The sequence below is a fragment of the Amblyomma maculatum genome, chromosome 6, assembly GCF_055883805.1.
Source record: "Amblyomma maculatum isolate TAMU_Amacu chromosome 6, ASM5588380v1, whole genome shotgun sequence".
Classification (NCBI taxonomy): Eukaryota; Metazoa; Arthropoda; class Arachnida; order Ixodida; family Ixodidae; genus Amblyomma; species Amblyomma maculatum.
In genome coordinates this window covers 183,797,040-183,941,218 of record NC_139349.1, presented here as the reverse complement: position 1 = coordinate 183,941,218, position 144,179 = coordinate 183,797,040, and positions in this window count along the sequence as shown.

Below are 144,179 nucleotides of genomic sequence, written 5' to 3'. Positions count from 1 at the left end.
CCCTAAGTAGACAGATTCGCCTACTACTTCCAGTACTTCGCTACCTAATGTAAACTGCTGTTACTTCCCGAGGCTGTTGAACATTACCTTAGTCTTCTGCATAATGATTTTCAAGCCTACCTTTCTAATCTTCCTGTCTAGGTCATCAATCATTATTTGCAGTTCATCCTCTGAGTTACTTAGCAAAGCAATGTCATCAGCAAATCGCAGATTACTGAGGTATTCTCCATCTACCATGATCCCTAACTGCTCTCATTCCAAGTCTCTGAATACTTCCTCTAAGCAAGCTTTGAATAGGCTGGGGAGATCGTGTCTTCTTGCCGAACACCTTTCTTTTGGGAAATTTGTTACTTTCTTTGTGAAGAACTATGGTTGCTGTGCAGCCACTATATATATATATATATATATATATATCTTCCAGCACTTTCACGTACGGCCCGTCTACCCCCTGATACCGCAATGCCTGCATCACCGCCGAGGTTTCAACTGAGTGAAATGCTTTTTCGTAATCAATGAATGCTATGTATAAGGGCTGATTGTATTCTGAGCATTCTTCTATCACCTGGTTGATGGTATCGATATGATCGATAGTAGAGTACCGTTTCCGAAAAACTGCTCAATCCTTTGCCTGATTGCTGTGTAAGATTGTAGTGTTCTATTAGCGATTACCTTAGTGAATACCTTATACGTAACAGACAGTAAGCTGATTGGTCTGTAATTTTTAAGGTCCTTAGAGTCCCCTTTCATATGAATAAGGATAATGTTTGCATTCTTCCATAGTTCCGGTATCGTCGATGACACCAGGCACTGCGTATACAGGGTGGCCAGTTTTTCTAGCATGATATCCCCCCCCCCCCCCCGTCCTTTAGCAAATCTGCAGTTATCTGATCCTCTCCAGCTGATTTTCCCCTTTTCATAGTTTCTAATGTTTTCTTGACCTCGTCCTTCGTCACTGGTGGAACGTCTGACTGTTATTTTCTACCGCCAATCTCATTACGGTTCTGACTACTGTGGCTGCTGTAGAGATCTGTATAGAACTTCTCGGCTACTTTGACTATCTTGTCCATATTCGTGATGACATTGCCCGCCTCATCCCTTATCGCATACATCTGGTTTTTGCCTATTCCCCATTTCTTCTTTACCGCTTTCAGGCTTCCCCCGTTGTTTACAGCGTGCTCAATTTTCTTCATGCTATACTTCCTTATATCGGCAACCTTGCGCTTATTGATTAGCTTTGATATCTCGGCCAATTCTATCTAGTCAGTTGGATTGGAAGCATTCATACTCTGGCGTTTCTTAATCAAACTTTCGTCTCTTTAGACAGCTTACCGGAATCCTCTCTAACTATCCTACAGCCTACTTCTACAGCGCACTCAGTAATAATATCTCTGAAATTATTGTTAATTGCTTCTAGGGTAATGTCGCCATCCTCGGTTAGAGCTGAATATCTATTCTGTAGCGAGATCCTGAACTTTTCTGCCCTCCCCCTCACTGCTAATCCGTTGGTGGGTTTCTATCTTACTGATCTGTTGCGTTCCTTCCTCAGATTTATGCTAATTCGGGACCTCACCATCCTGTGGTCACTGCATCGCACTTTCCCGATTACCTCTACATCTTGCATAATGGCGGAGGTTGAACACAGGATGAAGTAAATTTCATTTAGTCTCCCCGTTAGCGCCTTTTCATACCTTCTTGCGGTTATTATGTTTACTGAAGAAGGTATTCAGGATTCTTAAATTATTCCGCTCTGCAAGCTCAACTAGTAACTCACCCCTGGCATTCCTAGACCCAATGCAATAGTCACCCACCGCCTGGTCTCCAGCTAGCTTTTTCCTTACCTTTGCCATAGAGAAAGAGATTGGTAAAGAGCGGTCACTCGGCGAAAACTGGCCCCAGGAAATGACACGCGACTTTTTGCGCTGCCACCGATTGATGGATGGCGGCACCAACGTGCGCATGCGCGGACGCGCGCGCGACGGCACTCGCTGCAGCGGTAGCCCGCCGGAGCAGACGACAATAAGTTGTCGAAGGGAGCGGTAGTGTGCTCGTGCCTCGCCGCGCTTGTGCGGCACAGACCCCTCGAGGGCTGCTGCGCGGAACGACAGCACGGTGAGCAATGTTTTTTGCTTAACTACGCTGCATTTCAAGCAGTTTACGCTGACCATGCCGGCCGGTGCCAAGAAGTTTCGCAGCTCGTGAACAGGCGCGCCGGCTGTTCAGGCGCAGTTCGTTACGCCGTAACTCTGGCCTTTCCCAACCACGGCGAGCTGTAATATGTTGTGTTCCCGGGAAACAACTTCATTTCGAAGAGTTTAGCTCGTCACGCTTGACAAAGTGGCATGTGAAGGCACCAAGGCACGCCGTTGTGCCAAAATGGCGCGTTCGCCGGCCGGTGCGGCCATACTGACGCAGTTTGCCGAACGGCTAGTTTTGCTAAGTGTCGCGTTTAGCGAAGCAACGGTAAAGTGAGAAACGTTTCATTCTTGACTTTCTTGTCAAACTGTGCAGTATTTCAGGCAGTTTAGCTCAGTACGGCGGCGACTGCGCTTCACAATGTCGCGCGTGAGGGGCAAGATCACAGGCATGACAAGGCGTGCTGACCGCCGCGGTGACGTGACATGGCGATTCTGCGAACGGCTAGTTTTGCGTGGTGTCGCGTTTAACAGGGCAACCGCAAGGTGTGAAATGTTTCATTCTTGTCAAACTGCGGGGCATTTCGGGCAGTTTAGCCCAGGACGGTGGTCTGCGCTTCACAAAGCGGCGTATGAAGGACAAGCCAACATGGCGTGCCCGCCGGCCGCGGTTTTGCGAGCGGCTAGTTTTGCGTGGTGTCGCGTTGCATTTAACGGGACAACGTTAAAGTGAGAAATGCTTTATTATGCAGCAAGCTTCATTGCTTCAGCTGTTCAGTGTTCTTGAGGAATATTGTTAGTTTAGTGGCTGTTATTTCACTCAATGTAGAAATGCATTTTCAGATAGGTTCGGTTAGCCTGCATTTCCTGACCTCTACGTTGCAAGAGTAGCTTTTGTATCAATTTTACGAATCGCAGCTTTTCTGTTCTGGACCATAACTGCTGCTCACCAAGTCTTCAGTACGCACCCACATGCACAGAGGTGTGCGCGGTGCAGTGGCCTTACATTTCATTGCAACCTTCTGCATTATGTTCATTTCTTTTCCAACAGCACCGAATGGACCCACGGTCTGCAGCCGAAGCACGGCAAATGCGACGAGTGAACAGTGTGGCCTTCCCCCAAGCGTCAGTACTTCTTTCTGCCCTGAACAATACAAGTTAACCTTGCTAAGGTAGCCGCGACTGGGACTGTGTAGTTTATGTATAATGCCTGTATTGTTACATATCATTTGCCATCATTCGGAAATCAACATTATGCTATTTTTGTCTCTACTTATGTGCTGTTTCTCGCATTGTGTATATTTTTTTTTCTGTATTTTGCACATCGCCTAATGTGTGCCAAGTTTTGTCAATGCATCCGTCTAAATCTGTTGCTTCTCTTGTGTGTTTTATATGCAGCAAAGTAAATGTTCATTTCACAAAGCACTTGGCGTCTTTTCTGCAATACTGTTTTGCAAAGGCTGTGGCGCAGCTGCGTTGATGGCCAATTTAGAGAACTGGGAATTATTTTTCATGTTGTTATTCATGCTGAACATAAATAGAAACACTAGCAGACCGTGTAAAACCAAAATAATACGCCAAAAGGGCAGGGAAGGGCGCAGTGCATGCTAGGATTCACATCACGCGCCTTTCAGCAAGACTGGATGTAGTTGCCGCCGGCCGCTTGGCGAACTACAGTCAAATGGGCCGCTGGGCCCTATGGGAGGGTCCGCTCTTTACCAATCTCTTTCTCTATGCCTTTGCATTAAAGTTACCCATTATAACACTATAGTGCGTCTTTACTTTCCGCTATCCGATTCTGCATCTTAGAAGCGTTCAAGTGCCTGTTCATTATGACTACATGTAGGTGTGTAGGCCTGTACAACCTTCAGTTTATATCGCTTATTAAGCCTAATAACGATGCCTGCCACCCTCACATTAATTTATAAAATTTATTTATATAACCTGCTATATACTTACTAATAAGAAAACCTGCTCTTAGTCCTCGTCTCTCCCGTGAACCTTGAAAACACTGTACATGCCCATCCTTCAGTACAGTATATGCCTCATGCGGCCTCCTAGCCTCACTAAGCCCTCTGACATCTCATTCCATACCCTCTAGTTCCTCTAAAGCACTGCTAAACTAGCTTCACTAGCTAGGGCTTTAGCGTTAAACGTTGCCATGGTCAGTTTCCAATGGTGGCGTGTCCAGCGCAGCCAGGAATTCTTAGCACCCCCTGCTGCGTCACAGGTCTAACCACCGCTGTGGTCAGTAGCTCAGCAGCCGCTTGCGACTGAGTGCCGGGGTTTTATAGGACTGATCATGTGAGGTTGCAGCCAATTACTGCACCAGGGTGGCGAACGCCTGTTCTGGTGAGTGAGTGCGTTGCCGGAGGTGTTCACCGGCATCAGGTTACACCCCAAACCTGTTTATGCAATTCCATAGACGCGCCAATGTTTTATCTCATCCGGCGGAGAATTGCGCGGCACCGGGATTAGATCTCCGGTCCTCTTGCATGCGAGGCGGATGTTCTACCACTACGCTACCATGGCAACAGCCAGCTAGAGACGATGTTAAACACACTGTGACCATCTAGCTATTACGCGGCAATTACGCGCATAATGCGCATGGTTGACGCCAAATTGGCTACACTTCCCCTCCAACCATCCCCCACTTCTCTCTTCCGAAGCCATCCCACTATCCTTCCATCAATACCCTCCTTCGTAACACCCCTAGAGCAGTATGATGGCAGCTCATCCTCCCATTTATGGAAGCAACAACAACCCTCTAATAATCCTGCATTGGAAATGCCGGAGCATTAGGCAAAAGCGATATCCTCTAGTACAAATCATAACTAGCAACTCATCATCCCCAGACCTTACACTAATACAAGAAACTGGTATAGCCTTCAGCATACCAGGATATACAGCATATCGTGTACCTAGCGTAGACAAGCCCATGGTTACAACCTACATCAGGCGCCCAATACACACAATACATGACTACACAGGCGAGGTAGCACACGTTACCGTAAAAATCATCCCGAATGGTGTTACTAAAGAATCATTAATAGTCTCTAGTATATACAGCCACCCTTGTAGCCCCGCATCGCTTTGAGCGAATCTAATTAGGACAATAGCAAAGTAAGCCAAGAAAACACCTTAATAATAGCGGGGAACCTAAACTGCGCACACGCTGATTGGGGACCCAGCCGTACAAACACCAGAGAAGAGGTTCTGTCCAATCAGATTCAGCAGTCCCAGGTATCCGTACATACCGATTTCGAGATGCCTACCAGACAGGGTACAGTTGGAATGATGCATACCAGCGCAGATCTCACGCTCGGCAGACACTTCCCGCACCTGAAATAGGAGCGAATTGAATCGACATTAGGCAGCGATCATGATATCGTCGTCGTAACTCTTTGAAGGGCCACACTGCACACCAAAGCCATATAAGCATGGTTTGATGAACTGGGAAAAGTTACGACAACGTCAAAACACCCCTGTTGAAGACCAAATGGAATTAGGGTTATGGGTGCGACAACTCCTTTAGAGCCAGAATAATATTACGCAGATCTTAGATACAAACGAAGAGGTGCCAATATTAGATGCCAGAATGGCACATTTACTTGAAGCCAACCGTAATTTAACTAAACAATATGCCACACAGAAACACAAAACCGCAAACTTAAGAGAAGAAAAATGATCTGTCAGCCCAAATTGAAGCCATGGGGCGCAACTGTTCCAGCAGAATTGGACATAAATATGGGAAGGGCTAAAAGAAATTTTCGCCACAAAGCGTGCATAGCACCTACTTCGGCAGCTTCTGAACCCACCCAGAGAAAGACATACACACGGAGCATAATAGCTAGACTAACCCATCAACACAGACTTTACACAGATTCTACTCTAAAGCATATGCACACCACCTGGGACAACGGCAGGAGGACCAAATGATGTATTGGATGCTGCATTAACGACATCAGAAATGCGGGCAGCACTTCACAAGCTCAAGAACACAACACCAGGCGAAGACCAGGTTTCAAATGCAGCGCTAAGAAATCTAGATGATAAATCATTGGAGCAACTAACGGACCTCTAAAACAAGGGACACTCTCAGCAGAATGGACAAGCGGGAACGTAATTCTTAATACCAAAACCCAACAAGCCAATTTCACCGGCGAATATGCGCACAATATCGCTCACCTCCAAAACTCCGAACAGGTTATACCAGCTCGAGTAACTGCATACATGGATGACACGGACCCGAATTCCATGGTCGATTTTAGGCCCCTTCTACCTACGCAGGACGCTATGCTGCAGCTAACGTCAGCAGTGCTTGACCCACGTATACCATCGCATATACTAAGGCGACCCTAGCTATAGATCTAAAAAAAGCTTTTGATAATGTACAAAACATACCAATCACGATTATTCAGACAGGTCCAAGGGTCTACAAGTAGATAAGAGCCTTCCCCCAACACAGGGCAGCCAAGCTTCACATCGACAATCTCCACAACTCACAGTACACGCTTGCCAACGTGGGCACACCGTAAAGCTCCGTTTTTTCTCCCTTTTTGTTCAACATCACCCTTATCCCTTTAACCAGAGAACTACAGAAAATCCCTCACCTTGGTCGCACCGTATACGCCGATGACATCACAATCTGGACAACATATGGATCAGACGGTCAAATCGAAGACACGCTACAAACGGCAGCAGATACGATCCCTAAGCTCACCGCAACAATCGGAGTAGAGTGCTCGCCAGAAAAATCGAAAATACTAGTCATACCCCTAAAAGACGGATCTACCAAAGCCCCATAGAAATCCGAGTTCAAGGAAGACAGGTACCACAGGTCCATATCACCCGCACTCTAAGATTATACCTGCAACCGGATGGAAACGTGGATACAATTAGGCGCCTCAAACAGGCCGTTGAAAACACCACGCAACTCACAAAGGGTGACAAGGCGCGCACATAGGCTCCGAGAGGCGGACACGCTTCGCGTAGGGCACGCCTATACCTCGAACCTAATTCTTAATGCTACAGCATACCTCAAACTATCATGCAGTGAGGTCCAGAAAATAGACTCCTTAATTTGGCAAGCAACAAAGCCATCTATTAAATTACCGAAAAGCACTTTCAACAAGAGACTATTCGAACTCGGAGTACATAACATAATACATGAACTTCCAGAGGCCCACTTACAAGCACAATACCTCAGATCGGCCGCTACAACTACCGGACAACACATACTCAGTAAGCTGGGCATCACTATTCCATTATAAAATGAATCCCTAAGAACACTTCCTACCCACATTTGCATTTCAATATATGCCAAACTATTGCCACAGAACATGCACCCGCACCATGGCAGGAAGGCGCTCCACAAAAGGTATGGGAATGAGCCCGGTGCAGTTTGTGTGGATGCGATAAGAACGGAACCACTGCGGTTGTCCGCAACCCCACATTTCAGCTTCCTTCAGGCACTGCCCCTAAGGAAGCCCAGGAGACCGGTGTAGCTATTGCTGTGGCAGATGCCAGTTATGTAATTAGTGATTCTAAAACTGCATTTTAAATCATGCCAGGGGCCGGGTTCTACCCCCGGCGCACCTTCTTTCGGCACATGTCCCCCCCCACACTTGACCCTACGGGTTGAGCTCTTCTGGGTGCACTCGGAAAATCCCGGCAACGAGGCCGCCGACGGTCAAGAAACCGGGCGGACCTCGGATTTCTCGCAGGAGCTGCTGTGTTCACTGCATTCCCGTTTCAATTAGGATGGCGAAAAATGGAAGACGTTAAGAAAGTGCCTTTGGTTGTCAGTTTAGAAAGTCTCTTCACGGTCTTCCTGTTTCGTAGAGAAGATCAAGGACGAAGCTGTCACTGACCGCGCTCCATTTGACATGTCGTTCAGTACGGTAGAGCACGCTAGCTATCCTCGCTGCGCATGTGAATTTTTACAGGTCCAATAAAAGTAGGAAAATGTTATTCGAAGGGTATGTGGCTTTCTCGTATACCATGCTTCCAAATGATGGCTTAAAATACTGGCCCGGGAGAAGAGAGAATGAATGTAACAAATCATAAAAAAGTGATGGCCGCTTTCCAGCTAAACACTACTATATCCGCACTGCGTACGTGTAGGAATAATCAAGGGTACGAAAGCACAAGTGAGACAATACTTAGCTGATTTTCAAGCCAATCGAAGTCACCCGAGTATATGCCCTGCTGCATGTGTCACAATTCAGGATAACTTTATGTCGCTTTAGTGAAAAATTAGCCGACTTTTCTGAGTATATTGACTTCTTAGTAATCTAGACGTCTAGTATTGCAAAAACCAAAGGAATCAAGTGCTGATATTGTAAGTACAAGATTGAGAATGACGACATGAAAACGATAAAGTGGAAGTACCCATTTTCTTCCACCTTCGGCAATGCATGTGTTTGTTTTTTTAAAGTATGATAATAGTAATGAATTATCACTTGGCACAGGTACAAGAACACGTGATTGCGCCGATATGCGCCAGTTTCTGCCGAGATGGTGATCTGTCGGCTGTCTACGTCGCCTTGTCCTGTGGTACAGGCGCCGTCCACTGTGTCTGCCTCGTACCTACTAGCTACATCTCTAGAGCGACATGTGGGCCAGGTGTACGATGGCCTTTAGTGTTATTGCCGGCCAAGTGACAACCTCATCTGCGCCTGAATCTTGTTTTTCTGTGCATCCTTTGAAGGGACTCCAGCTCTGCAATGGAAGTCATTAATTGCGCGCCGTTAAGTAGAGTTAAGACTTGCCATGGCAGACATGGCAAGTCTCAGTCGCACAACTCTGCTTAGTTCTTTATTTGGGGCGTGGCCAGCAAAGCCCTGAACGTCTAATTATGAGGCAGTAGGTGTTTCCTGCTATCTGCAAAAAAAAAAAAAAAAACTAACCGCGATTAGGGTGCGTATATGTCCTTGTAAGTAGTAAACTCTACCTTATTATTAATTTCTTGAAGTAGGCGGTAGACGCACATCGAATGCACGCGGGCACATCGGCTGCACAAGCTGCAGTTTCATAAAGCTTCGGTTCGCAGTGATTCCTAGCTTTCTCGTCTTTCGTTCGATGTACGAGCGCCTATGGCCCTTAATAAAAGGACCTAAGAGAGGGAAAAAAATTCTTTCTGACACGCCTTGAATTACACTGCCCCGGATTGTCCTCGGCAGAAGATGGGAGCCAAGAACACAGGCTTCTTTCACCAACAGCATGTAAAGTAATTTCTTGGCGGCCACGATTCTTTGGACACAACGTGAGCCGATGCGATCGGCGGCCAAGCAGTGATCGCGCTTTCGTGCCCTCAGAAAAAGGAAAATAAAGCTTTCCTTTCAATACGACCGAACGACCGCCTTCCTTAACCAGAAATAAAAAAAGTATCAGGAAGTCGCGCTGCGGTCGGCAGTCACGTCCTGATGTTCAGGCACTACCACCGCAAGGAGGGCTTTGCACCAGGCAGCAGCGGCGACGGCGAAGAAACAAATGACCAATTGTAACGGCAGTTCGTGACGCCATTAGCCAATCGTGGGCCATCGGAAGCGCAGAACACTAAGAGTGGGGTGGATTTTCAAGGAGAGCCTCCTTTCCCTCGGACGTGACTCCGTCCATCGATTTCCATATTAAGAGCTTCCAACTCCCGTCTTCCCGCTCTGCGCTCCGTTCCGGGCTGTCCCCTGGTCACATCCCCTGAGTCTTGCTTATTACTCGCCTCCTTCTGGGCCTCCCCTTGGGGAAGTGAGAGGACTGATTTTCTGGTCAGAGCAGTCATGCATAAACAGCGACGCCTGTTTCCGTCGGGCGTGCACCTGCAGAGGAGTTTTGAGAGTCCCGGGGCCGAGCTTTGCTTTTTTTTTTTTACTTCGTATTTGGTATTTTTTCCTTCCGTCGTTTTCTGCCGCTACTTCTTTGTTCTAAACGTTTAGCCGGCGTATTAGCCCTTGTGCATGATCTGTGCAAGGGGCAGATTTTGACCTCTCCCCGCCTACCGCTCACTCTCTGCATATCAGAGGAGCCGGTATTTTTAGCCCTGTCCACCGTCGCTTTCTCTTCTTTCTTCTACTCTCCAAGATGAACTTGTAGGTATTTCGACTCGTGAATGGAGGTACTATTTGTGGATGGAGGTACGTTGTAGTCCAGCGGGATCAGGTTTTTCCGCGCATCTAATATTTTCGTCAGTAAATACAAAATAGTGCATCGACCATTTTTGGCCGGTCTTTCTGGAGCGTAGATAGGAGAAACTTTCGATATGCGATGGCTGCTACAAGGCGGCATGCACAAATGAGATATGTCGAATATAGAGCAAGACGTGTAGGCACGTTTGCAGCTGCAAATGCAGGATCGCCCTAAACAGGCTGCCTTTGACAGCCGAGGTTCAGTGTTTCTTCGATTTTAAAAGCAATGAACAATGCCGTGGCATCATGTAGTACGCGTCTGTTCATAGACGTATGGACTACTTCAGAGTGAAATGTCGCAAGACATCATAACTTCGTTGTCATGCATTTAAACCATTTTAGTCTAACGAAGCAACACTATGCTTATTATAAATAAATCAGTAAGGGTAACGCATTTTCAGCGCGTTGCAGAGCTGCCGTCGAATAACTAAAAAAGCCCGACACACGAGAGAAAAATAGGGACAGCGCTTGTCCCTATTCGTGTCTTCGTCGCGCTGCTGTTTTTTGTTATTCAATGATGCACAAACTCGCTCCGTTTTCGGTTCTTCTGCAGTGCCGCAGTCCAAGTGCAACATTTTGCATTTCTTATGATCTGGCGTAACGCACGAAATGACGTTTCAGACATGTACACCGAATAAAAGATGGATCGGCACAGTTTTCAGCTGCAATTTTTGAGGGACAGTCTGAAAAAGTGTTAACAGAGAGGATTGCGTAAATTCCGGACTACAGCTAATAGGCCGCATAAGTTATGATCTCGGTAGGAATTCGGGAACTCCATAAATGCAAGGGGTTATTTGCTTGTTAGGACTCAATGACATACTCTTTTTCATTATCACTCGGAATATCACGATATGCCCAATAAACTATGTACTGGTACCCTAAAATAAAACGGAGCGCACAAATTAACAATATCTCGTTTGTAGGCGCACCCTGCAGACGGATGTATGAAGAAAGACGAACCAGCTAAGACGACAGGAAAAATCGACACAGAAAGAAAGAGGCTGGAAAAACCAGCCTGTTTCTTTCTGTGTCGGTTTTGCCTCTGTTGCGTCTTCTTGGCTGTTTAGTCTTTTTTCATGCAATGCGCCAATTAGCCCAGCCACGTGTTTTACCGGATACCCATGTCTATAGCCTGGGTGCTTATGGGACACCCGGATGTTCAGTGCTTGCCTCATCACGAGCTTAGCCGAAGGAGAGCACTTACCATTTTATTTTGTGTGCACTCAACAGACGTCCAGTCATCGCTTTGTTTACTCGGCTCCCGCCACGTGTCGTCCGGCAATCACCATTCAAAACTTCCGCGCCGACGTTACCCGTGGCGCAAAAAAAAAAAAAAAAAAGCACTGAGTAGCTACAGAAAAACCGGAAAAAAAGGTTGTAGTAGGTATCAAAGAAATGGTGACAACCGCGTCAAGTTAACGAGACCCTTATATGTGCGCTGTGTATTGAAATCTCTATTTCTATATTTGATCAATGTAAAACCGCGCCATATATACCGTGTGACCTTATCATATTGTACCACAAAACGCAATCAGGCAAGCGTCTGGTATGGATATATTGATGCATGTACGAATTATTGATTCCAGTGCTACAAAACAAATGAATAAATGGCACTGTTAAAGAACTTTAAATTAAAAATGTGCTTGTGCACAGTTTCTTCAAGCGCTCCATTCCTACGAAGCGTCACTGTATCTGTTGATATTTTTACGGAATAACAGCGCGGAGACGAAGGACAAGGAAGAAGACAACACCTGCGCTGTACTATCAACTGCAGTTTATTAGAAAGAAACACGAAAAATATACTCTCTTCACAACCAATAACGCATGTGCGACACCAATCGCCAAACAGATACCTCAGTCTTTTGAATCAAGATGGATTAGTTCGCAGTCATGAACAGATACAGAAGGGGTGCTTACACAGGAGTCATGATTTTTATGAATATGAAAGGCTTCACTGATTTCTCTTGTTAGTTTATCTTTGTGTCTGTACAGAATTTTTGTTTCATTAAAAAGGGGAAGAAATGAATTTTTAGAACAATTCAGTTGGTTGTTAAGCGGACAGTTCCTGTAATGTAGAGCAAGATTTGAGGATGGAGCGCCCTTCAATGAAGTGTTGTGGTCACGTAAGCGGGTATTTAAGCACCTTCCCGGTTGACCTATGTAGGTCTTCCCGCATGTAAAAGGCACTTCATGCACAACTCCTTCTGCGCAACCGACAAACCTCAAGTCATGCTTTATCTGGTGCGTGGTAGAATGTGTTGAAGCTCTTAAAAAGACTCGGGGCGTAACTATGAAAAATGGTAGCTTTGCACCATTGGTTAATTTTCTGCATTCCGAAAAGTTAAGGGTGACTGTTTCTGACAAAGAGGGGTATTTTGTTATTTGCCCGGAAATTTTGTTCAACGAAAAAGCTAGTGAAGCTATTGCAAAGAACTTTAAACAATTGCCTGTCAATGTAAAGCAGAAAAAGCGTGCGTTGCGGTTGCTGGGGGAAATGAATCTAGCTGCACTTCAGTCTTCAGTTAAGAAGGCAAAAGAGGTCTGTTTGGATGTATTTTTTTCGGTGAAAACACACAAGCCTGATTTTCCTTTTCGCTGCATTGTTACTGAATGCGCTGCTTGGCAGTACGAAGTTTCGAGTTTTTTACAGAAAAATCTTGGTTCTCTCACCATTGACGATCCGTTCCTAGTGTCTAATTCTCTGGGTGTTGTTGATTATTTGAAGTCTCATAATCCCGGTTTGTGCAGTGTGTTCAGTATAGACGTTCAGGACTTGTTTTATTCCCTCCCGCACAATAGCCTACTTCAGTTTGTTAGCAAATGTATACACGATGATAACGATGAAGAAGAATTCATTTCAAAATGCGGAATTTCTGTGGGGGCTTTTTTGGAACTTTTGTCGTTTTATCTTGGGTCCACCTTTGTTGAATGGGAAGGAAGACTGTCTACTCAGAAAAAGGGGCTCAAAGGTAACTCCGGTTAGTACCGATGTTGCTTAGTAGCAACATCTTTCTTAGCTATGTAGATAAAGCCATTGTAAGTAACCTGTCGGTCAAAGCAAAACGCATCTTCAGGTACGTCGGTGATTACCTTGTTTTTGTGGATCCCGGTGACTTCAATAGGCAGCTCATTGACGTGTTAAAGGTTTTTGAGTACAGTGGACACGGCCTTACATTCACCTTTGAAAAGCCTAATGGGAATGAGCTGCAATTTTTAGATATTAGACTGGAAATGAAGCCGGATCATGTGTGCTGGTCTTCTCTGCAGAGATCTGAAAAGCCTTTACTTAGTTATTATTCCGTGCATTCCAAGATTGTAAAATGTGGTATAGCTGTTTCTTGTTTAGGTGCCGCCATTTATAAGTCATGTGTACATGCTATCAGTGACAGTTTTAGTCGACAGGTTCAAAGACTAAGAACAGCGGGGTTTCCGGATGATACCATAGTTCTTGCATGCAGCAAGATACTAAAAAGGATGAAATCGTGCGGTAGACAAGAATCACCTCAGCATTCCCAAAAACAGAAAAATAAAATCGCAGTCCTACCGTATATTCACCAAATGTCTCACCGTTTGAAGCAAGTAGGTAGCAGATATGGAGTAGACGTTCTTTTTTCTGCCCCCAAAAAGCTGGGAAAAATATGCGCCATGGTTGAAGCAAAATCTAGGGAAGATGAAAAGAAACAAAGAAAAATGAAAAGAGGGTGCCAGATAAAGCATGACTTGAGGTTTGTCGGTAGCGCAGAAGGAGTTGTGTATGAAGTGCCTTTTACATGCGGGAAGACCTACATAGGTCAAACGGGAAGGTGCTTAAATGCCCGCTTACGTGACCACAACACTTCATTGAAGGGCGCCCCATCCTGAAATCTTGCTCTGCATTACAGGAACTGTCCGCTTAACAACCAACTGAATTGTTCCAGAAATTCATGTGTTCCCCTTTTTAATGAAACAAAAATTCTGTACAAACACAAAGATAAACTAACAAGGGAAATCAGTGAAGCCTTTCATATTCATAAAAATCATGACTCCTGTGTAAGCACCCCTTCTGTATCTGTTCATGACTGTGAACTAATCTATCTTGATTCAAAAGACTGAGGTATCTGCTTGGCGATTGGTGTGGCACATGCGTTATTGGTTGTGAAAAGAGTATATTTTGGGTGTTTCTTTCCAATAAACTGCAGTTGATAGTCAGCGCAGGTGTTGTCTTCTTCCTTGTCCTTCGTCTCCGCGCTGTTATTCCTTAAAAATATGTACCAACTAGCTCAACTTCCCGTGTTATCTGTTGATAGCGGTCGAGGGTACTAGGCCGTTAAGGATTATTGCCAACTAGCCCAAAGCAAAGTACTTCTTGGCCATCTGCACGATATCTGACAAAACACTGTACTCAGAGGCATCCGAATGGTATGGCAAATGCGTGTGGAGAGTACACGATGGGGCACAGCTGTATAAGTGGAAGAAAGGCAAAAAAAAAAAAGTTGTTTCTTGGGTGGCAGTGTTATACGCGAACGTTAAAGGCAGTGCCTGGTGGCAATTGAAACTCCCAGAGACAGATGTATCATACATTGCGAGCCTGTCCCCAAGCATACGGTTGAACCCTTCCGTGAGTAGAGTTAGTTGTTCGGCTAGTTGGTATACTAGATTTAGGGACATAGTTCTCAGCCAAAAGGAACGCGCCCAAAGAAAAGAAGAAGGAAGACTAGGGACGAACACAGCGCTGTGTTTGTCCCTGGTCTTCCTTCTTTTTTTCTATGGCAGCGTGCCTTCGCGCTGAGAACTATGTCGTTCCGTGAGGGCTTTCGTTTGCACTATGTGTGGATTTTCATGAGGACAGGCGCTCTTGGACAACTTCGGAAAGAAAAACATGGCCTGTGTCAATAGCTCTCGAGGGGCGCCATGTCGTAGAACGAACTGACGCAGTAGGAAATTGGCTACATCACGGGCTGTGGTCGTTGGAAGTACGACAGTCTCTGCGTAACGGGTCAAATGATCGACGGCCACGATGACCCATCGATTACCAGCGCCACTGCATGGTGCCGGACCATAAAGATCAATTGTAACGCGATCAAACGGGCGCCCTGGGCGCAGAAAAGGCTGCAGAGGTCCAGCGGGGTGGCAAAAAGTCTCTCTTTATTGACAGGCAATACAAGAGCGATTGTAGTAACGTACGATATATTTATTTATTACAGAGTCCTGCAACTCCCGAAAACATTATTGCAGAAAAGGGGGAGGGAGATGACAAATAACATTGCTTGAAAGGTCAGAAGTACAATAAAGATACATAAAGATGAAGGACATAACACGACACAAGAGATAATGAAGAATGAAAAACATACATCGAAAGGGGGCACCTGCGCGACGAATAATGTGATGGAAAATTCAACGACGAAGTGATGAAGAAACCATGCGCAAGATAAATGCGCGCCACGTCACAGATGGGATAAAAAAGCCCGAAATAAAGTTTTCGTGCAGCCCTCAGTGATGCCAGCTGGCAGTCTGTTCAACTCATTAACCGTCAGGGGAAAGAACGAGGTTTTATATACAGCTTTCCGGCATTTTATTTCTCAGATCTTCCATTGATGGTCAAGTAGTCTAGATAAAAAGTGAGGTTGAAGCAGGTACCGGTCTTTGTCAATGCTGAGCTTTCCAAAATAAATGCGATACATGATCTGCAATCTCAAATGTTTTCTGTCGTCAGCTAAAGATTCCCAACCAAGATGGTGCTTAATAGACGTGACACTAGATGAAAAGTTGTAATTGCTAGACACAAATCTGGAACCAATATTTTGGATGCGTTCGAGCATGTCAGATAAGTAAATAAACAGGGGATCCCATACAGGGCAAGCATGTTCAAGAACTGGCTTTATGTAAGTGAAATATAGGAGGTGCTTGACATTTGACTGTACTTTATTGAAAGTAGGCTATAAAAACTTAAGCATTGTGCAGGCTTTAGATGGAATATTGTCACGTAGTGGTGACAAGGCCGTACACGCCAAAAGAAGACACAGGCGTGATGGTACTAAAATAACTCTTCATTGGGGCTGACTTGCGCCCGCAAAAGAACTAAGCAACTCGGCGGCGGCGATAGCAACAAACGTGCTCGTCGGTCGTCGGACAAAAAAATGCCCGCCACACTCGTCAACGCTCAATTTAAAGGCTGCTCAGAACAATCTGGATGACTTCGCAAACAGCTACCAGAACAGGCTGGAACATTGTGGAAAGACACACGAGTGGCCGGAATCTTCGAGATCTCGGTGCATCTTGTGCTACAACGAAACTGATAAAGATGTGACTAGCGACATCGATCATTAACAAACAAAGATTACGGAACTGATACGCGATCCAGAATCAGAGTGATAAGCCTTTATGCCGGCGGCTGTTAAAAAACAACAAATACAGTTTTGAAGGTTTCGCGGCATTGCTCCCCCCTTAAAAAAAATCGCCTCGATGTTCCAAAAGAAAGCAACTTAGACATAAACACTGCAAAGTTTCAACTCCACAGATTCCTTAACGCGCGTAATATGGCTTCAGTCGTACAACATGTACAATTTCTGGGCGTGCGCGTCGTCGTTGTGATGCTGACGTTCCGTCGGGAATGACTTCATAGTCCAGTGGTCCGACGCGGCGAAGGATTTTGTATGGCCCAAGGTATCGACGCAACAACTTTTCACTTAGTCCGCGACGGCGAATTTGTGTCCAAATCCACACTTGATCTCCTCGGTTGTACTCTGCGTGGCGTCGTCGTAAATTGTATTGTTGGCTGTTGGTGCGCTGTTCGTCTTTAATACGCGGACGTGCGAGTCGTCGGGCTTCCTCTGCACGCTGCAGGTAGGCGGCGACGTCAAGGTTGCCCTCGTTGGTTACGTGCGGCAGCATTGCGTCGAGCGTCGTCGTGAGCTCCCTGCCGTACACAACCTTGAACGGGGTCGCTCTGGTCGTTTCCTGGACTGCCGTGTTATACGCGAAGATCACGTACGGTAAGATGGCGTCCCAGGTCTTGTGTTCAGCGTCGACGTACATGGCGATCATGTCCGCGATTGTTTTATTGAGGCGCTCCGTATGACCATTGGTCTGGGGATGGTACGAAGTTGTTCGTCGATGGCTTGTATGACTGTATTCCAGGATGGCTTGCGTCAACGCTGCCGTGAACGCCGTTACCCTGTACGTGATGAGCACTTCTGGTGTGCTGTGTCGCAAGAGAATTTTTTCGACAAAAAACTTGGGCGGCTTCTGCCGCGGTACCATTTGGTAGGGCTTTTGCTTCGGCGTAACGGGTAAGGTAGTCAGTGGCCGCGATGATCCACTTGTTACCCACAGACGAAGCTGGGAAGGGGTCGAAGAGATCCATCCCAATTTGTTGAAAGGGCAGGCCTGGGGGTGGAATCGGATTTAGTAGTCCTGCTGGTCTGATAGGTGGCGTCTTGCGTCGTTGGCACTCACGACATGTCTTCACGTAGTGGGCAACTTCGGCCGGCAGTCGCGGCCAGTAGCACTTCTGGATTCGACGCAACGTGCGTGCAAATCCGAGATGGCCTGCTGTGGGCTCATCATGCAACGCCTGCAGAATTTCCTGCCGGAGGTTTTTAGGCACTGCAAGAAGTTGCGAGGTCCTGTTGGTTGCGACGTTCTTCTTCACGAGGAGGCCATTGCTTAACGCGAACGAAGATAAATGTCGCCTGAACACACCAGGAGGGGAAGTGGTCTTTCCTTCTAAATACTCGGCTAGCGCTTTCACCTCAGGGTCTGATCGCTGTTGTTCTGCGAAACTGCTGGCGCTTAGCGGTCCTAAAAAGGTGTCGTCGTCATCGTCCTTCGGGAGAGCGTTGTCGGGAGCACGGTATAAGCCGTCTGCGTCGGAATGCTTGCGACCCGACTTATACACTACAGTCAAGTCAAATTATTGAAGTCGTAGGCTCCACCTCGCAAGGCGGCCGGAGGGATCTTTCAAATTAGCCAGCCAGCATAGCACGTGATGGTCGCTAACCACCTTGAATGGTCGGCCATATAGGTATGGACGAAACTTAGAAGTGGCCCAGATGATCAAGAGGCACTCCTTCCCGGTCGTCAAGTAATTGACTTTGGCTTTTGTGAGGGACCTGCTAGCATAGGCGATTACTTTCTCCAGTCCGGCACTCTTCTGGACGAGAACGGCTCCGAGGCCCACACTTCTCGCGTCGGTGTGAATTTCGGTCTCGGCGTTTTCGTCAAAGTGGCCAAGTACAGGGGGGCATTGCAGGCGGCGCTTAAGTTCGTCGAAGGCTTCTCCTTGCGGCGCTTCCCATTTAAAAGGTACGTCAGCCTTTGTAAGCTGCGTCAACGGTTCGGAGATCCGCGAAAAGGTTCTGACAAATCGTCGATAATAAGCGCACAGCCCAAGGAATCGGCGCACAGTTTTCTTGTCGGCAGGTGGTGGGAATTGTGCGATTGCAGCTGTTTTCTCCGGGTCTGGGCGGATACCGTCCTTGCTAACGATGTGACCTAGAAACCGGAGTTCTTCGTAGGCGAAGTGACACTTCTCTGCTTTTAGCGTTAGTCCCGATGACTTGATGGCTTCCAGCACTGTCTGTAATCGTTTTAGGTGGTCTTCAAAGCTTGACGAGAAGACAACAACGTCGTCCAAATATACCAAACAAATTTGCCACTTCAAGCCTGCCAGGACTGTATCCATTACCAGTTGAAATGTGGCTGGTGCGGAGCAGAGGCCAAATGGCATTACCTTGAACTCAAAAAGACCGTCCGGTGTGATAAATGCGGTCTTCTAGCGATCTCTTTCGTTGACCTCAATTTGCCAATATCCGCTCTTCAGGTCCATCGATGAGAAGTACCTTGCATTGCAGAGCCGATCGAGGGTGTCCTCGATGCGGGGAAGCGGGTAGACATCCTTCTTCGTTATGCTATTCAAGCGGCGGTAGTCAACGCAGAAGCGAAGTGTGCAGTCTTTCTTCACCAAAACGACTGGTGCCGCCCAGGGGCTGTTCGATGGCTGAATTGAGTCATCACGCAGCATAACCTCAACTTGATCGCGAATGGCCTGGCGTTCTCGCGGCGATACACGATAAGGGCTTTGGCGCAGAGGTCGGGCTTGTTCGTCCGTTATAATGCGGTGTGTGAGCCTTCCACGGATCTTCTTTCATTTGTACACACCATAATCATCTTCTTTCTTTTGTACAAACCATCGTCATCGTCCCGCGGCGCCGGCTCCAGCACGCGCCTGGGTTCACCATCAGAATAAAACGCTGACACGGCGTACCTTGCCTTGCCGTCACGACTTTGGCGTCTCGACCTTGCCTTCTTTCACAAGTGGTGGAGGTGAAATTTGATACCCTTACTGCCTTGTGCCTTGCCTTTCGCTGGAGCTACGTTCCGGTCTCCGTTTGGCAACAACCACCATCCTTATGTCAACCGAGAGCAGTCCCGACCCGGCCGGACCCTCTACCTCGGCTACACCGCCGCCTCCCACTGTGCCCACACGACAACTCGACCCGCCGCTGTTCGCCGGTCGTCGCGACGAGGACGTGGATGACTGGCTTGACACTTATGAACGCTGCAGTGCCTACAACCGGTGGGATGACGCTTTAAAATTCCTCAACGTTTCCTTGTACCTCATTGAGGTCGCCAGGAAGTGGTTTATCAACCGCGAGCCCCAAACCACTAACTGGCCCACCTTCAAACAGCAGTTCCGCCAATACTTCGCCGACCCGGCAGTTCGGACTGAGATCGCGAGGAACAAGCTCGCTTCCCGTCGTCAAGGTCCCGATGAGTCGTATGCGTCTTACATAGAGGCCATACTTGCACTTTGCCGGCATATTAGCCCCACCATGCCTGAACCTGAACGCGTGCACCATGTCATGAAAGGAATCAATTCTGTGGCTTATAACCCTACTTGCCCAGAATCCATCAAGTGTTGATTCCATTATTACGACCTGTCAACGCCTCGAACGGCTGCAGTCCTCCCGATTGCAGCCCAACTTCTCTACTGGCCCCCCCTCTACTGACTTCGATCTACGAACCCTAATTCGAGCGATAATCCGCGAAGAGCTCCAAGCCTTGAGCCCTTTCGGCCGGCACGGGTGTGATCACTCTTCTTCTAATGACGCCAGCCTCCGCACCATCATTAAAAAAGAATTGGCAACTATCACCAACCCTGTCGCACCTGACCCTCCTGCACTTATGCTCACGTTGCTGCATCCTCTCCTCCTTTTGTTCCCCCCCCCCCACGACAAGCACCGCACTACAACCACATCAACGCTGTGACGACGGCTCAGCCTACGCCGCCCTATTACGCACCTTGGCGCTCCTCTCACCCAGTGTGCTACTACTGTGGAATCAGAGGACATATTTCCCGCTTCTGTCGTCGACGCATTCAGAACGAGTGGCGTGGTTACGACGCCTTCGAAAGTGACGTACCCTCATATTATCAGCGACGATCTATTCACAGCTCACCTCGTCGATCCTCTCCAACACCGGTATCCTCGTCTGAACCAAGTGGCGCCCATGTTTCCCGACGCCGCTCCCTTTCCCCATACCGCCGCTCTGTTTCTCCACTTCGACCAGCAACAAGTGTTCCTGTCCGTCATTCGGAAAACTAAGCGATGCAGTTTCCGGAGGTGAAACTGCACTCTGCGAACTTACCAAAAGTCCTCCTCATCGCCCGCACGATATGATTTCCGTTTTAGCTGAAGGATTACCGGTCGAAGCTTTGATTGACACAGGGGCTGCAATTTCTGTTATTCGCGCTGATTTATGCCATCGTTTGCGGAAAGTAACGACACCATATGATGGACCTGTACTTCGTAGAGCAAATAACGTCCCTCTACATCCTTCAGCAAAGTGTACAGTTCGAATTGTTATAGACGGCGTCCGCCACCATGTGCAGTTTGCTGTGCGTTCACCGTGTGCGCATCAGATGATTTTTGGTTAGGATTTTTTGTCGACCGCGTCAGCGTTAATTTCTTGTGGCGACCGTGTCATTCATATGACAGACAGTGATTTTTCATCTGACATGTCTGAAGGACGTCATTCCCTCATCGCCACAGTTGACACTGTATTGCCTCCACAGTGCAAAAGACTTGTTACCGTTGTTTCGGAACACATCACTGACGGGGATGTACTTATCGCACCATCTCATCGTCATCTTGCACGTGGAATCGCCTTCCCATCAAGTCTTGTACGATTCCGCAGCGGCTCAGCGATAGTAGCTGCCACGAACACATCCCGTGAATCCATCGTGCTGACTGAAGGAACTTCCCTGCCATGCATAGTGGATGCACACCCTAATTCCATTATGGTGCTCACCGCCCCGCTACCTCAGCAACGTGATTCATCGCATGTCCCTCTTCCGATGCTGTCGAAGACAATCAGTCCGGACCTCAGGCCGCACCAACGCAAAGAATTGCTGAAATTGCTTCAAGCCCATCAAGCCATTTTTGATGCCACTTCCCCTCCACTGGGACGGACTAGTGTTGCACACCACCGCATCATTACTGAAGGTAACTCGATCGTACGCCGACGACCTTATCGGGTTTCTCTCTCGGAACGAAAAGTAATCGAAGAAAATGTGAATGACATGCTCCGTCGCGATATTATTCGTCCATCAACAAGCCCATGGTCTTCCCCAGTAGTATTAGTTAAAAAAAGGACGGATCGGTACGATTTTGTGTTGATTATCGCGCACTAAACAAAATTACCCGTAAAGATGTCTACCCGATGCCGCGAATAGATGACGCCCTTGACTCTCTCCAAGGTGCCGAATATTTGTCGACCTTGGATCTCTGCTCAGGTTATTGGCAAAAACCAATGCATGAGGGCGACAATGAGAAAACCGCTTTCGACACTCCCGATGGACTTTACGAGTTTAATGTTATGCCCTTCGGCCTGTGTAACGCACCAGCGACATTTGAAAGAATGATTGATACGGTTCTTCGTGGTCTAAAATGGAGAACCTGTTTATGTTACTTGGACGACATTGTTATCTTTTCGGCAACTTTTAACGACCATCTCACGCGCCTGAATGAAGTCCTGACGTGTCTTTCTTCAGTGGGCCTTCAACTCAACACCAAGAAGTGCCACTTTGCACAAAAGGAAATTAAAATATTGGGACATCTGGTTAGCCGTGACGGCATTCGTCCAGACCCAGATAAAATCAGCGCGGTCTTGAACTTTCCTCGTCCGCAACGGACTGCAGATTTGCGCAGTTTCCTCGGCCTGGCGTCATATTTCCAGCGTTTCATAAGGCATTTTTCAACTATTGCTGCGCCACTTCATGAACTACTTAAAGCGCGCAGCTCTTTCGTGTGGACTGAACAGTGCAACACTGCTTTTACCGACCTAAAGCACGCCCTCACATCAGATCCCGTTCTTGGCCACTTCAGCGACAGCGCTCCTACCATCCTGCACACTGATGCCAGTGGTCACGGTCTTGGCGCTGTCCTTCTGCAGCGCGATGCAACTTCACGTGAGAAAGTCATTGCCTTCGCCAGTCGGACCTTGACTCCAGCTGAGAAAAACTACACCATTACCGAGCAGGAATGTCTTGCCGTCGTCTGGGCTGTTCAAAAGTTTCGCCTCTACCTCTATGGTCGGCACTTCACAGTTGTGACCGATCACCATGCTCTTTGCTGGTTGTCTTCACTGAACAATTTGACAGGCTGACTTAGCCGCTGGATTCTACGCCTGCAAGAATACAATTTCAACGTCGTTTATAAATCGGGTCGCCAACACCAAGACGCCGACGCTCTTTCTCGCTGCCCACTTACGGAATCAGCCTGCTGTTTTTCTTCGCAACGATTTCCACCTCTGACCACAGCCGACCATCTCTTCCCCCGACGCATATCACAACAGTTTCTTTTGACGATTCTGAGCACAAACACGCACTCCGCTCGCAGCAATTAGCTGATGCCTACTGTCGGCCCATCATCGACCGCCTTAACGGCGCTTCGAACCCGCCCAATACTAGGCTTCGCCGACAGCTTCGCAATTTCAAACTCGAAGATGGCATACTACCCAGGCAGCACACCAACATCGCACCAACCCCGGCCCAACGTCGACAAAAATTGGTACCAACATTGGCGTAACACTGGTTTTTTGAGAAATTACTACATTTTTATATATTGGTCCGGCTTATATGCCAACATTGCACCAGTCTTGGCACTGCCAACATAGGCTATCAGCTGGCCGTGCCCCTAGTGTCACGTATTGGCATGCCACTAGTATTCATTGGCTAACGAGGCATTGGCACTGCCACTGTTAAGCCACCTTTAGCCATGCAATTATTTCACCCTTGCCCTTACTGCTGCCATTTGCTTAACTGTCACTCTGACAATTGTAGTTTTCTTATGCAGTCATTTTCCAATACCACCTTGCATGTCATCTCCCTAAGGAGCCATAAAACACGTAATTAAATAAGGCAAGCAAAATATTTTCCGAAAACATTTTATTGAGAGCTCATGTACATGTACATGCCCCAAGGACATCAGAGGGCCAAAATGCGGTGCAGGAGGCATTGGGTACAGGGTGTTGTGCCTGGCCAAAGCCGCCTAGAAATTCAGCCGGACGCCAAATTTCTTCGGCGAACGCCTCCTTCACAAACTCTGGATACTTCTCTGCATGGCACCAGTGCACTGGAGGCGAGCCGTACCAAAGGGACAGAAGCGACGTGTTTCAACATGCGCTGAACGTCCAGACAGCACGGCGCGCCGTGGCCCTGACGGTGAACCCCTTCTCGCCCGCGGCATATTTGAAGCGAGAGCGCAGCAAGCTCTCCCATTGGCCCTGCGAAAGTGCTGCCGTCGGATTGGACCATTTTGAGCGTCAACGGTTCTCGGCAACGGAGTCTCAAGTGCTTCCGTTCGAGACTCCGAGTGTGAGTTCGTCACGAGCGTCCATCGGGAGCAGTTCGCCCCCTGACAGTGCGGACGCGGCGGAATCTCCCCGGCCGTCGCTGCGCGAGAACAGTCGCGTATGGCTATGTTAGCTTTCTGCCCCAGAGCCGATCTTGTTGTGTAAATACATGTAAATAGTGTATAAAGCCTTTTCTTCATCTCACCAACGCCGACTCGGATTCATCGCTACCGCCCAGGGAGCTGACAGCCCTCGTTCACGAAACGGGTGACGAGCGCTGCATTACCAACTCCTTGGCACAACCCTGTTGACGGTGGGCTACTGTGTGATAACCCCACCGGCACAACATTGGTGGCAGTTGCAGGATCCACTGGCACAACCCTGTTGACGGTGGGCTACTGTGTGATAACCCCACTGGCACAACATTGGATGGCAGCTGCGGGATTGACCGGCGTCAGGCACCTCGGCGCGGTGAGTACCTGAAGTTTCCCTCAAACGCCAGACTTCTCTAACACACAGGGTAGCTTAGAGAAAGGCTGAGCGTAGCATTGTGTTAACCTTGCGTGTTTCAAGCCTGCAGGAATTGTTTTGAAAACCAGGGGATGCTGAGAAGGGAATCAGTGTGAGAAAGGCTTGCGCATCTCTTGCTAGGAGCGAGATAGCGAACGTATAGTACACTATTCTAAAAAGGCAATCAACAAGAGGCCGGTGTAAAAGATGGAGAGTTACAAGGTCAAAGAACTTCTCCAAATTTGTGATGAGTTGGGCATCGATTTGGGCTCAGCGAAAAGAAAAAAGGATATTCTTGAGATCATGCAGGCAGAAGAAGTGACGGTTGAGGAAGCCGCAGAGGCCTGGGATGATATTCAAGAAAGAAAAGGGGAGGAGGAAGCCAAAAGTCTAGAACGCGAAAAGCTGTTTTCTCGCTTAAAAAAGCTTATGCAGCTCGAGCTTTCGGCACACGGAAAAAGTGTTGAAAGGCATAAAGCTTCAATTGCCATTCAAGGTAACAGTTCGAAGTCGCGGGAGGGTCTGCAACCGTTCCTCATCGCCGAGGATATGGCAGAGTACTTGGCAGATTTCGAGCGTGTCTGCAAAAGTAAGCGCTTCGAGCGAGATACTTGGGCACAAAAATTGGTCGCTCTTCTCTCCGCTGAAGCGTCGGAAGAAATCAAGCGATTGGTTGGTGACCGCTTGAAAAATTACGATGAACTAAAAGAGTCATTGCTGATACGATATCAGATAACGCCTCAGGATCTTCGAAAAAGATATGAGAGCGAGAAACATTGTTACAAGTCGTACTTTGATTTGGCGTATCAGTTGAAAGCCGATATAACCGAATGGCTAGACAGTCAGGAAGTCTCGGAGCAAATTGTACTTGCACCAGAGAATGAGACACAGCTTGGGGAAGCGGCCGAGCAACGCGATGGCAGCAGCGAGCTGATCGAGTCTCGAACAGAAGTGTCTAGGGTTACCTTGGTCAAGCCACTGGCCGCTGAGACGGTTGGAGCCGACTCCATCGGCGAGAAATCCGCAGTGACACCGTCCTGCACGCCGCCCCACGTTGCTGTAAGCAATCCGATTCCACAAATCGAGAGTGGGGAATTGGCAGTAAATCAACCGCCTGACAACTCAGAAGCAGCAGTTGTACAGCGTGGCGGAGATGTAGTCATGCTAGGAGACGACAAATTGGCAATTTCCGAAGTCAGAGTCGATGTAGATCATGACACACAGCAAAATGAAGTTGCGCTCATGGAAATTGCGCAGCTCACAAGTGTTGAACAGCTAAGGCAGGCCCATGACGCGGACGCTGTCGAGAACCACACCTGTGAAGTCGACGGCGAGCGACTAGGCTGGAGCCATGGGTCTTCCTGTCCTGACGCGCTCAATTGTATTGGCGAAAACAACCTTGGTGCGAACATGGACCTCACGCGATCCGAAGCGCCGCTGCTGTCGGACGAACGTGATCGTGCGCCGGTTAGCGCTGAGCGATGCGGCACACCGGCAGATCAGTGTAACTTGAGTGGCGAGCCTGCAGAGGATATACCTAGCTCGGGGGCTGATGTGAGCGAGCCTTGTCCTTGTTCGGACGCGACTGGCAGTGAGTCATGCGCTGCTGGCCGCGATGCAGGCGCGGCGCCGAACTCCGACGATGTCGGCGCCATACCCGCTCCGGTTACCGGCAGCTTGAAAGAGCTGGCACCAAAAGAAAGAAAGCAAAAACTCAAGTGCAGCCGCCGAAAAGAGCGAAAAGGCAGGTGCATGAAAGAATGCTGTCACCGAAAGGTGAGAAAACGCAAACGATCGCGAAAGGAAAAGAAACGGCGATCTCAGCGGCACAAATGCACCCATGCTGAGAAAACGTACGATTGGTGCGGCAAGCGTAAGGAACGAGACAGATCGTTAAGCAAAGCGAGCAACTTGTGCACGTCTGTTCTTTCACGCATAAAGTGGAAAGAAAGGTCTCGTAAAGAAATGGACAGCCGAATCTGTAGCGGAGGGAGGAGAGCTAAACCGCCCGAATACTGCTACGCATTCTGCCGCTTGCGGAAGAGAGCAGCACAATGCGAACTCGGATGCGTTGAGTCGTGCATTCGAGACATAACTTCGACGACCATTTCGTCGCTAATGGTAATGTTGTAGGCAGAGCGGGGCAAAATTGAATGACCTCATTGCTTCCTCAGTTGTGCTTTACGGCCCAAGTGATTTCAAGGAGACTTTTCCATTACTGATTAATAATTTTCCTTGCTATTTACTGTATCGTTAATGTGCAAAATTGTTGTTTGAACCTTGTGTACTGCATCCTATACACTTGTCTCTTGTTGTAATGGGAGCAAAAAGGGGACAACAATTTAGCTAATTGAATTTGAAATTTTGCCTGTCTGGTGTTTGACGGGTGACCGAGGGTACTTGCTTGTGTTGGGTGTTGCCTGTTGTCGGTCGGTTTTGCAAGCCGCAGAAAAGTCTACCGTTACCAGTGGCGAGTGGCAAGGGCATCGGAGCGACCCGAGCGAAGTTGATCGGCGTGCCCCGGCAACAAGGCTGTCGGCAAAGATCCTGACCTGGCGAGTGGAACCCAAGGCACGTGAGGCTACCTGGCGCCCGGACACTGTACGTGAGCTTGGAGGAACCTGGCGAACGAGCGCGCCCGGTATCCGAGCCACATGCGAGCAGCTCGTCTTCCCGGCGCATTGTCTGATGGCGGGGGTGCTGTTGTGCCTGGCCAAAGCCGCCTAGAAATTCAGCCGGACGCCAAACTTCTTCGGCGAACGCCTCCTTCACAAACTCTGGATACTTCTCTGCATGGCACCAGTGCACTGGAGGCGAGCCGTACCAAAGGGACAGAAGCGACGTGTTTCAACATGCGCTGAACGTCCAGACAGCATGGCGCGCCGTGGCCCTGACGGTGAACCCCTTCTCGCCCGCGGCATATTTGAAGCGAGAGCGCAGCAAGCTCTCCCATTGGCCCTGCGAAAGTGCTGCCGTCGGATTGGACCATTTTGAGCGTCAACGGTTCTCGGCAACGGAGTCTCAAGTGCTTCCGTTCGAGACTCCGAGTGTGAGTTCGTCACGAGCGTCCATCGGGAGCAGTTCGCCCCCTGACAGTGCGGACGCGGCGGAATCTCCCCGGCCGTCGCTGCGCGAGAACAGTCGCGTATGGCTATGTTAGCTTTCGGCCCCAGAGCCGATCTTGTTGTGTAAATACATGTAAATAGTGTATAAAGCCTTTTCTTCATCTCACCAACGCCGACTCGGATTCATCGCTACCGCCCAGGGAGCTGACAGCCCTCGTTCACGAAACGGGTGAGGAGCGCTGCGTTACCAGCTCCTTGGCACAACCCTGTTGACGGTGGGCTACTGTGTGATAACCCCGCCGGCACAATATTGGTGGCAGTTGCAGGATCCACTGGCACAACCCTGTTGACGGTGGGCTACTGTGTGATAACCCCACCGGCACAACAAGGGTTAATATGGGAGAGGCTAGTAGGTGTAATTGGAAACAGGGCACTAAGCAGGACATGACCAGGTAGTGCAGGTAGAGGTGATGGGGTGCAGTGTGCATTGGTCATGATGGAAGGGGCTGGACATGTTGAGCAGGGTTGATGCACTATAGCCTTATAGTGCGAGAGGTGTTGCAGGAATAGGAGGCTGAGCATGGGTGCACTCCAGGGCAGTGTCCACCATGGATGGAAAATGGCAGTGGACTATGTTGAGCATGATAGTTGGCAGTGAAGGGTCAATGGATCAAGTGCTGAGGTTGACGGGGCGGGGGAAGCGCATGGCCCAGGTAGTAAGCTGGGCACCCCGCAGGAAACAACCATTCAGGAACAGTTTCTTGAGGAGATTTGCCCGTGGGTCTTACAAATGACATCTGCACAGAAGACAAGCATATATCACCATAAAATCTAAACTCACCTTCTCAACACTTATCCAAACACATATGAATCTGGGTGCTCTATACGATTGAGTACAAAAAACAGAACCCCGCTATAGTAAAACCTCTGATATAACTGAAACTGAAGTCCCAGTTCATCTTCCATAGGCAACTGCACATTTTCCCCCTTTGTAGTAAAGATGTTTTTGGTAAAAATCAGTTAAAGTGCTTCTGGCCATGGCGACGACTCCCGCGCACTACCTAGAGTCGCGAGGCCAAGACTTTTGTATTTGAAAACAGAACAATAAAGGCGGGGACACATGTCCGAAAAGCGAGTGCGATCCGCTCCGGCGCGCCGCGTCCGGACGAGTCCGATCCGGCAAACCGGCGCTCGCCGCCCGCGTCCAACCGGGCAGATGTCTCCGGCAGTCCGCATGCGAAGCGTGGCGAAGCGACGCTCCGGCGGGTGGCTGCAGCCAATGCGAGCGCGAACAGCGGCGACGTCACGGTGACGTAGAGGGGCTATGCGGTGGAGCAATCTCTTTCTCTATGGTGGAGCGCCTCTCGGCTCCATCCATAGAGAAAGGGATTGCTCCACCGTCGAGGTACTACCGAGCAGACGATGCGGACGCGCCGGCATCTGAAAAACCCTTCAGTATTGTTTCTTCGTGTGCATAAAAAGTCACTAAATACAGGACTGTCAACTACAAGTAAATTGTGAAGATCGCCAGCCAATACTGAAGAGCTGCTACGAGTGATAACTGCGACACAAACGAGTTTGTTAGCCCAACCACTGCTGCTGCCCGGTCGATCGCCAAACGTCTGCTCGCTCCGCTGCCGAATGCGCCGCTCAAATCGAGCTTATGTTCATTCTATTATAAGATGGCCTACTCAGCACCCTGGTGATGAAATTCGAACTTTTATTACAGCGTTGGCCCGTTCCGAAGTGCGGTCCGCTGCCTCTTCGGTACGACACCGGCTAGGCCTAGCGACGACTAGGGCAAGCACGAATCGGTGAAGTTCGTCGCCCAGCGCGTCCGCGGGTGGCATCGTTGCCGAAAGCTTCGTACGTGTGCAGGCATGCTGTTGTTGCACGAGTACAGCAGACAATCCTTCTGATAACATCGCTGTTTTGTCATTTCTTGTACGAGCGTGAATTCATGTGAAGTTTATCAAGCCAAGCAGCCTTCCGTCTCCGCTGCGCAGTGGCACCGGCTGTGGGCGGAGCTTGAGGGAGCTCGCTCGCCGGACGCGCGGTGCTCCATGTGTCCCGGCTGGTACTGCGGCGGCAGTTCGCATGCGGCGTTCGCTGCGGCACGCCGGTCAAGCTTTCGCACATGTGTCTCCTGCTTAACCCCAAGTGTTCGTTTAGGTGGCTTTACTACTAGCCGCAGCAGCAGTCAGAAGAAGCCTACTTTACAAAAGCCATGGAGCAGTCGGGGAAAGCGGGCAGCGCGAAGAAGAAAAAAGTAAAGCTGTCTACAAACATAGCAGGGAGGCGGCGTGTTCCATTCAGAAAGTAAAGGAGTAAAAGTCCAGCAAGAAATAGGGAAGCGAAAGAAATGGTTGAACATTCACTGCAATGTGCAGCACAAATCATGAGGCAGTGGTGGCAGAAAGTGGAGGTGCAGCGAGTAAGGCCTTACAGCACTTGAGTGCCATGCGAATTTATCATTTACTGCCTTTTAAAAGACAGAAAGAGCAAAAAGGAACACCATTTTCATGCAAGGCTTTAGTTTTTACATGAAATCGAACTTGGTTGCATTCATAATCAAGTCTTAAAAGCTTCATAGGTACTTCCACAAGATGTAGAGAAGTTTTATAATGAAAAAAAATCACACAAAGAGATGATAAAAGCGAGATGGAAGGTATTTAGGTTTTTTTTTTTTTTCATTAAGCAACAAGACGTGTTCAGTAAGTGCCTATTTAACTAATAGACAGCACTTTCAGGACCATGTCAGTACAGACCACTGATACAGTAAAGGCCATGATATAGTAAATATTTTCGCTGGCCTCAGTGGCTTTACTATAAAGGGGTTCTACTGTATATATTGAAGGCCTATTGCCACACATTCTTCTTTTAGAGCACTTTGCGACAGGTTTCTGGGCCTGCAAGGGCATGTAGCATCTTATGACGTAGGGATGATAAACATATATTCAAAATAATATCCATTCCAGATACAAAAGAAAGATATTTGGAAGGAAAAACCTGCTTCCGGCAAACCGATAACTTCAGGTGGAGGCTTAGTGTTCATTTAGAATTACAGTTACTGAAAATATGACGGCTCAGGCTCCAGAACATTCAATTTTTAAAAAATTCTTGAACATTCCTGCAATAGACAATATGGATTACTAAGCATGCAAAACTGGATGATATTAAAGAACACATTAAAGAATATTTTTCTGCAGTACACCAGTTACAGGCACGCATACATTACTGCAGCCAGAATAAAGAAATAATTGCCCTGACAGAATCACTCAAGCTATGTTCAATCAGCTTACTGAGGAAGATGTGTACATCGCAGATATTCTCAAGGATGTGTACGCATATAATATTATCAAGATAACCGTACCATTTCAAGTTCCAGCTCTTTAGTTTTCACAGCTTAATTGCTTGCTGCATTCTACTATAACCATTTGCCTTACTTGTAATGTACCAAGGTATAGTTTTTATACAGTGCTCATTATAAATTAAAGACACCAGAACAACATGCACACAAACAAGAAAAGAAGAACGGGACAGAGCGCCATTCATACTGATTTATTGTGCAGAATAAAGTACATATATATGTCACTGCCAGCATATGCGCAAGGAACCCATTCAGCATCATGTAGTTTAGGATATGTTCAAGAAGCCCATGCCTCATACCACAGCCTCTTTCTCTGAGAAAGCATTTCTTGAACACAGCTTATCTTAAAGTACATGATGCTGAATGTGATGTAGCTGAATGTGTTCCTTGCGCATGTGCCGGCAGTGAGATATAGGTACTTTTTTCTGCACAATAAATCAATTGTGAGTGGAACTCTGTCCCATTCTTTTCTTGTGTGCGTGCATTGTTTCGGCGCCTTCAGTTTATAATAAATAAATACGAGCAAGCCCAACAAGAAGTTCTAGTAATCATACAGTGCATGCTTGTTCAGCTAAAATTATTACAGTCAGCCTGCAATGAGCAATCGAGCACATACTAGAAATTTACTTCGCATAGGCAGGAAAATGTTATGCTAGATCTGAGTACAATGATATCGTACTTCCTTATCAGCTAGCAGCCTACCAGGTATGCATTTTTCCTCATCACAGCTAATCATATGGCCATACCATCGGCACCCTTCCACGTGCATGATTATATTCAGTTAGGCATACATGGGTGATTTTATGTCCAGGAACCAGGTGTGGTGCTCGGGCATCTGATTTCTTCAAACCAATTCATAGTAGTTGTTGGTATAGAGAATAGTAATCTGCCTGAATATCTGAGGCCAAATATTATTTTCATTGCTTAAGCACACCTTAAAATACAGTGCTTGATGTGACTATGGGATCATAAAAAACATTACATCTAGCATGACAGTGATTTTTCACTTTCACCCTATCACAAGTTCCTTGAAAAACCAGTTTAATCCTTAGCTGAAAAGCTGTTTCGCACACATTTTATATTTCTGTATCTATAAAATATTGCTATTTTGTGAATATATTTCAAAATCAAATTTCTTAACAGCCTCACAAATAATATTTTTTTCAAAAATGGACAATATTTTGTATTCAAATTAAGAATAAGATTGTGTCTGGAGAAATAGTATTGTTTGCAGAACAAAACAGCACATAGGCAAAAAAGCACCAATATCGCTCAAATTTAATTTGCAATACACGAACTGAGAGTTCACCTAAAATTACAAGTACAATAGCCCTGTGTACATGGACTCGACAGCACCGGGTTGAATCAGCGTTGAATAAGCAAGGTCATCATTCTCGACCCGGCTATGTCTACATGAACTCGCTTTCTAGTGAGTAAGTATCGTAGCAGAGCGTAGCATCGAGATTCGAAGTTATTGTGCAAGTTCTTACTCGTATTTGATCCCATTGCCTTTTACTATCGAGAGCTTCGATTATTTTTTATCGTTGATGAGCGCTAAAAAGCGTTCATTTCGAGTGACGCTCGTCGCCGCTCCAGAGGCTTTTTCATATCCCAGAGTTCCCCATAATTAGACTCCCTGACTGGACAGCGTCTAGATGCCTTTAGATAAGCGGGTCAAACGAATTAACCTACCACCTGCAAGCGAGTTAACGCGACCCGCTCCGCCGCCTATTTTACTCGACCCGACTGTGTATACATGAACCCACTAACTGGTTTTTCACTCGACAGACGTACTCGACCCAATTCTGCCGAGTTCATGTATACAGGGGTGGAACGCACGTGTAACAAGTAACAATGCTGCTAAGAATCCAATCTGCTTTCTTCTGGCGCATCCAGTTTTCTAAAAAAATATCTTGTCTGACAAAGGAGGATATTTGGAGTTAAGCAGATAAGCAACACAAGATCCATATGCTTGCTCTAACGCATGACTCCTCAGTGCACTTAAAGTTGCAATTTGCTTGGTCATGTGGCAGTTCACTAAACCGTCTGACTAGAAATGACGATAAAAAAATCGGGGGATCATTTCTACTTTTATTAAGACATGCAAAAGCTTTTTTGTTCTTGACATAGCATTCAGAGACTCCGGGAGTTTGGCAGTTTTATACGCCTTATTTCGTTTGGCAGTTGCAAGGGGATGTAGAAAAAGAAATATGAGTAGGGAATATAAGGGGTGACATCCCGAAATGAAACTAATGGACCAATGATGCACACTGCGTATCTTAAATGGCGTCACTGGTAACATCAAACACAAAAAATCATCCTTGAATATGACAAATTTGAAGCCCAGGAGGTGAGTTGGTTGTGGGCAGGTAGTTCGAAAATGGCAGTCCCCCTGAAAGGTAGGCGGCAAGATCACTGCCACCCATTATGGGGAAAGCCCTGGCAAGCATGCAGGCAAAGGTGCACATATATAAGAGCAATAAATCCACAAGGAATGCACGCCTGAATGAGCAGCTGCACTAATAATTTCCTTTTGTCTTGCAGCCCACCCCTCCTGCACTGTAAGCAAGTCTGCTCTGTTTTCCGAACGCAGAAGCATATGCAAAAACAAACAGAATGTTCTCTAAAATTTACAAAATTTGAACGAGTATTGCATGATGATCTCCTTTCTGCAAAGGTCTTGCTCTAGGGTTACAGAATAAATTCATTGCAGCTGCGAATAAAGCGAGTTGGGAGCTAATGGCGAATCTCAGTGGCTTGGGGAGAGAATCATTTATAATTGTCGCTTTGAGCAAAGTAAATAGCCTGGTTTACATCAAAGTAATATTACATCTACATGGCTGAAGCCAGTGTAGGCAACCAGAAATGTACAAGCAGTCAGTAACTGCATGTCTGTATGAACAAATACATACAGTGCAGGCAGCAGTAATGAAGGGAGAGTGGAAGGCAAATAACCAGAGCAATACTGAATGGCTTTCTTCTCTGCAACCTCAATGCAGGCTTCCTGCGAATTCTTGTAATGCAAGCATAATCAAGTATGCTAAATATTCCACCACTGAAAGCACCTGCACTCCCGTTTTACGCAAATGACAACTACTTCGTAAGTTCACAAGCTATGTCTGTTATTGTGCTATTACACCACAGGTTCACTCAATCATGCCTCAACTTGAAATAGTCACATACTGTTGAAATAAAGCAATGAAATATAGCACCACCTATTAAAGCACTGCCAGGGACATGAAGGATATTATTTTCTGCATACTGGTGGGCAAGACTTCTGAACAAGTAAGTTTTGAGCTAGTAAAACGCCAGCAGAGCATTTAAAGCCTTTATATAATGCAAAACAAAGGCAATGTGTCATACCTACCGAGGCAATGTTTCCTTACACACAGCATGTTTCATGGCAAGGCTCCCACAGTTGTTGACAGGTTTGCAGCACCAAAATGTTGATGATGTTGTCTGCCTCACATTCAGGCAGCACCCCTTTGATAGCAGATGATTGCTTGTGCAAAAGCAGTGCGATGATACAAGTGGAGCAGCTGGACTGCGGGCGTTATAGAGCAAAGAGCCCCAAATGCAAGGAAAGAAAGTCTCCATTAAATCGATGCCTGTAAATCATCATAACAGCATACCACGGCTCTTCTCTGTTTAGTTAATCTATAATTTCAATTGAAAACTGTCTCAAAAAATGGACTAATTGCAACTCTATGTTACACATGGTATAACATAGCTGTGCCAGGGCGGTGGGGCGATCAGTTAGCATAACGACCGGAAAATGCATACTGATGTTTCATGCAGTCTTGATGCTGGAGCAAAGTGTCATGGTGCGAAGAACAAAATTAAAAGCAGGCACGGGCGCCAAACGTGTGCTACACAACCGACGCGACTAGAAGTGTGCACGGTCATAAAATTTGAGCCCGACCTGGGCCTCATGCTACAAACCCGAACCCGGCCTGGAACAGAAATTGCCTGAGCCCACCCATCACTCACACTGAAGGCTCCGGCCATGCTGGACATGCTATAACAGACCAGTTCCAAAACCTACAAGTCGGCTTCCCTGTGAGGCAGGAATTCGTGCACAGTGGCGACAGAACCTGATTCAGGAATAATAGTTAGGTGCAGTACATGCATCTACCACAGTCTACGCTGCTTGGGATGCAGTTCCCCACGCACAGGCCATTGTCAGAGAAAGGTTTTCGGGCATTCTTAACACTGGAATAAAGGGGGGAGCACTGTCACCCTAGGGGTGCAGAAAGAAAATTTAGAAAAGGGACACTAACCGTAGAGGGTAATAGTGGGGCGACAATGCACACGCGAATAATACTGTGACGAATGGGCAAGAGGTGCGGCAATTGCCCTACCCGTCAGGCAATGTGCTAGCACTGTACCCAACTATTAAGGTCTATGCCGCCATTGTGCAGGAATGTCTGCCGCACAGGGAAGCTGACGTGTAGGTTTTGCAACTGATCTATTGCAGCGGAAGCAACGGTACAGAAAGAAAAAAATAGGCGACAATCCCTGGCGATGCATCGCGCGACGACGACGCCAACGCCTGTCGCTGCCGCTGGTGCACATCGCACAGAGCGAAGGACCTCAGCGACAGAGACGCGTTTTCAGCATTGCTTTGTTAGCGCCGCCTCTTCGTTTGGGAAATGAGTACAGTTACGCTATATCCAGTTTCTTGCACTAAACAGCAACACTGATGAAATGTCTTGAAAAACGTCGATTCCCCCCCCCCCCAAAAAAAAAAATGGTCCCAGCGCAGCGGCGCGCTACTATACTACGATGCAGACATGATTGAAAGCAGTGGCGTTTTTCTGCAACTTTCGAAAATTAGCAATATCTAGCCACACTAGCCTTTTTTCTTTTGCAATACTACCCTACCAAGCTTTTACTAAACCGTCTCGATGCGCTCACATATGCACGGATCAGACGAAATGAGCGTCTGCAGGATTTTCACTCATACCGGACTAGGGAAACAAACTTTGCATGCAAAAAAAAAAAAACGGAGGTGAGTACCCCAAAGATTTGCGATTTGCTGCCTCGCGAGCTGGTTCCAGCATCATGAGCGATTTACTAAAAACCCAGAACCTGGGCGACAGCGCCGAGCGGCAATGCTTTAGCGGTCCTGAGCGCACTGCGCATCGTGCTGCCGCGCGACTCATGCGGTTAGCGTTTTATCGCACCAGACACGAGAAAATATGCTTTTGACCGTAATACGCAGACTCCGCCTGAGGTCACCCGAGAGGCCGAGCCACGCGACGGCTATACGCCGTTCCAGCCACTGTAACGCCGTGAATATCCGAAGTTGGCTATCAGGGCTACGATGTCACGCAGTTGTTTACTTTAGGAAATTAGTACTCTGCAAAACAGTAACGGTTTAACTAGAAATAAGCTGCAAAATGATCGGGATCAACTCGCGCACACTTAAGAACCACTTTTGAAAAGTTTACAACGTAAGAAATATGCTAAAAGAAGACAAATCTCCCTAGCACATGGCTTACGCAGCCTGCAGCAACAATGAAATATTAGACAACGCTTGTAATTTGAAAAATGCTAAATCTAAGAGGCTAATATTTTGCTCCAATATACACAAACGAATTATGAAATCTGAAGGAAAAAATTTGAAAACTTACATGGCATATTTCTTGAAGAAAGAAGCATTTTCCGTGCGCGGTGCCACCGAACGTCGAGCCGAGCGAACGAGTGGCCGTTGGATGGACGAAAGAACGGAGCGCCCTCTTTGAAACAAAATAAAACTGCCGCCGTCGTGCCGGCTAAGCGATTGTCGCGTCATCCTTCGAGCTTTTTAGTAATCGCTTTTTCAGCAGCTCGATGGTCTCGGTTCAGTACCCTCCGTTTAGCAAGCGTTTCCTAGATGACAGGACCTGAACCAATCTTGAACGATGCGCTGCTGCTGCTGCTCATCTATGTAGGGCTCTGTGCCAGCAGCGAAGCTCGTCGTCGCCCTGGAAAGGCGCCTAGCTGTTTTGTTTACAACACCCAAAGCTGTTCAAGTTGTATTTTGTGAATGCTGTGTTCTACTACGAATAGTTTGCTAACCAACGAAAATGCTTTCATACAATAGTGCTCAATCGAGTGCAATATTTCAAGCACCCTGAAATGAGGATTTGAAGCAAGTTTGTTGAAAATTATTAAATTATTGAGCTAAGCATCTCAGTACCACGACTTGCCACCTCTTTATAAGCTAGTTGCATACGACGCTTACATTTTTTTTTCATATATCCGCACCGTCAGCATCATTCTATCTGCTAGATTAGTCGTTTATTGGCCCGATTCATTAGGCGCTTGTCTTTTTCTCACAGTTTAGTTTCTAGCGTATATTTTATTGGCCAAGAAAATGCGGTAAAAGCACATTTCTTTATGCAACCTGTTATGAGAGCCCGGAAATGTTTGAAAGAAGTCTCCAGTCTGTTAGCGTTCGTCTTTTTATTACTGCGCAATTCCTTCCCCTGGGCGGCGGCCGTCCGCCCCTTGGACCCTGAGTGGTGCGTCGACCCGTCCACCGCTTTGGCGCACCTGCGTGGATTTAGACGCGCGCATGCAACCTCGGACCTTGCTCGCATCGCATGCGGTGAGAGAGTGCGATCCGGGGAACGACAGGAGTGCGAAGTGCGCGAGTACGGGATTACGCGGTGCGTCAGCACGGAGAGCAGGCGCTGGAAAACTGCGAACGAGCGTGTGCGAAACAAAGATGTCATTGTAATCCAGTTGTTAATATACCCATTGTACCTTTTCGTATTTTATTTGTTTTTCCAGTCTTTTCTTTCACATATTTTTTTTTCGTTCTAATGCTAACAAGTCCGTGTACATGTGGGTATCTCCTCTCCATACACAATATTTGTAAAAAAAAAAAACTACCTTCGCCGCGCGCGCCTGTAACTGTTCCACCACGGAGGTAGTTAGAGAATAAATAAGCTTTGATACCGAATTAAAATTAATTGTAAAACAATGACTGCTTTATTTAGTTTTTGAACTCTACAGTTATTCCTTCTTGCCATATGTAGCGCAAGCATTGTATTGCAGTGAACGACGACGGAATCGCGAAATTGGGGGTGTGAATAAAAGCGGAGAAACGTTACAGACTTCTTTTTTTCGCACAAGTGCGAAAAAAAGAATAAATAAACCAGAAATTCTAAAATGATGCTATCCATGCACTTGGCATGGCGTCGAATCAAATGTTGTTCTGCTGAGCTGTCGCTCTTGTATACTGGCCGCTACACGAAGCTATTTTGTGTTTCTGTGAAATTCAGTGTGACAAAGCACCACGCGGATATATTTCGCGTTTCAAGTTCTTGTGAAATGTGGAAGCCGGCCCGCCGCCGTGCCGCGGGCGACTCTAGCTGGCTCTGCGATCATTTTTGCCACTGCAGTGATTTGAATATTCGCGGCTTGTTTAGCAAATAAATGGCGTACTCGTTTGTCGAATGAGTGTTTCAAGATAATCAGAGCATTTACCAGTACCGCATGTGTCCGATATTCCATCAGTGATTAATGCGCCATGGTCATTGCAGTCGTACTTTTGATTATACACGTATGGAATGAGTCTACTCTTGTAAAGCCTAAGACGTAAGTTACGCTAGCTCTACGTATGTCCAATAGGTATATGAAAGAAATAGAGCCTTAAAGTATAGCGGCTGACGCATTGCGTCGTAAATTCCCGCCCGGGCGGCGGCCGTGTGCACCTTGAACCACACGTGGAGCGTCAGGGCCTGCGTCTTGGATTGCATCGCGCAGCGTGTAACCCGACAACCCCACCTGCAGAGCGCATCCATTCGGGCAATTCGGCGCCGCTGTTGCTGGCGCCGTGCCTCCATGTTTTTCTTCCTTTGTTTGTGATGTTTTCAATGCACCTAGCAAGCATCGAACAGTGCGTCCATATTTCGGCGCGAGTAAGTGCCATCAGTGGATTGGAACAGAAGTGCGCGGTGTGTCGTCAACAAGAGCGGACGCTTGAGAAAAAACAAATGTGCGAACGAGTGCGATGAAGAAAAGTGAAACTGTAACCCAGTTATTTATTTCCGCATAACCTTAATATTATTCATACTGAGATTGTACGTGCAGTGTTTTCTCTCCATGTTTTTTCTAATACTTCACTTCTTAGAGCGACAACGAATCAGGAAGCGTCGATACGATTTGCCATATGTGGGAACGTCCATGCATGTGCGGACCGACGTTTAATTTACCGCTCAATAACCCAGCTTTAATTTAGATCACTATTGTTAAATCGTTTATGCGAAAGTATGTGCTGCGATGCTTCGTATTCGTATAGCTTAAACCGCACAGTGTATTTTTAAAGTGTATTTCGATGGAAGCGCGCTCGCCATTGTCGATCTGAGTCACGTACGGCCTTAATAGGCTGACGCTTATCGCTCATTAATAGCATCGCACTGCATGCGTGTCCTGCGGTAATCGTCTGTTTGAAGCCACTGTTGTTAAAACTAATACAGTCGGGGGCAAAGAAATTTGCTAAAACTTTTGGAATTCTCTTCACTCAGAGCAGCAGGAATCGCCACGGGAGCAGCCATGGAAGAACCTAGACCATTACCGAATAGAATACAAAAAATAGCAACCATTGCCTATGCACAATATATGACATGTCGTTTTGATTCTTTCTAATCTCCCAGTCAGCGTGGAGCTATTTATCGCCGCCGCCCTGACGGACCAGCAAACGGTGAACTTATTGATATTTGATGCCGTTGACCGATCGTCGGTCTCCTCCAAATTCGTCACAGTATACATGTGGATTGATTACAGTACCAGCTTAAGTCAATGAAGATCTAGTGTAAAAGAACATGGTGTAATCCCAAGCAACATCAACAACAGCTAGGTGGGATTAAAGCAAACACGACGGAAACTAGCACCGTGGAACTATAACTATTTAGACAAAAGATTTCCAAAGCATTTAAAATTGCAAAGGTAACTTGAAAACATCGATTATAACAGCACCGTTAACGAATCCAAGTATTAAATGAGCTTGCCAACCGCAAAAGCACGCTAATGCGGTTTCCCACGGAATATTTCCAGCCACATGCTAATTTGCATCTAATATTGACCAGTAGGTGAAATAGACAAGACAATGTTCACTAAAGTGTATGCCAATGCATCTGGCGGGACATGGTAACAGAACTGACAGTATTGTTCAGCATATGCCATATATTAGCCATATATTAGCCAACGTCAGTGGAGTAATGGCTAACGCTGTTCGATATAGCCATCCTTATGAAACGGCAATGCCAATACCGTTGATATGTAAGGTATGCCAGTGTATATCTGACATTGACGGGCCATTGTAACAGAGCTCACATTATTGTCCAGCATATGTCGAATATTGGCCAACATCAGTGGACTGACGGCTAATGCTGTCCGTTATAGCCATCCTTATCTCATGGCAGCGCCAACACCGGTGATACGCCGGATATCCAGGCCCATCATTGCCATCCTTGTATAATGGTACCAACAATATTGCGAGGGCGTCGGATATGACGGGCCAATGTTGTTATCATTATAAATAGGTACGAACAATATTGGTTACCAATGGAATCCTCAGGGCCAGTGTTGGACGAGTTATAGAATGGCACAACCAATACCAGCCATAGGATGGCAGCGCTGGGCCTACATAGGGCTGATCTTTGCCAACTCACTGACAATATTGGCCCGGGCTCTTGTGCTGCCTGGGTACGCCGCTACGTGTATTGCCCTGATGGAACTCGTTGGCTCCCAGTCGTGCCGCGTGCGCTTCGCCCACGTATACTGGCGGCTTTCCACGATGCGCTACTGCAGGTCACCTTGGTTTTGACAAAACATATGACCGCGTGAAAAGACGATTCTTTTGGCCTGGCCTATATTCTACCGTAGCTAAATACGTCGCTTCCTGCCATCTGTGCCAACGCCGCAAGCGGCCGACTTCTTCGCCCGCTGGCCTCCTACAGCCTCTTCCATGTCCGCCACGCCATTCGACGTAGTCGGCATCGACTTATATGGTCCCCTACCTCTCTCCGATGGGAGTAACCATTGGATTATAACAGCCGTTGACCGTCTTACACTCTACGCTGAAACAGCCCCTGTACCGACTGGTTCTGCCGAAGAGGTAGCTAATTTTTTTTTGCGATCAATTGTTCTGCATCATGGCGCTCCTCGGGTGCTTCTAAGTGACCGCGGGACGGCCTTCTTATCGACAGTCGTTGCCGAAGTTCTTCATGCGTCATCCACTCTTGATAAGACAACCTCAAGCTACCATCCGCAGACTAACGGTCTGACTGAGCGATTTCATCGCACTCTATCCGATATGATATCCATGTACAGCCTCGTCCATTTCTAGCTATAACACGGTCACTGCTTTCAAGGAGTCATTGCATCCGACCCGGCCACGCAGTATTCTAAAGTGGCTGGCCATGTGAAGCAGCACATCCGTGTCTCTGTGTGCTTGCATCGCTTTGCATCGATATCTGCCTGCGTCAGATACAATGTTGTTTTAAAAGCAGTGACCGTGTTCTAGCTAGATGTGGACGACTCTGTACATCACACCGGATCACCGAAATTGGGACACTATTCTACCATTCGTCACATTCGCCTACAATACAGCAGTACAGCGGACTACCGGTTACTCTCCACTTTTCCTCGTCTTTGACCGTCCTCCCACTACAATGCTCGACACTTTCTTCTTCTTTACGCCTGACTACTCCTCATCAGTACCAGCCCAGTTCTTATCCCATGTGGCCAGATGCCGTCATCGTGCCCGCCTCAACACAGCAGCGTGCCAGGAAGACCACAAGGAAGACACCTCGTTCTAAGAGCAATAGGATATTTCCTTCGACGATGCCTTCAGCGGTTTCTATGTTTGCGCTACCTACGCAGACTGCGATGCTTGATCGGGGCGGGACGGTCAATTCTTCATCTAGGACGTTTATAGCGATGTGTTGCGTCGACGTCGTCGTAGCAGGAATGGCTTTGTATGCAGAGAGCTTAAAGAGCTCGGATCGCAGGTCGATGATAGCCCTATTTTCATTTAGAAAGTCCATACCTAAAATCACATCGCGGGAGCACTTCTGCAAGACCACAAAGCTGGTGGGGTAAGTACGCCCATTTACGGTTATTCTTCCAGTGCATCGTCCCGATGGAGTAATCAGGTTGCCACCTGCGGTGCGAATCAGCGGGCCATCCCAAGCGGTGGTAACTTTTCTGAGCTGAGTCAGCTCCGGTGCCTACTAGGGCAGTGACTCTGCGACCGTCGATATCAACTTCAAGGTCACTTGTTCGCGTCCTCGCATCGCAGGTGGGCCTTAGTGTCCAATCTCGGCTCCGTCCTTTCTTCAGGTCATGGCCTGGGCATACCGATGTTACTTCGCTGGGCGGCGGTGTCGGCTTGCACTCTGGTCGTGTTGTCGATGTCGTCGTGTGGAGCGGCGGTGAAATGGCTGCGTCGTCGTTAGTGGTCGTCGGCGGCGGAGGATGTTCGTCTTTTCGCGACTGAGCAACCTCACCTCCAAAGGTTTGGGCGCCCGTCTCGGCTGCGGGAGGTGGTCGGTTCGAAACCCGCCGCTGGACACCCACCGGTAAAATGGGTACAAGCGTCCCCCGGCCCGGCGCCCGGCTCTTTCAGGAGTGTGCGTTTGGAAGATGCTCTGCTAACCCTGCTGTGCTCCCTCGGGAGCTTAGTTTCGAACAGCATACCCACATCGCACCAACCCCGGGCCAACGTCGACAAAAATTGGTAGCAACATTGGCGTAACACTGGTTTTTTTGAGGAATTACTACATTTTTATATACTGGTCCGGCTTATCTGCCAACATTGCACCTGTCTTGGCACAACCAGCATAGGCTATCAACTGGCCGTGCCCCTGGTGTCACGTATTGGCATGCCACTAGTATTAATTGGCACATGTGACACTGGCAAGAAACTGGCCGTACCGCTAGTATCACATATTGGTATTTATTGGCATGCAACAAGTATTCATCGGCACACGTGGCACTGGCACTGCCACTGTTAAACCACCTTTAGCCATCCAGTTATTTCACCCTTGCCCTTACTGACTGTCAGTCTGACAATTGTGGCTTTCTTATGCAGTCATTTCCCAATACAACCTTGCATGTCATCTCCCTAAGGAGCCATAAAAACCATGGAATTAAATGAGGCAAGCAAAATATTTTCCGAAAACAATTTATTCAGAGCTCATATACCACAAGGACATCAGAGGGCCAAAATGCAGTGCAGGAGGCATTGGGTACAGGGTTAATATGGGAGAGGCTAGTAGGTGTAATTGGAAACAGGGCACTAAGCCGCACATGACCAGGTAGTGCAGGGAGAGGTGATGGGGTGCAGCGTGCATTGGTCATGATGGAACGGGCTGGACATGTTGAGCAGGGTTGATGAACTATAGGAGGCTGAGCATGGGTGCATTCCAGGGCAGTGTCGACCATGGATGGAAAATGGCAGTGGACTGTGTTGAGCATGGTAGTTGGCAGAGAAGGGTCAATGGATCAAGTGATGAGGATGAGGGGGCGGGGGAAGAGCATGGCCCAGGTAGTAAGCTAGACACCCCACAGGAAACAACCATTCAGGAACAGTTGGTTGAGGAGATTGGCCCTTGGGTCTTACAAATGGCATCTGCACAGAAGACAAGCATATATCACCATAAGATCCAAACTCACCTTCTCAACAGTTATCCAAACACATATTTGAAGTCTGGGTGCTCTATACGATTGAGTACAAAATACAGAACCCCGCTATAGTAAACTCGGATATAGTAGAAACTCTGATATAGTAAAGTGAAACTGAAGTCTCAGTTCGTCTTCCATAGGCAACTGTACATTTTCCCCCTTTATAGTAAAGGTGTTTTCGGTAAAAATCGGTTAAAGTGCTTCTGGCCATGGTGATGACTCCCGCGCACTACCTAGAATCGCGAGGCCAAGACTTTTTGTATTTAAAAACAGAACAATAACCCCCAGTGTTTGTTTAGGTGGCTTTACTACTAGACTTAGCAGTGGTCAGAAAAAGATCCGCGAGGGAAAGCGCGCAGCACGAAGAAGAAAAAAGTAAAGCTGTGTACAAACATAGCGAGCAGGCGACGTGTTCCATTCAGAAAGTAAAGGAGTAAATGTGCAGCAAGAAATAGGGAAGGGAAAGAAATGGGTCAATATTCACTGCAATGTGCAGCACAAATCATGAGGCAGTGGTGGCAGAAAGTGGAGGTGCAGCGAGTACGGTCTTACAGCACTTGAGGGCCATGCGAATTTATCATTTATTGCCCTTTAAAAGACAGAAAGAGCACAAAGGGACACCATGTTCATACAAGGCTTTAGTTTTCACATGAAATCGAACTTGGTCGCATTCGTAATCAAGTCTTCATGCTTCAGAGGTACTTCCACAAGATGTAGAGAAATTTTATAATGAAAAATCACACAGAGTTGATAAAAGCGAGATGGAAGGTATTTAGTTTTTTTTTCATTAAGCAACAAGACGTGTTCACCAAGTGCCTATTTAACTACTAGGCAGCACTTACAGGACCATGTCACCACAGACCACTGATACAGTAAAGACCATGATATAGTAAATATTTTCGCTGGCCCATGGCTTTACAATAAAGGGGTTCTACTGTATATATTGAAGGCCCATTGCCACACATTCTTCTTTTAGAGCATGTTTCGAAAGTTTTTTGGGCCTGCAAGGACATGCAGTATCTTATGACGTAGGGATGATAAACATACATGCAAAATAATATCCATTCCAGATACAAAAGAAAGATATTTGGAAGGAAAAACCTGCTTCCGGCAAACCGATAACTTCAGGTGGATGCTTAGTGTTCATATAGAATATGATGGCTCAGGCTCCAGAACTTCCAATTTTTTAAAAAATCCTTGAAAATTCCTGCGATAGACAATATGGATTACTAAGCATGAAAACTGGATGATATTAAAGAACACATTAAAGAATATTTTTCTGCAGTACACCAGTTGCAGGCACACATACATTACTGCGGCCAGAATAAAGAAATCAATGCCCTGACAGAATCAATCAAGCTATCTTCAATCAGCTAACTGAGGGAGATGTGTACATCGCAGATATTCTATAGGCTGTGTACGCATATAATATTTTCAAGATCAGTGACGAATGAGACCCATATGTGTCATTTACAATAACCGTACCATTTCAAGTTCCAGCTTTTTAGTTTTCACAGCTTTTATTGCTTGCTGTATTCTAGTATAAACAATTGCCTTACTTGTAATGTACCAAGGAATAGTTTTCATACAGTGCTCGTTATAAATTTAAGGCACCAGAACAACATGCACACACACAAGAAAAGAAGAACGGGACAGAGCGTCATTCACAACTGATTTATTGTGCAGAATAAAGTACATATATATCTCACTGCCGGCATATGCGCAAGGAACACATTCAGCATCATGTGGTTTAAGATATGTTCAAGAAACGCTTTCTCTGATTGATCGACGTGTCACTGACGTACAAATTACCTTTCTTTCCGATATGAAACGTTTCAATTAGCTCTCTGGCCATCTTATTGCCACTCCTTGCAAGAATGCACACATCAGAAAAACATGGTTCACAAGTGCCTGAAGGGCAGGATATGATATGCTTCGGAATAGTGGGGCCATCTTTATTTTGCTCTATATTACATTCATGTTCCCGGATTCTTTCAACACATCGGCCGGCTTGGTCGATGTAGTAGCAACCTCTTTGGCACATTTTATGATTTGTCGCCCATGCCTCATACACAGCCTCTTTCTCTGAGAAAGCATTTCTTGAACATCATCATCATCATCATCATCATCAGCCTGATTATACCCACTGCAGGGCGAAGGCCTCTCCCATATTTCTCCTCTTAACCCGGTTCTGTGCTAGCTGCATCCACTTGACTCCTGCGAACTTCTTAATCTCATTCGCCCACCTAACTTTCTGCCGCCCCCTGCTACGCTTTCTTTCCCATGGAATCCAGTTTGTTACCCTCAGCGACCATCGATTATCCTCTCTTCGCACTACATGTCCTGCCCATGAACATAGCTTATCTTAAACTACATGATGCTGAATGTGATACAGCTGAATGTGTTCCTAGCGCATGTGCCGGCAGTGGGATATTTCATTTCATTTTTTTTTTCATTTATTCCACCTTAAGGGCCCGAAGGCATTACATAAGGGGGGGGGGGGCAGACTACAAATTTTAACATATAATGAACGTATTATGAACTTTGTTGTGCACAATAAATCAGTTGTGAGAGCAACTCTATCCCGTTCTTTTCTTGTGTGCGTGCATTGTCTTGGCGCCTTTAATTTATAATAAGTAAACACTAACAAGCCCAACAAGAAGTTCTCCTAATCATACAGGGCATGCTTGTTCAGCTAAAATTATTACAGTCAGCCTGCAATGAGCAATTGAGCAAGTACTACAAATCTACTTTGCATAGGCAGGCAAATGTTATGCTAGATCTGAGTACAACGATGTCATACTTCCTTATCAGCTAGCAGCAGCTAATCATATGGCCATACCATCGGCAACCTTCCACGTGAAAGATTATTTTCAGTTCGGCATACACGGGTGACTTTATGTCCAGGTACAAGGTGTGATGTTCGGGCATCTGATTTCTTCAAACTAATTCGTAGTAGTTTTTGGTATAGAGAATAGTAATCTGCCTGAATATCTGATAGAAGATATCTGATATCTGAGGCCAAATATTATTTTCATTGCTTAAGCACACATTAAAATACAATGCTTGATGTGACTAAGGGATCATAAAAAAGCGATACATCTAGCATGACAGTGATTTCTCATTTTCACCCTATCACAAGTTCCTTGATACACCAGTTTAATCCTGAGCAGAAAAGTTGTTTCGCACACATTTTATATTTCAATATCTATAAAATGTTGCTATTTTGTGAATATATTCAAAATAAAAATTTCTTAACAGCCTCAAAATTATTTTTTTTAATGGACAATATTTTGTACTCAAATTAAAAATAAGATTGTGTCAGGAGAAATAGTATTGTTTGCAGAACAAGACAGCATATATGCAAAAAAGCACCAATATCGCTCAAATGTAATGTGAAATGCACGAACTGAGAGTTCACCCAAAATTACAAGTACAATAGCCCTGTGTACATGGACTCGACAGCAATGGGTTGAATCAGCGTTGAGTAAGCAAAGTCATCATTCTCGACCCGGCTATGTCTACATGAACTCGCTTTCTAGTGAGTAAGTATCGTAGCAGAGAAGAGCATCTAGTTTCGAAGTTATGTTGCAAGTTCTTACTCGTATTTGATGCCATTGCCTTTTACTATCGAGAGCTTCGATTATTTTTTATCGTTGATGAGCGCTAAAAAGCATTCATTTCGAGTGACGCTCGTGGCCGCTCCAGAGGCTTTTTCATATCCCAGAGTTCCCCATAACTAGACTCCCTGACTGGACAGCGTCTACATGCCTTAAGATAAGCGGGTCAAACGAATTAACCTACCCCCTGCAAGCGAGTTAACGCGACCCGCTCCACCGCCTATGTTACTCGACCCGACTGTGTATACATGAACCCCAGAACTGATTTTTTACTCCACAGACGTAATCGACCCAATTCTGCCGAGTTCATGTATACAGGGCTGGAACGCACGTGTAACAAATAACAATGCTGCTAAGAATTCAATCTATTTTCTTCTGGCTCATCCAGTTTTATAAAAAAATATCTTGTCTGACAAAGGAGGATATTTGGAGTTAAGCAGCTAAGCAACACAAGATCCATATGCTTGCTCTAACGCATGACTCCAATGCACTTACAGTTGCAATTTGTTTGGTCATGTGGCAGTTCACTAAACCATCTCACTAGACATGACAATAAAAAAAAATCGCGGAATTATTTCTACTTCTATTAAAACATGCAAAAGCTTTTTTGTTGTTGGCATAGCATTCAGAGACTGCGGGGGTTTGGCAATTTTATATATCTCATTTCGTTTGGCAGTTGCAAGGGGATGTAGAAAAAGAAATATGAGTAGGGAATATATGGGGTGACAACATCCCGAAATGAAACTAATGGACCAATGATGCACGCTGTGTATCTTAAATGGCGTCACTGGTAACATCAAACACAGAAAATTGTCCTTGAGTATGACAAATTTAAAGACCAGGAGGTGAGTTGGTTGTGGGCAGGTAGTTGGAAAAGAGCAGTCCCCCTGAGAGGTAGGCGGCAAGATCACTGCCACCTGTTACGGGGAAAGCCCTGGCAAGCATGCAGGCAAAGGTGCACATATATAAGAGCAATAAATGCACAAGCAATGTACCCCTGAATCAACTGCTGCACTAATAATTTCCTTTTGTCTTGCAGCCCACCCCTCCTGCACTGTAAGCAAGTCTGCTCTGTTATCCGAACTCAGAACCAACAGAATGTTCTCCGAAATTTATAAAATTTGAACGAGTATTTCTCTAGTATGTCTTGCTCTAGGGTTACAGAATAAATTCATTGCAGCTGCGAATAAAGTCAGGTGGGAGCTAATGGCGAATCTCAATGGCTTGGGGACTGAAGTATTTATAATTGTCACTTTGAGCAAAGTAAATAGCCTGGTTTAGGTCAAAGTAATATTACATCTACATGGCTGAAGCCAGTGTAGGCAACCAGAAATGTACAAGCAGTCAGTAACTGCATGTCTGTATGAACAAAGACATACAGTGCAGGCAGCAGTAATAAAGGGAGAGTGGAAGGCAAATAACCTGAGCAATACTGAATGGCTTTTTTTTCTGCAACCTCAATACATGATCCAAAAAAACAGCGCGAATAAACGGGGACGACAGGAAGAAACAACAGGAACAAGCGCTGTCCTGCGCTTGTTCCCGTTGTTTCTTCCTGTCGTCCCCGATTGTTCGCGCTGTTTTTTTGGATCATGTATCACCAACTCGCCCGCTTAACTATCCTGCTCAATACATGCTTCCTGCCAATTCTTGTAAATCAAACATAATCAAGTATGCTAAATATTCCATCACCTAAAGCACCTGCACTCCCGTTTTACGCAAATGACAACTACTTCATCAGTTCAACAAGCTATGTCTGTTATTGTGCTATTACACCACAGGTTCACTCAATCATGCCTCAACTCTAAATAGTCACATACTATTGAAATAAAGCAGCGAAATATAGCTCAAGCTATTAAAGCACTGTCAGGGACATGAATGATATTATTTTTTGCATACTGGTGGGCAAGACTTCTGAACAAGTAAGTCTTGAGCTAAAAAGCCAGAAAAAGTCATATAGCATGCAATCATATAGCAAAATGCCAGCAGAGCATTTAAAGCCTTTATATATTACAAAACAAAGGCAATGTGTCATACCTACCGAGGCAATGTTTCCTTACACACAGCATGTTTCATGGCAAGGCTCCCACAGTTGTTGACAAGTTATGCAGCGCCAAAATTTTGACGATGTTGTCTGCCTCACATTCAGCCAGCACCCCTTTGATGGCAGATGATTGCTTGTGCAAAAGCAGTGCGATAATACAAGTGGAGCAGCTGGACTGCGGGCGTTATAGAGCAAAGAGCCCTAAATGCAAGGAAAGAAAGTCTCCATTAAATCGATGCCTCTAAATCATGATAACAGCATACCACGGCTCTTCTTTGTTTAGTTAATCTATAATTTCAATAGAAAGCTGTCTCAAAAATAGACTAATTGCAACTCTAGGTTACACATTGTATAACACAGCTGTGCCAGGGCGGTGGGGCGATCAGTTAGCATAACTACCGGAAAATGCATACTGATGTTTCATGCAGTCTTGATGCTGAAGCAAAGTGTCACGGTGCGAAGAACAAAATTAAAAGCATGCACGGGCGCCGAACGTGTGCTACACAACCGACGCGACTAGAGGTGTGCACGGGCATAAATTTTGAGCCCAACCCGGGCCTCATGCTACAAACCCGAACCCGGCCTGGAACTGAAATTGCCTGAGCCCACCCAGCGCTCACACTTAAGGCTCCCGCCCTACTGGACATGCTATAACCGACCAGTTGCAAAACCTACAAGTCGGCTTCCCTGTGAGGCAGGAATTCGCGCACAGTGGCGACAGAACCTGATTCAGGGATAATAGGTGCACTACATGCATCTACCACAGTCCACGCTGCTTGGGATGCAGTTCCCCGCGCACAGGCCATTGTCAGAGAAAGGTTTGCGGCATTCTTAACACTGGAATAAAGGGGGGAGCACTGTCACCCTAGGGGGGAAGAAAGAAAATTTAGAAAAGGCACACTAACCGGAGAGGGTACTAGTGGGGCGACAATGCGCACGCGAATAATACTGTGTCGAATAGGCAAGAGGTGTTGGAATTACCCTACCCGTCAGGCGATGTGCCAGCACTGTACCCAACTATTACCCACAAGTAAGTCTATGCCGCCATTGTGCAGGAATGTCTGCCGCACCGGGAAGCAGACGTGTAGGTTTTGCAACTGATCTATTGCAGCTAAAGCAACGATAAAGAAAGAAAAAAATAGGCGACAATCCCTGGCGATGCATCGCGCGACGACGACGCCAACGCCTGTCGGTGCCGCTGGTGCCCATCGCACAGAGCGAAGGACCTCAGCGACAGAGACGCGTCTTCAGCCTTGCTTTGTTAGCGCCGCCACTTCGTTTGGTAAATCAGTACAGTTACGATACATCCAGTTTCTTGCACTAAACAGCGACACTGATGAAATTTCTTGTAAAGCGTCGTGCCCGCCCCACCCCCCCCCCCCCCAAAAAAAAACGGTCCCAGCGCAGCGGCGTGCTACTATACTGCGATGCAGACATGATTGAAAGCAGTGACGTTTTTCTGCAACTTTCCAAAATTAGCAATATCTAGTCACACTAGCCTTTTTTTTGCATTACTACCCTACAAAGCTTTTACTAAACAGTCTCGATGCGCTCATATATGCACGGATCAGACGAAATGAGCGTCTGCAGGATTTTCGCTCATACCGGACTAGGGAAACAAACTTTGCATGCAAAATAAGCAATAAAAAAAACAACGAAGGCGAGAACCCCAAAGCAATTCGCGATCGGCTGCCTCGCGAGCTGGTTCCAGCCACATGAGCGATTTTCTAAAAACCCAGAACCTGGGCGACAGGGCCGAGCGGCAATGCTTTAGCGGTCCTCAGCCCACCGCGCATCGTGCTGCCGCGCGACACATGCGGTTAGCGCTTTATCGCACCAGACAAGAGAAAATATGCCTTTGCCCGAACTCCACCGACTCGGCCCGAGGTCACCAGAGGGAACCCGAGCGGCCGAGCCACGCGACAGCTCTACGCCGTGAATATCCGAAGTTGGCTTTTAGGGCTACGATGCCACGCAGTTGTTTACTTTAGGAAGTTAGTACTCTGCAAAACAGTAACGGTTTAACTTGAAATAGGCTGCAAAATTATCGGGATCAAGTCGCGCACATTTGAGAACCACTTTTGAAAATTTAATAACGTAATAAAGATGCTAAAAGAAGTCAAATCTCCCTAGCACATGGCTTACGCAGCCTGCAGCAACAATGAAATATAAGACAACGCTTGTAATTTAAAAAATGCTCAATCTAAGAGGCTAATATTTTGCTCCAATATACACAAAGGCTTTATGAAATCTGAATGAGAAAATTTGAAAACTTACATGGAATATTTCTAAAGAGAGAACCATTTTCCGTGCGCGGTGCCACCGAACGTCGAGCCGAGCGCACGAGTGGCCGTTGGATGGACGAAAGAACGAAGCGCCCTCTTTGAAACAAAATACAACTGTCGCCGTCATGCCGGCTAAGCGATTGTCGCGTCATCCTTCGAGCTTTTTAGTAATCGCTTTTTCAGAGCTCGATGGCCTCGGTTTTGTACCCTCCGTTTAGCAAGCGTTTCCTAGATAGCAGGACTTGAACCAGCCTTCAACGATGCGCTGCTGCTGCTGCTCATCTATGTAGGGCTCTGTGCCAGCAGCGAAGCGCGTCGTCGCCCTGGAGAGATGTCTAGCTGTTTTGTTTACAACACCCAAACCTGTTCAAGTTGTATTTTTTGAATGCTGTGTTCTACTACGAATACTTTGCTCACTTTTAGCATACCAACGAAAATGTTTTTATACAATAGTGCTCAATCGAGGGGAATATTTCAATCACCCTGAAATGAGGATTTAAAGCAAGTTTGTTGAAAATTATTGAGCTAAGCATCTGAGTACCACGACTTGCCACCTCTTTATAAGTTAGTTACATACGATGCTTACATTGTTTCTCATATATCCGCAACGTCAGCATCATTCCATCTGCAATTAGTCGTTTATTGGCCCGATTCATTAGGCGCTTGTTTCTTTCTCACAGTTTAGTTTCTTGCGTATATTTTATTGGCCAAGAAAATGCGGTAAAAGAACATTTCTCTATTCAAACTGTTATGAGAGCCCGGAAATGTTTGAAAGAAGTCTCCAGTCTGTTAGCGTTCGTCTTTTTATTACTGCGCAATTCCTCCCGTGGGCGGCGGCCTTCCGCCCCTTGGACAATGAGTGGTGCGTCGACCCGTCCACCGCTTTGGCGAACCTGCGTGGATTTCAACGCGCGCATGCAACCTCGGACCTTGCTCGTATCGCATGCTGTGAGAGAGTGCGATCCTGGGAACGCCAGGAGTGCGAAGTGCGCGAGGACGGGATTGAGCGGTGCGTCAGCACGAAGAGCAGGCGCTGGAAAACTGTGAGAACGAGCATGTGCGAAGCAAAGATGTGTCATTGTAATCCAGTTGTTAATTGTTAATATACCCATTGTACTTTTTCGTATTTTATTTGTGTTTCCAGTCTTTTCTTTCACATTTTTTTTGTTCTAATGCTAACAAGTCAGTTTACATGTGGGTATCTTCTCTCCATGCACAATATTTGTAAAAAAAACTACTTCCCCCCCCCCCCACGCAGGCCTCTAACTGTTCCACAGCGGAGGTAGTTAGGGAATAAATAAGCTTTGATACCGAATTAAGCTTAATTGTAAAACAACGTTTGCTTTATTTAGTTTCCGAATTCTAAAGTTATTCCTTCTTGCCAATTGTAGCGCAAGCATTGTATTGCAGTGAACGACGACGGAATAGCGAAATTGGGGGTGTGAATAAAAGCAGAGAAACATTACAGACTTCTTTTTTTCGCACTTCTGCGAAAAAAAAATCAATAAACCAGAAATTCCAACATTATGCTATCCATGCACTTGGCATGCCGTTGAATCAAATGTTGTTCTGATGAGCTGCCGTTCTTGTATACTGGCTGCTACACGAAGCTATTTTGTGTCCCTATGAAATTCAGTGTGACCAAAGCCCCACGCGGATATATTTCGCGTTTAAAGTTCTTGTGATATGTGAAAGCCGGCCCGCCGGCGTGTCGCCGGCGACTTTAGCTGGCTCTGCGATCATTTTTGCCACTGCAGTGATTTGAATATTCGCGGCTTGTTTAGCAAATAGCTGGCGTACCCGTTTTCCGAATGAGTGTTTCAAGATAATCATAGAGCATTTACCAGTACTGTATGTGTGCGATATTCCATCAGTGATAATGCGCCATGGTCATTGCAGTCGTACTTTTGATTATACAAGTAAATGCGATGGTCTACTCGTTTGCAAAGCCTACAACGTAAGTTTCGCGAGCGCTACTTATGTCAAATAAGTATATAAAAGAAATAGCGCCTTAAAGTATAGCGGCTGACGCACTGCGTCGGAAATTCCCGCCGGGGCGGCGGCCGTGTGCACCTTGAGCCACACGTGGAGCGTCAGGGCCTGTGTCTTGGATTGCATCGCACAACATGTAAACCAACAACCCCACCTGCAGAGCGCATCTACTCGGGCAAGTCGGCGACGCTGTTGCTGGCGCCGTGCCTCCATGTTTTCCTTCCTTTGTTTGTAATGTTTTCAGTGGACCTAGCAAGCAGCGAACAGAGCGTCCATGTTTCGGCGCGAGTGAGTGCGATCACTGGACTGGTACAGAAGTGCGCGGTGTGTCGTACACAAGCGCGGACGCTTGAGAAAAAATGTGCGAACGAGTGCGATGAAGAAAAGTGAAACTGTAACCCAGGTAATTTTTTTCAGCATAACCTTAATATTCATACTGAGATTGTATGTGCAGTGTTTTTCTCTCCATTTTTTTTCTAATACTTCTTAGAGCGACAAAGGAGCAGGAAGCGTCGTTACGATTTGCCATATGTGGGAACATCCATGCATGTGCGGACCAACGTTTAATTTACCGCTAATAACCCAGGTTTAATTTAGATCACCAATGTTAAATCGTTTAAGCGAAAGTATGTGCTGCGATACTTCGTATTCGCATAGCTTAAACGGCCTAGTGTATTTTTAAAGTGTATTTCGATGGAAGCGCGCTCGCCATAGTCGATCTCAGTCACGTACGAGCATTATTAGGCCGACGCTTATCTCTGATTAAATGCATCGCACTGCATGCGTTTCCTGCGGTAATTGTCTGTTTGAAGCAACTGTTGTTAAAACTAATACACTCGGGGGCAAACAAATTTTTAAAACGTTTGGAATTCTCTTCACCTAGAGCAGCAGGAATCGCCACGGGAGCAGCCATGGAAGAACCTAGACCATTGCCGAATAGAATACAAAAGTAGCAGCCATTGCCTATGCACGATATATGACATGTCGTTTTGATTATTTATAATCTCCCGGTCGGCGTTGAGCTATTAATCGCCGCCGCCGCCCTGACAGACCGGCAAACGGTGGTGAACTTACTGATATTTCACGCCGTTGACCGATCGTCGGTCTCATCCTAATTCGTCACAGTACACATGCGGATTGATTACAGTGCCAGCTTAAGTCAATGAAGATCTAGTGTAAAAGAACATGGTGTAATCCCAAGTAACATCAACAACAGCTAGATGGGACTAAAGCAAACACGGCGGAAACCAGCACTGCGGAACTATAATTATTTAGACACAATATTTCTGAAGCATTTAAAATTGCAAAGGTAACTTGAAAACATCGATTATAACAGCACAGTTAACGAATCCAAATATTAAATGAGCCTGCCAACCGCAAAAGCATGCTGATGCGGTTTTCCACAGAGTATATCCAGCCAGCCACATGCTAATTTGCATCTAATATTGACCAGTAGGTAAAATAGACAACACAATGTTGACTAAAGTGTATGCCAATGCATCTGGCGGGACGTGGTAACAGAACTGACAGTATTGTCTTGTCCAGCATATGCCATATAGTGGCCAACGTCAGTGGAGTAATGGCTAACGCTGTTTGATATAGCCATCCTTATGAAATGGCAATGCCAATACCGTTGATATGTAAGGTATGCCAGTGTATATCTGACATTGACGGGCCATTGTAACAGAGCTAACATTATTGTCCAGCATATGTCGAATATTGGGCAACATCAGTGGACTGACGGCTAATGCTGTCCGTTATAGCCATCCTTATCAAATGGGAACGCCAGCACCGGTGATACCTTTTTTTTGGGGGGGGGGGAACACAGCGCGGAACAGGACGCGACACAAGAGAACGAAGGTAGACAGGACGGAGTTTGGGAGCACAGCACGGAACAGGACGCGAAACAAGAGAACGAAGGTAGACAGCACGGTGATACGCCGGATATCCAGGCCCATCATTGCCATCCTCGTATAATGGTACCACCGATATTGTGAGAGCGTCGGATATGATGGGCCAATGTTGTTATCATTATAGTTAGGCACAACCAATATTGGTTACCAATCGAATCCTCAGGGCCAGATTTGGAAGTGCTATAGAATGGCACAACCAATACCAGCCATAAGATGGCAGCGCTGGGCATACATAGGGCTCAGCATCAGCCTGATTTTACCCACTGCAGGGCGAAGGCCTCTCCCATATTTCTCCACTTAACCTGGTTCTGTGCTAGCTGCATCCACTTGACCCCTGCGAACTTTTTAATCTCATCCGCCCACCTAACTTTCTGCCGCCCCCTGCTACGCTTTCCTTCCCTTGGAATCCAGTTGTTACCCTCACCGACCATCGGTTATCCTTTCTTCGCACTACCCAGGCAGCACAAGAGCCAGCCCTATGGAGGCCCAGCGCTGCCATGTTATGGCTGGTATTGGTTGTGCCATTCTATACCACGTCCAACACTGGCCCTGAGGACACCATTGGTAACCAATATTGTTCGTGCCTGCCTGAAATAATAACAACATTGGCCCGTCATATCCGATGCCCCCACAATATCGGTGGTACCGACTTACGAGGATGGCAATGATCGGCCTGGATATCCGGCGTATCAGCGGTGTTGGCCCTGCCATGAGATAAGAATGGCTATAGCAGACAGCATTAACCGTCAGTCCCCTGATGTTGGCCAATATTCGACATATGCTGGACAATAATGTAAGCTCTGTTACAATGGCCCGCTAATGTCAGATATACACTGGCATACCTTACATATCAACGGTATTGGCATTGCCCTTTCATAAGGATGGCTATATAGAACCGCGTTAGTCATTACTCCACTGACGTTGGCTAATATATGACATATGCTGGACAATACTGTCAGTTCTGTTACCATGTCCCGCCAGATGCATTGGCATACACTGTAGTCAACATTGTCTTGTCTATTTCACCTACTGGTCAATATTAGATGCAAATTAGCATGTGGCTGGAAATATTCCGTGGGAAACCGCATTAGCGTGCTTTTGCGGTTGGCAGGCTCATTTAATACTTGGGGTCGTTAACTGTGCTGTTATAATCGATGTTTTCAAGTTACCTTTGCAATTTTAAATACCTCGGAAATCGTGTGTCTAAATAGTTATAGTTCCGCGGTGCTGGCTTCCGTCATGTTTGCTTTAATCCCACCTAGCTGTTGTTGATGTTGCTTGGGATTACACCATGTTCTTTTACACTAGATCTTCATTGACTTAAGCTGGCACTGTAATCAATCCGCATGTGTACTGTGACGAATTAGGATGAGACCGACGATCGGTCAACGGCGTGAAATATCAGTAAGTTCACCACCGTTTGCTGGTCCGTCATGGCGGCGGCGGCGATAAATGGCTCCACGCCGACCGGTAGATTAGAAAGAATCAAAACGACATGTCATATATCGTGGATAGGCAATGCTTGCTCCTTTTTGTATTCTATTCGTCAATGGTCCAGGTGCTTCCATGGGTGCTCCCGTGGCGATTCCTGCTGCTCTGGGTGAAGAGAATTCTAAACGTTTTAGCAAATTACTTTGCCCCCGAGTGTATTAGTTTTAACAACAGTGGCTTCAAACAGACGATTACCGCAGGACACGCATGCAGTGCGATGCAAAAAATGAACAATAAGCGTCGGCCTATTAAGGCTCGTACGTGACTCAGATCGACTATGGCGAGCGCGCTTCCATCGAAATACACTTTAAAAATACACTAGGCCGTTTAAGCTATACGAGTACGAAGCATCGCAGCACATACTTTCGCTTAAACGATTTAACATTGGTGATCTAAATTGAAGCTGGGTTATTGAGCGGTAAATTAAACGTTGGTCCGCACATGCATGGATGTTCCCACATATGGCAAATCGTATCGACGCTTCCTGCTCCTTTGTCGCTCTAAGAAGTATTAGAAAAAAAAATGGAGAGAAAAACACTGCACATACAATCTCAGTATGAAAATTGAGGTTATGCTGAAAAAAATTACCTGGGTTACAGTTTCACTTTTCTTCATCGCACTCGTTCGCACATTTTTTCTCAAGCGTCCGCCCTTGTTGACGACACACCGCGCACTTCTGTTCCAGTCCACTGATGGCACTCACTCACGCCGAAATATGAACGCTCTGTTCGCTGCTTGCTAGGTGCATTGAAAACATCACAAAGGAAGAAAAACATAGAGGCACGGCGCCAGCAACAACGGTGCCGACTTGCCCGAGTGGATGCGCTCTGCAGGTGGGGTTGTCGGGTTACACGCTCCGTGATGCGATGGTTCAAGGTGCACAGGGCCGCAGCCTGGGCGGGAACTTACGACGCAATGCGTCAGCCGCTATACTTTAAGGCTCTATTTCTTTCATATACCTATTTGACATACGCAGAGCTAGCGTAACTTACGTCTTAGGCTTTGCAAGAGTAGACCATTCCATACGTGTATAATCAAAAGTACGACTGCAAATGACCATGGCGCATTATTCACTGATGGAATGTCGCACACATACGGTACTGGTAAATGCTCTATGATTATCTTGAAACACTCACTCGGCAAACGAGTACGCCACTTATTTGCTAAACAAGCCGCGAATATTCAAATCACTGCAATGAAAAAAATGATCGCAGAGCCAGCAAGAGTCGCCCACGGCACGGCGGCGGGTCGGCTTCCACATTTCACAAGAACCTGAAACGCGAAATATGTCCGCGTGGGGCTTTATCACACTGAATATCATAGGAAATCAAAATAGCTTCATGTAGCAGCACTATACAAGAACGGCAGCTCAGCAGAACAACATTTGATTCGACGCCATGCAAGAGCATTGGTAGCATAATTTTTGAATTTCTGGATTATTTTTTTTTTTTTGCACCAGTGCGAAAAAAAGAAGTCTGTAACGTTTCTCCGCTTTTATTCACAGCTCCAAATTCGCGATTCCGCTGTCGTTCACTGCAATACAATGCTTGCACTACATATGGCAAGAAGCAATAGCTGTAGAGTTCAAAAACTAAATAAAGCAGTCGTTGTTTTATAATTAAGCTTAATTCGGTATTAAAGCTTATTTATTCTCTAACTACCTCCGTGGTGGAACAGTTTCAGGCGTGCGCAGGAAAGGTATTTTTTTTTACAAATGTTGTGGACGGAGAGAAGATACCCACATGTAAACTGACTTGTTCGCATTAGAACGAAAAAAATATGTGAAAGAAAAGACTGGAAACACAAATAAAATACGAAAAGGTACAATAGGTATATTAACAACTGGATTACAATGACACATCTTTGTTTCGCACACGCTCGTTCGCACAGTTTTCCAGCGCCTGCTCTCCGTGCTGACGCACCGCTCAATCCAGTCATCGCGCACTTCGCACTCCTGTCGTTCCCCGGATCGCACTCTCTCACCGCATGCGATGCGAGCAAGGTCGGAGGTTGCATGCGCGCGTCGAAATCCACGCAGGTGCGCCAAAGCGGTGGACGGGTCGACGCACCACTCAGGGTCCAAGGGGCGGACGGCCGCCGCCCAGGGGAAGGAATTGCGCAGTAATAAAAAGACGAACGCTAACAGACTGGAGACTTCTTTCAAACATTTCCGGGCTCTCATAACAGGTTGCATAGAGAAATGTGCTTTTACCGCACTTTCTTGGCCAATAAAATATACGCAACAAACAAAACTGTGAGAAAGAAACAAGCGCCTAATGAATCGGGCCTACAAACCACTAATCTAGCAGATAGAATGATGCTGACGGTGCGGATATATGAGAAAAAATGTAAGCATCGTATGCAACTAGCTTATACAGAGGTGGCGAGTCGTGGTACTCAGATGCTTTGTTCAATATTTTTCAACAAACTTGCTTCAAATCCTCATTTCAGGGTGATTGAAATATTCCACTCGATTGAGCACTATTGTATGAAAGCATTTTCGTTGGTATGCTAAAAGTGAGCAAACTATTCGTAGTAGAACACAGCATTCACAAAATAAAACTTGAACAGGTTTGGGTGTTATAAACAAAACAGCTAGGCGCCTCTCCAGGGCGACGACGCGCTTCGCTGCTGGCACAGAGCCCTAGATAAATGAGCAGCTGCAGCAGCACATCTATGCTGCTATTGCTGAAAAAGCGATTACTAAAAAGCTCGAAGGATGACGCTACGATCGCTTAGCCGGCATGACGGCGACAGTTGTATTTTGTTTCAAAGAGGACGCTCCGATCGTCCATCCAACGGCCACTCGTTCGCTCGGCTCGACGTTCGATGGCCCCGCGCACGGAAAAGGCTTCTTTCTTCAAGAAATATTCCAGGTAAGTTTTTAAATTTTTTCATTCAGGTTTCATAAAGCATTGGTGTATATTGGAGCAAAATATTAGTCTCTTAGATTGAGCATTTTTTTTAATTACAAGCGTTGTCTTACATTTTATTGTTGCTGCAGGCTGCGTAAGCCATGTGCTAGGAAGATTTGTCTTCTTTTAGCATATTTCTTACGTTGTTAACTTTTCAAAAGTGGTTCTCAAGTGAGCGCGACTTGATGCCGATCATTTTGCAGCTTATTTCAAGTTAAACCATTACAGTTTTGCAGAGTACTGATTTTCTAAAGTAAACAACTGCGTAGCATCGTAGCCCTAAAAGCCAACTTCGGATATTCACGGCGCGACAGTGGCTGGAACGGCGTATAGCCGTCGCTTGGCTCGGCCGCTCGGGTGACCTCGGGCGGAGTCGGCGGAGTCCGGACAAAAGCATATTTTCTCGTGTCTGGTGTGATAAAACGCTAACCGTATTAGTCGCGAGGCAGCACGATGCGCAGTGCTCTGAGGACCGCTAAAGCATTGCCGCTCGGCGCTGTCGCCCAGGTTCTATGGTTTTAGAAAATCGCTCATGATGCTGGAACCAGCTCGCGAGGCAGCCGATCGCGAAATGCTTTGGGGTTCTCGCCTTCGTTGTTTTTTTTTTATTGCTTTTTTTTGCATGCAAAGTTTGTTTCCCTGGTCCGGTATGAGCGAAAATCCTGCAGACGCTCATTTCGTCTGATCCGTGCATATATGAGCGCATCGAGACGGTTTAGTAAAAGCTTGGTAGGGTAGTATTGCAAAAACAAAAAAGGCTAGTGTGGCTAGATATTGCTAATTTTCGAAAGTTGCAGAAAAACGTCACTGCTTTCAACATGTCGGCATCGCAGTATAGTAGCACGCCGCTGCGCTGGGACCATTGTTTTTTTTGGGGGGAGGGGGGGGGGCGCTCGACGCTTTTCAAGAAATTCCAACAGTGTTGCTGTTTAGTGCAAGAAACTGGATATAGGGTAACTACTTATTTACCATACGAAGAGGCTGCGCTAACAAAGCAGGGCTGAAAACGCGTCTCTGTCGCTGAGGTCCTTCGCTCTGTGCGATGTGCACCAGCGGCACCGACAGGCGTTGGCGTCGTCGTCGCGCGATGCATCGCCAGGGATTGTCGCCTATTTTTTTCTTTCTGTATCGTTGCTTCAGCTGCAATAGAGCAGTTGCAAAACCTACACGTCAGCTTCCCGGTGCGGCAGACATTCCTGCACAATGGCGGCATAGGCTTACTTGTGGGTAATAGTTGGGTACAGTGCCGGCACATCGCCTGACGGGTAGGGTAATTCCCGCACCTCTTGCCCATTCGTCACAGTATTATTCGCGTGCGCATTGTCGCCCCACTATTACCCTCTCCGGTTAGTGTGCCTTTTCTAAATTTTCTTTCTTCACCCATAGGGTGACAGTGCTCCCCCCCCCCTTTATTCCAGCGTTAAGAATGCCGCAAACCTTTCTCTGACAATGGCCTGTGCGCGGGGAACTGCATCCCAAGCAGCGTGGACTGTGGTAGATGCATGTAGTGCACCTATTATCCCTGAATCAGGTTCTGTCGCCACTGTGCGCGAATTCCTGCCTCACAGGGAAGCCGACTTGTAGGTTTTGCAACTGGTCGGTTATAGCATGTCCAGTAGGGCCGGAGCCTTAAGTGTGAGCGCTGGGTGGGCTCAGGCAATTTCAGTTCCAGGCCGGGTTCGGGTTTGTAGCATGAGGCCCGGGTTGGGCTCAAAATTTATGCCCGTGCACACCTCTAGTCGCGTCGGTTGTGTAGCACACGTTCGGCGCCCGTGCATACTTTTAATTTTGTTCTTCGCACCATGACACTTTGCTTCAGCATCAAGACTGCATGAAACATCAGTATGCATTTTCCGGTAGTTATGCTAACTGATCGCCCCACCGCCCTGGCACAGCTGTGTTATACAATGTGTAACCTAGAGTTGATTTAGTCCATTTTTGAGACAGCTTTCAATTCAAATTATAGATTAACTAAACAGAGAAGAGCCGTGGTATGGTGTTATCATGATTTAGAGGCATCGATTTAATGGAGACTTTCTTTCCTTGCGTTTAGGGTTCTTTGCTCTATAAAGCCCGCAGTCCAGCTGCTCCACTTGTATTATCGCACTGCTTTTGCACAAGCAATCATCTGCCATCAAAGGGGTGCTGCCTGAATGTGAGGCAGACAACATCGTCAACATTTTGGCGCTGCATAACTTGTCAACAACTGTGGGAGCCTTGCCATGAAACATGCTATGTGTAAGGAAACATTGCCTCGGTAGGTATGACACATTGCCTTTGTTTTGCATTATATAAAGGCTTTAAATGCTCTGCTGGCTTTTTGCTGTATGATTGCATGCTATATGACTTTTTCTGGCTTTTTAGCTCAAGACTTACTGGTTCAAAAGTCTTGCCCACAGTGTGCAGAAAATAATATCTTTCATGTCCCTGGCAGTGCTTTAATAGCTGGTGCTATATTTCATTGCTTTATTTCAACAGTATGTGACTATTTCAAGTTGAGGCATGATTGAGTGAACCTGTGGTGTAATAGCACAATAACAGACATAGCTTGTGAACTTACGAAGTAGTTGTCATTTGCGTAAAACGGGAGTGCAGGTGCTTTAGGTGATGGAATATTTAGCATACTTGATTATGCTTGCATTACAAGAATTCGCAGGAAGCATGTATTGAGGTTGCTGAGAAGAAAGCCATTCAGCATTGCTAAGGTTATTTGCATTCCACTCTCCATTACTGCTGCCTGCACTGTATGTATTTGTTCATACAGACATGCAGTTACTGACTGCTTGTACATTTCTGGTTGCCTACACTGGCTTCAGCCTTGTAGATGTAATATTACTTTGATCTAAACCAGGCTATTTACTTTGCTCAAAGTGACAGTTATAAATAATTCTCTCCCCAAGCCATTGAGATTCTCCATTAGCTCCCAACTCGCTTTCTTCGCAGCTGCAATGATTTTATTCTGTAACCCTAGAGCAAGACATTTGCAGAAAGGAGATCATCATGAAATGCTCGTTCAAATTTTGTAAATTTTAGAGAACATTCTGTTTGTTTTTGCACATGCTTCTGAGTTCGGAAAACAGAGCAGACTTGCTTACAGTGCAGGAGGGGTGGGCTGCAAGACAAAAGGAAGTTATTAGTGCAGCTGCTCATTCAGGGGTGCATTGCTTGCGTATTTATTGCTCTTATATGTGTGCACCTTTGCCTGCATGCTTGCCAGGGCTTTCCCCTGGCAGTGATCTCGCCGCCTACCTCTCAGGGGGACTGCCCTCTTCCAACTACCTGCCCACAACCAACTCACCTCCTGGGCTTCAAATTTGTCATACTCAAGGACGATTTTCTGTGTTTGATGTTACCAGTGACGCCATTTAAGATACGCTGTGTGCATCATTGTTCCATTAGTTTCATTTCGGGATGTTGTCACCCCTTATATTCCTTACTCATATTTCTTTTTCTACATCCCCTTGCAACTGCCAAACGAAATAAGACGTATTAAACTGCCAAACTCCCGCAGTCTCTGAATGCTATGTCAACAACAAAAAAGCTTTTGCATGTCGTAATAAAAGTAGAAATGATCCCTCCCTTTTTTTTTATTGTCATGTCTAGTCAGACGGTTTAGTGAACTGCCACATGACCAAGCAAATTGCAACTGTAAGTGCACTGAGGAGTCATGCGTTAGAGCAAGCATATGGATCTTGTGTTGCTTAGCTACTTAACTCCAAATATCCTCCTTTGTCAGACAAGATATTTTTTTAGAAAACTGGATGCGCCAGAAGAAAGCAGATTGGATTCTTAGCAGCATTGTTACTTGTTACACGTGCGTTCCACCCCTGTATACATGAACTCGGCAGAATTGGGTCGAGTACGTCTGTCGAGTGAAAAATCAGTTTTGGGGTTCATGTATACTTAGTCGTTCATTTTGAAGGTAGCGCGAAAAACGAGGACCAAGAGTAGTAGGACACAACACGAGCGCTTTTCACAACTAAACTTTTTATTGAAAAACACGGAATAAATACCCATCTCGCGAAACTAAAACACAAGAGACAAAAGTGATAGCATCATCTACAGGAAAAGTGTAGGGCATGATACAGCTGGTGGGGGTGCTTACTGACTAAGATATCTTAGTCAGTAAGCACCCCCACCAGCTGTATCATGCCCTACACTTTTCCTGTAGATGATGCTATCACTTTTGTCTCTTGTGTTTTAGTTTCGCGAGATGGGTATTTATTCCGTGTTTTTCAATAAAAAGTTTAGTTGTGAAAAGCGCTCGTGTTGTGTCCTACTACTCCTGGTCCTCGTTTTTCGCGCTACCTTCAAAATGAACCAGATTCAACTCGCCCAACTTTCAACCTTACTACTATACTTAGTCGGGTCGAGTAAAATATTCGGCGGAGCGGGCCGCGTTAACTCGCTTGCAGGGGGTAGGTTAATTCGCTTGACCCGCTTATCTAAAGGCATGTAGACGCTGTCCAGTCAGGGAGTCTAGTTATGGGGAACTCTGGGATATGAAAAAGTCTCTGGAGCGGCAACGAGCGTCACTCGAAATGGATGCTTTTTAGCGCTCATCAACGATAAAAAATAATCGAAGCTCTCGATAGTAAAAGGCAATGGGATCAAATACGAGTAAGAACTTGCAGAATAACTTCGAATCTCGATGCTACGCTCTGCTACGATACTTACGCTCTAGAAAGCGAGTTCATGTAGACATCAGCCGGGTCGAGAATGATGACCATGCTTACTCAATGCTGATTCATCCCGGTGCTGTCGAGTCCATGTACACAGGGCTATTGTACTTGTAATTTTGGGTGAACTCTCAGTTCGTGTATTGCACATTAAATTTGAGCGATATTGCTGCTTTTTTTGCGTATGCGCTGTTTTGTTCTGCAAACAGTACTATTTCTCCAGACACAATCTTATGTTTAATTTTAGTACAAAATATTGTTCATTTTTGAAAAAAAAATAATTTGTGAGGCTGTTAAGAAATTTTTATTTTGAAATATATTCACAAAATATCAACATTTTATAGATACTGAAATATAAAATGTGTGCGAAACATTTTTTCAGCTCAGGATTAAACTGGTTTTTCAAGGAAGTTGTCATAGAGTGAAAGTGAAAATCACTGTCATGCTAGATGTATCGCTTTTTTATGATCCCATAGTCAAATCAAGCATTGTATTTTAAGGTGTGCTTAAGCAATGAAAATATTATTTGGCCTCAGTTATTCAGTCAGATTACTGTTCTCTATACCAACAACTATATACAGAGTGCATCATGAGGAAGGCCGGCCTGGACGAGTCTTCATATGGAGTGAAGATTGCTGGAAAACGTATCAACAACCTTGGATATGCGGATGATACCACTTTAATGGCAGAAAGTGAAGTGGAACTCAAGAGACTTCTGATGCGCGTACAAGAAAAGAGTGAGAAGTTTGGGCTTAAACTGAACATCAAAAAGACAAAGATCATGGCGTCTTGCCCTATCAAGTCCTGGAGCATCAATGGACAAGAAGTGGAAGCTGTGACAGATTTTCTCTTCTTGGGCTCCAAGATTACCTCGGAAGGAGACTGCAGCCATGAAATTAGGAGACGCCTGCTTCGGGGAAAGAGAGCAATGGTTAGCATTGACCGCCTAGTAAAGAGCAGAGACATTAGTCTGCCAACCAAGATCCGTATAACTCGTGCTATGGTCTTTCCAGTTGTGATGTATGGATGCGAGAGTTGGACTGTGAAAAAGGCTGACCGCCGAAGAATTGACGCGTTTGAATTGTGGTGCTGGCGAAGACTCTTGAGAGTTCCTTGGACTGCCAGAAGATCAAATCAGTCGATATTGTCGACCATAAACCCTGACTGCTCATTGGAGGGTCAAATTCTAAAGTTAAAACTCAGCTACTTTGGTCATCTGATGAGAAGAGAGGAGTCCCTGGAGAAAGATTTGATGTTGGGAAAGGTTGACGGTCGCCGGAGAAGGGGTAGGCAGCGAACGCGATGGTTAGATGGCATCCTCGAGGCACTGCAGATGAAGTTATGTGATGTTAGGAAGATAGTGGGAGACCGGAAAGCGTGGCGTGAAATGGTCCATAGGGTCACGAAGAGTCGGACACGACTGAACGACTGAACTGAACTGAACTGATACCAACAACTACTATGAATTGGTTTGAAGAAATCAGATGCCCGAGCACCACACCTGGTACCTGGACATAAAATCACCCATGTATGCCTAACTGAATATAATCTTGCACGTGGAAGGGTGCCGATGGTATGGCCATATGATTAGCTGTGATGAGGAAAAATGCATACCTGGTAGGCTGCTAGCTGATAAGGAAGTACGATATCATTGTACTCAGATCTAGCATAACATTTTCCTGCCTATGCAATGTAAATTTCTAGTACTTGCTCAATTGCTCATTGCAGGCTGACTGTAATAATTTTAGCTGAACAAGCATGCACTGTATGATTACTAGAACTTCTTGTTGGGCTTGTTCGTGTTTATGTATTATAAACTGAAGGCGCCAAAACAATACACGTACACAAGAAAAGAACGGGACAGAGTTCCACTCACAACTGATTTATTGTGCAGAACAAAGTACATACATATCTCACTGCCGGCACATGCGCAAGGAACACATTCAGCTACATCACATTCAGCATCATGTAGTTTAGGATAAGCTATGTTCAAGAAATGCTTTCTCAGAGAAAGAGGCTGTGGTATGAGGCATGGGCTTCTTGAACATATCTTATCTTAAACTACATGATGCTGAATGGGTTCCTTGCGCATATGCCGGCAGTGAGATATATATGTACTTTATTCTGCACAATAAATCAGTTGTGAATGGCGCTCTGTCCCATTCTACTTTTCTTGTTTGTGTGCATGTTGTTCTGGTGTCTTTAATTCATAATGAGCACTGTATGAAAACTATTCCTTGGTACATTACAAGTAAGGCAATTGTTTATAGGAGAATGCAGCAAGCAACAAAGCTGTGAAAATTAAAAAGCTGGAACTTGAAATGGTACGGTTATCTTGAGAATATTATATGCGTACACAGCCTTGAGAACATCTGCGATGTACGCATCTCCCTCAGTTAGCTGATTGAAGATAGCTTGATTGATTCTGTCAGAGCAATTATTTCTTTATTCTGGCCGCAGTAATGTATGCGTGCCTGTAACTGGTGTACTGCAGAAAAATATTCTTTAATGTGTTCTTATAATCCAGTTTTGCATGCTTAGTAATCAATATTGTCTATTGAAGGAATGTTTAAGAATTTTTCAAAAATTGAAAGTTCTGGAGCCTGAACCGTCATATTTTCAGGAACTGTTATTATATATGAACACTAAACATCCACCTGAAGTTATCGGTTTGCCGGAAGCAGGTTTTTCCTTCCAAAGATCTCACTTTTTTATCTGGAATGGATATTATTTTGCATATATGTTTATTATTCCTACGTCATAAGATACTGCATGCCCTTGAAGGCCCAGAAACCTGTCGCAAAGTGCTCTAAAAGAAGAATGTGTGGCAATACGCCTTCAATATATACAGTAGAACCCCTTTATAGTAAAGCCACTGAGGCCAGCAAAAATATTTACTATATCATGGTCTTCACTGTATCAGTGGTCTGTGATGACATGGTCCCGAAAGTGCTGTCTAGTAGTTAAATAGGCACTTACTGAACACGTCTTGTTGCTTAATGAAAAAAAAAACCTAAATATCTTTCATCTCGCTTTTATCATCTCTTTGTGTGATTTTTTTCATTATAAAATTTCTCTACATCTTGTGGAAGTACCTCTGAAGCATGAAGACGTGATTATGAATGCAACCAAGTTCGATTTTATGTAAAAACTAAAGCTTTGCATGAACATGGTGTCCCTTTTTGCTCTTTCTGTCTTTTAAAAAGCAATAAATTATAAATTCGCATGGCACGCAAGTGCTGTAAGACCTTGCTCATTGCACCTCCACTTTCTGCTACCACTGCCTCATGATTTCTCCTGCACATTGGAGTGAATGTTGACCCATTTCTTTCCCTTCCCTATTTCTTGCACTACTTTTACTCCTTTAATTTCTGAATGGGACACGCCGCCTCCTTGCTATGTTTGTAGACAGTTTTAATTTTTTCTTTGTGCTGCTCCAAGGCTTCTGTAAAGTAGGCTTCTTCTGACTGCTGCTACGGCTAGCAGTAAAGCCACCTAAACGAACACTCGGGGTTATTGTTCTGTTTTCAAATACAAAAAGTCTTGGCCTCGCGACTCTAGGTAGTGCGCGGGAGTCGTCGCCATGGCCAGAAGCACTTTAACCGATTTTACCAGAAACATCGTTACTATAAAGGGGGAAAATGTACAGTTCCCTATGGAAGACGAACTGGGACTTCAGTTTCGCTTTACTATATCAGAGTTTCTACTATATCCGAGTTTATTATAGCGGGGTTCTGTATTTTGTACTCAATCGTATAGAGCACCCAGACTTCAAAAATGTGTTTGGATAAGTGTTGAGAAGGTGAGTTTAGATCTTATGGTGATATATGCTTGTCTTCTGTGCAGATCGTAAGACCCATTTGTAAGACCCACGGGCCAATCTCATTAACCAACTGTTCCTGAATGGTTGCTTCCTGCTAAAGGTGGCTTAACAATGGCAGTGCCAATGACACGTGTGCCGATGAATACTTGTCGCATGCCAATTAATACCAATATGTGATACTAGCGGCATGACCAGTTTATTGCCAATGTCACGTGTGCCAATGGATACTAGTGGCATGCCCATACGTGACACTAGGGGCGCGGCCAGCTAGTAGCCTATGTTGGCAGTGCCAAGACAGGAGCAATGTTGGCAATAAGCCGGACCAATATTTCTCAAAAACCAGTGTTACGCCAATGTTGGTCCCAATGTTTGTCGACATTGGGCCGGGGTTGGTGCGATGTTGGTGTGCTGCCTGGGTACATGTCCTGCCCATGTCCATTTCTTCTTAATTTCTACTAGAATGTCGGTAACTTGAGTTATTTCTCTGACCCACTCTGCACGCTTTCTATCTCTTAATGTTACCCCTACCATTTTTCGTTCCATAGCCCTCTGGGTTGTCCTCAATTTAAGTAGAACTCTTGGTTAGCCTCCACATTTGAGCCCCATAGCTGAGTACATGCAAGATGCAACTGTTGTATACTTTCATCTTGATCGATACCGGTAAGCTGCTAGTCATAATCTGCGAGTGCTTGCCAAATGCGCTCAATCCCAATCTTATTCTTCTTGTTATTTCCTTTTCATGGTCTGGATCTGCGGTTACTACCTGTCCTAAGTAGACATATTCGCCCACTACTTCCAGTATTTGAATACCTAATGTAAGCTGCTGTTCCTTCCCGAGGCTGTTGAACATTACCTTAGTCTTCTGCATATTGATTTTCAAGCTTACCTTTCTACTTTTCCTGTCTAGGTCATCAATCATTATTTGCAGTTCATCCCCCGAGTTGCTTAGCAAGGCAATGTCATCAGCAAATCGCAGATTACTGAGGTATTCTCCATCTACCCTTATCCCTAACTGCTCCCATTCCAAGTCTCTGAATACTTCCTCTAAACAAGCTGTGAATAGTACTGGGGAGATTGTGTCTCCTTGCCTAACACATTTCTTTATGGGAATTTTGTTACTTTCTTTATGCAGAACTATGGTTGCTGTGCAGCCACAATAATATCTTCCAGCACTTTCATGTACGGTTCGTCTACCCCCTGATTTCGCAATGCCTGCATCACCGCCGAGGTTTCAACTGAGTCAAATGCTTTTGCGTAATCCATGAATGCTATGTATAAGGGCTAGTTATATTCCGAGCATTTTTCTATCACCTGATTGATGGTATGGATATGATCGATAGGAGAGTACCGTTTCCGAAGCCCTGCTTGATCCTTTGTTTGATTGCAGTCTAAGGTTGTCCTGATTCTATTAGCGATTACATTAGCAAATACATTATACGTAACAGACAGTAAGCTGATTGGTCTGTTATTAGAGTCCTTAGAGTCCTCTTTCTTGTGAATGAGGATAATGTTTGCATACTTCCATGGTTCCGGTACCGTCAATGACACCAGGCACTGCGTATACAGGGTCGCCAGTATTTCTAGCACGATATCCCCTCCGTCCTTCAGCAAATCTGTAGTTATCTGATCCTCTCCAGCTGATTTCCCCCTTTTCATAGTTTCTAGTGCTTTCTTGACCTCGTCCTTCGTCACTGGTGGAACGTCTGACTGTTTTTCCTTACCGCCAATCTCATTACGGTCCTTACTACTTTGGCTACTGTAGAGATCTGTATAAAACTCCTCAGCTACTTTGAATATCTTTTCCATATTAGTGATGACGTTGCCCGCCTTGTCCCTTATCGCATACATGTGGTTTTTGCCTATTGGCTTCCCCCGTTCTTTACAGCATGCTCAATTTTCTCCATGTTATACGTCCTTATATCGGCCACCTTGCGCGTATTGATTAGCTTTGATATCTCGGACAATTCGATCTGGTCTGTTGGATTGGAAGCTTTCATACTCTGGCGTTTCTTTATCAAATCTTTCGTCTCCTTAGACAGCTTACCGGTATCCTCTCTAACTATCCTACTGCCTACTTCTACCGCGCACTCAGTAATGATATCTCTGAAATTATTGTTCCTTGCATCTAGGGTAATGTCGCCATCCTCAGTTAGAGCTGAATACTTACTCTCTAGCGAGATCCTGAACTCTTCTGCCCTCCCCCTCACCGCTAATTCGTGGATGGGTGTCTTTCTTACTAATCTGTTGCATTCCTTCTTCAGATTTAGACTAATTCGGGACCTCACCATCTTGTGGTCACTGCATCGCACTTTCCCGATTACCTTTACATCTTGCATAATGGCGGGGGTTGAATACATTATGAAGTCGATTTCATTTTAGTCTCTCCGTTAGGACTTTTCCATGTCCATTTCCGGTTCTTCCGTTTGCTGAAGAAGGTATTCAAGATTCGTAAGTTATGGCGCTCTGCAAGCTCAACTAGCAACTCCCCCCTGCTATTCCTAGAACCAATGCCATAGTCACCTACTGCCTTGTCTCCTGCCTGTTTTTTTCCTACCTTGGCATTGTAGTCGCCCATTAGTACAGTATACTGCGTCTTTACTTTTTGCATTGCCGATTCTACATTTTCATAGAAGCTTTCAACTGCCTGGTCATCATAACTACATGTAGGTGCATAGGCCTGTACAACCTTCAGTTCATACCGCTGATTAAGCCGAATTACGATGCCTGCAACCCTCTCATTAATACTATAGAATTCGTCTATATTACCCGCTATATACTTACTGACAAGGAAACCTACTCCTAGTTGTCGCCTCTGTGGTAAACTTCGATAAGTCAATACATGCCCATCCTTCAGTACAGTATATGCCTCATTGCGCCTCCTAACCTCACTAAGCCCAATGACATCCCATTTCATGCCCTATAGTTCCTCTAACAGCACTCCTAAACTAGCTTCACTAGCTAGGGTTCTAGCATTAAACGTTGCCAGGGTCAGTTTCCAATGGCGGCCTGTCCAGCGGAGCCAGGCTTTTCTTAGCACCCCCTGCTGCTCGTCACAGGTCTGACCGCCGCCGTGGTCAGTTGGTCCGCAGCCGCTGGTGACTGAGGGCCGGGGTTTTATGGAGCTTATAATAGGAGGTTGCGGCGAATTACTGCACCAGGGTGGCCAACTCCTGTTCTGGTGAGGGAGTGCGTTGCCGGAGGTGTTCACCGGTATCAGGTCGCACCCCAAATCTGTGTATGCAATTCCATCGACACGCGGATTTTTTTTTTTGCATCTGGTGGAGAATTGCGCGGCACCGGGATTTGAACCCCGGTCCTCTTGCATGCGAGACGGATGTTCTACCGCTACGCCACCGCCGCACCCCAAAGGCTGATCTCTACTAACTCACTGACAATATTGGCCCGGGCTCTTGTGCTGCCTGTGCTATTTAGTTTCTTCTGCGCGGGCTTGGAGACCTTCCGCGCACACTTTCATCGTAGTTACGGCCTGGCGCCGCAAAGCGGGTCCTGTACAGCGATGGAGACCTGAACCGACTGCTTGGTGGCGCAATCTCACCGCTACGCAGATAGTTGTCGATTTCTTGCGGTCGTTGACCTAGGCCATGTCGTGGAACGTCGACTGCAAATCGGCGGAGGCCGATTCGTCGGTACGGGCAGTGGCGCAGAATGTGGCCGGCCTCCCCGCAGTGGAAGCATAATGGCCGGTTTTTTGTTGTCCTCCAGGCGTTGCACTTCCTGGGGCTTGGGGGTTGTTGGTAGGCTTGGCGGGCGGGGGCCAAGGGGCGGTTTTCACGAACAGGATGGTAGCGGCGAGGGCTCGGAAAGTCATCACGTCGGGGCGCAGGGCGACGTAATGCACCAGCGTAGTTCATCGCTGTTACCTCTTGTGCTGGAACGCCCAGCGCCTGCTGGACTTCTTCATGGACGACGTCCGCAAGCGTCGCCACCTGCGGTTGTTGCGATGATGGCATCAATCGGCGGAGCTCCTCTCGCACGATCTCCCGTATGAGGTCCCGAAGGTTCTCTCCGCTTACAGATGCGCTGGGGTAGTTGGTTGAGCAGTCTGGCTGAAGTGGTCGCTCGTAGTGGCGCATCCGGGTGGCCAACGTCTTCTCGATAGTAGACGCCTCCGTTTCAAACTCCGCCACGGATGTTGGCGGATTTCGGACAAGACTTGCAAAAAGCGATTCTTTACCGCCTCGCATTAAAAATTTGACTCTCTCACCTTTGGTCATGTTAGGGTCGGCGCGGCGAAAGAGACGCTTCATCTCCTCAACGTACGCCAGGACAGGCTCGTTAGGAAGTTGAAGTCTTGACTGAAGGAGGGCCTGGGCTCTTTCCTTTCGGACGACGCTTGAAAAGGCAGTCAAAAACGCTTCCTTGAAAATCTCCCAATTCTTCATAGCTGCCTCATGATTTTCGAACCAAACTCGGGCATGTCCTTGAAGAACAAAGTAGACCTGCCTGAGTTTCGCAGCGTCGTTCCAGCCGTTGAATTCTGCCACACGGTCGAAAAGGTCCATCCAGGCTTCAGCATCTTCATCCGGTCGTCCATGGAAGCAGGGTGGCTCACGGGGTTGGACGAAAACAACCGGTGCTGTAGGCTGGGCCATTGTCAGCGTCGATGCCTTCCGAGATCGAATGGGGTCAGGCAGCAGACCGTGTTCGGTTTTTAGGCCTTGAAGTCGGCGGCTGGCTCCGTGAGCTGTAGGCTGGTCTTCCAGGGCGACAGGAACAGGTCTTGGGTCTTCGCTTGAAGGATCAAAGGCAGCACCTCCACCAGATGTCACGTAGTGGTGACAAGGCTGTACACGCCAAAAGAAGACACAGGCGTGATGGTACTGAAATAACTCTTTATTGGGGCTGACGTGCGCCCGCAAAAGAACTAAGCAACTCGGCGGCAGCGATAGCAACAAACGGGCTCGTCGGTCGTCGGACAAAGAATGCCCGCCACACTCGTCAACGCTCAATTTAAAGGCTGCTCAGAACAATCTCGATGACGTCGCAAACAGCTACCAGCACGGGCTGGAACATTGTGGAAAGACACACGACTGGCCGGAATCTTCGAGATAGATCTCGGTGCATCTTGCGCTACAACGAAACTGATAAAGATGTGACTAGCGACATAAGATTACGGAACTGATACGTGATCCAGAATCAGAGTGATAAGCCTTTATGCCAGCGGCTGTTAAAAAACAACAACAAATACAGTTTTGAAGGTTTCGCGGCAATATTCTCAACTTGTCTCGTCCACGCAATGTTAGATTTGAAATATACGCCGAGATGCTTATATTCAGAAACGTTTTGAAGGGGAACGTTATTTAATGAGTAACAGGTCTGTAGATGGGAGCGCTTTCGAGTGAACGAGACAAGTTTGCATTTTGAAATGTGCAAAGACATTTGCCATTTTGAGAATCAGTACTGGATAGAATCTAAATATCGCTGAAGTTTTAATGCGTCAGAACTTTCCACAACATGGTAAAGCACACATTCGTCGGCATATAGCCGAATTTAGCAGGTCAGGTCAAGAACAATATTATTATTAAAAATGAGAAAAAGAAGGCGTCCAAGGAGAGATCCCTGGGGTACACCTGAGGAGACGTTTACGGAATCGGAGTGACAACCAATAATTACAACACGCTGCATGCGGTCCTGGAGATATGAATGAAACCAGTCGGTGATATTGGGATGCAGACCAACACAACGTAACTTATGTAATGATAGCACATGAGGCACAGCTTTTTTTTTAAATCCAGAAATGCACAATCAATTTGATGGCCATGGTCAAAAGAGCAAAACAGGTCGTTACTGAACTCAAGTAACTGGGTGGTACAGGAAAAACCCATTCTAAAGCCATGCTGAACTGCCGTAAAGTAGTCATCAGAGTTAATGTGTTTTATGACTGCGCTGTATTTATATGTTGCAATGTTTTACAGCACACGCTAGTAAGAGAAATGGGTCGGTAATTAACAACAGACGTTTTCGAACCGCTTTATTGCACTAGGACAACATTAGCATTTTTTAAGTCTTTTGGAAAACATGCCGAGTTAAGCCATGTTTGGAACAAGGTGACTAAATAAGGAACAATTTCATTCGTGCATGATTTTAAAACATGGGCAGGTACTATCTTTGCCAAAAGTAACCAGGCAGCACGTTTTGCTTGTAACTTGTATTATAAAGCCAATAAGGATTCCCACCTTATCAGAAGTAGTTAAGTGAGGACGGGTACTTGCCTTTACATTGTACAGATTTTGAGCACCAGAAGTGGTATGAGTCTGCTACCACATGGCTGAGAAGCAGATCCTGCAGCCTGGTTACTTTTGGCAAAGACTGTACACCATCAGTGCCATTGGCAGAGGCGGTCCTGATGTTACTAAGCAGTTTTAAAACACCGTGGTAAGTAAAAACCAATTCAAAAAATGGCTTCGGTAACACATTCACGAATATTCAAAAGTCCTCCGATTCCAGTCTGCGCAAAGGCAGACTGGAATATGCATTAAAACGGCAAGCTTTAAATCATCAGCAGTAACAACGTTGCCATCGAAGTCTAAGTTTGGGATTCCGACTGGTTCGCGTCCGTTGTGTTTCAGAAACATCCACAATTCCTTGGGGTTGGCACGCAGTTTAGAACCCAGATTATTAAAGAAGTTATGCTTAAGAGTTTTAATTTCAGTTTTTAGTGTACCACCAAGAGCCCGAATCGGCTCTTTTTATACGATTCTAGAAGGCGATGTTTTTTCGTGGCAAGCCGTCTGATTTGTCGCGTAATCCACGGTTTGTCACGGCGCCGCTTACCAGAAAGGAGTTTTGTTGGGATGTATTGAACAATTAGGCTGTCCAATTTATTTTTGAATACCTCCCAGAATACACTGCAGTCTAAACTCTGGCTGAGATTAATAAAATTCAGAAGGGAAAAGCAAGTTCTTTATTCACTGATGTATAGTCGCCCCTGGTAAAAAGGAAAACTTTTCTAGGAGGACCTCTTGGAATTAAGTAAGGAGAATGCCGAACATTAGCAATATTACAACTGTGATCGCGTATTCGTGGTATTATAACAGTGCTACGCATTACCGATGGCCGGCTACAAAAGAGTAAATCTAACACTGAAGATGAGTGCTGAGTTTCCCAAGTAGGCTCAGTGATGTACTGATATTGATCCTTAGTAGTAATTAATCCACAAAAAGCCAAAGACAATGAAGATTGGTTCGTACGAAGAGATTTGTAGTCAACCCATTTGAAATCAGGCATGTTGAAATCCTCGCCAAACAGAGTCATTTTTTAAGCTAAGCAGGAATTGCAGGAATTCAGACCGTGACCTGAAAACGTCAGGGTTGGTAGCGGAAGGGGAACGGTAGACGGAACCAATAGTGAAGTCCCTACCATTGCTTAGACGAAGGTTGCACCACACTGATTCGCAGCCAACTAGGAGCGCTGTTATTACTAAAGAGCGAAAGCATTGCTCAACCAGCAGAAATAACCCTCCACCATGCAAGTGTCGGTTGCAACGATACACATCATAACCAATTGGGAAAACCTCCGGGCTCAGAACTAAATCATCCAGACACGATTCAGTGTAAATTATAGCATGAGGCTTAACGGAGGAATCATGGCCAGCAAATTCATCAGAAATATTCTCCTGCAATTCACGACGAGAATTATCAATTCAAAACTTGATGATGCCGAAGACGTAGAATGAAAATCAGACCCATGTTGTTGAGCGGGCTGTTGCCTCCCTTTTTGCAATTCCCTAAGCTCAACAGCTCGGGCAGGTTCACAATCATAGACAAAGCACTTTATTGACGAAAAGCTTACCGAATCGTAACTTCGAAGAAAAAGCCTGATCACGAGCGTATTGTGAAAGCTTGAAAGCCTTGAAAGCCTTTCTAACCGCAGGCGTGAAGACTTCGCGCATGGCAAACTTAGTATCCTTGAGCCTAAACCCACGTGATAAGATATTGTCCTTGACCTTATATTTGCGAAATTTAACGACAATCGGTAGGGTTTTGCCTTCAACAAAGCGACCTACTCGGTGAGCCCTTTCCATACATTCAGATGGAACATCTTGGCGAAGACAAAAAGAAAAGAAAGCACGCACATTCTTTTTTTTTTCAAATTCAGACCAACTCTTTGGTGCGGAATCTTTTAGTACTATAATAGCAGCTTATTTCTGCGAGAAATATTGGATACATCTTCAAAACAGGCCTTAAAATGGGCAATATCACTGGATAAGGTGTCAACACAAGGTAATGCATTCGGAGTACGAGCATTTGCAGTCTACAGTAAGGAATGCAAGTCGGTCTCTAGTGCAGAGATACTGCCCAGGAAGCCTTCCAAAGACGCCCTTGTAGCACTCTGCTGTTGTTTAAGCATGTGTAGTTCCTGAAGAAACGGCGTCTGATGTAGTTGTAGACGTTTAGTACTGCGTAAATCCCAGCAATAGTCTCGGTATCCGAATTAAACTGAGGAGTGTCGTAATCAGGACCGAGGTTGTTCTAAACATCACCAGATAATAACAGTAAAATTTGACATATTAGGCTATGACCATACTTCCATATCGAAGCACACTTTTTCATACCACAAAGCAGGCCTTCGAGGCACGACAGCGCAATAATACATCGATTGGAACTGCAATATCGTACAGCGGGAAACCGGTAACCAACCTGCGCAAGAAACAGCGGTAAGCGCATGGCGGAGGCGACGTCGTGCCCCAACTTGCCGGCTTGATAGTGCTGCTCGTGCTTCCATGTTGCCAGATCACCAGCGCAGACGGAGCCAAACTGGGAGGCAGGTACAGAGGCGGGACGCAGCGACTTGCTATCGAGGCATCATCGGCAACAATCCAGCTGAGGTTGAAATGGATAGGCGAATGCTTGAATGCCTCATCCAGTAAAAATGGATCCACGGAAGACCAAGAGAAGAAGACGCAGGACAGCACCTGAGCAAGAAACAGCGGTAAGCGCATGGCGGATGCAACGTCATGCCTCCCCCCGTATATCCGCAGCCAGTAGTGCCTTTGACGAATCCAATCATAGGCCTTCAGGACGCCGGCATGTGCGAGCGCTTTGCGGTCAGTATAGTGATGGGCACAAACATCGGAGCGGCGTAGAGGATGCCGGAGTGCCCGAGGATCCGTAGCTGCGGAATTGGTGCCAAGGATATCTTCCAAATAAGAAGCCCAAGGATCCCGTCGTTGCTCCGAAGGCATATTCTTTATGGTTAGAGCTGTCGAGGTGGTTTGAGGTGAAGACAACCATGCAGGCCAGCACACCGAGAAAGAGCGTAACTAGTTCGAAGGAGTGGCCGTATAATTAAGGGCGGAACTTCGTGATAGCCCACACCATAGCTAAGCACTCCTTTTCGATAACTCTGCTTTGATAAGAGCACGGTTTGCGCAGGCGACAACGTATTCGGAGTAGCCAGGCTTGCGCTGGGAAAGGACGGCACCGAGGCTGACACCACTGGCATCAATGTGGAGTTTGTAGGGGCAGTAGGGCCGTAAGGACGAAGGATGAGCGGTGACGTCACAACATGGCGCAGCGTCGCTAATGCATCATTGCAGGCTGGCGTTCAAAAAAAAGAGGGTAAGTGGGCCTTTCAGGAGCTGTGTGGGGGGCTAAGATGGGTGCGAAACTCCTAACGCAATGATGGAAGTACGAGCAGGGGCCCCCAAAGCTTCGCTGTTGTTTCAGTGGTCGGTTTCAGAAAGTCGGCAACGAAGCCTAACTTATCAAGAACAGGTAAAATTCTATCTTCGCACATGACGTCTCCGAGTATTGAGAGCTGGCGGACACTGAAGCGGCACTTTTTGAGGTTCAGTTGAAGGCTGTTGCGGGGGAGGCAGGTTAATATCTGGCGAAGTCGGATCAGGTGAGTGGAGATGCTATCATCCAGGTAGCTATCAATCTTTCGAATGTGGCTGGTGCGTTACAGAGTCCGAAAGGCATAACTTTAAACTCGTATAGTCCGTCTTGGGCAAAATATGCGGTCTTCGCACGATCTGCACTGCTAGGGGTACTTGCAAATACCTGGAGTGCAAATCCAAGAATGAAACGAATTCGACGCTTTGGAAGCAGTCGAGGGCATCGCCGATTCGTGGGGGGGGGGGGGGGGTAGACATCTGGACGAGTAATTTTGTTGGAACGGCAATAATCAACACAAAATCGTATTTAGCCATCCTTCTTAACTAGGACCACATGAAGTGACCACTGACTAAAAGATTCTCTAATTAATCCGCGTTTCAGCATGTCTACGACTTGTTCTGCGCTCACAGCGCTCAGTCGGGGACACGCGATACGGCCTCTATAGGACCGGTTGGTGAGCGCCAATGTCGGTGAGGTTAGAAATGGTCTTCGTGTGGCCAAAGGAAGATTTTGAGGTGTAGAACGAGCAGGGGAACTAGTATAAAAGGTCAAGAAGATGCTCGCGGTGGCGTCGCTCTAGAGCGCTGTCCGCATAATGGTCAAAAAGGTCCCGCTGCAGAGTATCGGAAGCCGCAGGAATTGGTGTCAAGGCGTCAACTTGGCAACAGTGAATGAAACATCATTCAAGGCGAACAGGACCTCCTGTTGGCTCAAGGCGGCCAATGCACTCCGCTTGATGACGGCAAACGGCAACGGTAAGTGGCGGCGGCAGCAAATAGTTAGAGGGCACAAAGAGCACTTTGGGGGCGGTGGCAGAAGAGGCAGTGAGAGCAACCAGAAGAGCGCTAACTGGCAGAATGGCTGCCATGAGTGACGAGGAGTTTGGGCGCAGAACGAGGACACGGCTTGTGGAACAGGCCATCAGACGTTGCATCATTAGTTTCAATTAGTTGTACTTAATTAGTTGTACCAGCGCAGTGAATGATAGCATTGCGTTGGGGCAGGAAATGCCAGCCTATAATGACGTCATGAGAACACGTAGGGAGGACGACGAATTCTATGAAGACTACGCGAGCAGTGCAGACAGCTGGCGGTTGTATACTGCGAGTGGACGCGGTACGAAGCGATAGTGCCTCAAAAGGCATAGTCACCTTTCGGAGAGAGTGGCAGAGATTTTGGCTGATGACAGATACAGCGGCGCCGGTGTCGACAAGCGCGAGGGTATGAACACCTTCAACGATTGGAGCAATAACAATGGCGGAATGAAGAAGAGGACTGTGGCGTTCTGTCGAATATGCAGTTCGTACCTCGAGAACTTCGGAAGGTTTGCGGCACGATAGCAGGTCGTCGACGCATTGGCGAAATGGAGAGGCGACGGGGTGGAGGCGAACGACGAGGGAGGTAGTCCGGATAATCAGCTGGTGGACCCGGTGGGACTGGGAACTTGTGGGCCAAATAAGCGGCGCCGGCAGTAGCTAGCTATGTGCCCAGGGATGCCACAGGCATAGCAAATATGCCTTTTGTCTCAAGTGAGATGAGATCTGAGGCAAAGGAGGAGCAAAAGCTGTTGGAGCCGAATGCATAGCTGGCAAAGCATAGGAGGTGAAGCGACTTCGGCATATGCTCGACGCAGGAGCTGAAGCCAGGTCAACTGCTGGAGCGTAACTCTGCGGCGCCACGCTAGAAGGTGCAATTGTAGGCGTAGTCAACGACAGTGAGGGTGCGACCGGAGCTGGTTGAAGACCGGCTGCTGAGACCTATCGCTGGATTCCTGGGCGAAAGTCTGAAGCAATGCCGGTTGGTGACTCCGTCCCAGACGGCAGCAGAGACAGTTGGCAGGTTACCTCCTGACGTTCAAAAACCTTGATTTCGGAGCAGACACCATATTGGTCCCGTACCGCGGCCAGTCCAGCGAGCGAAGCGTCTGGCGGGCGGCGAATCAAAACACGCTCTTTGAGCAGCTCGTCATAGCTTTGGCACATGTCGTATCGCTGTAGTGGGATCCCTGGCGATGAGCATGTTGAATGCACTGTCATTTATGCCGGTAAGAATATGGCGTATTTTATGGGCCTCGGTCATGGTCGGGTTAACGCGGCGGCACAAGTCAATGATGTCCTTGAAAATCGGTGCAAATCGGGAATTGTACGGCGATGGGGAGCGTGACAGACGCCTTGGCGACGAGAGCTCTCCGCTGCGGAGGAAGTCGTTGATTTCCTGTGGTCGCTCGCCAGGACGGGGTCATGGGGCGTCGACAGCGAAACCACGGAGGTCGATCCGCCTGTACGGGCAGTGACGGAGGATGCGTCCTGCCTCACCGCAATGGAAGCAGAGCGGTCGGTTGTTAGATGTCATCCAGGCGTCGCATTTCCTGGGGTTTGGAGATCGTTGGTAGACATAGCAGGCGGGGGCCAAGGGGTGGCTTTCGGTGGCAGGATGGTAGCGACGAGGGCTTGGGAGGTCGCGTCGGGGTGCAGGATGACATAATGCAGCTGCATAGTTCATCGCTGCTGATTCATGCACTGGAGCCGTCGGAGTCGTCCCTTTAGGAACGCCCATCGCCTGCTGGACTTCTTCACGGACAACGTCCACGATCGTCGCCACCTGGGGTTATTGCGATGATGGCAGAAATCGGCTGAGCTCCTCTCGCACGATTTCCCGGATGAGGTCCCGAAGGTTCTCTCCGCTTGCAGATGCTCTGGGGTAGTGGCATGAGTAGTCTGGTTGAAGTGGTCGCTCGTAGCGGAGACGTGTTCTCGATGGTCGATGCTTCACTTTGAAATTCTTCCACAGTTTTCGGCGGGTTCCCGACAAGCCCTGCAAAAAGCGACTTTTTAACGCCTCGCATTAAGAATTTCACTCTCTCACCTTCGGTCATGTTAGGGTCGGCGCGGCGAAACAGGCGCTTCATCTCCTCTACGTAGCCAGGGACGGGCTCGCTTGGTAGTTGAATTCTTGATTGGGGGAGGGCCTGAGCTCTTTCTTTTTGGACAGAACTTGCAAAGGCCATCAAAAACTGTGCTTTGAATATCTGCCAATTCTGAAAGAAGTCTCGTGATTTTCGAACCAAACTCGGGCATGTCCTTGAAAAACAAAGTAGACCTGCCTGAGTTTCGCAGCGTCGTTCCAGCCGTTGAATTCTGCCACACGGTCGAAAAGGTCCATCCAGTCTCCCGCATCTTCATCCGGTCGCCCACGGAAGCAATATGATGTTGTATAGTCCATGTCATAGATTCATTTTGCTGCTTGGAGATTATTGCATCCTATTCTTACTTTGATATAAAGGCGCTGGATATAGAAGCTAAAACAGAAGCAATCTCTACTACAAAGATGTTAATATAATGCATAAGGGTTCCTTATAGTAGCTTTTACTCCGCGTTATTTTGCTAGTAGGCAACAAGAAACACGTGTTTTTCCACAATATGAGAAATTCATTCATATTTACCTTCTTTTTAGGTCACATCTGGCTGTTATTCACTTCAATAAAATTTCTCAAGGCTCCAGGCACAGAAAAAAAAGGAGAGGACCGCTAGAAAGTAAAAATGGCAAAATCAAGAAAAGGATAATTCAGTGTCGTTGTAGCGAAAATGAAACCGACTTTTTGTAAGTTAAAACTTTGTTCTAAATATAATATTGTACGAAAAACTAAGTAAACTGTTGTAATCTCGATGACTATTTCACGCAGCGTACGTCCACAGGCTCCTCCAGGATGCGGAGAAAGGGTCTTAGGGCTTTTCACACAGAGACACAGCTGCAAGCAAACCTTCAGAGAGCCACTTTATGACTGATGCCCATGAAAGACCTTCAAAAGAACTAATTGCGGCCCACAGGCCTAGATGTGCGCTGCATTATGACTAGTCAATTGCACAGTACAACTGTCAGTATACTTAACCCAAATGCTCAACAGACTGGCATCAGCGTCGCAAATTTGCATTGGCCGCTGGAGCCAAAACAGTTGTTTCAAAAGCACTTGCTGTTGGAATTCGGTTCATAATTAAATAGTGTTAAGACGAAAAAAACAGACAAGATACATAGAAATTAGTTGAAAGCTGGCACTTCATCCTGTCACCTACCTATGTGTCTTGTCTGTTTTGTGAGCCTTAAAATTATTTAATTATGAATTGTTTCTATATATTTGCTGCGAGTGACAATAGTTGGCACGCAGTTTCATGTGACTTTTCATGTCGGAATGAGTGCAGTCTTGTTTTACGCTTGCGGCTGCGGCCAAGCAAAAGGGAACACAAGACATGTTGCTGTTTGCTTATCGCGGCAACTCCGCATGGTGTGCGACAACTCGCAGACCCGTCAAGTATTGCATCAAAGCTACCGCTTGAAACAAAAAGTAGGAAAGGCAGAGCAACTGTGGGTTGAGGGTGTGTGTAAGGCTAGATTGCGAATAATTATGCCGATCAGAGTTGTTCAGCTTCTAGAGGCCGAGCTGGAAGTAAATGCAAGTAATTAAAGTGAGCCGACTTCACAAGTGACCATGTCATATCTCTCTTTTCACAGACTTGTTGTTCCCCATCCGTTAAGCTACACAGTGTACAAGGCAACAGTGTAATTGTGCTGATAATTATTATGTGTGCGAAATATTACTGCCCTGAAGAGGGCAAATACGGCAGGTTGGTACATGCTTAAGAATCGAGTAAAACAGCGCAAGGGGAGACGAAACACGTCAACGCGTGTGTCGGGTCGTTTACGTGTTTCGTCGCCCCTAGCGCTGTTTTACTCGATTCTTAAGAAATATTACTGCATTCTTGACGGTAGTTTCTACTGCTGAGCGGCTAAGAAAGCACAGCGCTTTGTCGAGAGAATTTTAGAGCGTAGCTCTTTGGCGCCCGTTTCTGAGCTTGGCGTCGGGTTCGTAACTAGCTCCGCTCCCCTTTCAGCCCCTTAGCTCAGCCCCCCTCTTCCTGCGTGGCGCCTACCGCGCGTGTTATCAGATTGCTGCGCGCGCTCCATTGTTCGCCGCTGCTTATACCCCCTCCTCTTTCTGCGTGGCGGCGAGGGTGTTCTCCCAAAACGCTGGCTCGCTATCAGCGGATCACGGTGCGTGCATATCGAAACGCAGAGTCACGTTCTCTTCCCTCGCCAGCGGCGTCAGTCGTTGCTATACGTTGGTCGCGCAACGTTCCTATAGCCACCCGATCATAGAGAAAGAGATTGGCGGTCACTCGGCGAAAACTGGCCCCAGGAAATGACGCGCGACTTTTTGCGCTGCCGCCGATTGATGGATGGCGGCACCAACGTGCGCATGCGCGGACGCGCGCGCGACGGCACTCGCTGCAGCGGTAGCCCGCCGGAGCAGACGACAAGCAGTTGTCAAAGGGCGCGGTTGTGTGCTCGTGCGTCGCCGCGCTTGTGCGGCACAGACCTCTCGTGGACTGCTGCGCAGAACGACAGCGGTTGGAAAAGACGGCAAGGTGAGCAACGTTTTTTGCTTAACTACGCTGCATTTCAAGCAGTTTACGCTGACCATGTCGGCCGGTGCCAATAAGTTTCGCAGCTCGTGAACAGGCGCGCCGGCTGTTCAGGCGCAGTTCATTACGCCGTAACTCTGGCGGTTCCCAACCACGGCGAGGTGTAATATGTTGTGTTCCCGGGAAGCAGCTTCATTTCGAACAGTTTAGCTCGTCACGCTTGACAAAGTGGCATGTGAAGGCACCAAGGCACGCCGCTGCGCCAAAATGGCGTGTTCGCCGGCCGGTGCGGCCATGCTGACGCAGTTTGCCGAACGGCTATAGTTTTGCTAAGTGTCGCGTTTAGCAGAGCAACGGTAAAGTGAGAAACGTTTCATTCTTGACTTTCTTGTTAAACTACGCAGTATTTCAGGCAGTGTAGCTCAGTGCGGCGGTCTGCGCTTCACAAAGCGCACGTGAAGGGCAGACAACAGGCATGACAAGGCACTCGCCAATATGGCTCGCCGGCCGCGATGACATGTGACCTGGCGTGAGGTTTTGCGAACGGCTAGTTTTGCGTGGTGTCGTGTTTAACAGGGCAACCACAAGGTGAAAAATGTTTCATTCTTGTAAAACTGCGAGGCATTTCGGGCAGTTTAGCTCAGCGCGGTGGTCTGCGCTTCACAAAGTCGCGTATAAAAGGCAAGCCAACATGACGTGCTCGCCGGCCGCGGTTTTGCGAACGGCTACTTTTGCGTGGTGTCGCGTTACATTTAACGGGACAACGTTAAAGTGAAAAATGTTTTATTATGCGGCAAGCTTCATTGCTTCAGCTGTTCAGTGCTCTTGAGGAATATTGTTAGATTAGTGGCTGTTATTTCACGCTCTGTAGAAATGCATTTTCAGATAGGTTAGGTTAGCCTGCATTTCCTGACATCTACGTTGCAAGAGTAGCTTTTGTATCAATTTTACGAATGACAGCTTTTCTGTTCTGGACCATAACTGCTGCTCACTAAGTTTTCAGTACCCACCCACATGCACAGATGTGTGCGCGGTGCAGTGGCCTTACATTTCATTGCAACCTTCTGCATCATGTTCATTCCTTTTCCAACAGCACTGCATGGACCCACGGACTGCAGCCAAAGCACTGCAGATGCGACGAGTGAATGGTGTGGCCTTCCCTCAAGCGTCAGTACTCCTCTCTGCCCTGGACAATACAAGTTACCCTTGCTAAGGTAGCCACTACTGGGACTGTGTAGTTTATGTATAATGCCCGTTTTGTTAAATATCATTTGCAATAATTCGGAAATCAACGTTATGCTATTTTTTTACTCTACCCAAGTGCTGTTTTTCACCTTGTGTATTTTTATTTTTCTGTATTGTGCACATCGCCTAATGTGTGGCAAGTATTGTCAATGCATCCGTCTACATCTGTTGCATCTCGTGTTTTATATGTGCAATAATTCGGGAATCAACGTTATGCTATTTTTTTACTCTACCCAAGTGCTGTTTTTCACCTTGTGTATTTTTATTTTTCTGTATTGTGCACATCGCCTAATGTGTGTCAAGTATTGTCAATGCATCCGTCTAAATCTGTTGCATCTCGTGTTTTATATGCAGCAAAATAAATTCATTTCACAAAGCACTTGGCGTCTTTTCTGCAATACTGTTTTGCAAAGGCTGTGGCGCAGCTGCGTTGATGGCCAGTTTAGAGAACTGGGAATCTATTTTTACTGTTGTTATGCATGCTGAAAATAAATAGAAACACTAGCAGATTATTTAAAACCAAAATAATGCGCCAAAAGGGCAGGGAAGGGCGCAGCGCATGGCTAGCATTCAAATCGCGCGCCTTTCAGCAAGACCCGGAAGTAGTTGCCGCCGGCCGCTTGGTGCACTACAGTCAAATGGGCCGCTGGGCCCTATGGGAGTGTCCGCTCTTTACCAATCTCTTTCTCTATGACCCGATAACCTCTCTTCCGACCACAAAGCTTCTTTCATGACAGCCAAGAACTGTTCCTGGAAGGTGTGAAAAATATTTGTCTGTAGTTTTACATACGTGGCTTGCTCGAAATCTTTGCCTCAATCTATCGAAAAGGGGAAAAGCCGATGAGCTGCGCACAAATTTTGCATTAGGAAGTTACGTAATCATCGGCAATTTTTATTGACGTTGTTTATTGCCTCGGTACAATAGAACATGCTCTAGGGCTTCTCTCGAAAAAAAAAGTTGCTTTCTTCGGTGCCTCCTCATCACTGCACGTCATGTGAAACCTTGAAAGGGGCAGATGCAGCATGCGTATCCTAATACGTGTTTACCGCGGCGGCTTGTATCTCTTCGGCTCAATCGTTTGTGGTGCACACAGAGTTTTGATGGTAACTTTTATTTGCTTGTAGTATGTTAGGTAAAGGTGCTTAATTCGTTGCGATTGCGTACAATGCGAAAGCGCAGTCTGGGCAGGGACCAAAAACTGCCAACGCCGGCACACTATACCGTCGGTGCTCGCGCATGGCCGAAGCACGTAGGTTGTCTTAGGTAGCACGTAATGTTTATACGCTACAAATTTAATACGAGATAAAATGCAACCTCCATGAGTATAGTCAATCAAGTCAACAGTTGAGGCGGCATGATTTTAAAAGCCGCCGCAGTAATGATGCATCACAGCAATGACCAACTCATTGCACCTGTGCAACCGTCGTTTATCTGTCAGCTATGTTCAGGCTAGTAAACACATCACACACCAGCGTATGTTGTCGCCTTGACTCGATCCGAGGTGCGTATTTTGGTTTGGTGGACACGGGAAAGGAGCGGTTGCCTCCTAAAGTTTGCTGCACTGCATACGCTGCGGTGCACTGGGGCACGGCATTTAGGACCCGTACAGTCGAGCGCGATTTGAAGGTTATCACGCGAGCATCGACCGGGAACATGAACAGCGCAATGGCCCAGAATTCTCTGCCGCGGCGAGGGAGGTATCAAGCTAGCTTTCCTCACTCTTTTTGCTGTTCCTTCAGCAGCCGCCACTCCCTGCTGGGACATCACTTCCTTTATTTTCCTTTTGGTTCTGCGAACAGGCAGTGATCGTTGTGCGCATGACGTATTCTTCGGTATTATCTGAAATTAGACACTTTATCGCAACGAATGGAAAGCTTAGAATAGAGAGAAAGGATGGTGAGTTTGTCGCGGAGGTGATGGCTGTTGTATGGAACAGTCAACGAGGCAAAGAAGATTGCGAAATCATAATTTTTTCTGTTCCAAACCTGACCGCCAGGTGCCTGGAGTGCTAGGCTGGTCGAAGCTCGCGTGAGAACCTTCAAATCGCGCTCGACTGTACCTAATACTGGAGACCGGTAAGCAGACTTGCATTTCGCATAGGAGACACAATAAACGAGAACGGGCGGAAAGGGCCCCGCAGGGAGCTGAAACGAGGTCAGGATTGAAGGGAAACGATGTCACGGATGGCTTACAAACGGAGGGGGCCAAGGCATAATACCACCCACCAAATCACTAACACAACCTATGTCAACAGTCTACAACACTAGACTCGCACACCAGCGCATGTTGCGACAGTTGCTACCACCACTTCACAAGCAACTAACAGCACAGGAGGCTAGAGATGGACAACTCCAGACCTTTCCTAACCTCCAACATTATATTCCCAGATAGATACCGCGCCACCTGCCTTTGGTGCGACGGGCAGCCCACAACTCGCCATGTAACATGGGGATGCACCGGGCCTAAACCACCTCATGTACAAATACAAAGGAATAGTGGGAGGCCTCTCTGCCTAGCTCCAACCTGCAAGACCAACAACAACTGGTTTCTTGCCGATAAAAGGTAAAACTATGCGAATAAAACAGGTCAATAGAGAAAGGAACAAAGAGCTCAGACTGTTTAATCGTGAGGAACCGAGCCACTGCTATCTCCCATGCAGGTATAAAATGGTATCGTAATCTTCTTTTACTTTATCTCGTCATTGCGGAAGGCCAGATAAAAAGCACAGCACGCAAACAGGAAAATTTACGTGAAAGACTAAACCAAAAAAGTTGCTGCAATCAGACTGAGTAAAGGTGAGTTATTAAACATCTAACGATGCAATCAAAGAGTATAAAAGACTGTAAAAACCTCTGTGCAAACAGCGGCGGCGTGAAGGTAGTAATGGAGCTGAAAATTAAAGGCAATCAATAAATTTAGGAGAGCACGTTGTTGGGCGAGTGCATACTTAAACAAGGGAATTGCGCTAAAAAAGACATGGACGGGCGCAAACTCGCGACTGATTTTATTCAGAAAGAACGCAAATACTTATCCAATCATTGCCTAAGCGCACATTCCAGGAAAGTTTTCTCTTATACAATTTGATTGCAGAATCGCTTACGCATTCATCACTCGACTTATCAATGAAGAAAGCCTCTGCCCGTTTACGTGCTATCTGGTTACGACTGCGCCTTAAGATTTTGGTTCTAGCCAGCAAAGGCTAGCATGCTTTATCAGGCGTAGCCAAAGGGCATGCGCCGCAATGTAAGGGCGAATTTGACCATTTCCGTTATTCATATAAACCTGATGTTCCCTTAGTCGCTCATTTATACAACGGCCCGTCTGGCCGATGTGAACTTTTCCACATGTCCGCGGAATTTCATACACAGCCCCGCCAGAACACCTGACAAACTGGGTGGCGTGACCGGAGACAATTTGGGGGCACAAAGAGGCCAACTTGCGCGGAGTAGAAAATACCTCCGGCACACCGTAGCGATTGGCTACATTCCTTAGGTTGTGGGACGCCATATGAATGTAGGGGATAGCTGCCGGTCTGGTCTTCGGTTGACCTTCTTGAGGTGTTCTAGCTTTCAAACTTTTCAGAAGCTTCTCTGCCACAGGAGCCACGATTGAAGCAAGAAAACCAGCTTTCTGCAACCTGGCAACCTGATTGTTGAGGCTGTCATTTACCAGGTGAACACATGGTTTCTGCAAGGCTTCTTTCAGGAACAGCATAAAAATGACTCGTTTTACCGTCTTAGAATGAGCAGACTCAAACGGCAACAGGTGTTTTCGGGCTCGTGGTGAGTACATCCAACACGTGTGATCTGGTGTTAAAGTGATGGTAATATCTAAAAACTGCAATCTTCTTGTTCAGGTAATTCGTCGTTTAAAGACAAAGTCTCTTGCACTGTAACCATGTGTGTCAAACGGGGCTGCTTTTTAAGAATCACCAAATAATCGTCCATCTATCTAAAAACTTTAAGAACTATCAATGCTGGCCAAGAAAATGTTAGCCAGTACAGGTGCCACACAAGATGCGATGCAAATGCACTGACGTTGAACATGAAAATGGTTGTCAAAAGTTACAAAAGTGGATTCAAGATAAAATTTTAACAGCTTCACGAAATTGTCCAAGGTTAGGCCGCTGGTGTTCTGAAAATCTGTGACACCATTATCGTCGATGCAAGATCTAACTGCACAATAAGGGCATTATGCGGTATACAAAAAAAAACCTAAAGATGAGGAAGCCTGTACGAACGAGACCACATCACCTTAATTGTTTACAACAAAACGGTCTTATATAACTAAATTCTTTAAATACCTCTAGAGTATAGAGCTGGTAGCACTGCAAATCCTGCCTCATTGTCTGACTGCAGAACCATCAGCTGATGTTCTCTGAAGAGACGACTTCTTCGGTGTCCTTTTCCACAGTTCACTGTCTTCGGCCCGCAAATACTTGAGGCTTGGTGGCCATCCGCAGCAGGCAATCAACCCTATCAAGAAGACACCTTTCACGCTCCTCTTAGCGCGCCACTTGTCGATTCAACGACAGCAACTCGTGCGCTGGCACATTACGCTTCATGCTGAACTTCGGGCCTTTCTTTAGCACATTGGCCATCTTGGTCGGTAGTTCCGTGTCGGCCAGCAGAGAAATCGCACAGCCAAGACGTTTTTGCCTAGGCCTGCCTTTTGGAAGGCGCAGCAAAGGACACTTCCACCAAAATTCAACCGCTTGGGAAGTCTGTTTACAGACTTCCCAAGTTTTCATCGGCCAGACGTACAAATGATACGACTAAGGGAACATCAGCTTTCTATGAATAACAGAAAAGGGTAAAATTTGCCCTTAAATTGTGGCGCATGCCTTTTGTCTACGCCTGATAAAGCATGCCAGCCTTTGCTGGCTAGAACCAAAGTCTTAAGGCGCAGTCGTAACCAGATGGCACGTGAACTCACAGAGGCTTTTTTTCATTGCTAAGTCCGCTGATGAACGCGTAAGCGATTCCACTATCAAATTGTATAAGAAAGAGAAAATTTTCCTAGCATGTGCGCTTAGGCAATGATTGGATAAGAATCAAGGTATGTATTATTGTGTTCTTTCTGAATAAAATCAGTCGCGAGTTTGCGCCCGTCCATGTCCTCTTCTTGTGCGTGTCTTTTTTAGCGCAATTCCCTTGTTTAGATAATCATTAAAAGCAGAAAAAAAAATCTATCGAAATACACTTGCACCCGCACCATACATGCAGGATATACAGAACTAAAGGTAAAAAGCCAATAATGAGATATGACACATGCCAATCTAAGCTTGTAAAAAGGAGTGTAGCATACTGATCCCTCCGACAGTGTGTTAAGAAATCATGTGATCACGAAATGGGAAGAAATGTACAACTGCAAGTTGATAGGCTCACCGTAATCAGTTTTACTGAACATATGATTGGTTCAATAGCTGAGAAGTTGATTAAAGAAGTAACCTGACAAGAAAATGGGAGAACGAAGGAAAAAGATAGGGAATGGCCGTACACAAGGTATCGCACCGACTTAAGAAAATTGCAGCCAAACACGAAACCCCTGTTGTCTTTTCACCCCCCCCCCCCCAAAAAAAAAAAAGACAACTAACCTCAATGTGCAGAAAAGTTAACTCCTGGGATAGGAAAAGGACGCTTTGCGCAACATTCGGAACCGACCATGAAAAGAAGATCATAAAGTCGTTGTGTACACCTTGCGGCAGGATATACGTGGCACAGAGCGACAGATGTATAAACATAAGATTGGGTGACAATCGAAGGAATTGTGGCAAAAACAACGACCCATGCAACCTCGCCAAGCACGTTAATAGCTGTTAAAAATGCATCTCAAGATTCGAAGAAACTGCTATAATCGGACATTTCACAGACCGGCGCGAAAGAATAATCTTTGAAGCATACGAAATGGCACGGGCCGGTTCCACGGAATGCGCAGGGAGATCCAGTTGTTAACAGGCAGCGTGATGGAAAACGGTCATCCATGGGTTACGGTTTGATGAATTGCCCTTGTAAACTTGTATCTGAGACGTGTTTGTACACGTTTTCTTTGTATGTGTGTATATAAGGAGAGAAGTACATGTAATAAACAGATTAAAGTTTGCGCATGTACCAGTCTTGTCTTTAGTGAATCGTCTGTGGTCAAAGTTTAGTACGCCTACCTATGATCAATACGATAGCTGCGTTCTCAGTTTCCCAACATATTGACAGGACGTTCTTTCCAGTGAGAGCATTCGTGTGGACCGTACTGATAGTGCGGCAGGCACATCTCGTTGCATTGACCCGCGGCCATGCTGAAAAATTATCATATGTGGTCGGCATAAAACGCGAAATCTTGAAACAAAAAAGCAGGCTAACATTACGAAACTATAATCACAGGCGCATATAATGCGAATGAGATTCCTTTGCAATATCTTTATATTGAAGTAGAAACGTGAAAAAAAAAAGCGACCACTGGCAGCATACAAAGCCATCAGTCGTCACGAGCTGAAAACGTAGCACTACATGACCCCGGGTTGAAGATAGCCATCGTAAATCATACGCCGTGGTCAAGGCAGCGAATCTGCTTCATAGCAGATTCGTCTCTGTTCTCCGTGCCTCTTTCTCCGCAAAGATTAATGGTGGTTGTTTCGAAGCTACGCTTGATGGCTTCGTTTATTTTTAGCTTTCTGTAGCTTTATTTCTTCTTGTACTGCTTCCAGGTTGTCCGATTTCCTGTCTGCGCAATGCTTTGACCGAAAGGAGAGCTTGATTCAAGTTTTCGGGCATAACATTTTTGAATTAGTGGCATCAGGCATAACAGATTGGTCAAGTATTATACAAAATTGAAGACAAAGCATCCTTCTTATTATTAGGTGGCTGCATAGCCAGCATTTCAAGTGTAACCTGAAGAATCAGTGTCCACAGACCCGTTCTCTATCACGTTAAGATTTATTAGGCATTTTCGGGGTATTCCAAGTTACAAAGGTGTTTGCGTAGTTTCTTGCAGTTGGAATAATTCAGAAACTGCACAGTAATGCTCACACTTCCAGTCGCTTGCGTGCATGTTTAGTAGGCTGAGTGTCCGCCTGGCATGTCGGAGGTGCTGCACTCGAATCCCAATACTTGCGCGTACTCACAGGCGATATCATGGGTACATTTGGCATAAGCGTGGGACATTTATCCTATCAGAGCAAAATGCTTGTTGACATTACAGAATGTGGTCAAAGCTTTTCGTCTTCTCCATCATAATAACATTTCCTCAAGGACCCGACTGAAAAGATGAAATTCTTGCGCTCCACAATCACGGCTTGTCGTTAAGTACAGAAGAAGGAAAAAACAAGTTCGCATGGCTCAAAGATTTTGCAGTTTGTCTCGTGGCTATTTTTATATTCTGCTTTTACGTCCTTAATTGTTTCCTTCTTCTCTCCCTTTAATTTGATGACAACCCTCTGAATACTTGAGTAAAATATCAGGTTCTTCTTGTTTCTTCAAATCTTGCGCACCTCTCCAAGGTGCTTCTCGATTCGGCAGGCGACGTGTAGTTCACACACAATGAGACGTAAGACGACGAACTTGCAGTAACAAAACGAAAATTAACTTTATACGACACAAACAGAAAACTTGTTTACACGAGGCAGTGAGACGACACACGTTATAAACGAGACGGGGCGAAAGACTAACTGCAAACCGAGCGCATCGCTCTTTTTACGACTTCTGCCTGCTAGGCTGTCTTGACCGAGCGAGAATCAAACTCAGAACCGTCGATGGCTGCGCGCTCTTAAATAGCCAGCGCAGAAGCTCCTAGGCGCGGAGGAGGAACGGAAAACTATGCCTCCCCCCCTCGGGCCATTGGAGAGTACTCGAATTTACTCGAACATGGTTAGCACGCGCGGCCTTCCCGCGTGAAGCGAGGAGGGAAATGCACGCGTGACTCCGCCCATGACGACGAGGGCGAGGAGGCGCAGCGCGGTGGCCGAGATGACGTAATCGGTCACGCTCTCGGAGCTTGTAGAACAATCCATCGTCGTTTTCTGCGCCGAAAAGAAAGGGCCACCGCGGTTTGTTGCGACTTTCAGCTGCTTCGTAGTAACCGGAAGATGTTCTCCAACGCGATGTCATGGGGTGCTTGGCTAGCAATCGATTTTCGTATGAATAGGTGCGAAATACGTAGACAACATTATCCTTCATACGACCAAGTTTATCTAAACATCAACCTCAAGTATTTCAAAGTCGCACATCGTGCACAAAAGGCTACCATATTGTGGTATAAGTACGCTGCAACGGAAAAAGAATGGCACAAGTGAATCATGACCGGAGCGAAAAAATTGCGACACGCGGCGCTATTGTTGCCGAACGCGCTGATAGCGAGATTGCCAGGCATATTCCATTTCCAAAGCGGGGGTGGTCGTCAGAAAGCTTGCATTTTAAATTATAGCTTATGCGCTGCTCCTAGAGTTGAGTTTACTTTTTGGCAACATGATCGCAGCACAGCTTGAGCTCCAAATTTCGTGTTTAATTTTCAATGTCCTTAACATTATAGCACAGAACTGAAATAAAGAAAAGTATAAAATGAATTGACAGCTGTCAATAAATTAAGAAATCCCTTCCAGGCTAGTGGCTTAGTGACGGGCGAAAGCTCCACCAGCCATTACGACATTGCGTGCCCGTGCGGGCAGTGAAGCATAGAGTGTGCTCGCAAAACCAGGCAGGCCCTGGAGTCGCGTCCATTCCTCTTGCACAGCCTCCCAAAGCAGATCTTGTGAGGCTCCGTGCAGTTGCCGTCTTGCCAGTTGCTGCTTCATGAGGCCCCACACATTTTCAATAATATTGAAGTCCGCTCCTTTTGGGGGCCATGGAAGCTCCTGAATGCACAGCTCCTCAAGCCTCTGCCGAACCATTCTTATAAAGAAGAAAAAAAGACATTTTGAGATCATAAAGCATAGGAAGCTTTTTGCTTATCAGAAACATAGGAACAGCACAAGGGAGTTATGAGGGTGCAATAATTGAAAACAAACGCTGCTGTGCATAAGCACCGCGGTGCATTACCCTCTTAAATACCGAACGAAAGCACTCGTTCGGAAAAAATAACAGCCTTAGGGCTCGACATTTTATGAACAGAAAAAAGTTATAGTCACAACCTTTCTGAAGGATCAGACCGAAAATAACGTTGCAAGTGGATAAAGATAAAAAAAGTGAAATGACAACAGTCACATGTTCATTAGCCCCACAATGCCCACATCATATAGGCCTCAACTGAGAATATTATTTTAAAAAAAACAGACTCTTAGTCCTCTATTTCAATGCACTAATATCAATCCATAGCTAGCATCCATTTACAAATTGTGAGCACAAAGTTTACCAGTTCTTTTGTGCGAAGTGCATATATGTTGCAAGTAATTATACCTGCTTGTGTGGATGGGGCTCCTGTCATGTTGAAAAATGAAGCATCCACCCAGAAACGGGTCATCCAGGATGAAAGGAATTAAATTCCTTTCGAGTATGTCTGCATATGCTGATGCTGTCAGAGCTCCATCTATCCGGATGAGCGGCCCAAGCCCGCGGTATGTTATAACACCCCACACATTGACGGATCGTCTGCCGCTAGCAGCGACGTGTTGCGTATACTCGGGTTCAAACCTGTAACAAAAAACAAAGCTCACGTGTTGCTTGTTACGCAGCAGCTCAACAGTTTTTCTTTTTTCAGAAATTCGCGTAGTAGGATTTAAATGAAAATTTAACTCCTTAGCAACAGGTTTTAAAATATGCCAGGCGTAGAGAAAAGCAGTAAAATGAACAGACCACCGCAGCAGCTGCCATTAACGTTCGGCCATTTTGTTCTTAACATATGTGAGACAAAAGAACACGTAGGAAAGCGCTGCTTCCCTTTTGTACACGGAAGCACATGCACAGTCTGGCCGCCAGACACGGCGCTGTTGGTTTGCTGGTTAAGGTAGATTCGTCGCTGAACACTACATTCATCCAAATTACAGACCAATCAGCTTACTGTCTGTTACGTATAAGGTATTTACTAAGGTAATCGCTAATAGAATCAGGACAACCTTAGACTGCAATCAAGCAAAGGATCAAGCAGGGTTTCGGAAACGGTACTCTACTATCGATCATATCCATACCATCAATCAGGTGATAGAAAAATGCTCGGAATATAACCAGCCCTTATACATAGCATTCATTGATTACGAAAAAGCATTTTACTCAGTTGAAACCTCGGCGGTGATGCAGGCATTGCGAAATCAGGGGGTAGACGAGCCGTACGTGAAAGTGCTGTAATATATATATATATATATATATATATATATATATATAGTGGCTACACAGCAACCATAGTTCTGCATAAAGAAAGTAACAAAATTCCCATAAAGAAAGGTGTTAGGCAAGGAGACACAATCTCCCCAGTACTATTCACAGCTTGCTTAGAGGAAGTATTCAGAGACTTGGAATGGGAGCAGTTAGGGATAAGGGTAGATGGAGAATACCTCAATAATCTGCGATTTGCTGATGACATTGCCTTGCTAAGCAACTCGGGAGATGAACTACAAATAATGATTGATGACCTAGACAGGAAATGTAGAAACATAGGCTTGAAAATCAATATGCAGAAGACTAAGGTAATGTTCAACAGCCTCGGGAAGGAACAGCAGTTTACATTAGGTAGCGAAGTACTGGAAGTAGTAGGCGAATATGTCTACTTAGGACAAGTAGTAACCGCAGATCCGGACCATGAAAAGGAAATAACAAGAAGAATAAGATTGGGATGGAGCGCATTTGGTAAGCACTCGCAGATTATGACTAGCAGCTTACCGGTATCGCTAAAGAGGAATGTATATAACAGTTGCATCTTACCGGTACTCACCTATGGAGCTGAAACCTGGAGGCTAACCAAGAGAGTTCTACTTAAGTTGAGGACAACCCAGAGGGCTATGGAACGAAAAATGGTAGGGGTAACATTAAGAGATAGGAAGCGTGCAGAGTGGGTCAGAGAAATAACTCAAGTTACCGACATTCTAGTGGAAATTAAGAAGAAGAAATGGACATGGGCAGGACATGTAGTGCGAAGAGAGGATAACCGATGGTCGCTGAGGGTAACGAACTGGATTCCAAGGGAAGGAAAGCGTAGCAGGGGGCGACAGAAAGTTAGGTGGGCGGATGAGATTAAGAAGTTCGCAGGGGTCAAGTGGATGCAGCTAGCACAGGTTCGGATTAAGTGGAGAAATATGGGAGAGGCCTTCGCCCTGCAGTGGGTATTGTCAGGCTGATGATGATGATGACTACATTCATCCATTCTTCAGTCGTCCAGAAAAGATGTCTTCTGGCAAACTCCAATCTCAGCGTCTTGTTTTGTCGCGTCAAAAGTGGCCGCTGGCAAGACATTCTACTACTGCGGAGCCCCACTGAACGAAGGCGTTCCCTTATAGTAGTAAGCGATATCTGAAGGCCGAGTTCCTGCCGTATCTCCTTGGCTGTTATGAAAGGGTCGCAACAGGCAGCGGCGACAATCAATCTGTCTTCTTCGCTGGTCCGTCTTGGGCGCCCATCTCGAGCCGCGTCTTCAATCCTTGCCTCTTGGAGGAAAGCTCGAACAATCCGCGTAATGCTTCCAAGCGAGCACCCAACCTCCGCAGCAACGCTCCTCCTTGTCCGCCCAGCTGGAACAAGGGTTAAGATTTGGACCCTTGTTTCCTTGTCGATTCGCGGCATGCTAAAGTCGTTCTGGCCAATTTCATGCAAACTACATCTGCTTTTAAAGTCTTGCTGTCGTGTGACGTAGGCACTTCCACACGCTACTTTTGACAGTGCATCACCCAGCAAATCTTTTAAAGGAAAACTACGATGAAGATACCGAAAAAAAAAAAACGAAATTATGTGCGCAGCTACATCGGCGCATGGTTCGGCTGATAAGAAATGCACAAGCGGGTTTTTAAGATGTTGAATATCCGATGGGGCAACGTCGGGATGGGCTGCTTTCTGCCGGCCACCCCAGCTTTGGAAATGGAATATGCCTGGCAATCTCGCTATCAGCGCGTTCGGCAACAATAGTGCCGCGTGTCGCAATTTTTTCGCTCCTGTGCCATTCTTTTTCCGTTGCAGCTGTACCTACGTTTCGGTGCGTGCTTTATTTGTAATGATGCGTCCGATGTTACTCGCATATCATTACGTATTTACCGTATCACGTATTTGTCTAAAACCAATAAATAATGTATGATATCATTTCTGTTTCTATTTCAAATTAGTCGAGTAAGCGTAAATAATGGGAGCGGTGAAAAACTTGGTCGTCGTTTTACTGCTGCAGATTGCATCAAGAACAATGAGTATCGCAGTATATCCTGACCTGCACAACATTTTGTCGCCATCATTCGGAGGTTCAGACCAAAGCAGGAGATAAAAAACAATTACAGATTATTAAGCTGTCATAGATAATATATAGCCAAGTCCCCCGTGTACACTCTTCCCTTACAAATCATTGGCAGGACAAACACGCAAAAAAACATTCCTATAACAATCCTTCTCAGCCAGGTCGGTGCATCTTCAAGGCGAGTACCCCTACTACAGGGCTCATATCCCACTGCCAGATGTAGGCGCCTAATCCTCTCACAATTCCTAATCCGCAGCTGTACACTATAGGCCAGGCGAGTTGCGAAAAATGCAAATTTTGTGGAAGCCACAGAAGATGCCCGGAAAAGGAAGCCTGCAACATCTGATTTAGGGCCGCAATGCTAAAAGCACCTGCACTTTCTTTCTTGAGACTTCCAAGGTAGCACGAGAATTGCACTTTTAGGCGATAAGTGTGGTTCGCAATATGCGGATGGCATTTGAAACTTTCATTTCCGCTGTGTACTTTCACAGTCGCATATGTGTATATTATTTTTGTACTTGAGTGCACCAAATAGAATATTTAAAAAATAACAAGACCTCAAATAGCAGCGTTCAATTGCTTCATTTTTATGCCTCATCTGAGCGTTGGATGCTCCTTGCCGTTGTCGTCCGTCCGCGTGTGGCTTCGTAAACAACTCCTCTATTCTGTTCAGTCTATCCATGGTGACCTGCAGATTAATCACATTTCACTGCGTTTTCCGTTCTTTAGATGATATAATTTATTTTGCATTTTCAAGATTTATGTTCAAAGCGGCTGTCTTAAAAACGAACATTGAAGACGACTCAGTCCACATACTCCTTCGGCTAAATATAGTATTCTCCCTTTGTGGACGTTTGCCTAACAGAGAATGATGAATGCGTTATTGAAAAAAAAAAAAAAACTTAGTTCCTCGGCAATCTACATAAGTCTGTCACAACAAGGCCCGTTTCCGCCGTTTTCTAGTGTGTAACAATTTGTCGCACCTTTCTCGATCCGCGTTGAACAGCGATGTCGCATGGGATTTGCAATAGTGGCGAACTTAGCTTTTCTTTAAATATTTCTAGAAAATATAGATGCGCTGATAGCGGTATATTTGTGACAAGAGCAGGGTAATCTATCAGTGAAAGGTAGGTTCCAATGGCCTCACAGTGCCTCTCTCAGACCACCTTGGTAGAAAACGTATATGTTGATATATAGCCGTAAACACTCGCAATCTTTATTTTTGGCTGCCGCTGGAATACCGCAAGGAACAATGCCGCAAGGAAAGATCTTGTGTTCGTTTTTTTTATTTGAGCTCAGTGTCGCCGAGGTCCGGCTTTATTATTTTCTTCGTCGAGCAAGATGTACATCTTGTGGCCGCTTTACAATGCTCGAGGTTGCGCTAGTCCTTCCGCGGCTTTTATAGATGCTCCTTCGCCAACATTAAGCTGAGCGCTGAAGAATTCCAGGGAGCACTTTGATTCACTAAACTGCGCTGAGGCGAAAGCCTCTTCGCGCGGTGGTCCGAAGGCGCCCACTATGGCACCTCTTTCTCTCGGTTTTCACTGCCACCTTCGCAATGACGCGACAGCATAAGCTACTAGCCTACATATAAAGCCCAGCATGAACCGAGCCGTATGAACGAGCCTGCGTGGTTTAGAGAAAACGTCAGGCAGGCTAATTGTGATATCACTCTCCCTTATAAAAAGAGAGGCCTGAGTTAGCACCTCCTGCAATGCCCTACATCAGGTTAGTGTTGGACCATGTCACGATTTCTTCTTCTGCTTTTCCTTTCTTTCTTCTGCTTTTCCTCTTCTTCTTCCAGCCTTTGGACGTAACGGACGGACGGTCACCGAGAGTATGAGCGCGGCTTTCGACCTAATAAACCTTCTTAGTTCGACGACCAGCGAGCACATCTGCTTATATCGTCTCAGCGGGCGCAGGCATCCCAAGAGAGAGTTGATTTCAGTGCTCCTTTGCCTGTCTGCCCATTTTTGCCCATGGCATTGTCACGTGGTGTCTAATAGAGGTGCTGAATCCCGTCTACGTGACCGAACAGAAATCGCCCCCTCCGAAGCACGGCCTGACAAGAATTAAGAAAGCTGGCTTCATTTGTGCGAACGTGTGTTCGAACAGGATCTACTGAAAAGACCTTAGACGCCAGGATGCGCCAGTACAACCGGCCTCCTCACATGCTCACTGCAAGCCCCTGAGCCGTTGCTGCTACAGTTTCCGTATGTATCCCGCGGAAACTTATCCGCAATGCCGTCCGCGACTAACAGCGCTGATTATTACCACCGCCCCAGGTGACGACACTTGCGGAACTTAGTCTTCCATGATGAACATCAGCATGTGCTGGCTCCTCGTCAAATTCAACTGAAACTGAGCCCCAAGCTACAGCGACGATGAATTTGTACGAATTAGCACTGCGCAATAAAACAAGACACGAGAAGAAGACAACACAACAGACAAGACGAGCGCTGACTACCAAATTTATTGCATATAACGCAGAAGCACGATTTTTCGATGGATCACATGGCCACGGTCACTTGCTGCGCATTGAAAGGGAACACTTCAGGAACACGTTTTCCTATGGACTTAAAAAGACAGCATGACGGGTGCAACCACAACTTGATACACCCGACCAAGGAGGACAACAAAACATAAACCCGTGAGGGCTCAACAAAAAAAAAACGCAACAAATTGTGTGTATGAATGAGCAAGAGCAGGAAATAACACCTGCTCTTGTCAACTACTAACGTCTAAAAAAGCTGCAACCATATGTAATCTTACGGCGCATATTACACGCCAGGAAGGCGACAAGGCGCGGAGTGAATAAAACCACCGATTCTCTTAAAAAGGAGCGCAACGAATAACAAATACCAAGACACGGAAGATAACGATCATGGACAGGCTGGTAAAAACGAGGAGAAGAATGCGCAAAGAGTTTAAAATAACACTTCCAGTAAGGTAGCACTGTCAATTGCTGAAGAAAGCAGAAAATCATCGCCAAACATTTAATACGCTAAACAGTTAAATCCATTCAAGGTAAGTAGGAAATAAAGACAGTAATACGGGATGTTGCGCTAGTTGGTACATGATTGCAGAGTTGGTACAATGACTGCGATGGTGAGCTCACCATCTGTAAGCATCCAAGATTGTGAGATTTTATATCTGAATACCTAGGAAAAATCTGTGAAGCGCATGTGCCTTTGGTTGTCTTCTGCGAGTATTTAATCTGTGTTCTTCGAATAAACTTTCAGTTGATAGTAGCGCCTGTCCTTGTCATTACTCTCTCGTCGTTGTTCTCCGTCGCAGCGCTCGTAATTTTCAAGCAAGAAATAAAGACTGGCGACAGATAACACCCTCAAACAAATAAAACCAGAAAATCAAAACCACAGGAGCAATTATGCGAATAAGAGAAGTAAATTGAGCAAACACGTACAGCAACATGCTCAGCTGAAGTTGAAATGCAAGAACCAAGCAGGTCATTTCTTTCTCCTGATGCTGATGCACGCGTCAGCAGCCTTTTCAATGAAAAAAAAAAACAACCATCGCATTACCTCTGACTCTATTCTGCATTTCGCTAGTTCAAGAAATTTCATGTCAGGCAATAAAGGCCGTAATTTATGGTGGGGCTGATTGCAATTGTCTGCATGTGACTCCCGGTCTTGTTTTTTTATGCTTAGGGCGTGCCTGCTTGCTATCTCATTAAAAACGCGCCCCGTCTTAACCGCACGCGAGAGTGACCTGGTGCACCATTCGCTAGCCGCATTCGGTGCGTTGAATGCTCACATTTCAACCCTCCTGCCTGTGTCGGTTTACCATCGGGGCTATTTTTTCTAACTTGCATGGAGCCGAAATGACAACATTCTCCATTCCCTACCTTCCCGCTACCTTCTTCATATTGTAACAGTACAGAAGAAGGTGAAGTTTAGAATACAAGTGAAGGAGAAAGACGTTGAAAAAAAGAGGACTCTCGTGCCGGACGCGCTGCCGTTGACCAACTGAGCTCCCTGCCCTATCGTCTTGTTGTTCAGCGCTCCGACGTCTTATCCCCGTCGTAACAAATTGGTGGTCAGGTGCTAGGTACGACTATCCTCAAGACGCATCCTCAACCGCTGGAGCTTCGTCGGAGCCGTCGCCTCGCTGGTCTCCCACCCTTTTCAACAAGAATGCAGCACACTACCGAGCAGCCCCGAACATCAACACGGGACCCTCTACCCCCATCACGCGATGTGCCTCCGACCACCACGAATGCGACTCTACCGTTTCGCGAGCCTCGTTCCTTTGCCGGCCAAGCAGGGGAAGATGTTGATGACTGGCTCACTCATTATGAACGCGTGAGCTGCTATAACCGCTGGGATTCAGTGGCTAAACTAGCCAATGTAGTCTTTTTTTTTACGCAAACGGCCTTGATATGGTATGAGAACCACGAGGACTCCCTGATAACTTGGGAATGTTTTGTCGAAGCAATCAAGGAATGTTTTGGCGATCTAGATGCAAAGAAGAAACAGGCAGAGCAGACACTTGCTCAGAGGGCCCAGGCTGCCGGAAAAACTTGCACCACCTACATAGAGGCCATACTCAAGTTGTGCAAGACCGTCGACAGCAGGATGACTGAAGATAAAGTAGGCCATCTGCTCAAGGGAATTGCGGAAGATGTCTACCACTTCCTCATTGCCAAGGAAAATTTGAGTTCGGTCTCTGACGTTATCCGGCACTGCCGAACATTCGAGGCCCTGAAGACTCGCCGCATTACACCGAAATTTGGACGGCTCGCAAATGTGACTACAGTGGCTAGTACTGAAGAATCGCCATCTCAAAGCCTCCTGTGCGCCATCCGTGAAATTGTTCGAGATGGGATGTCACGACGTGAGCAGCTTGCCCGGCCCAATGGTTCGGAGGGGACGTATATTCTCTTCCAACCTATAGGGGTGCGTGCCCGCCGATGTCTGCGAATGTCACCGACTTTGCCTGCCGCGATGACCTATACACTCAGCGACCAAGACCGGAAGATAATTTCCAACAATTCTCTTGCCATCAGTGTAGAGATCCTCGCCCTTACACCAGTCGTACATCGCGCCGACTGCCGGACAACTACATCGTCCCGGAACCACCAACTAGATATTCGTCGCGGCCTACCATGCAGGAACCAGCTGACACGCCACTTTTTCACCGACCTCTTCCAGTGTGCTACAGGCGTGGTGTCGCGGGTCATATTTCCCGCTACTGCAATCAGCGCGCACAGTTCAGGAATCCTCCGATGGCATCGAACCGAAGAACCGTCCAGCCCTATATCGACAACTATCGGCCAGAACATCCATCCCGGAGGGGCCGTTTTCAAAACGAAGGGCTCCGCAGCCATTCTCTAGCAGCGTCTGACCGTAGTGTGACACCGCCTCCGTCATTTCGTGCGCGCCAATCTCCGTCACCACGGCGCCGATCTCCACCACCGACGCAGGAAAACTAGCCAGCGCGGCCAATGGAGGTGAGGTCGCTGGACAATGTGCGCTGCTACCTATTATTCCTCCGTCTGAGTGCATGTTTAAGAACAAGGTTAACGTGCTCGTTGATAGTTTACCTACGATGGCGTTGGTAGACACTGGTGCCACTGCCTCAGTAATGAGTTTAGATTTTAAGAAACTTTTGAAGAACAAAGTTATGCTTGTTTGGGACAAAACTGCTAATTTTTATGGAGTAAGTGGAGAGTTATTGTATCCGGTTGGGGTATGCAGCGCTAAAGTTTCTTTGGGGGCACAGTATTTCCGGCGGAGTTTGCAGTACTGCCTCGATCTACACACGACGTAATCTTGGGAATTGGCTTCCTGCGTATGTGAGGCGCTACAGTTGATTGTCAAACTGGAGAGCTAAGTGTTAGTGGTTCTCTGCCTCGTGAACTTTTGGAAGAGACGTCAAATTATGAAGACGTTTTGTGTGTGTTTGATGAAGTCGTCATACCGCCACATTCTGCAGTGTGTGTCCAGGTGTCCTGCTCCCCTGCTATTAATGACTCTTTTGAGGCTACTGTGGCGCCTCTTAATTTACAGTGCGTAAAGAAAAATGCGTTAGTGCTGCATTGTTTAGTTCGCGTGAAAGAGGGCCGTACTGGACTGTGGACTATAAATTGCTCATCGGAACCAGTTATTTTTTCCAGCAGGCTCCAAACTAGCTGCATGTAGCGCAACTCTCCCGATTTGTGTAGCTGTCGTTACTCTTTCCCTAGACAACCCCGCTACTAACCTACCTTCTGACGAAAAGCTTCTTCCCATGATCAGCGCATCGTTGAACACCTCACAACGACAGATATTGAAGAACATCTTGTCCCAGCACCTATCCGTCTTCGATTTCGAGCAGTCCGACGGCTCGCAACGTTTTCCGCTGTCGCGCGCACGCCACAGGATTGACACGGGATCTGCGCATCCGATCCGTCAAAAGCCGTACCGTGTGTCGCCGTCAGAGCGCAAGATCATCACCGAGCAAGTCCAAGACGTGCTGACCAGGGGCGTAATACAGGAATCCTCGAGTCCTTGGGCTGCTCCCGTGATATTGGTGAAGAAAAAAGACGGAACATGGAGGTTCTGCATTGACTATCGTCGCCTCAACTCCATCACTAAAAAGGATGTGTATCCTCTCCCGCGCATCGACGATGCCATAGATTGCCTTTTCTCCGCGTCTTATTTCTCTTCAGTTGATTTGCGATCGAGGTTTTGGCAGATTCCGATAGACCCTGCTGACAATGAAAAAACTGCATTTGTTACGCCGGACGGCCTATTTGAATTTAACGTGATGCCCTTCGGCCTATGTAATGCCCCGGCCACATTTGAAAGATTTATGGACACAATACTTCGTGGCCTCAAGTGGGAAATCTGTAGTGCTATTTACACGATGTTATTTTTGGCCGGACTTTTACTGAACATAACACGCGACTCGCTGTTGTTTTAGATTGCCTACAGAAGGCTGGCCTTGTCCTGAATTCCAAAAAGTGCCGTTTTGGTGAACGTCAAGCGCTGGTACTCGGGCATCTCGTCGACCGCGACGGAGTTCGGCCAGGCCCACAGAAGACTGCAGCAGTTGCAGCATTCCAACGACCACAGACTCAAAAGGAGCTCCGCAGTTTTCTGGGGCTGTGTTCCTACTTTCGACGATTCATCCCAAGGTTTGCCGACGTCGCCTACCCTCTGACATCCCTTCTACAAAAGGACGTTCCTTTCGACTGGACCTCAGATTGTGACGCGTCTTTCCGCCAACTAAAGTTTCTGCTTACGTCACATCCCATACTACGGCACTTCAACCCCTCCGCTCCGACTGAAGTCCACACCGATGCAAGTGGGATTGGTGTTGGCGCTGTGCTTGTGCAACATTCGGCAACAGGCGAGCATGTAATTGCGTATGCAAGCCGTTTCCTCAGCAAACCTGAGCTAACTACACTGTTACGGAGCAGGAATGCCTCGCTGTAGTTTTCGCTGTTCAGCGGTTTCGGTGCTATTTATATGGACGCCATTTCGTGGTTGTGACGGACCATTATGCCCTGTGTTGGCTCGTCAACCTTCGTGATCCATCTGGTCGTCTGGCACGCTGGGCCTTTCGTCTGCAGGAGTACGACTTCACTGTTTCGTACAAGAGTGGCCGCAAACACGCCGATGCAGACTGTCTTTCACGTCTTCCTCTTCCTACGACCGAATGTGACTCTGGTGATTTCGATCATTACATCGCCTCCATCATGCCCGAGTTTCCCGACGCCTCGGCTCTGCACACTGCGAAAGAGACCGATATAAGCCTCCTGCCACTGCTTGCGGAGGCGCGGGATTCCACTGCTTCCGGCCCATTTTGTCTCCGTGACGGCCTTTTGTACAAAAAGGCTTACTCAAGCACCGGCACGAATTTTCTGCTTGTGGTTCCAAAGAGCTACCGCTCGTGCATCTTACGTGCGATGCACGACGACCCCACTTCCGGTCACCTGGGCTCTGCACGAACGCTCCATCGTGCCCGCGACCTGTTTTATTGGCCAAAGATGCGCCAGACGATTGAGCGATATGTGGCGAGCTGCACTGAGTGCCAACGACACAAACGTCCTACGTCCACGCCACAGGGCCTGCTACATCCTGTGACTCCACCACATGGCGCATTTGAGAAAATCGGAATCGACCTTATGGGTCCCTTCCCGAAGTCATCCGACAGAAATCGTTGGATCATGGTTTGCGCCGACCACCTCTCCCGCTACTGCGAAACGGCAGCTCTTCCTTCAGCCGCCGCTCACCACGTGTCCCTGTTCTTTCTCCGTTCTGTGATCCTCCGCCATGGACCTCCGCGAGTGATCATCAGTGACCGAGGTCGCCAGTTTATGGCAGATGTTGTGGAAGAGCTTCTTCGTTTGTGTGCGTCGCATTTCCGGCATTCCACACCATATCACCCTCAAACCAACGGCTTGACAGAGCGCACAAACCGCACACTCACAAACATGCTATCCATGTACATCGCATCTGACCAAAAGAATTGGGATACTATACTGCCGTTTATAACGTTTGCATTCAACACTGCAACACATGAGACGACTGGCTACAGCCCGTTCTTCCTGCTATATGCCCGTCCTCCTCGGTGTTGCCTAGACACCATTCTTCCTTTCTCCGTCCATGACCAACCGCGCATCGCGGAAACTCTTTGTCGAGCCGAAGAAGCTCGCCGTCTCGCCCGTTTGCGAATTCTCGCTTCTCAAGAGCGTTTAAAAGCTCGGTACGACAGCCGGCATAACCATGTGTCTTACGCCCCTGGAAGATTTAGTGTGGCTTTGGCGACCTCTGCGAAAGCGTGGGTTAGCCCAGAAAATGTTGGCGCATTACGCTGGCCCTTACGTTGTGCTTGAACGCGTCAGTGAAGTCACGTATGACAGCAAGTGGTCGTCGTTCAGCCAGAACCGAAGTTGCCCACGTCACCCGGATGAAGCCGTGTCACTCTCGTGGAAACGAATAACTACCTCGCCCGGGGGGGCTTCGTCTGCCCAGGGGGAAAATGTAACAGTACAGAAGAAGGTGAAGACGTTGAAAAAAAGAGGACTCTCGTGCCGGACGCGCTGCCGTTGACCAACTGAGCTCCCTGCCCTATCGTCTTGTTGTTCAGCGCTCCGACGTCTTATCCCCGTCGTAACAGTATTATGTAAAAATTTCTGTATGCATGGAGCAATTGCCACGGGTTTCTTTGTTTGGCCTCCTGTCTTCTCGCGCCTTGCTTTACTTTGTGTGACAGCGCTTCGCAGAAGCCTGATATAAAGGAAAACGAATAGCCAGCCGAATGAAGTCGTTCAACCTGGCTATTGAGGCTAGATTCAGCCAAGTACTCACAGACCCCTTAATCAGGGCAGCCTGAAGTGAACTGGTTACAACTGCCAGCATAGCCAGGTTTGAATGCGCGCTGTAATCAGCAGGAAACCTGTCTTTGACCCCGAGTTGTATGACCAGCACATATGAGTGTTATTAAAGACAAGCACCACATCCAAAAACTGGATCCCGGATAACAAGATCCAAAAACTGAATCTGGTTATCGTTTGACGTTTCCCGCTTCTACTTCATTCCACCGGACGAGGCCTTAAACACGTCGACAATGTCACTAACTGCGACATGCATGTTGGTGACCACGAAGTTGTCCATCACAATAATGTAACCATCCACTTAACACATCTCTCCGACGGGCTTGTCATCGAGGGTTTTCTGAATGGTCTCATCAATAGCGGTCAAAAAGAATCTGAGAACTCTGGTGAAACGGACGGCCCAGTGCAGATCATGACTTTTGCATCATGGACTTTTCGTCGTACGCCATAGCCGTGAGTTGCCCAAAAAATTGTCTTGGCTTATCTCTAAGAGCACGGCTCTGAACAGGCTTTCATGGGGTATAAATAAATATGATCTTCGACGTCAATCATAAACGCCGTCCAGGTCCGTGCAATCCTTTAACTACGTCATCACCAATTTATACCGAGCTGCATTCGGATCGGATCCTACCAAGCAGTTGAAACTGTCACTGAGATATTTTTAAATGTATTCCTGCCATGTGCCTTTTTCCTGAACTATTGTTCTTAGCAGGCATCTAGGCTTATGAGTTTCGCGCGTGAAAAAGGTTTCCAGGCACTCTGTGCTGCTTAGGTAACCATCACAATACCTGTCCCCGATGGGGAAAACGTGAGTAAGCTCCATTTTGGAATTGGCCCTGGCTACATGGGTTCCACAGCAGCGCTGCTGGGGCTAACCACATTCCTGCGTCCAGACCAGCCTGGTCGGATATTAAGGCGAAAGCCTTATATCGCTCATGACTCCATGCGAAGCGTCCCAATTCATCGGGAGACTCCGCGGGATTCCACTTTTCCATCATCCTGATCCTATCCCCACCCGAATCGAAACTCCATCCCTCAGCTCCGTAGTCGAGCGCTTTAATCAACTGCGCCACCGACACTCGCGCATTATAATTCTCCTTCTCTAACGCTAACGACCTGAAAAATTACAGACCAATCGGCTTACTGCATGCTATGTATAAAGTATTAACTACGGTAACCGCGTATACAGGGTGGCCAGTTTTTCTAGCACGATATCCCCCCCCCCCCTCGTCCTTCAGCAAATCTATAGTTATCTGATCCTCTCCAGCTGATTTCTCCCTTTTCATAGTTTCTACTGCTTTCTTGACCTCGTCCTTTGTCACTGGTGGAACGTCTGACTGTTTTTTCCTACCGCCAATCTCATTACGGTCCTGACTACTTTGGCTACTGTAGAGATCTGTATAGAACTCCTCGGCTACTTTGAATATATTTTCCATATTAGTGATGACGTTGCCCGCCTTGTCCCTTATCGCATACATCTGGTTTTTTTGTCTATGCCCGATTTCTTCGTTACCGCTTCAAGGCTTCCCCCGCTCTTTACAGCACGCTCAATTTTCTCCATGTTATACTTCCTTATATCGGTCACCTTGCGCTTATTGATTAGCTTTGAAATCTCGGCCAATTCGATCTGGTCTGTTGGATTGGAAGCTTCCATAATCTGGCGTTTCTTAATCAAATCTTTCGTCTCCTTAGACAGATTACCGGAATCCTCTCTAACTGTCCTACAGCCTACTTCTACAGCGCGCTCAGTAATAATATCTCTGAAATTATTGTTAATTGCTTCTAGGGTAATGTCGCCATCCTCAGTTAGAGTTGAATACCTATTCTGTAGCGAGATCCTGAACTCTTCTGCCCTCCCCCTCACCGCTAATTCGTTGATGGGTTTCTTTCTTACTAATCTCTTGCGTTCCTTCTTCAGATTTACGCTAATTTGTGACCTCACCATCCTGTGGTCACTGCATCGCACTTTCCCGATTACCTCTACATCTTGCATAATGGCGGGGGTTGAACACATTATGAAGTCGATTTCACTTTTAGTCTCTCCGTTAGGACTTTTTCATGTCCATTTCCGGTTCTTCCGTTTGCTGAAGAAGGTATTCATGATTCGTAATGAATTCCGCTCTGCAAACTCAACTAGTAACTCCCCTCTGCTATTCCTAGAACCAATGCCATAGTCACCTTCTGCCTTGCCTAGTGCCTGCTTTTTCCCCACCTTGGCATTGAAGTCGCCCATTATACAGTATACTGCGTCGTTACTTTTCGCATTGCCGATTCTACATCTTCATAGAAGCTTTCAACTGCCTGGTCATCATAACTACATGTGGGTGCATAGGCCTGTACAACCTTCAGTTTATACCGCTTATTAAGCCTAATTAGCATGCCTGCAACCCTCTCATTAATACTATAGAATTCACCTATATTGCCCGCTATATACTTATTGACAAGGAAACCTACTCCTAGTTGGCGCCTCTCTGGTAAACCTCGATAACACAGTACATGGCCATCCTTCAGTACAGTATATGCCTCATTCGGCCTCCTAACTTCACTAAGCCCTATGACATCACATTTCATGCACTCTAGTTCTTCTAACAGCACAGCTAAACTAGCTTCACTAGCTAGGGGTCTACCATTAAACGTTGCCAGGGTCAGTTTTCAATGGCGGCCTGTCCAGCGGAGCCAGGCATTCTTAGCACGCCCTGCTGCGTCACAGGTCTGACCGCTGCCGTGGGCAGTTGTTCCGCAGCCGCTGGTGACTGAGGGCCGGGGTTTTATGGAGCTTATCATATGAGGTTGCGGCCAATTACTGCACCAGGGTGGCCAACTCCTGTTCTGGCGAGGGAGTGCGTTGCCGGAGGTGTTCACCGGCAACAGGTCGCACCCCAAACCTGTTTATGCAATTCCATCGACACGAGTATTTTTTTTTCTCACCCGGTGGAGAATTGCGCGGCACCGGGATTTCAACCCCGGTCTTCTTGCATGCGCAGAGGACCCTGTATACGCAGTGCCTGGTGTCATCGACGGTACCGGAACCATGGAAGAATGCAAACATTATCCTCATTCACAAGAAAGTGGAATCTAAAGACCTTAAAAATTACAGACCAATCAGCTTACCGTCTGTTACGCATAAGGTATTTACTAAGGTATTCGCTAATAGAATCGGGACAACCTTAGACTGCAATCAAGCAAAGGATCAAGCACGGTTTCGGAAACGGTTTCGGAAACGGTACTCTACTATCGATCATGTCCATACCATCAATCAGGTGATAGAAAAATGCTCGGAATATAACCAGCCCTTATACATAGCATTTATTGATTATGAAAAAGCATTTGACTCAGTTGAAACCTCGGTGGTGATGCAGGCATTGCGAAATCGGGGGGTAGACGAGCTGTACGTGAAGTGCTGGAAGATATATATAGTGGCTGCACAGCAACCATAGTTCTGCATAAAGAAAGTAACAAAATTCCCATAAAGAAAGGTGTTAGGCAGGGAGACACAATCTCCCCATTACTATTCATAGCTTGTTTAGAGGAAGTATTCAGAGACTTGGAATGGCAGCAGTTAGAGATAAGGGCAGATGATGACATTGCCTTGCTAAGCAACTCGGGGGATGAACTGCAAATAATGATTGATGACCTAGACAGGAAAAGTAGAAAGGTAGGCTTGAAAATCAATGTGCAGAAGGCTAAGGTAATGTTCAACAGCCTCGTGAGGGAACAGCAGTTTACATTAGGTAGCGAAATACTGGAAGTAGTAGGCAAATATGTCTACTTAGGACAGGTAGTAACCGCTGATCCGGACCATGAAAAGGAAATAACAAGAAGAATAAGATTGGGATGGAGCGCATTTGGCAAGCACTCGCAGATTATGACTAGCAGCTTAGCGGTATCGCTCAAGAGGAAAGTATACAACAGTTGCATCTTGCCTGTACTCACCTATGGGGCTGAAACGTGGAGGCTAACCAAGAGAGTTCTACTTAAGTCGAGGACAACCCAGAGGACTATGGAACGAAACATGGTAGGGGTAACATTAAGAGATAGAAAGCGTGCAGAGTGGGTCAGAGAAATAACTCAAGTTACCGACATTCTGGTGGAAATTAAGAAGAAGAAATGGAGATGAGCAGGACATGTAGTGCGAAGAGAGAATAACCGATGGTCGCTTAGGCTAACAAACAGTATCCCAAGGGAAACAGCGTATCAGGGGGCGGCAGAAATGTATATGGACGGACGAGATTAAGAAGTTCGCAGACATCAAGTGGATGCCGCTAGTGCAGGATCAGTTCAATTTAAGGAATATGGGAGAGGCTTTCGCCCTGCAATGGGTATAGTCAGGCTGATGATGATCGTGATGACCGTGAAGATGATAGTGGCGGGATTCCGCGAGTGACTCATACTGCGCCTTTCCTTTCCTTTAAACCAATTATAAAACCGATGCGTTCAACAGAATGCTACCAATTATAAAACCGATGTGTTCAACAGAACGTTGGACGAGTTCGACAAGGGGCGCCCATTGCACCGTGTGCAGCAACAATACTGAGGTTTTCGTATTCCTCCGCTGCAGATTCTGTAATGGTCACGAAGTTTGTTAAGGACAGATCGAACTTAAACGTGGGGCCGCCCACATTTATTCTCAATGCGACCTCATCGAGCATAAGATAAAGGCCAGCGTGCCCCATTACCGGTGGTCCTCTAGAAGCTCGAATGAGCTAAACCACATGGGCCATATTGGGGCCCACATGACACCATAATCTCTCTCTTGTGGGTTACAAAACAGCCCAATTGCGCTGCTCACACAATGCCGCTTTAGGTCGGGGAGATAGAAAATGCGCGTCTGCATGTTCCCCTCTGGGCTCTTATAGCGAAAAATAGCTGAAATGGGGCCGCCGATACTGTGTATCCCACATTTGTCGTAGCGGAGCTGAACACACCCGTGTGTCTGCATAATATTGTGCACGCATTCTTTTCCTTGTTTATTTTTATTAGACTTCATAGATTATTTGTGTAACAGTTGCTAGCATCCTTGCTTTCTTTCTCGCGCTCATCGCGCTACAAAGACTGGTCTTTAAATGGTCGCCCTGGACAACGCTTTGCACAGAACACATTTGGCTACATTAATCATATAAATGTTTTTCTCAAATGGCATGTTTAATGTTTATAAAAGGCAGCCATGTGTAAAATAATTGCTCGAGTATTCAGTGCGTTATAACAGCGTAAATATTCTGTGAGAAAGCTTAGACCCCAATCATTTGCATCCTAGCCCTACGGGCGTAATATGGGAAAGCCCGATTTGAATTGCCGTTCTAGAGCCACCATGGGTCCCATGTCATTATCTGAGGCGCTGTCAAGAATAATTGTCCCAAGTAGGGGGTAAGTTGTCCAGAAGTGCACATTTGGCAATGCGGGAGAATTGCTCCTATAAGGGCTGCCTGTATCGATCGCAAGTGGTTCCATCGGGATGTTTTTCGGCAGCCCACCTACGTTGCCCCCGCATCGAGCCCACTTTGTGCTACACTTTTTTTACTAACGGTGAATCCAAATGGCATTCTTTCAACGGCCGAAGCGCAGCCGCTTTTTGTTTGCCTCACGAGACTTTACAGTCTTTATGGCTTTTCGCACTTTTTTCGTGAAAAACTGCAATCGGCATTACATCCGCCTTCTTTGTCCTTTTGCAGCATAGTCAAGTTGTTTTCTTCTAGAAGTTTTACGCCTTTCCTGATGGGCGGCGCAGCGTTTGGTTGTAACTCATGTTTTTGGTGACTGCATCTACTCCGTCTCCAAGCAGCCTTTCCTGGTCCTGAGGAAGCGAAGGCGTGCCTACCTCTCTAACTATGGACAACTCAAATCCAGGGCAGGCTAGCGCATAGGACTACTTGGGCTTTCTTGTTGAACTTTCTGGACATCCTTGGCGGCTCCGGGGACGTTAGGCTAGTACAGCTTAGACGCTCTTTGCCCTGTTGCCAACGGGAAGGCTCAGGTGCTTAGGATGCCAGTCTCTGGAACGCCCAGAATCATCTGCACATTGACCCCTGGCAACACAGCTCAGATACACTAAAAAGAGCATATTGTTGGTACATAATAGAAGTCAATGGAAAACAGACCACACAGGCGCTGACTAGCAACTGAGTTTTATTTACGAACGAAGGAATTTACATCGTCACAAAAACGAGTCAGGTAAAGGATGAGATTCCTTAACGCAGAATACGCGCGTGTGATAAAATTTTAAATTATTACCAAAATGATTCTTTTCTCTGGAAAAAGTGGCACATCACTGCGGGTGTCAAAAGTGGCGAAAATGATGCAAGTCACGGATTAAAACGGTCGCCGAAGTTTGTGCAGCGTAATGTTTGGGGTGCTTATCTTCAAATATATCACTTCTTTTGTTGTAGCGTCTTATGACGATGCACCTGTGGACGGTAGGCGCAATGCACTACCATATGTTGTTTCCGGTTCCTGTCTTTAGCTCTCTCCTGTGTTCCAACAGCCGGTCTGGCCCACATGACCACACGATAAGGAAATCTTGTAGTCTTGCAGGGGAAAAAGGGATCCCTGGGTTTCTTGGAGCATTCAGCCTTCATTTTCTGTGCCTTGCGGCAAAGTGTGTTATAAACCGAGAATATCAGCCTCTGAGCGAATAGATGAGTGCAGGGGCTTTCTTCACCTCAGGTCTTGGCTGCGCAGTTCCCTCGTAGCAACTTTTAGGCAATGTTCCGCAGCAGATACGTGCTGATTCTGTATCTGGCCACGTAGACTGCAGCTGCAGCTGGTTTCATGCTCACGGGACTGCGCTTCTCATGCCTCGTTTTACCAGCTTCGAATGTGACGAGGTAAGTGGAAGAAGCTGCTTCTGTGAGCGTGGCTCACACCGCCAGCAAACGTTGTCTGGGAAAAGGAATAGTGTCAGGTCAAGAAAACGAGTTTGGCAGTCGATGCCTACTTCCTTGGTTAACTTGAGAGGTTTTATCGTCTCAGAAAACGATTCAAAAATCTTGTTTAGGTCGCCGAGAATATCTGGTGAACTTCCTTTGAGAAGGAATAAAAACTCATTTACGAATCTGAAAACTGATTACTCCGGTGTGCTGCAGGACTTCAGCTAGCTGTCTGTCATATCGGGAAAGAAAAAGGTCGCTAAGGGCGTGAGCCAAGCACGACCCGATGCAAACACCCTCCTTCTGGATGTACAGTGGTTCCTCATAGCTTGCATAGGTTGATTTCATATAGAAAGACATTAGTTTCAAAAAGGGGGAAACATTGGTTCTGCAACTGTTCTGGAATTTTCAGCCTTAATGGTTTCATTGACAACGTCGTATATGGAGGCATGCGGCAAGGAATAATACAGATCCTTTATGTCTACGGAGAAGCGCGCAAGTGCTTTTCAGCTGGCCGTCTTTCCGGAACTCAGACACGTCCTGCGTGCAGCGGACTAGGAAAGGATCCTTAACTGACATGGGGGCTAGAGAGCGCTGCATCAGCATTCAGTTTCCTACCACCTTTTTTATGTGCGAACCAGAGGTTATGATGGTCGTGTCATCTGCATAAAGAAAACAGAATTATTAAGGCACATAGGGAGGTCATTTATGTACAATAAAAATAAGAGAGGACCAAGAAGTGAACCTTCTGGAACTTCAATGTCAGTAGTCTTGTATTTTGAATATGTCTCTCATATGAATACGGCTTGTTTTCTTTCGAATAAATAGCTTTTGATTAGAGTAAGGGCAGGCCCAGTTATTCCGATAGCGTCAAGCTTAATAAAATGCTTTGGAGAGGTCGATGAATAATGCACCAGCAATGCTACCCGCATCAATGAAGGAGATTTAATTTGATTCGAGAGAGCGATCACAGCTGATTCAGTAGAGAATCCAATTCTAAAACCAAATTGGTAAAGCGAGAGAATGTCAAATTTTTATAAATTGCTGTTTAGTCGGACAACAATGGCTTTTTCGATGATTTTACTGAAAGCGATTGTGCGGTAATTGGAAATGTTATGCTTATATCTTTTTTTTGAAGATAGGGACAAGCTTAGCTTTTTTCAACGCAGTAGGAAAAATTCCGGGTTTGAACAGCAGGTTAATAATGTGAGCGAAGACATCGCAAATGAGCAATCATCTTTATATGAGAAGAATAGACCTGGATAGGTGTCATTTAGATTGCCTATTATTTCGCACATCTCGTCAGGTGACACAGGAAAAAGGAAAATGCTATGGGGAGATCGTTGTAATGATTGACTTGTAGCAATGTTTGAATTACCTGAAGGTAAATCAAAAGAATCACTAAACGCTTCAGCAATGTCTACCGGGTGGCTGTATGCTTTCTCGACTGAAGTAATTGTAGATATGGGAGCTTCGGCCATATCGCCCATTTCGCGCTTATTGATTAATTACATTTGATATCTCTGCCAATTCTATCAGATCTGTTGGATTGGAAGCTTTGATACTCTGGCGTTTCTTAATCAAACCTTTCGTCTCCTTAGACAGCTTACCGGTATCCTACCGCTATCCTACCGCCTTCTACAGTGCACTCAGTAATGATATCTCTGAAATTATTGTTAATTGCTTCTAGGGTAATGTCGCCATCCTCAGTTAGAGCTGAATACCTATTCTGCAGCGACATCGTGAACTCTTCTGCCCTCCCCCTCACCTCTAATTCGTTGATGGACTTCTTTCTTACTAATCTGTGGCGTTCGTCCTTCAGATTTAGACTAATTCGCGACCTCGCCATCCTGTAGTCACGGCATCGTACTTTCTATATTACCTCTACAACTTGCATAATGGCGGGGGTTAAACACAGTATGAAGTCAATTTCATTTTTAGTCGCCCCGTTAGGACGTTTCCACGTCCATTTCCGGTTCTTTCGTTTGCTGAAGAAGGTATTCATGATTCTTAAGTTCCTCCCTGCTATTCCTATAGAACCAATGCCGTAGTCACCCACTGCCTAGTCTCCTGCCTGCTTTTTCCCTACCTTGGCATTGAAGTCGGCCATTAATACCATGTACTGCGTCTTTTCGCATTGCCGATTCTACCTCTTCGTACAATATTTCAACTGCCTGGTCATCATAACTACATGTAGGTGCATAGGCCTGTACAACCTTTGGTTTATACCGCTTGTTAAGCCTAATCCCGATGCCTGCCACCCTCTCATTAATACTATAGAATTCATCTATATTACCCGCTATATACTTATTAACAAGGAAACCTACTCCTAGTTCTCGCCTCTCCGGTAAACCTCGATAACAAAGTACATGCCCATCCTTCAGTACAGTATACGCTTCATTCGGCCTCCTAACCTCACTAAACCCGATGACATCCCATTTCATGCCCTCTAGTTCCTCTAACAGCAGTGCTAAACTAGCTTCACTAGCTAGGGTTCTAGCGTTAAAGGTTGCCAGGGTCAGTTTCCAATGGCGGCCTGTCCAGCTGAGCCAGCCGCCATGGTCAGTTGTTCCGCAGCCGCTGGTGTCTGAGGGGCGGGCTTTGATAGGACTAATCATGGGAGGTTGCGGCCAATTACTGCACTGGTTGGTTCACACCAACGAACAGAGGAAAAGAAGAGGAATAGAAAGAGCGCCTTCTGAGTTTACTTCAGAAGACACCACCAGTGTACATCAGACAGAACCCATCGCATAAACATATTGTTAAGGTTTATTTACAGAATAATAAAATTGAACATTTTTACAAAAACTAGTGAAGCTAGTTTAGCAGTGCTGTTAGAGGAACTAGAGGGCATGAAATGGGATGTCATGCGGCCAATTACTGCACTGGTTGGTTCACACCAACGAACAGAGGAAAAGAAGAGGATTAGAAAGAGCGCCTTCTGAGTTTACTTCAGAAGACACCACCAGTGTACATCAGACAGAACCCATCGCATAAACATATTGTTAAGGTTTATTTACAGAATAATAAAATTGAACATTTTTACAAAAACTAGTGAAGCTAGTTTAGCAGTGCTGTTAGAGGAACTAGAGGGCATGAAATGGGATGTCATGCGGCCAATTACTGCACTGGTTGGTTCACACCAACGAACAGAGGAAAAGAAGAGGAATAGAAAGAGCGCCTTCTGAGTTTACTTCAGAAGACACCACCAGTGTACATCAGACAGAACCCATCGCATAAACATATTGTTAAGGTTTATTTACAGAATAATAAAATTGAACATTTTTACAAAAACTAGTGAAGCTAGTTTAGCAGTGCTGTTAGAGGAACTAGAGGGCATGAAATGGGATGTCATGCGGCCAATTACTGCACTGGTTGGTTCACACCAACGAACAGAGGAAAAGAAGAGGAATAGAAAGAGCGCCTTCTGAGTTTACTTCAGAAGACACCACCAGTGTACATCAGACAGAACCCATCGCATAAACATATTGTTAAGGTTTATTTACAGAATAATAAAATTGAACATTTTTACAAAAACTAGTGAAGCTAGTTTAGCAGTGCTGTTAGAGGAACTAGAGGGCATGAAATGGGATGTCATGCGGCCAATTACTGCACTGGTTGGTTCACACCAACGAACAGAGGAAAAGAAGAGGAATAGAAAGAGCGCCTTCTGAGTTTACTTCAGAAGACACCACCAGTGTACATCAGACAGAACCCATCGCATAAACTTATTGTTAAGGTTTATTACATAATAATAAAATTGGACATTATTACAAAAACTAGTGAAGCTAGTTTAGCAGTGCTGTTAGAGGAACTAGAGGGCATGAAATGGGATGTCATGCGGCCAATTACTGCACTGGTTGGTTCACACCAACGAACAGAGGAAAAGAAGAGGATTAGAAAGAGCGCCTTCTGAGTTTACTTCAGAAGACACCACCAGTGTACATCAGACAGAACCCATCGCATAAACATATTGTTAAGGTTTATTTACAGAATAATAAAATTGAACATTTTTACAAAAACTAGTGAAGCTAGTTTAGCAGTGCTGTTAGAGGAACTAGAGGGCATGAAATGGGATGTCATGCGGCCAATTACTGCACTGGTTGGTTCACACCAACGAACAGAGGAAAAGAAGAGGAATAGAAAGAGCGCCTTCTGAGTTTACTTCAGAAGACACCACCAGTGTACATCAGACAGAACCCATCGCATAAACATATTGTTAAGGTTTATTTACAGAATAATAAAATTGAACATTTTTACAAAAACTAGTGAAGCTAGTTTAGCAGTGCTGTTAGAGGAACTAGAGGGCATGAAATGGGATGTCATGCGGCCAATTACTGCACTGGTTGGTTCACACCAACGAACAGAGGAAAAGAAGAGGAATAGACAGAGCGCCTTCTGAGTTTACTTCAGAAGACACCACCAGTGTACATCAGACAGAACCCATCGCATAAACATATTGTTAAGGTTTATTTACAGAATAATAAAATTGAACATTTTTACAAAAACTAGTGAAGCTAGTTTAGCAGTGCTGTTAGAGGAACTAGAGGGCATGAAATGGGATGTCATGCGGCCAATTACTGCACTGGTTGGTTCACACCAACGAACAGAGGAAAATAAGAGGATTAGAAAGAGCGCCTTCTGAGTTTACTTCAGAAGACACCACCAGTGTACATCAGACAGAACCCATCGCATAAACATATTGTTAAGGTTTATTTACAGAATAATAAAATTGAACATTTTTACAAAAACTAGTGAAGCTAGTTTAGCAGTGCTGTTAGAGGAACTAGAGGGCATGAAATGGGATGTCATGCGGCCAATTACTGCACTGGTTGGTTCACACCAACGAACAGAGGAAAAGAAGAGGAATAGAAAGAGCGCCTTCTGAGTTTACTTCAGAAGACACCACCAGTGTACATCAGACAGAACCCATCGCATAAACATATTGTTAAGGTTTATTTACAGAATAATAAAATTGAACATTTTTACAAAAACTAGTGAAGCTAGTTTAGCAGTGCTGTTAGAGGAACTAGAGGGCATGAAATGGGATGTCATGCGGCCAATTACTGCACTGGTTGGTTCACACCAACGAACAGAGGAAAAGAAGAGGAATAGAAAGAGCGCCTTCTGAGTTTACTTCAGAAGACACCACCAGTGTACATCAGACAGAACCCATCGCATAAACATATTGTTAAGGTTTATTTACAGAATAATAAAATTGAACATTTTTACAAAAACTAGTGAAGCTAGTTTAGCAGCGCTGTTAGAGGAACTAGAGGGCATGAAATGGGATGTCATGCGGCCAATTACTGCACTGGTTGGTTCACACCAACGAACAGAGGAGAAGAAGAGGAATAGAAAGAGCGCCTTCTGAGTTTACTTCAGAAGACACCACCAGTGTACATCAGACAGAACCCATCGCATAAACATATTGTTAAGGTTTATTTACAGAATAATAAAATTGAACATTTTTACAAAAACTAGTGAAGCTAGTTTAGCAGTGCTGTTAGAGGAACTAGAGGGCATGAAATGGGATGTCATGCGGCCAATTACTGCACTGGTTGGTTCACACCAACGAACAGAGGAAAAGAAGAGGAATAGAAAGAGCGCCTTCTGAGTTTACTTCAGAAGACACCACCAGTGTACATCAGACAGAACCCATCGCATAAACATATTGTTAAGGTTTATTTACAGAATAATAAAATTGAACATTTTTACAAAAACTAGTGAAGCTAGTTTAGCGGTGCTGTTAGAGGAACTAGAGGGCATGAAATGGGATGTCATGCGGCCAATTACTGCACTGGTTGGTTCACACCAACGAACAGAGGAAAAGAAGAGGAATAGAAAGAGCGCCTTCTGAGTTTACTTCAGAAGACACCACCAGTGTACATCAGACAGAACCCATCGCATAAACATATTGTTAAGGTTTATTTACAGAATAATAAAATTGAACATTTTTACAAAAACTAGTGAAGCTAGTTTAGCAGTGCTGTTAGAGGAACTAGAGGGCATGAAATGGGATGTCATGCCGCCAATTACTGCACTGGTTGGTTCACACCAACGAACAGAGGAAAAGAAGAGGAATAGAAAGAGCGCCTTCTGAGTTTACTTCAGAAGACACCACCAGTGTACATCAGACAGAACCCATCGCATAAACATATTGTTAAGGTTTATTTACAGAATAATAAAATTGAACATTTTTACAAAAACTAGTGAAGCTAGTTTAGCAGTGCTGTTAGAGGAACTAGAGGGCATGAAATGGGATGTCATGTGGCCAATTACTGCACTGGTTGGTTCATACCAACGAACAGAGGAAAAGAAGAGGATTAGAAAGAGCGCCTTCTGAGTTTACTTCAGAAGACACCACCAGTGTACATCAGACAGAACCCATCGCATAAACATATTGTTAAGGTTTATTTACAGAATATTAAAATTGAACATTTTTACAAAAACTAGTGAAGCTAGTTTAGCAGTGCTGTTAGAGGAACTAGAGGGCATGAAATGGGATGTCATGCGGCCAATTACTGCACTGGTTGGTTCACACCAACGAACAGAGGAAAAGAAGAGGATTAGAAAGAGCGCCTTCTGAGTTTACTTCAGAAGACACCACCAGTGTACATCAGACAGAACCCATCGCATAAACATATTGTTAAGGTTTATTTACAGAATATTAAAATTGAACATTTTTACAAAAACTAGTGAAGCTAGTTTAGCAGTGCTGTTAGAGGAACTAGAGGGCATGAAATGGGATGTCATGCGGCCAATTACTGCACTGGTTGGTTCATACCAACGAACAGAGGAAAAGAAGAGGAATAGAAAGAGCGCCTTCTGAGTTTACTTCAGAAGACACCACCAGTGTACATCAGACAGAACCCATCGCATAAACATATTGTTAAGGTTTATTTACAAAATAATAAAATTGAACATTTTTACAAAAACTAGTGAAGCTAGTTTAGCAGTGCTGTTAGAGGAACTAGAGGGCATGAAATGGGATGTCATGCGGCCAATTACTGCACTGGTTGGTTCACACCAACGAACAGAGGAAAAGAAGAGGAATAGAAAGAGCGCCTTCTGAGTTTACTTCAGAAGACACCACCAGTGTATATCAGACAGAACCCATCGCATAAACATATTGTTAAGGTTTATTTACAGAATAATAAAATTGAACATTTTTACAAAAACTAGTGAAGCTAGTTTAGCAGTGCTGTTAGAGGAACTAGAGGGCATGAAATGGGATGCCATGCGGCCAATTACTGCACTGGTTGGTTCATACCAACGAACAGAGGAAAAGAAGAGGATTAGAAAGAGCGCCTTCTGAGTTTACTTCAGAAGACACCACCAGTGTACATCAGACAGAACCCATCGCATAAACATACTGTTAAGGTTTATTTACAGAATAATAAAATTGAACATTTTTACAAAAACTAGTGAAGCTAGTTTAGCAGTGCTGTTAGAGGAACTAGAGGGCATGAAATGGGATGTCATGCGGCCAATTACTGCACTGGTTGGTTCATACCAACGAACAGAGAAAAAGAAGAGGAATAGAAAGAGCGCCTTCTGAGTTTACTTCAGAAGACACCACCAGTGTACATCAGACAGAACCCATCGCATAAACATATTGTTAAGGTTTATTTACAGAATATTAAAATTGAAAATTTTTACAAAAACTAGTGAAGCTAGTTTAGCAGTGCTGTTAGAGGAACTAGAGGGCATGAAATGGGATGTCATGCGGCCAATTACTGCACTGGTTGGTTCATACCAACGAACAGAGGAAAAGAAGAGGATTAGAAAGAGCGCCTTCTGAGTTTACTTCAGAAGACACCACCAGTGTACATCAGACAGAACCCATCGCATAAACATATTGTTAACGTTTATTTACACAATAATAAAATTGAACATTTTTACAAAAACTAGTGAAGCTAGTTTAGCAGTGCTGTTAGAGGAACTAGAGGGCATGAAATGGGATGTCATGCGGCCAATTACTGCACTGGTTGGTTCATACCAACGAACAGAGGAAAAGAAGAGGATTAGAAAGAGCGCCTTCTGAGTTTACTTCAGAAGACACCACCAGTGTACATCAGACAGAACCCATCGCATAAACATATTGTTAAGGTTTATTTACAGAATAATAAAACTGAACATTTTTACAAAAACTAGTGAAGCTAGTTTAGCAGTGCTGTTAGAGGAACTAGAGGGCATGAAATGGGATGTCATGCGGCCAATTACTGCACTGGTTGGTTCATACCAACGAACAGAGGAAAAGAAGAGGAATAGAAAGAGCGCCTTCTGAGTTTACTTCAGAAGACACCACCAGTGTACATCAGACAGAACCCATCGCATAAACATATTGTTAAGGTTTATTTACAGAATATTAAAATTGAACATTTTTACAAAAACTAGTGAAGCTAGTTTAGCAGTGCTGTTAGAGGAACTAGAGGGCATGAAATGGGATGTCATGCGGCCAATTACTGCGCTGGTTGGTTCATACCAACGAACAGAGGAAAAGAAGAGGAATAGAAAGAGCGCCTTCTGAGTTTACTTCAGAAGACACCACCAGTGTACATCAGACAGAACCCATCGCATAAACATATTGTTAAGGTTTATTTACAGAATATTAAAATTGAACATTTTTACAAAAACTAGTGAAGCTAGTTTAGCAGTGCTGTTAGAGGAACTAGAGGGCATGAAATGGGATGTCATGCGGCCAATTACTGCACTGGTTGGTTCACACCAACGAACAGAGGAAAAGAAGAGGATTAGAAAGAGCGCCTTCTGAGTTTACTTCAGAAGACACCACCAGTGTACATCAGACAGAACCCATCGCATAAACATATTGTTAAGGTTTATTTACAGAATAATAAAATTGAACATTTTTACAAAAACTAGTGAAGCTAGTTTAGCAGTGCTGTTAGAGGAACTAGAGGGCATGAAATGGGATGTCATGCGGCCAATTACTGCACTGGTTGGTTCATACCAACGAACAGAGGAAAAGAAGAGGATTAGAAAGAGCGCCTTCTGAGTTTACTTCAGAAGACACCACCAGTGTACATCAGACAGAACCCATCGCATAAACATATTGTTAAGGTTTATTTACAGAATAATAAAATTGAACATTTTTACAAAAACTAGTGAAGCTAGTTTAGCAGTGCTGTTAGAGGAACTAGAGGGCATGAAATGGGATGTCATGCGGCCAATTACTGCACTGGTTGGTTCATACCAACGAACAGAGGAAAAGAAGAGGATTAGAAAGAGCGCCTTCTGAGTTTACTTCAGAAGACACCACCAGTGTACATCAGACAGAACCCATCGCATAAACATATTGTTAAGGTTTATTTACAGAATATTAAAATTGAACATTTTTACAAAAACTAGTGAAGCTAGTTTAGCAGTGCTGTTAGAGGAACTAGAGGGCATGAAATGGGATGTCATGCGGCCAATTACTGCACTGGTTGGTTCACACCAACGAACAGAGGAAAAGAAGAGGATTAGAAAAGCGCCTTCTGAGTTTACTTCAGAAGACACCACCAGTGTACATCAGACAGAACCCATCGCATAAACATATTGTTAAGGTTTATTTACAGAATATTAAAATTGAACATTTTTACAAAAACTAGTGAAGCTAGTTTAGCAGTGCTGTTAGAGGAACTAGAGGGCATGAAATGGGATGTCATGCGGCCAATTACTGCACTGGTTGGTTCACACCAACGAACAGAGGAAAAGAAGAGGAATAGAAAGAGCGCCTTCTGAGTTTACTTCAGAAGACACCACCAGTGTACATCAGACAGAACCCATCGCATGAACATATTGTTAAGGTTTATTTACAGAATAATAAAATTGAACATTTTTACAAAAACTAGTGAAGCTAGTTTAGCAGTGCTGTTAGAGGAACTAGAGTGCATGAAATGGGATGTCATGCGGCCAATTACTGCACTGGTTGGTTCACACCAACGAACAGAGGAAAAGAAGAGGAATAGAAAGAGCGCCTTCTGAGTTTACTTCAGAAGACACCACCAGTGTACATCAGACAGAACCCATCGCATAAACATATTGTTAAGGTTTATTTACAGAATAATAAAATTGAACATTTTTACAAAAACTAGTGAAGCTAGTTTAGCAGTGCTGTTAGAGGAACTAGAGGGCATGAAATGGGATGTCATGTGGCCAATTACTGCACTGGTTGGTTCATACCAACGAACAGAGGAAAAGAAGAGGATTAGAAAGAGCGCCTTCTGAGTTTACTTCAGAAGACACCACCAGTGTACATCAGACAGAACCCATCGCATAAACATATTGTTAAGGTTTATTTACAGAATATTAAAATTGAACATTTTTACAAAAACTAGTGAAGCTAGTTTAGCAGTGCTGTTAGAGGAACTAGAGGGCATGAAATGGGATGTCATGCGGCCAATTACTGCACTGGTTGGTTCACACCAACGAACAGAGGAAAAGAAGAGGATTAGAAAGAGCGCCTTCTGAGTTTACTTCAGAAGACACCACCAGTGTACATCAGACAGAACCCATCGCATAAACATATTGTTAAGGTTTATTTACAGAATATTAAAATTGAACATTTTTACAAAAACTAGTGAAGCTAGTTTAGCAGTGCTGTTAGAGGAACTAGAGGGCATGAAATGGGATGTCATGCGGCCAATTACTGCACTGGTTGGTTCATACCAACGAACAGAGGAAAAGAAGAGGAATAGAAAGAGCGCCTTCTGAGTTTACTTCAGAAGACACCACCAGTGTACATCAGACAGAACCCATCGCATAAACATATTGTTAAGGTTTATTTACAAAATAATAAAATTGAACATTTTTACAAAAACTAGTGAAGCTAGTTTAGCAGTGCTGTTAGAGGAACTAGAGGGCATGAAATGGGATGTCATGCGGCCAATTACTGCACTGGTTGGTTCACACCAACGAACAGAGGAAAAGAAGAGGAATAGAAAGAGCGCCTTCTGAGTTTACTTCAGAAGACACCACCAGTGTATATCAGACAGAACCCATCGCATAAACATATTGTTAAGGTTTATTTACAGAATAATAAAATTGAACATTTTTACAAAAACTAGTGAAGCTAGTTTAGCAGTGCTGTTAGAGGAACTAGAGGGCATGAAATGGGATGCCATGCGGCCAATTACTGCACTGGTTGGTTCATACCAACGAACAGAGGAAAAGAAGAGGATTAGAAAGAGCGCCTTCTGAGTTTACTTCAGAAGACACCACCAGTGTACATCAGACAGAACCCATCGCATAAACATACTGTTAAGGTTTATTTACAGAATAATAAAATTGAACATTTTTACAAAAACTAGTGAAGCTAGTTTAGCAGTGCTGTTAGAGGAACTAGAGGGCATGAAATGGGATGTCATGCGGCCAATTACTGCACTGGTTGGTTCATACCAACGAACAGAGAAAAAGAAGAGGAATAGAAAGAGCGCCTTCTGAGTTTACTTCAGAAGACACCACCAGTGTACATCAGACAGAACCCATCGCATAAACATATTGTTAAGGTTTATTTACAGAATATTAAAATTGAAAATTTTTACAAAAACTAGTGAAGCTAGTTTAGCAGTGCTGTTAGAGGAACTAGAGGGCATGAAATGGGATGTCATGCGGCCAATTACTGCACTGGTTGGTTCATACCAACGAACAGAGGAAAAGAAGAGGATTAGAAAGAGCGCCTTCTGAGTTTACTTCAGAAGACACCACCAGTGTACATCAGACAGAACCCATCGCATAAACATATTGTTAACGTTTATTTACACAATAATAAAATTGAACATTTTTACAAAAACTAGTGAAGCTAGTTTAGCAGTGCTGTTAGAGGAACTAGAGGGCATGAAATGGGATGTCATGCGGCCAATTACTGCACTGGTTGGTTCATACCAACGAACAGAGGAAAAGAAGAGGATTAGAAAGAGCGCCTTCTGAGTTTACTTCAGAAGACACCACCAGTGTACATCAGACAGAACCCATCGCATAAACATATTGTTAAGGTTTATTTACAGAATATTAAAATTGAACATTTTTACTTAAACTAGTGAAGCTAGTTTAGCAGTGCTGTTAGAGGAACTAGAGGGCATGAAATGGGATGTCATGCGGCCAATTACTGCACTGGTTGGTTCACACCAACGAACAGAGGAAAAGAAGAGGAATAGAAAGAGCGCCTTCTGAGTTTACTTCAGAAGACACCACCAGTGTACATCAGACAGAACCCATCGCATAAACATATTGTTAAGGTTTATTTACAGAATAATAAAATTGAACATTTTTACAAAAACTAGTGAAGCTAGTTTAGCAGTGCTGTTAGAGGAACTAGAGGGCATGAAATGGGATGTCATGCGGCCAATTACTGCACTGGTTGGTTCACACCAACGAACAGAGGAAAAGAAGAGGATTAGAAAGAGCGCCTTCTGAGTTTACTTCAGAAGACACCACCAGTGTACATCAGACATAACCCATCGCATAAACATATTGTTAAGGTTTATTTACAGAATATTAAAATTGAACATTTTTACAAAAACTAGTGAAGCTAGTTTAGCAGTGCTGTTAGAGGAACTAGAGGGCATGAAATGGGATGTCATGCGGCCAATTACTGCACTGGTTGGTTCACACCAACGAACAGAGGAAAAGAAGAGGAATAGAAAGAGCGCCTTCTGAGTTTACTTCAGAAGACACCACCAGTGTACATCAGACAGAACCCATCGCATAAACATATTGTTAAGGTTTATTTACAGAATAATAAAATTGAACATTTTTACAAAAACTAGTGAAGCTAGTTTAGCAGTGCTGTTAGAGGAACTAGAGGGCATGAAATGGGATGTCATGCGGCCAATTACTGCACTGGTTGGTTCACACCAACGAACAGAGGAAAAGAAGAGGATTAGAAAGAGCGCCTTCTGAGTTTACTTCAGAAGACACCACCAGTGTACATCAGACAGAACCCATCGCATAAACATATTGTTAAGGTTTATTTACAGAATAATAAAATTGAACATTTTTACAAAAACTAGTGAAGCTAGTTTAGCAGTGCTGTTAGAGGAACTAGAGGGCATGAAATGGGATGTCATGCGGCCAATTACTGCACTGGTTGGTTCATACCAACGAACAGAGGAAAAGAAGAGGATTAGAAAGAGCGCCTTCTGAGTTTACTTCAGAAGACACCACCAGTGTACATCAGACAGAACCCATCGCATAAATATATTGTTAAGGTTTATTTACAGAATATTAAAATTGAACATTTTTACAAAAACTAGTGAAGCTAGTTTAGCAGTGCTGTTAGAGGAACTAGAGGGCATGAAATGGGATGTCATGCGGCCAATTACTGCACTGGTTGGTTCACACCAACGAACAGAGGAAAAGAAGAGGATTAGAAAGAGCGCCTTCTGAGTTTACTTCAGAAGACACCACCAGTGTACATCAGACAGAACCCATCGCATAAACATATTGTTAAGGTTTATTTACAGAATATTAAAATTGAACATTTTTACAAAAACTAGTGAAGCTAGTTTAGCAGTGCTGTTAGAGGAACTAGAGGGCATGAAATGGGATGTCATGCGGCCAATTACTGCACTGGTTGGTTCACACCAACGAACAGAGGAAAAGAAGAGGAATAGAAAGAGCGCCTTCTGAGTTTACTTCAGAAGACACCACCAGTGTACATCAGACAGAACCCATCGCATAAACATATTGTTAAGGTTTATTTACAGAATAATAAAATTGAACATTTTTACAAAAACTAGTGAAGCTAGTTTAGCAGTGCTGTTAGAGGAACTAGAGGGCATGAAATGGGATGTCATGCGGCCAATTACTGCACTGGTTGGTTCACACCAACGAACAGAGGAAAAGAAGAGGAATAGAAAGAGCGCCTTCTGAGTTTACTTCAGAAGACACCACCAGTGTACATCAGACAGAACCCATCGCATAAACATATTGTTAAGGTTTATTTACAGAATATTAAAATTGAACATTTTTACAAAAACTAGTGAAGCTAGTTTAGCAGTGCTGTTAGAGGAACTAGAGGGCATGAAATGGGATGTCATGCGGCCAATTACTGCACTGGTTGGTTCACACCAACGAACAGAGGAAAAGAAGAGGAATAGAAAGAGCGCCTTCTGAGTTTACTTCAGAAGACACCACCAGTGTACATCAGACAGAACCCATCGCATAAACATATTGTTAAGGTTTATTTACAGAATAATAAAATTGAACATTTTTACAAAAACTAGTGAAGCTAGTTTAGCAGTGCTGTTAGAGGAACTAGAGGGCATGAAATGGGATGTCATGCGGCCAATTACTGCACTGGTTGGTTCACACCAACGAACAGAGGAAAAGAAGAGGAATAGAAAGAGCGCCTTCTGAGTTTACTTCAGAAGACACCACCAGTGTACATCAGACAGAACCCATCGCATAAACATATTGTTAAGGTTTATTTACAGAATATTAAAATTGAACATTTTTACAAAAACTAGTGAAGCTAGTTTAGCAGTGCTGTTAGAGGAACTAGAGGGCATGAAATGGGATCTCATGCGGCCAATTACTGCACTGGTTGGTTCACACCAACGAACAGAGGAAAAGAAGAGGAATAGAAAGAGCGCCTTCTGAGTTTACTTCAGAAGACACCACCAGTGTACATCAGACAGAACCCATCGCATAAACATATTGTTAAGGTTTATTTACAGAATATTAAAATTGAACATTTTTACAAAAACTAGTGAAGCTAGTTTAGCAGTGCTGTTAGAGGAACTAGAGGGCATGAAATTGGATGTCATGCGGCCAATTACTGCACTGGTTGGTTCACACCAACAAACAGAGGAAAAGAAGAGGAATAGAAAGAGCGCCTTCTGAGTTTACTTCAGAAGACACCACCAGTGTACATCAGACAGAACCCATCGCATAAACATATTGTTAAGGTTTATTTACAGAATAATAAAATTGAACATTTTTACAAAAACTAGTGAAGCTAGTTTAGCAGTGCTGTTAGAGGAACTAGAGGGCATGAAATGGGATGTCATGCGGCCAATTACTGCACTGGTTGGTTCACACCAACGAACAGAGGAAAAGAAGAGGATTAGAAAGAGCGCCTTCTGAGTTTACTTCAGAAGACACCACCAGTGTACATCAGACAGAACCCATCGCATAAACATATTGTTAAGGTTTATTGACAGAATATTAAAATTGAACATTTTTACTAAAACTAGTGAAGCTAGTTTAGCAGTGCTGTTAGAGGAACTAGAGGGCATAAAATGGGATGTCATGCGGCCAATTACTGCACTGGTTGGTTCACACCAACGAACAGAGGAAAAGAAGAGGAATAGAAAGAGCGCCTTCTGAGTTTACTTCAGAAGACACCACCAGTGTACATCAGACAGAACCCATCGCATAAACATATTGTTAAGGTTTATTTACAGAATAATAAAATTGAACATTTTTACAAAAACTAGTGAAGCTAGTTTAGCAGTGCTGTTAGAGGAACTAGAGGGCATGAAATGGGATGTCATGCGGCCAATTACTGCACTGGTTGGTTCACACCAACGAACAGAGGAAAAGAAGAGGATTAGAAAGAGCGCCTTCTGAGTTTACTTCAGAAGACACCACCAGTGTACATCAGACAGAACCCATCGCATAAACATATTGTTAAGGTTTATTTACAGAATATTAAAATTGAACATTTTTACAAAAACTAGTGAAGCTAGTTTAGCAGTGCTGTTAGAGGAACTAGAGGGCATGAAATGGGATGTCATGCGGCCAATTACTGCACTGGTTGGTTCACACCAACGAACAGAGGAAAAGAAGAGGAATAGAAAGAGCGCCTTCTGAGTTTACTTCAGAAGACACCACCAGTGTACATCAGACAGAACCCATCGCATAAACATATTGTTAAGGTTTATTTACAGAATAATAAAATTGAACATTTTTACAAAAACTAGTGAAGCTAGTTTAGCAGTGCTGTTAGAGGAACTAGAGGGCATGAAATGGGATGTCATGCGGCCAATTACTGCACTGGTTGGTTCACACCAACGAACAGAGGAAAAGAAGAGGATTAGAAAGAGCGCCTTCTGAGTTTACTTCAGAAGACACCACCAGTGTACATCAGACAGAACCCATCGCATAAACATATTGTTAAGGTTTATTTACAGAATATTAAAATTGAACATTTTTACAAAAACTAGTGAAGCTAGTTTAGCAGTGCTGTTAGAGGAACTAGAGGGCATGAAATGGGATGTCATGCGGCCAATTACTGCACTGGTTGGTTCACACCAACGAACAGAGGAAAAGAAGAGGATTAGAAAGAGCGCCTTCTGAGTTTACTTCAGAAGACACCACCAGTGTACATCAGACAGAACCCATCGCATAAACATATTGTTAAGGTTTATTTACAGAATATTAAAATTGAACATTTTTACAAAAACTAGTGAAGCTAGTTTAGCAGTGCTGTTAGAGGAACTAGAGGGCATGAAATGGGATGTCATGCGGCCAATTACTGCACTGGTTGGTTCACACCAACGAACAGAGGAAAAGAAGAGGAATAGAAAGAGCGCCTTCTGAGTTTACTTCAGAAGACACCACCAGTGTACATCAGACAGAACCCATCGCATAAACATATTGTTAAGGTTTATTTACAGAATAATAAAATTGAACATTTTTACAAAAACTAGTGAAGCTAGTTTAGCAGTGCTGTTAGAGGAACTAGAGGGCATGAAATGGGATGTCATGCGGCCAATTACTGCACTGGTTGGTTCACACCAACGAACAGAGGAAAAGAAGAGGATTAGAAAGAGCGCCTTCTGAGTTTACTTCAGAAGACACCACCAGTGTACATCAGACAGAACCCATCGCATAAACATATTGTTAAGGTTTATTTACAGAATAATAAAATTGAACATTTTTACAAAAACTAGTGAAGCTAGTTTAGCAGTGCTGTTAGAGGAACTAGAGGGCATGAAATGGGATGTCATGCGGCCAATTACTGCACTGGTTGGTTCACACCAACGAACAGAGGAAAAGAAGAGGATTAGAAAGAGCGCCTTCTGAGTTTACTTCAGAAGACACCACCAGTGTACATCAGACAGAACCCATCGCATAAACATATTGTTAAGGTTTATTTACAGAATATTAAAATTGAACATTTTTACAAAAACTAGTGAAGCTAGTTTAGCAGTGCTGTTAGAGGAACTAGAGGGCATGAAATGGGATGTCATGCGGCCAATTACTTCACTGGTTGGTTCACACCAACGAACAGAGGAAAAGAAGAGGAATAGAAAGAGCGCCTTCTGAGTTTACTTCAGAAGACACCACCAGTGTACATCAGACAGAACCCATCGCATAAACATATTGTTAAGGTTTATTTACAGAATATTAAAATTGAACATTTTTACAAAAACTAGTGAAGCTAGTTTAGCAGTGCTGTTAGAGGAACTAGAGGGCATGAAATGGGATGTCATGCGGCCAATTACTGCACTGGTTGGTTCACACCAACGAACAGAGGAAAAGAAGAGGAATAGAAAGAGCGCCTTCTGAGTTTACTTCAGAAGACACCACCAGTGTACATCAGACAGAACCCATCGCATAAACATATTGTTAAGGTTTATTTAAAGAATATTAAAATTGAACATTTTTACAAAAACTAGTGAAGCTAGTTTAGCAGTGCTGTTAGAGGAACTAGAGGGCATGAAATGGGATGTCATGCGGCCAATTACTGCACTGGTTGGTTCACACCAACGAACAGAGGAAAAGAAGAGGAATAGAAAGAGCGCCTTCTGAGTTTACTTCAGAAGACACCACCAGTGTACATCAGACAGAACCCATCGCATAAACATATTGTTAAGGTTTATTTACAGAATATTAAAATTGAACATTTTTACAAAAACTAGTGAAGCTAGTTTAGCAGTGCTGTTAGAGGAACTAGAGGGCATGAAATGGGATGTCATGCGGCCAATTACTGCACTGGTTGGTTCACACCAACGAACAGAGGAAAAGAAGAGGAATAGAAAGAGCGCCTTCTGAGTTTACTTCAGAAGACACCACCAGTGTACATCAGACAGAACCCATCGCATAAACATATTGTTAAGGTTTATTTACAGAATATTAAAATTGAACATTTTTACAAAAACTAGTGAAGCTAGTTTAGCAGTGCTGTTAGAGGAACTAGAGGGCATGAAATGGGATGTCATGCGGCCAATTACTGCACTGGTTGGTTCACACCAACGAACAGAGGAAAAGAAGAGGAATAGAAAGAGCGCCTTCTGAGTTTACTTCAGAAGACACCACCAGTGTACATCAGACAGAACCCATCGCATAAACATATTGTTAAGGTTTATTTACAGAATATTAAAATTGAACATTTTTACAAAAACTAGTGAAGCTAGTTTAGCAGTGCTGTTAGAGGAACTAGAGGGCATGAAATGGGATGTCATGCGGCCAATTACTGCACTGGTTGGTTCACACCAACGAACAGAGGAAAAGAAGAGGAATAGAAAGAGCGCCTTCTGAGTTTACTTCAGAAGACACCACCAGTGTACATCAGACAGAACCCATCGCATAAACATATTGTTAAGGTTTATTTACAGAATAATAAAATTGAACATTTTTACAAAAACTAGTGAAGCTAGTTTAGCAGTGCTGTTAGAGGAACTAGAGGGCATGAAATGGGATGTCATGCGGCCAATTACTGCACTGGTTGGTTCACACCAACGAACAGAGGAAAAGAAGAGGATTAGAAAGAGCGCCTTCTGAGTTTACTTCAGAAGACACCACCAGTGTACATCAGACAGAACCCATCGCATATACATATTGTTAAGGTTTATTTACAGAATAATAAAATTGAACATTTTTACAAAAACTAGTGAAGCTAGTTTAGCAGTGCTGTTAGAGGAACTAGAGGGCATGAAATGGGATGTCATGCGGCCAATTACTGCACTGGTTGGTTCACACCAACGAACAGAGGAAAAGAAGAGGAATAGAAAGAGCGCCTTCTGAGTTTACTTCAGAAGACACCACCGGTGTACATCAGACAGAACCCATCGCATAAACATATTGTTAAGGTTTATTTACAGAATAATAAAATTGAACATTTTTACAAAAACTAGTGAAGCTAGTTTAGCAGTGCTGTTAGAGGAACTAGAGGGCATGAAATGGGATGTCATGCGGCCAATTACTGCACTGGTTGGTTCACACCAAAGAACAGAGGAAAAGAAGAGGATTAGAAAGAGCGCCTTCTCAGTTTACTTCAGAAGACACCACCAGTGTACATCAGACAGAACCCATCGCATAAACATATTGTTAAGGTTTATTTACAGAATAATAAAATTGAACATTTTTACAAAAACTAGTGAAGCTAGTTTAGCAGTGCTGTTAGAGGAACTAGAGGGCATGAAATGGGATGTCATGCGGCCAATTACTGCACTGGTTGGTTCACACCAACGAACAGAGGAAAAGAAGAGGAATAGAAAGAGCGCCTTCTGAGTTTACTACAGAAGACACCACCAGTGTACATCAGACAGAACCCATCGCATAAACATATTGTTAAGGTTTATTTACAGAATAATAAAATTGAACATTTTTACAAAAACTAGTGAAGCTAGTTTAGCAGTGCTGTTAGAGGAACTAGAGGGCATGAAATGGGATGTCATGCGGCCAATTACTGCACTGGTTGGTTCACACCAACGAACAGAGGAAAAGAAGAGGAATAGAAAGAGCGCCTTCTGAGTTTACTTCAGAAGACACCACCAGTGTACATCAGACAGAACCCATCGCATAAACATATTGTTAAGGTTTATTTACAGAATATTAAAATTGAACATTTTTACAAAAACTAGTGAAGCTAGTTTAGCAGTGCTGTTAGAGGAACTAGAGGGCATGAAATGGGATGTCATGCGGCCAATTACTGCACTGGTTGGTTCACACCAACGAACAGAGGAAAAGAAGAGGAATAGAAAGAGCGCCTTCTGAGTTTACTTCAGAAGACACCACCAGTGTACATCAGACAGAACCCATCGCATAAACATATTGTTAAGGTTTATTTACAGAATAATAAAATTGAACATTTTTACAAAAACTAGTGAAGCTAGTTTAGCAGTGCTGTTAGAGGAACTAGAGGGCATGAAATGGGATGTCATGCGGCCAATTACTGCACTGGTTTTTCACACCAACGAACAGAGGAAAAGAAGAGGATTAGAAAGAGCGCCTTCTGAGTTTACTTCAGAAGACACCACCAGTGTACATCAGACAGAACCCATCGCATAAACATATTGTTAAGGTTTATTTACAGAATAATAAAATTGAACATTTTTACAAAAACTAGTGAAGCTAGTTTAGCAGTGCTGTTAGAGGAACTAGAGGGCATGAAATGGGATGTCATGCGGCCAATTACTGCACTGGTTGGTTCACACCAACGAACAGAGGAAAAGAAGAGGAATAGAAAGAGCGCCTTCTGAGTTTACTTCAGAAGACACCACCGGTGTACATCAGACAGAACCCATCGCATAAACATATTGTTAAGGTTTATTTACAGAATAATAAAATTGAACATTTTTACAAAAACTAGTGAAGCTAGTTTAGCAGTGCTGTTAGAGGAACTAGAGGGCATGAAATGGGATGTCATGCGGCCAATTACTGCACTGGTTGGTTCACACCAAAGAACAGAGGAAAAGAAGAGGATTAGAAAGAGCGCCTTCTCAGTTTACTTCAGAAGACACCACCAGTGTACATCAGACAGAACCCATCGCATAAACATATTGTTAAGGTTTATTTACAGAATAATAAAATTGAACATTTTTACAAAAACTAGTGAAGCTAGTTTAGCAGTGCTGTTAGAGGAACTAGAGGGCATGAAATGGGATGTCATGCGGCCAATTACTGCACTGGTTGGTTCACACCAACGAACAGAGGAAAAGAAGAGGAATAGAAAGAGCGCCTTCTGAGTTTACTTCAGAAGACACCACCAGTGTACATCAGACAGAACCCATCGCATAAACATATTGTTAAGGTTTATTTACAGAATAATAAAATTGAACATTTTTACAAAAACTAGTGAAGCTAGTTTAGCAGTGCTGTTAGAGGAACTAGAGGGCATGAAATGGGATGTCATGCGGCCAATTACTGCACTGGTTGGTTCACACCAACGAACAGAGGAAAAGAAGAGGAATAGAAAGAGCGCCTTCTGAGTTTACTTCAGAAGACACCACCAGTGTACATCAGACAGAACCCATCGCATAAACATATTGTTAAGGTTTATTTACAGAATAATAAAATTGAACATTTTTACAAAAACTAGTGAAGCTAGTTTAGCAGTGCTGTTAGAGGAACTAGAGGGCATGAAATGGGATGTCATGCGGCCAATTACTGCACTGGTTGGTTCACACCAACGAACAGAGGAAAAGAAGAGGAATAGAAAGAGCGCCTTCTGAGTTTACTTCAGAAGACACCACCGGTGTACATCAGACAGAACCCATCGCATAAACATATTGTTAAGGTTTATTTACAGAATAATAAAATTGAACATTTTTACAAAAACTAGTGAAGCTAGTTTAGCAGTGCTGTTAGAGGAACTAGAGGGCATGAAATGGGATGTCATGCGGCCAATTACTGCACTGGTTTTTCACACCAACGAACAGAGGAAAAGAAGAGGATTAGAAAGAGCGCCTTCTGAGTTTACTTCAGAAGACACCACCAGTGTACATCAGACAGAACCCATCGCATAAACATATTGTTAAGGTTTATTTACAGAATAATAAAATTGAACATTTTTACAAAAACTAGTGAAGCTAGTTTAGCAGTGCTGTTAGAGGAACTAGAGGGCATGAAATGGGATGTCATGCGGCCAATTACTGCACTGGTTGGTTCACACCAACGAACAGAGGAAAAGAAGAGGAATAGAAAGAGCGCCTTCTGAGTTTACTTCAGAAGACACCACCAGTGTACATCAGACAGAACCCATCGCATAAACATATTGTTAAGGTTTATTTACAGAATAATAAAATTGAACATTTTTACAAAAACTAGTGAAGCTAGTTTAGCAGTGCTGTTAGAGGAACTAGAGGGCATGAAATGGGATGTCATGCGGCCAATTACTGCACTGGTTTTTCACACCAACGAACAGAGGAAAAGAAGAGGATTAGAAAGAGCGCCTTCTGAGTTTACTTCAGAAGACACCACCAGTGTACATCAGACAGAACCCATCGCATAAACATATTGTTAAGGTTTATTTACAGAATAATAAAATTGAACATTTTTACAAAAACTAGTGAAGCTAGTTTAGCAGTGCTGTTAGAGGAACTAGAGGGCATGAAATGGGATGTCATGCGGCCAATTACTGCACTGGTTGGTTCACACCAACGAACAGAGGAAAAGAAGAGGAATAGAAAGAGCGCCTTCTGAGTTTACTTCAGAAGACACCACCAGTGTACATCAGACAGAACCCATCGCATAAACATATTGTTAAGGTTTATTTACAGAATAACAAAATTGAACATTTTTACAAAAACTAGTGAAGCTAGTTTAGCAGTGCTGTTAGAGGAACTAGAGGGCATGAAATGGGATGTCATGCGGCCAATTACTGCACTGGTTGGTTCACACCAACGAACAGAGGAAAAGAAGAGGATTAGAAAGAGCGCCTTCTGAGTTTACTTCAGAAGACACCACCAGTGTACATCAGACAGAACCCATCGCATAAACATATTGTTAAGGTTTATTTACAGAATAATAAAATTGAACATTTTTACAAAAACTAGTGAAGCTAGTTTAGCAGTGCTGTTAGAGGAACTAGAGGGCATGAAATGGGATGTCATGCGGCCAATTACTGCACTGGTCTGTTCACACCTACGAACAGAGGAAAAGAAGAGGAATAGAAAGAGCGCCTTCTGAGTTTACTTCAGAAGACACCACCAGTGTACATCAGACAGAACCCATCGCATAAACATATTGTTAAGGTTTATTTACAGAATAATAAAATTGAACATTTTTACAAAAACTAGTGAAGCTAGTTTAGCGGTGCTGTTAGAGGAACTAGAGGGCATGAAATGGGATGTCATGCGGCCAATTACTGCACTGGTTGGTTCACACCAACGAACAGAGGAAAAGAAGAGGATTAGAAAGAGCGCCTTCTGAGTTTACTTCAGAAGACACCACCAGTGTACATCAGACAGAACCCATCGCATAAACATAGTGTTAAGGTTTATTTACAGAATAATAAAATTGAACATTTTTACAAAAACTAGTGAAGCTAGTTTAGCAGTGCTGTTAGAGGAACTAGAGGGCATGAAATGGGATGTCATGCGGCCAATTACTGCACTGGTTGGTTCACACCAACGAACAGAGGAAAAGAAGAGGATTAGAAAGAGCGCCTTCTGAGTTGACTTCAGAAGACACCACCAGTGTACATCAGACAGAACCCATCGCATAAACATATTGTTAAGGTTTATTTACAGAATAATAAAATTGAACATTTTTACAAAAACTAGTGAAGCTAGTTTAGCAGTGCTCTTAGAGGAACTAGAGGGCATGAAATGGGAGTTCATGCGGCCAATTACTGCACTGGTTGGTTCACACCAACGAATAGAGGAAAAGAAGAGGATTAGAAAGAGCGCCTTCTGAGTTTACTTCAGAAGACACCACCAGTGTACATCAGACAGAACCCATCGCATAAACATATTGTTAAGGTTTATTTACAGAATAATAAAATTGAACATTTTTACAAAAAGTAGTGAAGCTAGTTTAGCAGTGCTGTTAGAGGAACTAGAGGGCATGAAATGGGATGTCATGCGGCCAATTACTGCACTGGTTGGTTCACACCAACGAACAGAGGAAAAGAAGAGGATTAGAAAGAGCGCCTTCTGAGTTTACTTCAGAAGACACCACCAGTGTACATCAGACAGAACCCATCGCATAAACATATTGTTAAGGTTTATTTACAGAATAATAAAATTGAACATTTTTACAAAAACTAGTGAAGCTAGTTTAGCAGTGCTGTTAGAGGAACTAGAGGGCATGAAATGGGATGTCATGCGGCCAATTACTGCACTGGTTGGTTCACACCAACGAACAGAGGAAAAGAAGAGGAATAGAAAGAGCGCCTTCTGAGTTTACTTCAGAAGACACCACCAGTGTACATCAGACAGAACCCATCGCATAAACATATTGTTAAGGTTTATTTACAGAATAATAAAATTGAACATTTTTACAAAAACTAGTGAAGCTAGTTTAGCAGTGCTGTTAGAGGAACTAGAGGGCATGAAATGGGATGTCATGCGGCCAATTACTGCACTGGTTGGTTCACACCAACGAACAGAGGAAAAGAAGAGGATTAGAAAGAGCGCCTTCTGAGTTTACTTCAGAAGACACCACCAGTGTACATCAGACAGAACCCATCGCATAAACATATTGTTAAGGTTTATTTACAGAATAATAAAATTGAACATTTTTACAAAAACTAGTGAAGCTAGTTTAGCAGTGCTGTTAGAGGAACTAGAGGGCATGAAATGGGATGTCATGCGGCCAATTACTGCACTGGTTGGTTCACACCAACGAACAGAGGAAAAGAAGAGGATTAGAAAGAGCGCCTTCTGAGTTTACTTCAGAAGACACCACCAGTGTACATCAGACAGAACCCATCGCATAAACATATTGTTAAGGTTTATTTACAGAATAATAAAATTGAACATTTTTACAAAAACTAGTGAAGCTAGTTTAGCAGTGCTGTTAGAGGAACTAGAGGGCATGAAATGGGATGTCATGCGGCCAATTACTGCACTGGTTGGTTCACACCAACGAACAGAGGAAAAGAAGAGGATTAGAAAGAGCGCCTTCTGAGTTTACTTCAGAAGACACCACCAGTGTACATCAGACAGAACCCATCGCATAAACATATTGTTAAGGTTTATTTACAGAATAATAAAATTGAACATTTTTACAAAAAGTAGTGAAGCTAGTTTAGCAGTGCTGTTAGAGGAACTAGAGGGCATGAAATGGGATGTCATGCGGCCAATTACTGCACTGGTTGGTTCACACCAACGAACAGAGGAAAAGAAGAGGATTAGAAAGAGCGCCTTCTGAGTTTACTTCAGAAGACACCACCAGTGTACATCAGACAGAACCCATCGCATAAACATATTGTTAAGGTTTATTTACAGAATAATAAAATTGAACATTTTTACAAAAACTAGTGAAGCTAGTTTAGCAGTGCTGTTAGAGGAACTAGAGGGCATGAAATGGGATGTCATGCGGCCAATTACTGCACTGGTTGGTTCACACCAACGAACAGAGGAAAAGAAGAGGATTAGAAAGAGCGCCTTCTGAGTTTACTTCAGAAGACACCACCAGTGTACATCAGACAGAACCCATCGCATAAACATATTGTTAAGGTTTATTTACAGAATAATAAAATTGAACATTTTTACAAAAACTAGTGAAGCTAGTTTAGCAGTGCTGTTAGAGGAACTAGAGGGCATGAAATGGGATGTCATGCGGCCAATTACTGCACTGGTTGGTTCACACCAACGAACAGAGGAAAAGAAGAGGATTAGAAAGAGCGCCTTCTGAGTTTACTTCAGAAGACACCACCAGTGTACATCAGACAGAACCCATCGCATAAACATATTGTTAAGGTTTATTTACAGAATAATAAAATTGAACATTTTTACAAAAACTAGTGAAGCTAGTTTAGCAGTGCTGTTAGAGGAACTAGAGGGCATGAAATGGGATGTCATGCGGCCAATTACTGCACTGGTTGGTTCACACCAACGAACAGAGGAAAAGAAGAGGATTAGAAAGAGCGCCTTCTGAGTTTACTTCAGAAGACACCACCAGTGTACATCAGAGAGAACCCATCGCATAAACATATTGTTAAGGTTTATTTACAGAATAATAAAATTGAACATTTTTACAAAAAACCAGAGGCATGGTGTGCTCAAGCAAATGCAAATCGCAGGCAAGACGAGGTGCAAAAACCCGAATCACGATAAGAAAAAATCTGTCTGACTGTCAAGAACCGGACCTTATCATCAAATTTAGAACGCCGTAACAACAAAAAAAAACGGTAAAATTACATTCTCAGTATCTAAATGTGACCGTCTAAAAAAACCCAGTTCTTGGTCGCTACGCTTTACTGACGACGTGCTTATTATGCACGTGGGCCCAGCTTTGTGTATATGATACGCCTCAATTATTTCCCTTTCTGCTCGTTCCTTTTTCGATAAACAATGTCTCTTCCAGCGCGAGTTTGCAGTCTTTGAAATCTCTGCAGTGATCACGGAAGTTCCTCCCTTCATTGCGTGCTTGTTAGCTCTCTCATTGAAACTTCGGCCACTTTGAGAGACACGCCGGCGTTTCAGCGGTATCTGATAGATGATATCAGACAGGCACTAGGTATACCATGCTTGACAGCGCATTTTATGAGTGTTCTAATCATCATGGAACATGAGCAAATTTTTGCCAGCTTACTTGGCGCTGAGAACACCACATTCACTCCATATCGTACACCGGGCCTTTTGATGTGCGCTAATTTGTGCATGTACGGATGTACCGCCACAAACATCTCATCACTGAGACCTCTCTCAAGAGCCTTGCAAACACTGTTGGCCGATCGCGAGAACTGAAAACTCTTTGCAGGCAGGCTTTGGGGACCAGCTTCAAAGATTGATACTGCTATCTACCCGTGCCTTTTGATAACAGCTGTTTGCGAATCATGATGAATAACCAGTGCTACAGACTAGGACGAAGAACAAGGAGCAAACAGGACGAGCGATGACGTGCAACTGAAGTTTATTGAGATAACACACAATATGAAAACCCAAGCCAAGCAGCACTAAACCATATATTAAACAAAAAACGACGCCATGATGACCCAGCACACGTACGTTCTAGAATCCCAACCTTATTATCTATTAAAGCGATTGACGGTTCACTAACATTTTTCACCTAATCGCATAATATACCTGGCCTCAATGATTTCTCTGTTAATCTCTGCCGGATGGGCCTCCCCTTTTGTGTTTTTTATCGCTCTTAATGCCCCATTTGGCTTTTATTGCTCTTAATGCCCCTTTTGGCTTTTTTCGATTTTAGTTTACGTATCTTCGAATCGTGCCATCATTAACTGTTTTTACCTATTGGCCTCCCCCTTTTTAGCTTCTTTATTTTTCATAGCCCTGCCGTTCTGCGATAACCTATATTGTTATCGTGCGCCTTTTACTTTGCGTTCGGTGTTTTACTCCACGTGCAAACTCAGCCGTTGTTATCAATTCTTTCGCGCCCACTTTTCGTACATTTATATTGTGTCACTCTCTAATAAAAAACCAGTTGAAGTCAGCGCTGTGTTGTCGTTCCCTTCCTGTGTCTGTGTTTTGAAGTGCGCTATTTTGCTTTCCAAGATGATTTACCAACTAGCCCGTTCTTCCACCCTTGCAAGTTAGAAAAGGATGGCAGCCATCACACCCCTTACAATGCGCAACCAGATTAGAGCCTCGACTGATCTCTCGTGCTCTCGTAACCAAACATTAATACACCTGCCCATTTGACCCCCTTACACATTATGGTACGATAACGAAATCCTGTATATCTTTTCTGCAAAAACAATTGCATTGTTTGCGAATCTTTGCTGCACCATTAGCAGCCTGTGTGACCGCCATGGTTTGGCTTCTCCATGGTCTTTGGGCCTAGCGGCGAGTTTGTACGCGAACTATACTGTATAATCGATCGTCCATCACTTAAGCAAGTGTGGTCAAAATCTTTCTCAGCTCACGTGAGAGCATAAAAAAAAACTGTATGATCTTCGCTGTCTTCATATACAGACAGGGGCACAAGAGTGTAAAAGGTGAGCTAATTGAGGATCACTTCTCCCGGGTCAAATTGGCTTATTTGCAAATTGGCATTCGGACAGAAAACGAAATTGTATTTCGCGACTTATAATATTGTCACATAGGGGTGACAAGGCCATTGACAGCAAAATTGTACTGAAATTGTACAGCAAAATTGTACTGTACTGACAGGCGCACCCGCAAACAACTAAGCAACTCGGCGATCATCGAACTAAAAATGCCGGTTTCACGCGTCAGTACTCAATCTAAATGCTGCAAAGAAAGATAACCGCAAACGGCGGCTAGCACAACCTAGATCATTGCCGAAATATCTTCGAGAAACATCTTGCGCGACAATGAAACTGATAAAGCTCGCGACAACGAGAAAGATCAAACAAAGGACACAGCATTGATGCGCGTGCAAGAAGCCGCAGTCCGGCGGCTTTCGAAAAAGAGCAAATACACATTTGAATGGTGTGAAACATTACTCCCCCTTTAAAAAGGTATCAATCCAATGCTCACAAAATAAACACACAGTTAAACAAAACACTAAATTTTAAAGTAACTTTTGAGGTTTGAGGCGTACAACACGGACGACGTCTGGGCGTGCCCGGCGCCTTTCGGATGTGGTCGTGCCATCGGGGATTGCCTCGTAGTCGAGTTGCCCGATGCGTCCAAGTATTCTGTATGGTCTGAAGGACCATCGCAAGAGCTTTTCACTCAATCCGCGCCGGCGTATCGGCGTCCAAACCCACATTTGGTCTCCCGGCCTGTATTCTGCGTCACGTGATCGCAAGTTGTACCGCCGGGCGTTGGTGTGTTGCTGGTCTTTGATGCGCAGTCATGCGAGTCGTCGGGCTTCCTCACCACGCTGCAGGTAAGCGGCCACGTCGGGTTGTCACGTGAGGTAGCATCGCGGCGAGCGTGGTCGCGGGCTCCGGCCGTACACAAGCTTGAACGGAGTCACTCTCTCCTGGATGGCCGTGTTATACGCGAAGGCAACGTAGGGCAGGATGGCATCCCAGGTCTTGTACTCGGCGTCGAAGCAAGTATGTCCGCAATTTTCAGACTTTCTGTAAGGCCGTTTGTCTGCGGGTCATCCTCCAATGGCTTGGCTTGAGTGAGCTCTGCCGTAAATTCTGATCCGAGGTCAGTAATGAGCCCCTCTGGGCCGCCGTGTCGGAAGAGAATTTGGTCGATGAAAACTGGCGACTTCCACTGCGGAACCGTTAGGCAGGACTTTTGCTTTGGCGTAGCGGGTAATGTAATCAGTGGCCACGATGAGCCACTTATTTCCCGTTGATGATGTTGGGAACGGTTCGAGGAGGTCCATCTCTGTCTTAGTAGGGGGAGGTATTGGATCAGTAGACGAGCAGGTCTCGTCGGAGGTGTCTTGTATCACTGGCACTCACGGCACGTTTTGTACTTCTAATAATACTTCTCTCGCCTTCGGAACAATGTGCGTGCAAGGATGTCCTGCTATTGGCTCATCGTGACACGGTTGAGTAATTTCGTCTAGGAGATATATAGGCACAATAAAAAAGTGTGCGGTCCTTTTGGATGCAAAGATCTTCTCGTAAAGACGTCATTTTGTAACGCGAAGGAAGACAGCTCACGCTTAAACACAGCAGAAGGGGAGGCTGTCTTCGAAGTAATTGGCTTTCATCTCAGGGTTTGAAACTGCTAAACGGTCCCGAAAAGGCGTCTTCTTTCGGCGGCGCATCAACGGCGGTTTGTGACAAGCAGTCGGCATCGGATTTGTACATGACTGTGATGTAGAATTCTTGAAGACGTAGGCTCCATCGGTCCTAATTTGCCAGTCAGTGCGTCGTGATAGTTTACTATGGTTGGCCGTATAAGTAGGGACGGAACTTTGAAATTGCCCAGATGATCGCGAGACACTCTTTCTCGGTCGTCGAGTAATTCGCTCTGGCTTTCGACAGTGAACGGCTGGCATACGCTGTTTCTTGTCCTTCAGATCCCTGGCCGAGTACTGCTCCTAGGCTGCTTGTGTCAGTTTGTATTTCTATTTCGCCGTTTTCGTCCAAGGAGAGGAAGGGTCTGTAAGCGGCGCTTCAGTTCCTCGAATGCTTCCGCCTGCGGCGCTTCCCATTGGAAAGGCACATCAGCCTTTGTAAGTTGCGTCAACGGTCCGGCGATGCACGAAAAGTTCCTGACAAATCGGCGGTAGTAATTCTCCGCACAACTGTGTTGTCGGAAACTGGGCGATCGCAGCAGTTTTCTGCAGGTGAGGGCGAATGCCATCCAGTGGCACTTTTCTAATTTTAATGTCAGTGCTGATGACCTGATGGCATCCAGCACTGTCCGCCGCCGTCTGAAGTGGTCTTCAAAGTTTGACGAGAACACAACGACGTCATCCAAGTATACCAAACAAATCTGTCACTTTAAGCCAGCGAGGACAGTGCTCATTACCCGCTGAAACGTGGCTGGTGGGGAGCACAAGCCAAATGGCATTACCTTGAATTCGAAGAGGTCGTCTGGTGTTATTATCGCCGACTTCTCGCAGTCTCTTTCGTCGACCTCAATTGGCCAGCTTCCGCTCTTAAAGTCCATGGACGACAAATACCTAGCGTTGCAGAGACAGTCTAGAGTATCGTTGATGCGAGATAGCGGGTAGACATCCTTCTTTGTGATATTTTTATTCATTTATTTATCTACCTACATTGAGGCGAGAGGGCATTGCAGCAGGGGTGTATATTACAGAAAGGGACATTTAAAAACAAGGCACAGTCATCAGGGCAATCATCAAGA